At 36.8% G+C, this 144,179-nt stretch overlaps 1 protein-coding gene and 3 long non-coding RNA genes across 4 annotated transcripts; 2 read left to right on the top strand and 2 right to left on the bottom strand.

Annotated features, from left to right (window-relative positions):
• The first annotated feature begins 42,461 nt into the window (after window positions 1–42,461).
• On the top strand, window positions 42,462–82,147 carry JAG1 (jagged canonical Notch ligand 1). Its single transcript, XM_031951090.1, has 26 exons — window positions 42,462–43,027; window positions 43,867–44,172; window positions 54,813–54,864; window positions 60,063–60,317; window positions 62,689–62,749; window positions 66,651–66,781; window positions 67,060–67,179; window positions 67,818–67,931; window positions 69,342–69,455; window positions 70,155–70,268; window positions 70,695–70,741; window positions 71,112–71,285; window positions 71,778–71,928; window positions 73,755–73,919; window positions 74,512–74,625; window positions 75,158–75,271; window positions 75,389–75,502; window positions 75,675–75,791; window positions 76,285–76,312; window positions 76,485–76,570; window positions 77,158–77,271; window positions 77,708–77,817; window positions 77,904–78,140; window positions 78,659–78,790; window positions 78,955–79,105; window positions 80,139–82,147. The coding sequence occupies exons 1-26, from the start codon at window positions 42,950–42,952 to the stop codon at window positions 80,594–80,596; spliced, it is 3,657 nt and encodes a 1,218-aa protein (XP_031806950.1). The 5' UTR covers window positions 42,462–42,949; the 3' UTR covers window positions 80,597–82,147.
• On the bottom strand, window positions 73,593–75,418 carry LOC116421464. Its single transcript, XR_004231824.1, has 2 exons — window positions 75,328–75,418; window positions 73,593–75,227 (listed from the first exon to the last, which is right to left on the bottom strand). It is a non-coding gene; the product is annotated as an uncharacterized LOC116421464 (long non-coding RNA).
• On the bottom strand, window positions 75,907–78,990 carry LOC116421463. The gene is made up of 4 exons (XR_004231823.1): window positions 78,923–78,990; window positions 77,143–77,256; window positions 76,383–76,665; window positions 75,907–76,139 (listed from the first exon to the last, which is right to left on the bottom strand). It is a non-coding gene; the product is annotated as an uncharacterized LOC116421463 (long non-coding RNA).
• Window positions 82,148–93,716: 11,569 nt separating the features above from the next.
• On the top strand, window positions 93,717–97,054 carry LOC116421466. The gene is made up of 3 exons (XR_004231826.1): window positions 93,717–94,114; window positions 94,299–94,388; window positions 95,273–97,054. It is a non-coding gene; the product is annotated as an uncharacterized LOC116421466 (long non-coding RNA).
• Window positions 97,055–144,179: the final 47,125 nt, after the last annotated feature.

Below are 144,179 nucleotides of genomic sequence, written 5' to 3' on the forward strand. Positions count from 1 at the left end.
CAGTTCTTCGTGACTCCATCTGGGGTTTTCTTGGCAAAAATACTAAAATGGTTTGCCATGTTCTTCTCTGTTTCATCATACAGATGAGGAACTGAGGCAAAGAGGGTTAAGTGCCTTGCTTAGGGTCACACAGCTAATTAAGTGACAGGCCAGATTTGAATTCATGAAGATGAGTCTTCATGACTCCTGGTTCAGCAATGAGACGTCTAGCTGCTTTTAGATAGAGATAGATATAAAATATATAACTACAGATTCCAATGAGTCATCTGCATAGGAGTGACCACTAAATCCACCACAGATGATCAGGTCACCAAGGACATAGAGGGAAAAGAGAAGAGAGACCATGACAATACTTTGGGGGAACACCCACAGTTAGGGGTATCATGTGAATGATGAATCAGCAAAGAAGATACAAGGAGTTAACAGAAAAGTTCCAAGAGAACAGAAGACAATAAGTAACATAAAAACTCAGAGAGGGAAGTATAAAGGAAGGAAGAAGAGTCAACAGTGTCAAATGCAGAATATAGTTGAAGAAGGAAGAATGAAAAAACACCATCATATTTGGCCATTAGGAGATTAGTGGAAATTTTGGAGAGAAAATGTTTAGTTGAGTAATGAAGTTGGAAGCCAAATGGCAAATTATGGAGAAGTCAGTGAAAGAAGTACAGTAAGAATAAATAACTTTTTTTTCATGGAGTTTGATTGAAAAAAAGGAATGAGAGCTAAAGAACAATGGTTTGAGGGATGATGGAGTCCAGTGAAGATTTGATAAGTATGGGATAAACTTGGTCATCTTTGATAGTAGTAGGAAAAGAACCAATAAAATAGGTTTTTAAAAACCAATTAAATAGGAAGGGATTAAAGATTGAGGGAAAATAGGATACAATCTCCTGGAAAAAATGGATGAAATCTTGATCAAGTGCGCATGTAATCTTAGCAAAGAGAAATGCCACCTTTTGTCAGAGATTGAGGGAAAGGAGAAGAGAATGGGAGATAATTAGGAGTTTTGAGATAAAGAGAATCAGAGAAGAGAGTACTCATGTAGGTTGGCCTCAAATAAGGTAAAGGTCAGGAGAGGAAAGGTGGGACGCTTAAGGAAAGAAGAGAAGGTTTAGGCCAGGTTTTGTGGGGAATAAGAGAGCCAGTCAGTCAGAGGAATACAAAAACTACCTTACACACTATGCTGCAATGAGAATGTTGGAATTCTCATTGAGAATGCTGAGGTTGGAAAATATGAATTTGTGCTATTACCAATCAGTATTCCTCTAACTGTGTTTTGTGCAGAAACAGAAGAGGCTGATGATAGTAATGATGCAGGGTTTGAGATTTGGCAAGAAATGAGTGGTAATAGGACAAAGGGGCAAGGGATTCAAGAGCAAAGAACAAGGTAGAGTTGAAATAGTTAACTTGGAATTGAAATTAAAGAGAGCAGAAAATGAAGTCAGAGCTGAAGTAATAGAGTGAGAAATTACTAAGCAATGAAGGATGAGGTTTTTGTGAGGGCAAAGAGTAGATTTAGGAGGGATAAGGTAATAAAGAAGAGAAGAAAGATAGGAGAAATGATAAGTGAATGTAAGAGTTTTCCATGGGAAAGAGGAGCACTTATGGGTCTTGATGAGATGACAATGTGATCCTTCCTATGCCATTTAACTCTTATGGCCTTAATTTGTTCAAGTGTAAAATGAGGGAGTTGGGCTAAAAAGCCTCTGAGGTCCCTTCCAAGTTTTTAATCTATGACCCTTTGATCCTCTGATACCTTCCTGATTCCTGCAACCTTGCCCATATTTCTATCTTGCTGAATTCTAAGACACCTTTGTAAATGAAGATGCTCTGAATTGTTAACTAATATGTTCTCTCTATTAATTTGGTTTTGCAGAAGCAGATATTGAAGGCTATCAGGACAACCTAACCATACTTTAGGGCCAGACTCTGATGATATCCATTTAAATCTTCATTACTTTGATGGATCTATAATATTATTGATACAGATATTTCCTCAAATAGCACAAATGGAAACTCATCCAGATCTTCCTATTCTCAGTGAGGAATCATACAACAGGCTAGAGACCTAAGTTTCCATAGGCAGTAGGAGAGCAGTCGAGTTGTCCATCTTACTATTCTTCATTAATATGACATGACCAGCCTACCTCCTCTTCCGATCAGACATTTCCTGAATGACATCTTTTATGTTCTTGTGAGAAACTTATTATTGCTGATATGCTACAACCTACTTACATTTACTGTTCTATCTCCATTGCTCCTTAGCTCAACAAACATGAGAGACCCACAGACAAAGGGAGGAAGAGGAGGGAAGGGGGAGGGAAAGAATGCCAGTATAGTGCATATTTATGCTTCAGGGGAAATGGTAAAGCTAGTTGATCACTTGAGCTTGGGAAGTCTAAGCTAGCAAAATGGATGCCCACACTAAGTCTGACGCCAATATAATGAGCCCTAACAAAAGGCAAAGATGGGAAACAGCAGAACAAAGCTACTGTGCCAATTATCAATATGATTAGGACCACTGAACTTCTAACTTGGGCAACATAGGAAAACTGGGATAAAAATAAAAATAATTGTTATTATTGTTACTACTGTTTTAATTGTGCCCTTTATTTTTATAGCAAAGTTGTTTCAGTTCCTTCTCCAATTCAACCTTCCTGTACCAAAGAAAAACAAATAAACAAAACATTCCCTACAATCATCATATGTGATAACAGAAATAATATTTGGATCTAGGAGTCCTCTGCCTTTTTATTGTGAGTGGAAGATATGTTACATTATCTGTTGTCTGGGACTTTTGTTGATTTTTCAATTACTCTGTCTTAATTTGTTTTTAGTGATATTTTTACTTACATTATTTTCATCATTTTATATATGGTATTTTTACTCTTATTTCACTCTGCCATGAGTTCATACGAATCTTCCATGTTTCTCTGAAAATTTGTCATTCTTGCTTCATAATCATTGTATTATATTCATATACTACTGTTTTTTCAGTAATTTTCCACTCAATGAGTACTCACTCCACCCCACGCCCCCACATGCAAGTTCTTTGCTGTCATAAAGGATATCACTATGAATATTTTGGTGCTTGTTTGCTCTTTGTTTTTGTCTTTGACTTTCTTGGGACATACGCTAAGTAATTGATTTGATGGGAAAACTTGGTTATTTTTATATAATTCCAAATTGATATCTAGAAAAGTTGGACTGCTTCACAGTATTACTAGCAGTGCTTCAAGGTGCCCATCTTCCCAAACACCCTCCAATACTGATCTTTCTAAACTTTTGTTACCTTTGACCATTTGAGGTAAAACCTCAAAATGGTTTAAATTTTCATCTCTTACTATTAGTGAAAGTGACCAAGATTTAGAATCACAGGAGCTAACTTCAAAATCAAGAGTTGCCATTTTACTATCTGAATGACTTTGGGAAATCATCTAATATTTCTGGACTTCAACTACCTCATCTATAAAATGAAGAGTATCCTCCTAAAAACTTAAATACCTTCCAAATGCCCTTCCAGTTTTACATACATAATATGTGATTTAATATGTGTAAGGATCATTTGAGATTTTTCATTTGAAAACTACTCATGTCTTTTGGCTACTTACTAATGGAGGACATCAGCAGCACTTCAAACTTTTTAGAGATTACAATGTTTTGTAATTCAGTTATGTAGAAGAGAACATTTATACATACAGGAATATTGAAAATAAATATAAAATAATTTTTCAGGGAAGGAAAATCATCATCAGGAGGATATTGGTGTTAAAATATTGAGATTTTGTGAGTGTTATTGACAGTGCCTGATTATATAGCAAGCATTAAAAATGATTAAGAAATGCCCATAAGACTATATTTTAGTTCATCCCATGGGACATTTGAATCTATTTAGGCTGTCACCTACTTTTTACATCCAGATGGTGTCCCAAGACTAGAATTTCAGTCAAGTAAGATCACTCTAGAGAAAAGAGTCTGAATTTAGAGTTATAGGACCTAGGTTGGATGAGTCTCTTCACATCTCTCAGCCTCAGTTTCCTTAGAATCAAAAAATAATAATTTGGATTTGGTGACCTAGTCCATCTATCTCTCTTTCTATCCCAATCTTTGTTGTTATCCTAAAATCATCAGCTGGCTGCTTGAGGTTCTGAGTATTCATCTGAGCTTCCATCTTAAAGTAGAGTTTATCTTATAAATCATTATTGCCAGGTTGTTCTTTTTTTTTTTTTTTTTTTTTTTAATAAAATCAAATATAGGCTAAGTTGTTTTTAATACGGCATTAGTGATTTAAATCAACATTTCTGCTGTCTTACAACTTGAAACTAATGCTTTTCAAAGGAAGAGTTGATTTATTGTAATAATGGTATTCTCCTTGAGTCTTAATTACCAGTAAATTAAGATCGTTGAGTGCCAGCTCCGAAGAGTCCTGGTCCTGGGAAAATTCAGTATTCCCCAAAGGTAATTCCAAATCAAAAAAGGGAGGAAAAGAATGTGCCCTACTCCTCTCCCACTATTCACTTGTCTGTACTTTTTTGATTAAGCCCTCTCTTACTTTCCTGCCCTCTGTAGACACTATAGCGGTAGCTGCTGTTAATAATTATATTACATTATATTTTATGTGTATAGAAGATAAAATATATAAACAAATGTATGCATCATATTCTATGTACACAGTATAGATATACATATAAATGGGTGGAAGAATAGGTGTATGTGTGTGTGTATTCTAGTGTCTGGTTCAGCAATAACTTTGGTACTATGATGGAGGATTGGAGGACTCCAAATTTGGTTTCTCTTTCTTTTTTTTTTCAATTTTTCTTATTACTAAGCTTGAGTTGTTATACTCCATTAATTTTGCCACAACACTCAATAAATACAAGGCACTTTCCTTACATGTATTACTCCTTTCCTTATTCCTTGTTGTTTTCACTACAATCTGAAATTCCCTGAAATGAGCCATATTCTCTCTAGCCTTCATGTACTGCCTAAACAAACATTCTAAACTCCAACCAGGGAAAGGGGTTCTAAAAATGCATTCAGAATGAAAACACTCAATCAAACTGTGCCTCAGAAAACAGAAACTTACCTATGTAAATTGTGCCTAGAAACTCCCTGCATATCAATGAATTCCATTTCCATGGAAGTGAGGTCTGGTATGAATTTACTAATTACCATGCCTCTGGTTCTGTCCAGATTTCTTAAAATGAATTCTTCAAATTTGATTTCATTTAAATAGAATGACCATTAAAAAAAAAAAAAAAGGAAAGAAAAGAAGAGTTATAACCAAAAAATTTGTCATGCAAACAATACCTCAAATTTATCTGAGCTTGATCCTAGAATACAGTATCCATACTCATTTAAAAGAAGTAAATTCCACTAGGTGAAACTGGATATAGTAAAGAACACTAAGCTCGACATATAAATAAAAAAAAGTCCTTTTTCCATGGCTTTGGGATGGGACATCTTCCTATCCCATTTGCCAATTGGGACCCTCACATAACACTTTGGATCTCTCTTATACACGTCACATATTATAAGTATTATAAACATGTGCATGTCATCTTGTTTTATTAGATTGCACGATCTATGAAGGATTGGATAAGATTGTCTTATTTAAATTTTATCTCTCCCCAGGGCTTTGTACAGTGTTCCATATAATTGGTGCTTATTTGTTGTATCATTGGATCAAGAGTAGATGGCCATTGTAGCATTATCTTCACGTTAAATTACTCACTCAGACCATGTTACAGATTTTCTGGCCTCTAGACTTAATTCTCAGTCCTGATGCATGTCTAGAAAGACACTTTTTCTTGAAGAGTTTGACTCATCTTTACTAAAAAGAAATCTCTCATGCTTCATTAGAAGAAGCATGCTAGCTTCCCTCCTTTATTTTTCAATCAGCCAAGACATTTCCACACATGGATAACTCCAACTCCAGCTCCAGCTCTCTGCAGGCAAACTCTATATGGCAATTTATTAATTGTGGAACAGTGAGCCTTGGCATGGTGCCAAATGTAACTGTGAAATATTTTAGGACCTATAACGTGACAATATTTCCACCAGAGAAATGGCAATGTCATAGTATACAACATGCAAAAGGACATACAGAATCCTAGTTAAAAATGTAATTTAAGAATTTTTTGTCTCATAACTTTTTCTCAAAAGAACATTGGGAAATTTCTTTCAGCTAAGACTAGTTTAAAATAAGGTCTTTAAAGAAAGCCTGTTGCAATTTTTCTTTGTTTTCCTAATGCCTGATATAGTCCCTTGAACATATGAAACTTTGTGTGCAGTACATTTAATAGTACTTTTAAATTATTATATTATTTATTATTTCTACTAAATATTAAAAATAAGTATTATAGCTAAAGATTAAATTCTGTCTAACATCTAGAGAAACAACTGGGAACATTGATTTAAAACTGGAAGAACAACAACAACAACAAAAAAAAAAACTGGAAGAACATTTAGTGGTCAGGTACTCTGATCTCTTCATTCTATAGAAGAAATTGAGATCCAAAGAGGTGATGAGATTTGCCCATCATTGTTCAAGTAAACAATAACACAGTTGGAATTCAAACTCAAATCTTCTGACCACCAGTGCTTTCTTTTCACTATCCCACATTGTTCATTAATTCTTATTATCTTTAAACTTTAGTCTCCAAGAAACTTTTGGATTATATTATTTATGTCCTAATCAATAGTACTCCCATAGATACACACTCACTGAGTTTAATCCCTTGATGTAAATCTCAAGATTTATGAATTTATAAAAACAAAGTTAATTTGAGATCTAATCTAATCCAATCTAATAGGGAGAAATAAGACATGGACACCAAATGTAATACCAATCAGAATGTTAGATATGTTCAAGAAGAACATAAAGGTCAGATGAGAAAGAAATAACTTCCAAATGGGGACATAAGAAAGATGTAAATTCTATACTATCCATTAGGTAAGTAATTAAACTTGTTTAAAGTACAAATAGAAAATGATTAAGGAATTTGCTAATTAAAGTCATTTATCTAATTTGGAGACAGTTTGCAGTCTTTCATTCTCAAAGAAGACCAAGAAGACATTAGGAAAGTGATATCTTAACCTTCAAGTAAATGGGATTTAAGTGAGGCAGGACTACACAAAGTCACCAGCTTCACTCTCTCCTCCAGAGCCATCCAGAGTCCAGTGGCAAGACATAGATCAGGATGAATGAAGATGACCAGTTAAAGACAACAACTTACATAGTTGATGAAAAACAGCTGAGATGGTAGGTAGTAAAGAACAAAGTAGGGCAGCCCAGCTTCCCTAGAATTATTTCAACTAAGATCTCAGAAGTGCACTAGACTGAGGAATGATAAGAAGACTAAAGGAAAAAAACCACATTTTTCTAATATAAGATCACAAATTTGACCCAAAGCAAGTGATGAGTAAGAACTCTTTCATGGAGTTAGGTAAGGATCATGGAGAGAGATCCTTGGAGCAAAACAAAGGCCCAGTCCTTTTGCATTGATCTGAGCAAGAAGACAGTACATAAGAGAAATCAGGACCATATAAGGCCATAAACAGTCCTGCCAAAAGTACATACAGCCTAGATATAACACAGAGTTCCAATTCTGAAAGGAATGCTTCAACACTGTGTAAATAAACAAAAATGGCAACAACAATAAAAAATTTAAAAAAAGGGTTAAGAACTATTATGATGCCAGAGATGCTCAAGACATAATCCCAGAGGAGAATTCCAATTCACCTGCAAGCAAAGGCTCAAAGTAAAATAGAGCTTGGCCAAGATAAACTAGAATTCCTAGAAGAAATGAAACAGGTTTTCTTTTTTATATTTAATAGTTTAAAATTATTACTATAAATGAAATATGAACACTAAAAGAAATCAAATGAAACTAAGGAGAGACTTGGAAAGATAATTAGTAGGTATAAAACAAACAGTATAAAACCATACCCAAATAATAGAATCCCTGAAAATTAGAATTTGTTAATTATTTGTTAACATTAACATTTGGTACTAAGTTCTATGGATACAAATAGAGACAAAACATAGTCTAGACCCTGCTCTCAGAGCTTATTAATAGAAGTTAATGATTCCATGAAACAATAAGAAATTAACACAAAACCAAAAGATTTTTAAAAACAGAAGAAAATATATCTCACAAAACAATCATATAAAGTAGAAGTCCTCCAAATATACCAAGCTTCCAGCTACATGTCTGAAATGTGAGAAGTGCTAAGACAACATGGAAAATAAAATTTTTATTTTTACTGATTTCTAAATGGTGGCCATAGGTTGGGCTGAGTGGTCTAGAGATTGGAGAGAATTAAGGATCTCCTCTTTGTGGTTAGCACAAATTTGCCGATACTCTTGCTGCGTTATTATTTGTAGGATATTCCCATAAGAAACATTATGTATTGAAAAATGAGGCTGATATCCTTATAAGCATGGTAGACCGTGGGGACAAAGTTGATCATCAATGAGGGAGTCATAATTTTGTCTTGCAGCAGGCTCAAGACTCTGAGTCTTGAGGCATTTAGGTGTTGCAGTGGATAGAACACCAGTCCTGGAGTCAGAAGGACCTGAGTTCAAATCTGCACTCATACACTTAACACTTCCTAGCTGTGTGACTCTGGGCAAGTCACCTAACCCCAATTGCCTCAGGGGGAAAAAAATTATATGAGTCTTTTAAATGTTGTAGCTACTGCTTAGCAACACTCTTTATGCAAATTTCAGAGATCCTACACGATTCTTGACCAGCCCATAATGGACAAATTCAATTTCAGGCTAGGAGGTTTGCTTTCATTACAATTAATACTTATTTTTTGCTTTTATTGCAATTAATATTTATTTGAGATAAGGAATTATAAAGCCAGCTATATATACAACCATGAAAGTCACCATCAAAGCTTTCAGAGAATAAATATTTATCCCTCGTTGGGCTCGCTGTACAACTACCTCTGATCCAGGGATTCATTAATGAAGGAAAGTCTGAAATTAGGTCTATTACCATCATATTTACGCTTTTATATATTCTATCTCACCCCCAAAAGGATAGAATTATTGGGAGATGCTTTGATTTGTTATACTATTGAATGGTAAAACTATCTTAATCATGGCAAATGAAAATTTTCCAGGGAGAAAGGAGATAGTTTAGTTATAGTCTTATGTCCTTGGATAAAGAAGATGGGTATCAAACTCTATAGAAAAAGGTAGATTAGCCCCTTAGTAGAAGTCTCTATAGGGGTCAAAATTTGGTATCATTCATATTATGAGAAAGAGAGGTTTTGACTGATAGATTGAAGAACACAAAATGAGTAATGGTATGGAGTCCTGACACAGTTTAGGATCCATGATAAGTTATATTCTAGAGACATATGACCACTTTAGCATTTTGCTATAGATTATCCAAACCTATTATAGGAAGGGGAAAAAATTGGAGGATTTGATGTTTTGTCCTACTTCTGGTCATTATGGTTATTTTCATATCAGGAAACCTATTTTAAATTGTTTCTGATAATACCTCCATTGTGCATTGTACTTTTAAAATATTTTGTATTATTGTTATATTTATATTATTTAAAATCATATTTCAGTGCTAATTATGAGGCCAGAGATTTTAGGATTTTTCTAAAGACTGTTTTAATGATGGAAGGTTCCCTAGAAAATATTTGGGACCTTTCCATTGAGGGTAGGATATAATAGGAGCAGGAGCTTTTCTATGTATACTGAGTTGTTCTTCTAATTGAATGGAAAAGTTGCTTGATTTTCTTGTCACCTGAGATATAAAAGGTCCAGCTTACAGAGAGTTGGTGTCACATGTTATAGCACAGTTTCCATTACCTGCTAGGTTGCCTTTCTAATCTAGCTATCTCAATTACCATGGGGAATTCAGAAGTAGAGAAAAGTAGAGTTTTATTTGAGTTTATGTAGGAATTTATATTCTTTTAAATATTATTATCAGTAAAGTTATTTTTACTGAATTATGTGGATTATGTGCATTATGTGCATTAATGCATGATGTATTATCTCATTCTAATTCCAATCCTGAAACACTGTACTACTTTGAATCATAACTGGCCAGAATATGTAGATTAACTATATCTGAGGCGAGGACACAACTTACCTGAGTATAAAGATCCTTTCCTTATTACTGATGCTATGCAAGTGTACACATTCCTTCCTATCCCTGTATCCCCTTCTTCGGTATATTAATAACTTTTTAGATGGCCTTTTGAACAGCTATCTTTCTTTGATTCTGCTGTTCTCCTTGTTGTGCTTTTTTTTTTAATTTAACCATTTATTTAGCCATTAAACTGGTTAAACTCTCAACTGTCGACAGCTATTGCTCCCTAGTAACCTATACTTGTGTCTTATTGACTTCCCTTACCTGCTCTGCTCATTCACTTGCCTCATTTGATCCAGCATGATACCCAGGGGCTGCTGGCAAAGCCACTTTAAAAGATAATTTTTAAAACCAAATGAATTCTTTCTTAGAATATTTGGAGTCATCCAATATGACTGCTAAGTACCCCACAAATAGAAAGAATGAACAAATACAAAAAAAAAAAAAAAAAAAAAAAGGTAAAACTAACCGATTACCAGTTGCTGCCTTTTGACTTTCTATTTCCATTGGGTTGGGGTGACAAAATATACAGGGGCAAATTTGATGCTGAAGTATCTGAAATGTAAAAGTTCTTTCAAACACCACTCACCACACTCTCCTTTGGTATATCACTTAGAACTAACAACTACTTGAATCACCTCCCTCTCTAAGATCTTCAGGCTTTCAAAATGCCAAGAGCACATCTACAGCACCATTCCTAAATGAAACAGCATGTTGGAAATCACAGCCCAGGAGAACTGTCAACACTTGTTTCCTTCTTAATGTTTCAATAAATGGTGTAGAACCTGAAAAACAAAATGCATAAATAAAGCATTTTAAAGTGAATGATACAGCTGCCATCACTGCCACCCCACTTTTTAAAAAACAAATGAGCATCTTAGCTGAGAAGGTTTGTTTGGTGTTATGATTTCCAATAGATCTCACAGTTGTCCCATACAAATACCCTTTTTGCTGAAGGATGTTCTTTGCCTGGGAAACTGATATGCAGAGTGCCTTTCCTTGTCTGTTTGCTGGCTCACACCAAAAGGAGTGCCTTTAGACGGCAGGATGCAAACTTTCACTGGAAGATATCCATGGCGAAGGGATGATCTTTCTTTTCTTGACAGATTGGAGAGCGGGAGAGGAACAGGGTGGGGTGTGAAAAGGAAGGAGGAAATAGAATCAGAATTCCTGGGCAGCACCCCCATATACACGAGGGGCCTAACTACAATGAAATCCAGTGCACTTATAATAAGATAAAGCACAGATACACATGGATCAAAAAGCACCACGATAGTATTCCTTTTCCCTCTTATCTGTCCAGGACACAGTTTCAAAAGAGACAATTTATTCCTCAGGTTTTCTTGAGACTGGCAGGACTCTGACATGCACGCATTAGGTTAACTCTGAGTGACTCTTCTTGGCATGAACACCCAGATACTGCATTTGTGTCCTCCTCTGGAAGTTAACAGAAACACTTTCAGTCCATTCCTGCTCCAGTTCCTATCACCTCACCCACCTGTCACTCTCTTAACAGAATCACAAACCAAGGATCAAGATAGAGCCCTCATTCTTCCCCACTCCAGCCTCCTATTGACTCCCAAAAGAGCTCTGCAGGAACAGAGAGTGAGTGGCACCCAGGGGGAGAATCTACAAGTCTTTGAAGTACAATCAGGACTAACTAAGATGCATGGAGAAAGGAAGTAATTTCCTAAAAGTTAAAAGTTTTGAAGACTGGGGAGAATATTCTCTTATGAATCAATGGGCCATAGAGGAAAGCTGTAAAATTTTGCATGTTCAATATAAAACAATCTCTTTTTCTCTTTCCTTTTTTCTTTCTTTCTCTTTCTTCCCTCCCTTCTTTTCTTCCTTCATTTTCCTTTCTTTGTCTTTAATTCATTCCTTTTCCTTTCTTTCTCTTTTCTCCCTTTCTTTTCTTTCTATTTTGCTATTTTTTCATTCTTTCTATATCTCTTGGTTCTTCCTCCCTCCTTTCTCTCTCCCTCCCTCTCTTTTCTTTCCTCCCCATTCCTCTCTTCATCACCTCTTTCTCTCTTTCCCTTTCTCTCTCTTCTCCTTCCTTCTCTCTCTCTCTCTCTCTCTCTCTCTCTCTCTCTCTCTCTCTCTCTCTCTCTCTCCTTTCCTCCCTCTCTCGTTCTGCAAAATCAGACACACACATACAATGAATCCACCACAGGGCTTAGAAACAAAAGTGTCTAGGGCCTACAGGATAAAGCAACAAGTATTTATTTAAGTACTTACTATGTGTCAGGTACTGTGATAAGGACTATGATTATAAATACAAGCAAAAAGAAAAGACTATTACATTCTAAGGGAAGAAGAAGAGACACATTAGAGAGTTGAAAAGCAGAGGGGATGGGGGAGGAAGGATAGGAACAAGGTATTTTCACAGAAGGGTATGGTGTCAAAGTCTTGAAATTCAGAAACAGACCTGGAAGGGGATATGAAGGTTGACTGCCTGTCCCTAAATGAAGGATCTTTGAGAAACTCACTAATGAGGAAAAGGGCCAACATAGTAGAGGAATGTTCCAGGATGAGAGAGCCATAGGAGCCAAGGGATTTTCCAGAATGAAGAGGCTTCAAGTTCTGAGGAAAGTTTTAGGAGCAAAGAGAGGTAGCAGCAAAGTCCTGAAACTTTAAGTCAGAAATCAGAAAGGCATTCCTTTTGTCCACAGATTATCCATAGGAAATTAAAGCTGGCAATGAGAGGGGGAGAGAAATGGAAGGTTGTACAAAGCATACACACACAAGGCTCAGGCTAGATGATGGAAATGAGCTATACTTTCCCCCGGGAAGAAGCCAAGACCCATAATATACCACTTGCTGTACTGCCTGCACATAATCTGAGAAGAGTCCCATCTCAGATGGGATACTACAACTCCCCTCTTGCTTCCACGTTTTTCCTGTAAATGTCAGAATGTAACTTACATGCCTTTATGATGACAACTCAGCTGTCAGCGATCTCACTTAATATAAGACTCTCCATGCAAAAACACAGTATAAGTTGGTAAATATGGGTCCAGACCAAAGTAGTCCACTATATGACTAGCTGTGACAGAGCCACAATTAGAAGCTTTGGCACTGAGGTCAGTGCATCAAATCTAACTGAGAGAAGGGGGAAGCTTGATCGTAGTAAGCTAGAGACACTGAGAAGTCCTGCCCAACCAGAGAAGTAACCATAGCCTCCATTCTCTCCTTATTCTTTCTAAGGGGCTAAAGAACTGCAAGTACTGTTAGTACTCTTTAAATTGAGGGCCCTCAGGCAAAGTTCCAGATTGCCTTGTCCTAGTTATGGCCCTGACCTCTGAGATATGTGCTCCAATTAAGGATCAAGCCAGAAAGCCCAAGGTTCTCCTACAGAGCCTTCCAACTGTACAGTAATCCTAGAGTTCATCATTTCCCATGACTATAATGCCAATTTTATAATAGACGACATTCTAACAAATGTGACTCCCTACTTTCCATGCCCATGGCTTTGTGTAGTTGTGAGGTTATTAACCCATGGCTAAAATGCCTTAGAGGGCTACTTTCTACTTGCATGGGCTTTTAAAATGATTTTGAATTCAAGATCCCACTCATTTCTCATTTCTGGAAGAGGTTATTTCCAGGGAAAGGAAGGGGAACATTTCTTTTCTTCCTACCTAACTCCTCCTGACTAATGATCATGCAAACAAATCAAGTGAACTCCAGACTCTTAACTACTCACAAACAGGACAATAGGACAATCAGGCTTCCCCTTACACCCAGAGGAGTACTATTACAGCAAAACCAACCACTCATCCATCCCCCAAACCACATTATATAAAAACTATGGCTCTTACACCATAGCCTGACTTATTAGTCAAAATACCCATGTTTCAAGCATGGGTTTACTGCTTATTAGCCATGTGGTTTAGGGTAAGCCAATCTATCCTCTCTGAACTCCAGTAGCTTCTGGGTAAAATGTTATGTATAAAACATTTGTGTCACCTGCCCAAAATGTGAATGGGAAATATTTTTATCCCTATTACTCAGGACTGGTGGTTTCATCAATGTGGGAAGTTCTTTTTGTTGATAATCCTTGTATAAATGCAGACTGGCAAATGTTCATCAGTTTATGGTTTTAGAGAGTTCCCCAGGGACACTAAAAGGTTAGGTCATTTGTCCTAGCTCATAAAACAAGTTAGGAATCAGAGGCAGGGACCTGAACTTTGTGTCTGATTCTCTATCCATTCCTCCATACTCATTGTGCATTATTTTTATTATTCCTAAAAATTTAGAACTAATGAGTCCTACTATCAATAAAGTAAACTAACTCCATGCACAAATTCTATTCTATTACTTCGAATTACAACAGCAATTATAAAAGTAGTATGAGACCAAAACCTTCAGAGTATGATCTGTTGGGGAGCTTTTCCTAACACTTATCAAAAGACCCAAGACAATGATTCCAATAATGATTGTTGTAATACAACCATGAGGAAAATGCAATACTTTTGACAGTGTGCTTAACTTTTGGCCTGGCATTGCAAATGTATTTTAAATTTGTTTCACTGAGCCTTTTTTTTAAATCATCAAAGACAAAAATATTCAGTGAATATTATAAAACTAACATTTTAAAAGAAAATATCTTAAATTAAAGACATTTAATGAAAAATGAACAAAGAAAGTCAATTTGTGTTGTAGAACATTTATGGCTTAAGTCAGACTGGGTCACTCTGAACTCTCAGGAGGTCATTTTCAGGAGTTTGCTATTCCTTCCAAGGATTCAGATTAAGCACTTGTTCAGTCTCCTCTTAGGAATACAAATTTTGCTCCACTTGTCTGTAAAACATAGTAAATTCCTTCCAATACACTCATTGATTTTTTTCCAATAAATTACAAAAAGACCACAAACATGTACAATTACTGGATCATTGCGTTACCTTTTTTCAAGAAGAGAGCTAGAAAGAGGACTTTCATTTGGAAATGTAAATGTTTAAAAGCATGTTTTTAAGTTTAATCTATATAACTGACTTTTTTCTCTGTCACTTTCTTAAGCTTAGACAATCAATAAAACAACATTGTCAATTTCTTGAGTTTTACTTGAAACTGAAAATTTAATAGTATGAGACTTGGTTCCAACACACCTGGAGGACATTGGTTCCAACACACATGGAAGCTGAAACTAAACCCCAAAAGATGTTTAGAATATTCATTGATTCTCCTAGTCTAAAAATCTCTCCTTAGGCATGCATGAGCAATGGGACACCATCTAGATGCTTACTTCAGACTTTCCTTTATTAACAAATCTCTGGATTGTATAGGTAAGCCCATGAGTGTTAAGTATAAATTCCCTGAAAACTTAGGCAGTGACTTTCATGGTTGCATATATGGCTGGCATAATTTCCTATACCAAATAGAGAGTTAAAGAGGGAACAATAGTTAAGAGTAATTTTTGAGTGGGGAGAACCTGGCCAACATTTATCAGACACTTTCCAGGTATAGTTTTTTAGAGCTTGCTGAGATCACTCAGGTGAACCTGAGGCCATGTGGCCCATCCTTGTCCTGAATATGGACACATTTTGCATTTCATCTAATTAGACACAAACTAAGAAGAAATTCTGCAACACAAGAATAGACATTTACATGATCATCATATTTAGAACTGAAATAGAAGTTCTGACTTCTCAGTGATGTTATTAAAAAACCTTTCTTTTGGTACTTCCTTCATCTCTTCCACTAAGGTCTTCTTCTGGTGTATCTTCATTGGGCAGATGTGGCTTTGAGCTCTCAAAGGCCATGCCAGGAAAGTCACTGAGTGTGGGCCTCTCAGGGAATACAATGTGTGTGTGTATGTTGTTCAAGGCCCAGATTCTCTAAGTTAGAAGAGACTCATTAACAGGTCAACTCTAAAGTAAAAAAATTTTAGCCACTCATCTGCTAAGCCACAGAGGGGTTGTGATTTTTGCTGAGAAAAGTACCACCCACAGTGGTGAAATCCCAATTTTTGCAAATATAAAGAAAGATGGTCATGTTTGCAGAGATAATACACCCCATCTCCACCCACACAAGTCTACTATTCCAAGTATACTATGAAAATCCTATTGTGAATTAGCATTTTGAATAAAGTTCAATTCAGTGCAATTCAGGGTAACACTCAGAGCTATCCTAAACTTGTAAAAGCTTCCTCAGGAGTCCTGTGGGTTATCCCTTCCTGGAACTCCTTTTTAAAAAGGCTAGATAACCATATATTAGGTGTGCTGGAGGCCTTGCAGTCTGGAAGAACTGACTTCAAAACCTGCCTCACACATCCTGTGACCCTAAGCACACTGTGTGCTTTAGTTTCCATATCTTTAAAATAGAGATAATAATAGCACCTGCCTTGCAGAATTGTCGTGAGACTAAAATAAATTAACATAAATTGCTTTCCTACCATTAAATGGGTATATGAATACTATCTACTATTAGCTAGTTATTACTGGCATAAATTAAACTAAAGCAACAATTTTTAACTTTTTTATATCATAGATACATTTGAATGAAGCGTAGGGATTCTTTCTTATAGTTTATCTGTCAAAATGGTTTACTGAGGTGTGGGGGCTCTCTAGCTTCTTGACGCCTCAGAGGAGAGTTAGATAAAGGTAGCTCCCAAAGGTGGTGAGCAGCATTGAAAAGAGGTGTAGTCCTTCTTGAACATCCCATATAATCAGAAGGCATAACCAATAGGCCTAAAACCATATCTACCCCCAAGTATGTGAAGATTGTCCCCAGGACAATGCGGAAATGAGAAAATTTGTTCTAATGTCCATGAAGATATTTGAAATAGGCTCTGTGGAGTGCTTAGAACTTGGTCAAACATTGAAGAAGCCAAGGTCATTCACTGCAAGTCATTTTGACTTTTGTCCTGCTCAGGAAGAGAGAGTAAGGCTGAGGACTTTGTGCAATCCTGTTTCATTTAAATTTAGTTCATGTGTAAGTCCAGATGTCGTTGCTGCTCTTTAAAAATGAAGGTCAAATCTCAATATATTCTTTCTAAGCATTATGTTTTTGCATAATTGATGAATAAGATAAAAATCAATGAAAAGATCAATGAAAAAATAAATGTGTAATTTTTCCCTTATCCAGATTCACAGTCCCCCTAAAATCTATCCACAGACCCATTAGGAACCATGCACCCCACCTTAAAAACCCCTAGACAAGATGCACACTGAAGCTTCCTCCTACTCATAAAGTCTTTGATTCTGCTGTTTTGCTTCAACAACAACATATATTGATTCAGTCCTTGACCATTCTGGGCAATTTGAACCTGAAGAGGATTCTCTCTAAAATATGTGACAAATAGTCATTAATTCTCTAAGTGAAAATCATAAATAAAAACTTCCAGCGGGTCATCCCTAAAAGTGCATCCTCTCCAAATGTGTCAATCTGAGTCCCAAAGAGTAATTCTGTGATACCATATCTCTTGCATTACTATCACTTTTAAAGAAGATTTCAATTGGTAGAGTTGTTCAGGGAATACATATCAGGCATGGGGCACACTAAATATCAGCTGGCAGTTTGGCTGAAATGTACAGTACTTGAAAGGGATTGGTGATGGTGATGATGGTGATGGTGGTGATGGTGATGATGGTGATGATGGTGGTGGTGATGATGATGATGATGATGATACTGAAAAGGTAGAAACTGAAGATTGACTATGGAGAACATCAAATATTTGGCTTTTTATTTTATGCCATATTCCAATGATCTCTAAACTTTTAAAATTGCACACATTAATAATATACACATTATTGCTAAAATATTTTGAACACATACCCTATTATGTACATACTTATGATTTACAATAGTTAAATGAACATTTAAAATGAATCAGCTATAAAAAGTCATTTAAATGAAGAGTGATAAGTATGAAAACTAGGCTAATTGAGGTATAAGTAGAGAGATGGGGACAGATTTGAGATAACTGATTTTCAACATTATCCTGTTTAACTTTGTCAACTTCAAGCATTTGGGTGGTTTTATTAGTAACTTCATTTTCATTTTCATATTGGCAACCACCCACAACTATGTGCACTAGAGAAAAAATGATTGTGCACATCATAGTTTCCAAGCTTGAAGAGTGATTTATTTGTCTGAAATCAATGTTTTTTTAAAATGAGATGTTAGCACAAAAAGTTAAAATTCTAGGGAATTACTAGCAAGAAAAACTGTTTTGCATGTTACCAATTTTATTTTGTGTACTATATTTTATGAGTTATTCCACAGTTACTATGTTAGGAAAAGTACATATTATCATAATTAATGTTTTCTTATAAAAATTTTATGCAGAAAAATGTATTTTCAGCAAACTCTAGTTAAAGATTACAGTTTTTGGTGATTGGGAAACCTAAGTCCCATTTCCCATGGGTTTAATGTATCAATATTTGCATTTTTGACATTCATGCTATTTTCTAGTAATGTTATCCCTGGAAAGCTGAGGATTATTGTGAAGATATAAAGGACATACATACTGATTGGACTGGGGGTAGAAAGGAAGAGAAGAATCAAGGATCATGTAATTTATATCTGAAAAGATTTAAGGATATCATTTAGTTCAACTGTACCTTTTCCAGATGAAGAAACTGAGGCCCTGAGAGGTGAAATTTGCCAAAGATTACTAGGATATAGTGCCACGATTCAAACCTGCAACTTTGTTTCCAAATTTAAAACTCTTACCATAGTAAATCATTCATAATTTCTATATCTTGTAGGAAAACAATTGCTCTTCAATATTCAGCCTATGAATAGCTGTTATTTTAAAGTACTTAATGGTTATTGATAACATCAGCATGGTCACATTAAATTTGTGTAGGAGGAGTCACTTTGTGTCATACAAACCATGATCCAATTTCACAGGCCTCACCCAAATCTACTTTCAAACAAAAAAGTACACTCTCAATATTAACTTTTCATTCTGCCAATCATGGCAAATTAAATTCTCACCTCATCTATGAGAACCATTAATTATAACCTAGTTATCAAAAATGGGAAGGCCAAGTAGAATCAAAAAAAGTACTGTAATTCAGACTCAATTTCACAGTAAAAGTAGAGGAATTTTTTCTATCTATTATAATACAAGGGAAGAGAGGAGTAGAAAGTCTAACGCAAAAAGGAAACTAGGCAGAGAATCATCTTTTGTCTGTTCCTTTTAGTTCTTCCAACCTGACCTACTAAAGGTAGACACCCCCCTTTCCCCTATGAAAAAGGAAAAAAAAAAAAAAAACCAAAGCTTTGTACTCCCAACTTGTGTATCTTCCCTTGCAATCTTGCATTCAATTTCGGTGTAATATGAATAGCCCTATCTTTTTACAAAAGCTCCCCTCTTCCCACCAGACTTGTTTGTTATTTTATGTGTTTCTGCATCATTTGCAGAGTCTGCTTTGATCTACATTCCTCCTGGATGTGTGGTTTCCTTTTTCGGCTACCAAAAGGAAAACTGTTTTGTTTGAAAATTTGCTTATTTTGAAACTTTGCTGGCTTAAAGCACCTATCTTCATAGAGATGAGCAGGGCCCAGTGTTTGCAACTAAAACGTCACCCCCTCTCTCTCAGGAAGGGGCAATGTTAAATGGTACAAGTTGTCTTTTTGGAGTTGTAATAGTCTTTGAAAGAGAATTCAGGAGAAACTAAAAATTCAGTGTAAAGTTGCAGAAAAGTGAGGTACAATGGCATTTGCAAATTTAAACATTGGTGGATTTTATAATAAAAAAACCAAATAGGCAACAATCCATTTTTTAAAAAATTAACACAAATGACACAGCAAAAGGTTATCACTAGAAATATAAAATGAGAATAATAATAGCACTTATCTGACTGAGTAGTTATGCTAAGCACAGTGCCTGGCATACAATAAGTAATATGTAAATGTTAGCTATTATTATTAATATTAGAAATAGAAATACTAGAGAATAGAAAATTAGAAATCTTGTACACAGAATATTCTCTTGGGAGGCTTGTCTATACCCATCATGGTATGTTTGAATAAAAGTTGGGTATTTCCAACCCCACCCCAACCTATTATTTCTATTACAATCATAGTCAAGTTCTTTTGGATGTAGTGGAAAGGGCAGGAGATTTGGATTCAGAAGATCTAAGCAGGAGGAGATCTTCCCAGCTGTGTGACCACAAAGGCCTTACTACTAGAATTGGAGATAGATAACCTGAATTCAAATCCCACCTTTGTCTTATCTGTATCTTGAGACAGTCAGTCTTTCTGGCTGTCTTTTCCCTTATCCATAATATGAGAGGGCTAGATTATAAGCCCTTTAATGTTCCTTTCAATTCTAAATGCTATCCTGAAAGTTACCTCTCTGAATCTTAATTTTTTTATATGTAAAATGGAGATAGATACTAATTACCTCTTATAGGGGGCAGTGAGGTAATATAGCTGATTCTGAAGTCTTATCTTCCTGGGCTCAAATCTGGCCTCAAGCACTTGCTTGTGTGATTCTGGACAAGTCACTTAGCCCTGTTTCCCTCAATTTCCTCATCTGTAAAATGAATTGAAGAAGGAAATGATAAACCATTTCAGTATTTTTTCCAAATGATAGAAACACATATGCCTAAAAATGACTCAACAGCACAACAATAAACTTCTCACAAGGCTGTCTTAAAGATTAAATAAGAAAGAATATGTAAAATTCAGAGTTAAGAGGAACTTGATTGCAGACACTAAATATCTTCAGGATTGTCATATTGATGAGGGATGACATTTGATCTGCTCAGTTCCAGAAAGCAAAACTAGAAGCAATGGGTGGAAATTGCAAATAATCAAATTTTGTCAAACATAAAGGGAATCTTTCAAACAACTAGAGCATTTCAAAGGTGAAATGGGTTTACTTTTGGAAGTTGTCAGTCCTTTCTCATTGGAAGTCTTCAAAGCAAAGGTTGGGTGGTACTTGTATGGTATGCTATAGAGGAAATTGCTTTTTTTTCAGGTGTGAATTGAACCAGATGGCCATTCAACTGTATTTAGAGGAAGCTACATTAGCTTTTGGGATCATCTTAACAATTATGTGTGCTCTCATGAATCATAGCAGTTTAGATTTAGAAATGGTCACTAACATCTCTACCTTTCTACTTAAAAAAAAAACATAAATCATGAGATTTTTAGCAAATTATAAGGAAAATGAAGCTTGTTTTCTGGGACTTCCACTAAAACTCTGCGTCTATCCTCTCTCTTTATGCACCCAGAGCTCTAATTCTGATTCTTATTTCTCCAGCATCAAAAAGTATTAATTGTAAAAACAAATAAACAGAATGCATTCATTTTAAGATACTAATAACTTGATGTGTTTTCCTTCTCAAGATTAAAATTTATCATAGTATGTAATACTCAATGCCTAAGAAGGACTCCTAATGTTGAAATTCTAGGCATATGGAAAGAGATTTTTTTTTTCTTGGTTTGGATGGAACTGAGAGAAAAAAATCTTTCTCCCTTTACATCATACCTTCAAATGTCTACTGTCTCCACACAAGGATGACCCTAAACTTTATACCCAATAAACAACGGTTTTCAGCAATCCTGAAGCTATCCATAGACAAAACACAGTTCAGAAATAAAGAACATCTAAATGGGGATAGACAGGATACATTCAGCCACATCCTTAGAATGACTCTTTGAGTGGGAAGCAGGATACATTCTCCAAGGACCTTTCGGGACTGTCATCTCAGGGGACAACAGAAATCTAGACCTTCTCTTCTGGTGGGTTAGACAGCAGGAGTCAACCTGGGAAATCAAAATAAGCTTAGGAAAACAATAAGCAGGATTGGGAAAGAATGGTAATGATTTGCCTGTTTTTAATAGAATTCTGCCTTCCAGTTGCAGTTTTACTCTAGGAAAAAAAAAATGAGTTTTCTTTCAAGTTACACATGAACAGATCCTGGCTTCAAAAGAGAAGTAGAGATCACAATCAAGTCCAGCCAGTACTGAAGAATCATCTGTTTTGCAAGTACAGAGGGATCCTGTTCCTGGGGGCCTTGAGGAGAGGACCATTTTGTAGATGAGCTTGATATATAATGGAATTCTTCCATTACTATAACATTGTAAGCTCCTTGAGGGCAAGGGCAGTGTATACCTCCTTAGCATCTAGCATTTTAGTACATGATATGTGCTCATTAAATTTTGTTTTATTTGAGTTAATTCTGGTCATTATTCCAAGGAAGAGAGGCTAAGAAAGACATACATTTATGCTCTGTTCTGTTCTGTGAGGAACTTTTAATTCATTCTCTTCTTAGTAGAGAATAGGCCCCATGTTACTTCTCAACAGACAGTGCCCAAAGACTCTGAAAGTCACCTACTATGGTCTGCAAAGAATCAGAAAAATTAGGGGCACAAAAGGTTTTCATTTCCAAAGAATAAATAGATACAATTCTGTTCCCAGGCACAAAATCTGTAAGGCACAAAAATTTTATTTAATGTTGAAAGTTGATCTTTCCTGTAAAGACATATATAGGTACTGGATTTCACTAGGATAGAAAACTTCCAGATGGGGGAACTCCTTCTACAAATAAGAGTCCCCACCTTCTCTGAAACTTAGCTTTAAAGAATTACACAGAACTCTTAGATATTAATTGACTTGCTTAGGCTCACACAGCAAGAATCTTAAAAAACAGACTTCGAACTGAGGCTTTCCTAATTTTGAAACTAGCTCTCTGTCCACTGCTCCATACTATATGTAAAATTACCTTTAAAGCCTTCTTTTAGAGATCAACACTTGAAGTTTTCTCCATGAAATCTTCCATGATTCTCTCATGTGATAATGACCTTTTCCCCTCCTTACACCTCACCTAATATTTTATTTGTACCTTTCTTCTGCAATTATCTGTTCTTTTTAGTCATCAATATGCTCCTGGTGGTACAATATGGTTGTGAATCATTAAACATCACTAAAGAATAAAAATGGAAAATGGCCCAGTGGACAATGGAAAAATGGATAATGAGTATAAATAGAATGCAGCATGATACCAGCAATATTTTATATATAGGAAGTGGTGTAAAAGATGTCAGAAAAAATAAGTATAATAAGAAAAGGAGGTGGGCTAATCCAACATTGAGAGGAAGATTAACAAATGGATAACTTAAGAACTGTACTGGTAAACTTCTAAAAAGTCCTCATATGCTCTATCTTGCAAGGGTAGATTTTAATATTTTATAGATGCTTAGCTACAAAAGTATTTAAACTACTGAAGAGAAAGCTTCCAATTTGTCTACTCTATGGAATACTGAGAGGGACAATGATAAGATAACCACAGGTGTAGTGAGATCACACCTATACCAGTAAAAGAAAACTCATATAATGTGATAAAAAATAGATGGCTCTCTTTGGAACAGTAATAAGTGCTCACAATTCTGTAAAATTTTAATCAACCAGCATGTGATATAGATACTACAAGGCTTCATTTTACAGATGAAGAAACCTGATGTTCAGAACAAGTGATAGAGCAAGTCTCAAAACTGAGAGGGAAAATTGAGTCTTTCCTGACTGCAAGTACAGTATTCTTTCCACTATACCACTCAACCTCTGGAGCCATAATTTTGTTTTAATGTAGTTTAATGTAGTTCCCCTCCCCTACAAAATGAAAAACCAATTCTGAACTTGACTGTCAAGGTTAGGCTAACAAGATAATTAGATTTCAATGGGTGGATATGGAGAACTAGGAGGTAGGAGGAAGGATGATATTCCAGACATATAATACAGCATAAGCAAAGACAAAGAAGTGGACAAGCACATGACATGTTCTAGAGGATGTTGACAAGGTCAATTTTGTGCGATCTTATGTTTCATGAGAAGGAGGGGTGAGTCAGCCATGAAGCATTTATTAAGTGCCTACTATGTGCCAGGCCCTATGTTAAGTACTAGAAATAAAAAGAAAAACAAAATAGAATTCTTGCTGTCAAGGAACTCACAGTTTATTTAGGGAGATAACACAAACAACTATATACAAACAAGATCTCTACCTGATAAATTGGACACAATCAACAGAGGGAAATGACTCATTTCTCACAATGCTGTTCCATGTACTAAATTATGTAATCATAATTATGAAGTATATGTGATTTCAAGTCACGGTCCTGCCCTTACTGTGATATTAATCTTGTCTAGACCTCAGTTTCCTCAACTGTAAAAATAAGGGGTTGGAATATATCAAAGGTTTTTTTTTATTTTAATAGTGTAAGATTCTATAACTCTATCATATATTCTAGAGTCTTTAATTCTCAGTAATGAATCTCTTAAAGGAAATAATTAGATACTTATTACCCTCATGTAACCCTCTATAAAAGATTCAATCACATATCCTTTTCTTGATCTCTTCTTTCTTAAAATTAAAGCAACATTCCCCAACATGACATATTTAATTTGGATATAGTTTTTCAGAAACTGAAGAAAATCTAGCAGGAAAATTTTCCTGATTATAAAAGGTTTCAGGAGGTTCAAAGATAAGTTTCTTTTTAACTCATGCTATACCTGTCATTTTCTTGAAGCATATTTCCAATTAAAATGGCTCATATGAGAAAAAAAAAGTGTGGGAAAGGAAGCCATTTTGAAATTCTAATTTAGTAAAAAAAAAAAAATCTCTAAAATAATATTCTGCTGCCAGAAAGCATATAGATGCTTTCTATATGTTGGATAAATGAGTGAAACCAAAACATAACTGGATGAAAAAAGGTCACCAAATTCATCTCCAAATTTCCAGTGTTTAAATTGATGATTAATATTAAAAAATCTCATCTGTACAATTAAAAATAAGGAGAGAGGGGGCAAAATTAATAAATCAAGGTGCAGGAGAAAACAATTGAAGGTAGAATCAAGGGTATATACACACATACATACATACATACATACACAAACACATATATGAACAGTCAACATTGAAAAAAAGGAATTTTTTTAAAAGGGGAAAAAGGGAATACTTATTCCCTGATAAGACATAAGTCAAAGAAGATCTAGAAAGATTTAAGGAAATTTGAGATTTAGGGAAAAGCTGAAGAAGTACCTTTCTAGCTTCTTTGATCTCGATAGGAAAACAAAAGATGATATCATCTGAAGAAATATGACACTGAGTGGCATTGAAGGCATAGGAATATTAATTAGAAAGTTTGAAATGACCTTTGTGAGAGATGTGATATTATGTTTTATATATTGAGATTCAAAGGAATGGTTTCTTAGTTCCCATAAGATAGATTCTAGATTGATTTATAATTAATAACATTCAATTATTTTAAAGGCCTACTGATCCCTTGCCTATTTATTAATTCTGCACAAAATTCCCATTCTAATGGCTAAGGTAGAGTTACACAACAGCTAGCCATCTAAAGTCTACTACTCTGAAATACTCTAGTAAAAAGTATGGCTTCCTTGTGGAGAAGATTGTTATTCTTTATTGATGAGTGAGGTGAGGTGAAAAAATTTAGTTTATACTACTGAATCATTTATTCTAATACTTAATGGCATTAAAAATGCCTACTTCCAAAAATTGTCAACAAAAAGGAACTTAGCAAGGGGAAGCATTTATTACACCTACATCAGGTCACTGAACAAATTCACCTAAAAGTTATAATTGTAATTTTAGCTCTAAGGGAGAAAAAAAAAAAACCTGAAGAAAAGCTTGAGCAGCTAATCCTTCAGTATTCCTAAAATATTTACATATGTCCAAAGGATGCCAAAAGTCTAATAATAAAGTTAAGGTTTTATTAATGCTATAAATGTGCTGTCAATAAGGCACCTGTAGTCAATCAGCAGCTTGCTATTCTTCCTGAAGAGAAGGCCTTTGTGAAACTCGATCTTGAGCAAGTTTATCAACAACTGATCATCAGCAACTACAGAAGATGCCCAAACAATTCTAATTTACTGAGTCATTCTGAGTTAAGTGCTAAGATTGAGAATTTCTGTCTTCCTGGGGATTTGGGGAGGGTTTATAGAGACTCTGCTACCTACAATCCCAGGGTTGGTATCCTGGGGATTTTTGGGGGGGTTGTTTTTGGGTTTTTGTCTCTGTATCCCCAAAGAACAGTTCAATGTCTGACAGACTGCAGATAATAAATGTTTGCTAAATTAAATTGAATTTCTGAAAAAATTGCTGGATATATAAATTATAAACGAGAAATATGAACCTATAACTTTGAGGACAATCATATAAACACTACTGGCATTTTTTACCACCCAAGGTAAAAGTCAATCCATGTTCATGGGATCTAGGGGCTGGAAGAGAGACTCAAGTTAAATTATAAAAGGGTTGAGGAATGAGGAAAAAAGGGAGATGAGAGGTTGGGGAACTGAAAGTCAGAATGAGGGTGAAGTATAAATTTAGTAAGAGTAAGGAAGTGGGGTAGATTTAGTAGGAGTAAAACAGGACAGACAGTCATGGTCAGAGAGGGGAAATCCAGAGTAATAGTTCTTGAAGACGGAGAAGTTCTGAGTAATGAAAGAGTCCAAACTGGAGTTATGTTTGTGAAATTTGTCTCCGTGCTTTCACTGAAACCTGGCTTCCTCCTGTGAATTTCATTTCCCTGACACCCTCTACTTTTTTTCTCTCCCTGACTCATGGACCAAGCAGGAAAGATGACCATATTTCCTGGTCCTCACTCAGACCACAGTTCCACCATGATCTTATAACATTCTTGTGAAGACCGCATATTTTAAAATCAGCCGGAGTCAGGAATTCAGGTTAGGGGAAAATTGTTAGTCTTTATTCTCAGTGAAGAAAGATCGGAGGTGGAAGAGAATGGGCAACAGCAATGTGTGCAGCTGAGTCAAGAAGCTAGCTAGACCAGCAGCCACACGACCAGCAGCTACGAGCATAGAACCCAGGCTCAATCTCTCCCAGCCTCTCTTCCTGTCTCTGCCTCCACCCACCAAAATCGTCATTTCCTATACAACACATCAGGACTTGCACAGAGAGTGGGTGGGGGGCCATTCTTTATCCAATCATGTATATTAATAGAGTATAGTCCAATTACTATTTAGCCTTACATGCTTGGGACCTCAGTGCATCAACTCAAGCCTCAGCCCATTACAATTCTCTTCTATTTTGAAGTATATTGCATATACTTAGAAAATACCACTGTCTCGTCATCTCTGGTGATGACCTGGATAACCCCCATGTTATTCAATGAATTTCGTGTCTAGCTCATAACTTCCCTTGCATCTCTCTGCCCCGCCCTCCTTTTCATTGACTGAAAATTCTATGTTAATGATCCTTCTCATAGTCTACTCAAAATTTCTCTATTGCAATGACTTCCATTCTATCCAGTTTAACAAACATTCATTTGGTAAGTGCCTACTATGTGCACAGCTCTGGTCTAGGCTCTGGGTGAGATAAAAGTTTATATAAGACCTATTTCCTGCTCTCATGGAACTATCTACCCCAAAAGAAAATGTTTTCCTACCTCTTTGTCTTCATGCACATGTTCCCTCTTGCTAGAATTATCTTTATTTCTATTTGACCTAACTCCTATCTATCCCCCAAAGTCCAGCTCAAATGTCACCTCTTACATAAGGTCTTCCTTAATTCCTCCAGCCAAAAGTATTATTTTTTTCCTCTCTGAATTTCCATATCACTTTGTTTTTACTTTCCTTCCTTCTGAGCACTTATCACACTGTACTTATTTATTTGAATCAATGTTTTCTGTCCATCTAAATAAAAAGCTTTTTCAATTCAATTCAGTAAATATTTATCAGGCACCTACTATATATGTAAAGAACTAATGATGCACAAATAAAAAGGAGACAATTTACCCCAAGGAAGTCACACTCTACTGGCAGAGATGATGACGTATCCATTTTTATCTTCACAATCCTAGAAAATTCAACAAATGCTTGTTAAGTGAATAAAACAAAACAAAAAACAAAAGCCAAAAGGATATTGTTAGCTAAAGTCACTAGTTAGCAATAGTGGATAAAGTGGCGGATTTAGATTCAGGAAGACCTAATATGAAACCTTGGATTTTTACTAGCTTTGCAATTCTGGACAGGCCACCCAATCTTTCTATTTTACATCTGTAAATCACACACCTGCCTTCCAAGGTTATTTTAAGGACCAAATGAAGTCATATAAGTAAAGTACTTTGCAAATCTTAAAGTGCTATATAAGTGTTGGTCATCATCATCATCAATAATTATATTTATCTAGCACTTCAAGGTTTTCAAAGTGTCTATCTATTATTTTATTTGATCCTTAAAATAATCCCATGAGGTAGGGGCTATCCCAAATGGGGTTACTAAGAGACAAACATGACTGAAATGACTGAACTACAAGTACAGATGGGGAAACTAAGATAAAGGTTAAATGACTTGACGGGGGTCACACAGCTAGCAGGGCAGATTTGAACTCAAATCATCCTGACTCAAAATCTAGTGCCTTATCCATTGGGACACACACCCTCTGCCAATATACACACAGTTGCCTACTTGTTAACATCATCATCACTGTAATTGCTCCACCAAAGAACAAAAGATCAATGAATATTACCTTTTTAAATTTTAAAGATTGTCTTTTTTTGTATACAAACACAAAGCTACTAGGTGCTTTCTTTTATTCAAAAAAATGTTAGTATCTGTTACATAATCCCCATCTGATTCACTGAGAAATATGATAAATATAAAAGACATAATCTCTGACCTTGATTTTACAGGGTAAGCCATCAGCCTTAATTCAACTGGAAAACTAAAAATCAATCTGCTTATTTATGAAACATTTTACAACTTTCCTCATAACCACTCCAGGAAGCTCATAGCACAGGTATTATTATCAACAATTTGCTGATAAGAAGACAAGTTCAAAGAAACAAATACTTTGCTCACAATTACATGGTTAATAAATATTGGAACTGGGCTTTATTCCTATAGCTGCTGTGTCCAGTTTCAGTGCTCTCTCAGACCATCTCTCATGTGAGCAACAGCAAGATAAATTTGCCTGTGTAAGTATTGAGGACACATGGAGTAATCACGGTGATTAAGGTAGAGTGGGACTAGATGAGAAGGTAAAAAAAATGAACTCTCACCCCAGCCTCCAAAATATATTCCATAGAACATCCTCTTCTTCAATTGCTGAAAAATGGTTAAATGCCATTTTACCATTAAATCAAAAGATACCATTAAATTAAAAGCTTGCTTTAAGCTCTGGTTGTTGTGGGGTTTTAAAAACAAAGTTGTTGAGATCATTTTAAAGATGGTACCTGTCCATAATGACATACTGTTATCCTGGAATATAGTTGCACTTTTCTGGTTGTGCCCTGCTCTGGGGAAGAGTAAACACAAATTAGGACATGAGGTCTTCAGAGGAGAATAACTGAGCTACCATTGCCATTTTCTCATTGCCTTTCTTAAACAGAAAGGGATTTTGAAAAGATACTGCATAGTCCTAGCCACTCATTATTTGCTGTTCAGGTAAGCAGTTCCAATAAACCCTGGAATAAACTAAGCTGGTTGTGCCAAAAATCTGAATGCAGTTTCAAAAGCTGTTAAGCAAAGCTTAAAAATGAATTAGCTATCAACTAGAAACATTAACCAGTTTCCCAACAAGGAAGAATCATGGTACATTTTTTTTTTTTAATTTTGGAATTCAGCGATAGGATACAATAATGTTAGGGAGCTGTCCCATACCTACTAGCTGTATTAGAGACAAGCACCTTACTCATTCTAGTAAAAGGAAATAATCCATTGAAACATTGGGAAAGGCCAATGGGAGCAAAACTTTGACAAGTCCTTTGAGACCCTCAGATAAAAGGTACTGTTATGTATTAGTAATTACCATCCTATGCCTTCAGCTGCTCTCATAGAAAGCAATTATAACAGTGTTCATTAACACTGGTCTTTGATGGGATTGTGGGTCTCAGCTGTCCAGGGTATGCATCTGTCTTAACCCCTTCCTGCCATCCTCACACCACTTCCTTTACCCACCAAGAAAATAGAGCTTCTAAGCAAGTCTAAACAGAAAAAGATGGTGTCAGCACCTGAAGATTCAGCACTCAGGGAAACAGACCTTCAGCCACCCTCCTTGAGGTATTCTCATCTTCCTCCTCCTTTGTAATCAATTCTATTCCTTTAGGAAGCTTTACACCCCAATATTCAGCTTTATTATCCTCTGATCTGTGGTCATTCTCTTCCTGACCATTCAACATCCTACCCCATCTCTTTTTAATTTCTCAGTCCTAACATTCATTGTCTCTTGGATCTACACAAACACAGATCTGTACCATTCTCAAAAGTCATTCCCTTTTTTTAAGTATCCACTGTCCCTTCTCTTCATATCCAAGTTTGTTGAATATTTGGGTTTGAGCCAATTATTAGCTCTCATTCTTCTTCAGTTCTTAGCTCAGTTCAGTGTGCACTCAGTCCCAACTACATGTACTATTCTTTTCTTCATGCTCTGATAGAAACTTCCTTCTTTAACAAAAATGATTTAGCAAAAGTTATCAATGAAAGGCCATGTGGTATAGTGAAATAAACATTGTACTTAACTGGCAATCAGAGATTTAAATTCTAGTTCTATTTCTGCCTCTGTGTGACAATGGACAAACCACTTATTCCTGCGGGGTCTCCCTTCCTTTATTTGTAAAATGATATATTAACCTATATGATCTCTATTTCTAAAGATTTATAAAATCTTTTTGTAGTTAATTCCTATAGCCTCTATTTCCTCCTTATTCTTTTCTCAGACCTTTTCTTTCGGAACATTTCTAGATTTTGCCAGCCTAGGACACTTTTCTTTTGATTCTCCTTCTTTAATAATTACGTCTTCAATATAAATATCACTGACTCTTCTCAATCCCTTAATCTGGGGCTCCCTGTTTTTGTCTTTTCTAGAAGATCTCCAATTTTCTGGACACTTAACGACCCATCTCTAAACCTTTGCCTTAGCTGTCCACTAGGTCTAAGATGCTCTATTTTATTACCTGAGATTTTTTTAAGCCTTAGTTTCCTTCAGAAATAAGTTCAATGCCATCTCTAAAGAGTTAATGCTTTCCTATTCAAGATTACCTTATGCTCACTTTATATGTGACTAGTATATATCTATATGTATGTGTTGTCTTTCCTATTAAATGTAACTTTCTTGAAGGCAAGGATTACTTTGCTCTTATTTCCCCACCATCAGCACTTAGCACAGGGCCTGCCATATATAAGTACTTAATAAATACTTATTGGATTGATTCTTCTATCACATTCATGGTTCCCTAATCCATATTGTTACCTTGGTCATTCTTGCTTTTTATTTCCCTGACTCTTCTCTCTATTGAACTACTTTTCCTATAACCATCATATACAATATTGTATATAAGTGATGCATGTATTTTCCCCTATTCTCCAACTTTCTTTATAGCCTATTTCATTATTTCACATAATTTCACATTTTGGGCAATAAGATGTTTGTCCCAAAGGGTCCTTTTGTAAGATTTCTTTTCAAAATCACAGTGTCTTTCAATAACATCCAACTCATCACAAAAAATATCTGAATGAACCCTTCTGGAGAGTGAGAGAGCTTTTGATCCAGAAAAGAAAATCAGAAATCTCATGATAATCTCAATATGTTCAAAATTAATTTTATCATCATCTTTCCCTACCTTGTCCTTTTACTGCTCCATTTCTGCTAAAGAATGATAGATAAATCATGATTTTCCCATTGACCACGGTTTGAAAATTCGATCATCTCTAACTCTTCCAGCTGCTATAAAATAACCAACCATTAATCCAGATGTCCATATCTCATGCTTGGGTTCGCAGATGTTTCCTTCTTTAATTTATCCTCTTCCCAGCTATATTCATAAAATGGCTATGAATGATGGAGACATTGCCCAGGGCAGGAAACTATATGACTACTTGAGTATATTATAGATAGGGTGCTTGGCCAGATAGAGATCAGATGATCTGACATCAATTCCAATTCTGAGATCCTGTGATTTTTTCCCCATTGATTTCAGTATTTCTTTGACAGTTGGTTCTATCAAATGGTCTTCCATTTATATGGAGGCTTCTATTATAAATGTTCACCTATTCCTTTTTCATGGGTTGATGTTTCTCCACATAGCTGCCCAATCCCCAACAATGTTATAAGTGCCTCCAGAACTTCAGCAGCTTTTGTTTCCCTGGCAGTGCTAATAGGAATGTTCTTCATATGGAGAGAACTTAATAAATGTTTTACCACAAATTAAAATCTCTTTGTGGAACCTAGACTTCATAATAACAGTGGCCACTCCAGCATTATTTCTCATAAAGATATTAGATGATTCTGAAATTAAAAAAAAAATAGGTCTATGCTTACACTGGACAAAAAATTAGGTCTGTGCTTACCCAGAATTTAGATTAAATATTTTTATTTATATTTATTACTTCACAGTTCAGGAGGTAGAAAGGACTGGGCAGTATAGTCTGGGCTGGGATGACTGACTTCCTGAAAGAAGTCTTTCTCAAAGGTACATAGTAGTTTGCATGTTATCTCTCCCATTAGAATGTGAGTTCCTTGGGGGCAGGAATTCATTTTTGTCTTTCTTTGTATCTCCTGTGTTTAGCATATCACCTCACATGCTTAAAAAGCTGATTGAGGTATGATTGAGAAGGGGGTGAATTTCTAATCTTTTTGTCCCACCATCAAAGTTGTGAATATAGCACTAGGAGTTAGTCATTATTCAAAGCTCAAGAAGATAGAAGTTCAAGAATTCTTGTCTCTTTCCCCTACATGCCGAACTTCATCTTGCCCCCATTCTCTTAGTGAGACTCATGTCCTAGTCACATTCTGAAAAATCAAGAGGAAAATGTCACTTTGCAATGTATGGTGTTTTTTTGTTTCTGTTTTTGTTTTTGTTTTGTTTTGTTTTGTTTTAACATCCTATGAGTCCACAAAGTCGTATTTAAAAGTTTCCAACAGGAATTGCAAGCATAAGCTTACAGACTGATGAAGAGTTTCTGGATCTTTCCTTAGGAGAATCTCTGTAATTTCAATAGGCATTAAGCCGTGTCAACAGTTTGAAGTGAGTTTTCAAAGTAAAAACTAAACTCGAGCTCACCTCCACCCTATCTCACCTCCAGTGCAAAGTGTGTGTGAGGGAGGTTATGGGGGAGGGGAGGGTGTTTGCCTCAATGAGAGAGGGAGAGAAGGGGAAAGAGAGAGAGAGGATTTTCAACTGGATTAAATGATCTGAATAGTTTACAGGTTTCCAGTGGGGGCTGAGCTGGGGTGGCTGCAGCAGCTGCTCCGAGGAGAGAATAAAGGATTTGCTAGAGCTTTGTGACTCTGTATGTCTGCTGTGGATTGATCTGAGAGCCTTTTTTATCCTCCTTTTTGGGGAAAAGGGGGGAGGCTTTCTTTTCAGAGTCACATTATCTTTCAACAAAGGCTGACCCAGGACGAGTGGTATCTAGGGAATTGTGCACTTGCTGGAAGAGGTGGGCTGCAGCCTGTTGCAAGGAGTAGGCAGGCAGGACTCAACAGATGGGTCTAGAGCCCAGGAGGGGGTGCGGGTGGGTGAACTCCGGCCTCCCAGGCTTCTCCCACCCCTTCAGCCCCAAACCTTCTCCCAGGTGGCTTGTACTGATTAGCATGTCAGCATCATTCAGATCCCTTCGGAGAAGGGCCGGTATGTGTATGGTTCGGGGCCTGTGAGTGTGTGGCTTCCATGGCTCAGGAAAAGAGAAGGGGTAGTGAAGATCCCTATGAAGACAAGCAAGCTTCCATCTATAGAGAACTGTAGTGAAGAAGGAATTTTAAGTAGGTTCCAGTGTTCTAATTGTATCTTCCCTTTCTCCTTACACAGAAGAAAGGAAGCTAGAATGGGTGGCTTGAGAGCCCCACTTTCCTTGTACTTTGTATGTAGGTAAGTCTACCCCCTTCCTTAATTGCTTCCATATACGTTGAGGAAATTGTTTCAGAGAAAAGACAACGGACTCAATCTGAAACTTACAATTCTTAATAGTCGATTCTGTTCTCTTCAACAAGAGAACTCTATATAAGGATTCGAACTAAGGGGTTATAATACTAAAACCAAAAATACTCCATTTTCCCCAAGGAACATACATTCAACAGGGGAAACATAAAGACAGATAATGTTTACTTAAGAGTGTCACACAGTAGGGGCTTAGTAATTGCTTGTTGATTGATTAAAATGGATCATTAGAGAAGGGAAAGAATATTATATTCTACTTTAAGTTCATTCCTGACTCTCAAATAGTATTTTCTCATCCTCAATGATTTATTCCTTCAAAGTAAATTCCACCTGCATCCTCTGATCCTGCCTCTTTTTTCCTAAGAATGAAAAATATATCGTATTGTGTGCATTATATGATTAATTAGATGATTTATGTAAAGAACTTTGTCATCCTACACTACTAGTAGTGTCAGTTTATTGTTATTATTGTTACTGACTCAATAGATCCACAAGTCTATAAGAGTATTGCCACTAGCACAGAAATCCTCAGCACCTTAGTAGCTGATAACCTGTTTCTGTGGCCAACATTTCCATCACCTGGTGGGCAATCTTTAGATAATGAACTTTTTTAACCTTAGCCAAGCAGGTGTTTCTCAGGTGACAGTTCTTTCAAAATTGGTAAAACTACCACTACCTGACTCACCTTCTGTTGGCATATCTTCTAGGTCACTTAATATCCTGATGAGATACCTGAGAAGGACTTCAGCAGATAATTATAACTGCAAGTCACATAAGAACTTAGGTTCCATTCAAGCCCTTTCTATGATATTACCAAGGTTGAGATTTTCACCTGTATATGACAAGTATTCATCAGTTTGCTCTTAAAGTAATTGGGTATTCTTAGAAATTAACTGAAACTCAAAAACAGATGGGGTATGTGAAGGTATGTAAGCATTGGGAGAAAATCAATCCATTAAAAAGTATTCATGAAGTGCCTACTACAGGCTTAACATGTACATAATAACGTACCTGTCTTGCATAAAAATGTAACCATACCTTGCCCATAGACAGCTCATGCTCTAATGGGTCCCTGCCAGTGGCTGCTTTTTAAGGGGAAACCCACCTCACAAGCATGTGGTTAGATAAAGCAGCAGACCATTCTTGTTACCAAGATCTCAATCACTCTTGTAATCACTCAGCAGGAAACCATCTTATTCAGGCATAACCCACACAATGCTATCCAAACCAAAGACCTATCTTACATGAGTTTCATAAAACTCCATGGTATCCCCCATCCTGATGGGGACCATCTCCCTAATATTTTACCAGGAATTATACCACCACCACCACTGCTCCTTCACACATACATACATCCTTTCCCCATAATTCCCAGTCTATAGATATCATTGTTACCTGAGGGGGAGGGACAGGAAAGAGAAAGAAAGGAGAAGCACTGAAAAACCCTTTCTCTCAGCAGCTGGGCAAAAACAAAGGACATATCTCAAGACTGAATATGAGTGGCAAAGTTGGAGAGAATGGGAAGGGCCCAAGGATTTGGGAAAAATTGGGGGATAGAAAAAGGACCTCACCATATCTTCCCACCCCAACCTCCGGTGGTACCATATACATGGATGGATGTGAGGAGGAGATAGCTCCACACTTTCTCCTCCCCCGACTCTGACATTCATTTAAGAAATTCTTTGTTTTCTTAGGACAGGATAAGGAAATTATAAAGAAGCGTTTGAAGACAAGTCAAAAGAGAAAAGATTACCTAGGCTCAGGTATCATAAGAAGGGGGAGAAAAAATAACCCACAACCAACTGTAATATAATCTTCATTTTTCTTATAATCTTATAATCTTCATTTTTGTTGACCAGGAAAGTAGCTCTCATTAATAACATTGCTCTTCTAGAACTAACTGCCCTTTATATCACCTGATATACTTTTACAAAATCAATTAACAATGCTACTTGGTGATTATTTTTAGGCTCTTCACTATCCTGGTTACACTCCTTTGGACCCATTCTAATTTGTCAGTACCCCCTCTTAAAATATGGTATCAAAAGCAATCAATCATTTAAAGGTGGTCTGACCATTGCCTTGTATAGTAAGACTTACTTCAAGGAACATAGCCTAGGTTGGAGGTGTTTCACAAAAATTACTTGTTTTCAAATCATGCCTTTCTCATCCTTTATGGGATTTTCTTCTTAATACAATTCCAGAAAGGGTTCTCTGCAATCACATCTATGTTTTGAGGGATTTGTTTTGGTATCTCTCTGCTTCCTGACTTTTCTACCAGCTAATAAATCTCATCTAAAACCAGGCTGGAGAATTTTTTTTTTTTTTTTTTTTTTAGATTCTTTAATCTTTATTGAATATTGGCCTATTAGTATTAGCATTAGGTCAAAGGATATGGTTTAGTTACTTTTTTTTTTTTTTTTTTTTTTAAGAGAGAGAATGCTTCAATCTATTTTCAGACACAATCAGTTCCTTCTCTGGGTATGGATAGAATTTTTCAACATAATTTTTCAACCACTTCAGAGTAGTGGTGGATGATTGTACTACTGAGAATACAGACCAGAAAATTCTTAACATTGCCCCAACTTCATGAAAGTCAAGTTGGTTGAAAGACTGGTGTTTGTAACTAATGTACTATGTTTTAAAAAAAATAATAAAATTATACCAGCAGTAACAACAGATTTGTTGCATTTTGCTATTTAAAAGTGGAAGGAAAATACTGATTTTGGAAAGAAAGATCGTGCAAGTGAAAATCCTGATCCTGTTTCTTACTAGTACTACAACTACTGTAAACTGCATTTATATAGTGGCTTTAAAATTCAAAAGTTTTTTTTACACAGTTTGGGTTAGAAACCCATCTGACCGCGTTCAAGTCCCCTAACCCGACTAGTGTTGCTTCCTTATCTGCAAAATGTAGACTAGATGCTCCCTGAAGTCCTTCCCAATTAGAAACCCCATCCCCCTGTTTGTTCTCAGGGCATTAAAACAACAACAAAAATGCAAATCCCTAATAATTAACTTTCTAACTAAAAAAGTAAACATTTGCACAAGTTATCACATTACCAGGTTTAACCTTACTTTGATGTGCTAACAGCCCCTAAAGAAGAATGGAAACTGTCAGTTAAATAAATAAATCATTGGATTGAGAACAGATATGTCAACAGAGGCACAATCTGATAATTGTCTGGTTATTGTTGACTCTTAACTCCAAAACACAAATACTGTCACCTTTGGTTTTGTTTCTCTAGTATTGCTTTTGTATGCATTGTGATGTTTCCCATTCCCACCTCTGAAATTTGACTTATCTGCTTCTTTCCTAAAATGCCAATTAATTATCTTCCAAAATGAATCTTTTACTTTTATTAGGCTCAGTACAAGGGAGATGAAGAAATGCCATGACACAGTAATTGTGTATTGGTTTCTAAATTCTAACTAGCTCTGGAAATGTAATTTCCAAAATCTTTTAGGCGATGAAAAGTCTTGCAAGAATTCAGTCACACTTAGTAATTATAGAAAATCACTGGCTATGTTTAGATCAGTCGGCTGTGTCAAAGGATTCATTTGGTAGAAGATGTCTGCAGCTCAAGTATGACCATCAAGCAGTCTCTCAATCACACAGGTACTTTTAACAACTCCAAATTGTCATTGGATTCTCCATGATTTGTCCAACTGTTGATGAGGGTCAGTTAGCAGCATAAAACTAAAGAACAAATTTGGAAGGGATTTAGGGAGGGATGTGTATCAATTTTGAGAAATATTGCCATTATTATGGTAAAGGAATTCTGGAGTCTTGGATTACATGCTCTGACATTAGCTATGTGACTGAGAAAATAATTTGCCCTCAGTTACCTTATCTTTAAAATAGGAATAATAATCATAATACATAGTCATTGTATGGTAGAAAGGATGTTGGGACTGGCAGAAGAGGACCTATCATTTCATTACTTAAGTGATCTTCAGCTAGTCATTTAGATTCTCAGCCTCAGTTTATTCATCTGCAAAATAAGGTAACTGACTTCTAATGCTCTTTACAATTTTCATTTTATAACTCCATGACAAAACTGGAAAGGTTACTGTAAGAAAGGGACATCACAAGCCTTAAGCTACTATATAAACAAGAATTATGATTGCAAGCTCAAGGTTAAAAGAGATGCATTTTTTTTTCTCCAAGACCATTTTTTGGATAAGACATTACATTTTAGTCTGATGAACTGTTGAGAAATTGAGACTATTTTTGTTTTTTTAATCCAAGGACCAAAGGATGATTTTTAACCCAGAAGACTGGGGTTACAGGTAGGGAAGGGAAGCATGGTTAAAATGACTATTAATAAGGAGATTTTAGAATACAAATGGATATTTGCAATTTCTCACTGGAGTCTAGCTTTTTGAGACATTTTCTATGAAAGTTTTGCCTGACAGGATCAAAAATTATGAATTTATTATCCCTGCTAAATTACGAAGCTGCTGTAAGCTACACCTAACTACATAGAAACATAGAGACGCAACCACAAATAACTGAACTCAATATAAAACCAAAAAAATTATTTTAAATAGATGAATGATAAATTATCATCAAAAATTCTGGAATCTCACAGTTCTGTTTTCCAAGGAAAATTCATTCAGTTAACTTGTGTACATGAAAGATTTTTTTTTTTTAGTACTGAATCTACTAAACTTGTGCTTTAATGTATAAATATATAAATTTGTGACCTGTTTATAGTTGCCTTGGGAATTATTGCTTTGAATGTCTTGTTTTTTTTATGTTGATTTTTATGCCAATTTCTTGGCTATAGATTCTTCTGTTGAATTTCATGAGAAGAAAGGAAAGAAGAGGTTGGGAGAGTTGTACACTTAAATCTGACTTCCCATTGTAAACTTTGCCCTTTTGTAGTACCCAGAACTGCCCATCCAAAGATGTCTCCTTGGACAAACAAGGAAGGACTGAAGCGTTAATAGATCCTCAAGGCCTTCTCTCTCTGCCTCCATCATTGCTACTGCTTTATTATTCTGCAAAGGTATAGCCGATTCATGACCTGCATTTTCCTCAAGTTTTGAAGATAACTAAAACAAAATGAGGATGTGTCCTCTGTCATTCTGGCACCATGTCCCTTTATTAATTACTATGTGATCCTGGTGGGGAGGGGAAGTCACTTAACCTTTGTATGTTTCCCCATTTGTAAAATAATTATCTGTATTGCCTCTCAACTTCAAGATGGTTGTCAGGAAAATTCTTTGTAGATCTTAAAATGTATATATGAACTATTCTTATCAAAAATAAAAGAACTAGATATGAAGAAGTTCCTAAGGCATATGAACTTAAATATATATGTATATAACTTTTTTCAATATAATAAATTGGACTCTTTTGTGATCATTTGTATATTTATGCTTTTAAAGACTTTACTCTTAGAAAGGGGCACATGGGCTTCACCAAACTACCAACAGGTCTAGGATACACAAAAGGTCTTAATTTGAATTAGAGGTGATAAAAGAGAGAGTACTATGAAGGAGAAATGAAGAAGGGGAAGAATGGGGTCTATTAGGACAGAGTAACAGAGAACCAAAAGGGGCCTTTACTAAGGAATAAGTTCTTACAAGAAGAGGCTTCCCATTCTTCAGCACTAGAGGAACAGAATCTACCTTATTGTTCAAGGTAGGAAGGAGAGAACAAAATTCTTGAGCAACTGTAAATATTTTTCCGTTTGTGACTTATCGTGGTAAAGAAAAAAAAAAAATAATGGCTTCTCCTAGGAGTAACAGTTTAAAATTCAGTAGACCAGAGGGTGGGACAGAAAAATGAAATTTCCTCCTACTCAACACCATGACTACTCTTTCTATACATTTCAGGGAGCTCTTTCTTTCATAGGCTCTGGAACACTGCCTAGGAGGGACATGGTGTCATTTGGAAATCTGAAGGCCTCCTAAGGATTTTAATTTTTACTTTTTGACACCCCAGTACTCAACTTGGTTTGCTCCTCAGGTAGTTTCAATCCTCCCAGAAATGAACGTTCTGTCATAGTACTGGTCAGGAGAACTAAGTTCAATGACTAGAAACCAGTTTGGGCTTGTAGCAAAACCTGCCAGAGAGAGCCCCATGCCAGCCATGCATGGGCAACTCTCTTTGAGCCAGTGAGATGTTCCCTTGGGTATTCAGCTGAAAGGCCAATTCCGTGGGTGCCACCCTGAGGTGTGTAGAGTGGCAGGCCCAGGCAGGGCATTCTGACATGCTAGAGGGCATGAAATTAGAATCCGGGGCGTGTGTGGAATCTCTATCGAACATGTGTTTTAATAGCGACACAGAGATCACTTTAACCCTAGCTGAAACTCAGTTGTGATGGGGGGGGGGGGGAAGTCTTGCTCTTTCCCCAAAGGTGCCATCTTAAGTTCTGTTGTTTATTAGGAAGTATCTAATTATATATAAACAAAAATCTATGAATAAAAAAAACAACAACAGGGTATTTACCCCACACTGGAAGACTTGGGTTGTAGGGAGGGAAGGGAAGCACGGTTAAAATGACTATCAGTAAGGAGATTTTAGAAAACAAATGGCTACTTGCAATTGAGGGTAGAAAACAGATGTGGTAGCCATTCCTTGATTTTGAGAATCACTGAGAAGTTACCTCGGCTACCTGGACCTTTCAAATGCTAAACCGCATCTGAATAGTTCGGAAAAATAAGGGGCACTTACTACTCAAGTCTGGAAATAGAGACTGGAAATTCTCTCCCTCTCCCAGGAGAGTTCTTGAAGTTTCTCGGGGAAACTCCCAAATACCAATTAGGAAGTTCCGTTAATTGATTTCAAATTCATCCGTATTCGGTTGTTTGCTCTAAAGTTTCAGTTTTCTCCGCAATACTCAACATAATGGAAAATCCGAGGGGGGAGCGAGAGGGAGAGGTGAAGGGGAGAGAGGGGAAAGGAAAGAGGAGCGAAAGAGAGAGCCAGACACGGACACACCGACACAAAGCCCTCAACTTCTGGGGGGAGAGGTCCGTCTTTTTTTGCAGGACTTCAATGCTGGGCTAGTCTTAGAATCGTCATCGCCCATGTTGTGGGATAATAAGTAAAAGCTAAAAGCCTTCCATGCAACCACGCATCACAGCAGAGCTCCAGTGGCCAGCGCGACCGCTAGTTCGGGGTGGGTGGGTCAGAACTTGCGGGCTTCTAATGACTTGGCATCTGTAGGATCTGCCACCTCCTGAATAGTTTGGAGGCCGCCTACAGGTGCAATACCCACATTGCTCAAACAAAGCTGCCCGCCTTCCTGGGCAGCCGAGCCTGTCTCCGGGAGGGGAAGAACTGGGAGGGAAAGCCCAGGAAGCGACGTCTAAGAATAGTCTAACCCGCTCGCCCTTCCCTGGTCGCCCCCCGGATCCAGCAGAGGGGGAAGGGACACACTGGGTCTCCTTTACTTGCGTCTCCACCTCCCCGCCACACCCCCTAGCGCTTTAAACTGGGCAGTTCGGGAGGAGGCATCTGGCGAGCAAGAGAGGCTTCGCAAACTGGTCCCACTGCTGGGGAAGACGGGGCGGAGGAGGAGACAGTAGGATCAGGACTCCCATCCCTCAGTCGCAGACGCTCGGGTAACGTTTTCCCCAAAACTCCCGGCAAAGGGGGCTGCCCGGCGTCTCGGGCCCGCCGCCCCGCCTCTAGGTGGCCCCGGACAGCCCGCGCTGTTGCACGCTCAGGTCCGCCGCTAGCTCCGGAGGAGCGCGCGGGCTAATCGGAGGTCCCTCCTCCGGCTCCTCCCGGAGAGAAGCCGCAATTGACGCACGAAGGGGAGGGAGGGAGAAGGAAGCTAGCTTCCCGGCCCCGGCCGTGTGAAGCCTGGCCGCACCGGGCTCTTTCCACTCGTCCGGCTTTAGCACCGGGGGGGGGGGGGGGGGGGGGGGGGGGGGGGGAGGGGACCGAAACGCCAGCCCCGCCAGCGACGGGCTCTGAGCACACCCGCAGCCGTCTTCTCCTGCTCACACACCTGAAACGCCCCTGTCCCCTCCCCCTCGGCTCGCTTTGCCCGCCCTCAGAAGCGCTCCAGGCTCTGGCCCACGCGTGGGGTCACATGTCACGCCTCCTCCACCCCGCGGATCCCGAGGGAAGCGCTTGCCAAGGCTAAGGGGAAGAACGAAAGCGAAGGCGTCCACACACAAGCGTATCTGCACACATTCCTAATTAGTTCGCTTTCCCTCCTCCCCAGCCCCAGTGCCAGCAGCGAGCCCTCCCCATCTTTTCCACCGAGTCTCTCCTGTTTGCTTATTCTCGCCTCATTTAGGTGTGTCTCACACCCACCCACACCTCCGCAAGCTCTTTTCCTCCGCTCTTGACCCTACTGAGGCTGTCGGAGTAGCTGCAACGCCTCCTTCCTTCCCAGCCTGGGAGAAAGGGAGGAGGGGGAGGGGGCGTGCCCAGGAGGTCTCCAGAGGGGCACGCCCCCTCATGAATATTAATAAGGAGCGCATGCGCCTTCCGCCTGCGGTCGGATAGAGTTAGAACCGTCTCCTAGACGGGCTCTCAGGGTTCTTCTCTGTGTGAGCCAGGCTGGAGGGCGAGCGTGGTGCGGGCGCGTGTTATTGTGTTACCTGGGAGCAAGCGGTGCCTGTTTTTTCCCCCTTCCTTCCCTCCCTCCCTCCCCCCTTTTCCCTGCAGCTGATCTGAAAGGGAATAAAAGGCTGCGAATAATCATAATAATAAAAGAGAGCAGCCCGAGAGGAGGAAGAGGAGGAGGAGGAGGGGGGAGAGAGCAAGAAAAAAAAAAGAAGAAATCAGAATAATAAAAGGAGGCTGGGCTCTTTTGCATTCAGTACCGGGACGCTATTGAAAAGGCCTTTGAAAAGTGGTGTTGTCTTCTAGCAGTGCATGCTCCAATCGGTGGAGTATATTAGCCCGGAGCGGCGGCTACTGCAGCAGCGTTTAGTGTCTCCGCGACCGGCAACAGAGGTTACAGGAAAAGGCGATGCTTTTACCACGGGCACCCGTCCGGACTGAGTACTCTTTAAGTCTGATCATCGCTCTGCTATGTTTGCGAGTAAAGGTACGTTGCGCTGCCTCCGTCCTACACTAGAATGTTAGGAGTTGGTGTGTATAGATAGATGTGTGTGTGAAGGCCTTTTTTTTTTCCGTGGTGAACCGGCGTTCTTTCCTTCCTTGCTTTCTTCCCTCCCCTCCTCCTCCCCGTTAGTCACTTTCTCAAGAGTGGGCAATAAAACTGTTTGCACCTTGGACTTCTGATTGCCGCCTGCGCCTTTTCGTTCTCGCCTCACCAACTTCTCCCCTTTCAGAAATATATATATATATATATTTTATTGTTTTGCATGTGTATATATACGTATACCATACCTAGATATTTAGATTATTCTGTCCTTTGGGTAATTTCTTTTACTGACGTGATTCTCGTGCACTGGGGACTTAACTTGGGTTTATCTCAGTTGGGTCCGGCAGCACCTCTGTTCGCCCTCCCTCTTACTCAAGATTTTGTTTCTCAGTTTGTGTTCTGTTGTAGCCCTCTTGGTTTGACGTTTATCTAGCGTTAACAAATCCCTGCCCTTCTAAGTTTTTTTTTTTTTTTTCCCGTCTCCACACTGGGGAAAATAATCACTTTAATTTTATTTCTTAGTGTATGTGTTGTTGGGGGATTTTCCCCCCATAGAGTACTCAATTCCTTAATCCTTTAAAAAAAAAAAAGTGGGAAACGTATTTTCACAGTTGTCATATGAATTTCACTGTTGCATGTCTTCTCGATGGATGGGGTTTTCTATCTCTTCTTTCTCTTTCTTCCCCTTAAGCCCCCTCCCCCCGCCCCCGATATTTAAAAAAAAAAAATAGCCCAAGATAACTTTTTCGGAACTCTTTCTCTGGGGGGGACTTAAACAGGTGTCCTCGGCGTCCGGACAGTTCGAATTGGAGATCTTATCTATGCAAAACCTGAATGGGGAATTGCAGAATGGGAATTGCTGCCATGGTTCCCGAAATCCAGAGGATAGAAAATGCACCAGAGACGAGTGTGCTACTTACTTTAAAGTTTGCCTGAAGGAGTATCAGTCCCGGGTCACTGCTGGGGGGCCTTGCAGCTTCGGATCCGGATCTACTCCTGTCATCGGAGGGAACAATTTTAATTTGAAATCGAATCGGAATAGCGAAAGATACCGGATTGTTCTCCCTTTCAGTTTCGCCTGGCCGGTGAGTCCCAAGTTCGTTTTTGCTGTTTGCGTTTCCCTAGCGAGCGGCATTTAAAGGTCTCTGTCCCTGAGCGTGTGTTCTCTTTAAACTCCCTGGGGAAGTGTGGGGGTGGTGAAATCTTTGCTGAACGACTCGCGGAAATCCCCACGGGAGTTATTGAAAGCTCCAAATCCCTGCAGAACAAGGGAGCGAGCTGAAGGGGGCTGCTGGCTGTGGGTTTGGGAGATTCATAATTGTGCAACGGTCTTGCTTACTTACTAAGCGTGCAAAGTTGGAAAACTTAGCTCGTTTGCACTGTGATCTATGAACAATGTGAAAAATCCGCATCAGTTGTGCAGGAGTGTCGTGCATTTGAGAACCTGCTGGAATTAGGTCTCGGTCCCGCGCTATTGCTCCTTTCTCTTTCCCCTCCCTTGCCCCCGCCCCCGAGGAAATAAGAGGTCAGGAGTTCATTATAAACGTGTGTGTGTTTTTAACCATTTAAATCTAGTGTACAGAAGAAGGGAAAATGCAGTTATCGCTTGTGAACGTGATCCCAGTTGGCATCCTCCCCCTTTCCGTGAGCGGGTGGGGTGTGTCCTTACTGGAGGAGAGGCGGGTAGGAAAAGGGAGAGGAGAGGTAACTTGTTTCCCGCTTCTCTAGAGGGAGGCTTCCCGGCAAGGACGAAGTTGTCAACTCTCGGCTTCGGGAGCAGGAGTGGTCGTCACTCTTGTTATTTTGCAGTCCTGCCTTTAGCGCAGCCACGGCCGGAGATCCCTGGGCTTTGTGTTTGCTTTGGGAAGGGCGCAGGGAGGATGCGCATTTTTCCCACCCCCGTCCCGTGCTCCCTTCTCCCCTCTCCGCGGTGTGGCTTCGTTTTCAGCGGTTCTCTGGCTCCTAGGAACAGCTGTTTTGCAAACTTTCCTGCTAAGTGCCGACCGCAGAGAGGAGGAGGTGGAGCCTGGAACCATGTGCTCTGGGAGGCACTGCGAGGAACCGCCAACTACCATCCCCTGGAGACCCGGTTCCCAGGGAAGTGACCCGGCCTAGGAAGTGTCTGCATCCCTAACCAGTTTTTATTTTTATGTTGGGCAGGGGGAGGGACTTATATTTTCCCCTCTTCTAAAATAAAGACCCCCGAGGGACTCGATCATTGCCCACTTGGGGAGGGGTCCCTGGTATTTTTGGTCAAATAATACGAATTGCGCAGAAAATACCGGCCTTTGGATAACTGCCCTCCCACATGCCCCTCCTTTCCCCTCCAGGGATGTAAGCGAGACAGTCTCTCCTACAAAAAGAAGACCTAGACAAAATTGTGCCATCCTGTAGCACGCGCACGCAGGGATCTCCAGAAACTGCAGCGAGGAGGGGAATTTCGGATTATAAACTGCCGGGAGGTTTCGGGGGGAGGGTGGTTCGTGTTCGGGGGCTGGGACGGAGCAGACACCAATGGGAAGACTGCACAGGTTTGGATGGTGGGTATTCAGTTACTGGGAAGAATGCATCCAGCCATGTGCTCTAGAATTGCGCCCTTTGCTGCCCCCTACCTGTGATCGTGGGGAGTCCCAAGTCGCGATTTCTCTTTGGGAGCGCCGCAGAGGGTGGTGTGCTTCCGCCTGGGAAAGTGGCTGGGAAGAAAGCAAGCCCACATTTTCAGGAGATAGCGTTACAAAGTGTAGCTAACAAGAGTGTTCTCTGCTGGGACCATAATCGGGTTTCCTCGTTTGCGTGTGTGCCTAAAACGAGATAAAACTGTTATCGAATATACCATCGAACGCATAAGACGTTTTATAAAAATCTGTGGTATTTGAAGTCCTGCCAAAGCCGTCAGCGCTGCTCCTGCTGTGCGATGTGACATTTCTGAAGGGCAAGTTCATCTAGACGGACTTCCCCTCCCCCCGTTTGGAAAAGAAAAATCTCTGAGCAGAATTTCAACCGAAAGCTACTTTTCTGCTGCTTAGGAGTGGAGAACAGAATTGCCTGCTGAGAGAACCTGTGTTCAAAACCTACCTCCGACATTTAGCAGGGTTGCGCCACCTTAGACAAGCCATTTAATAATGGGCTTTGGGGATAAATATGGGGGAGTTTGACAAAAGATCATTTCTGTTTATGTTCCCTATTTAAACATTTATGAACCCAGCCAAAAGTTTAGCGCCCCCCCCCAAAAAAAACCCCTCAAAAAACAAAGTATAGCTACCAAGTTTATTTGAGGAGGTGGTATGGTGAACCTAACTGCGTTATGTGGCTTACCTATCAAAGTTTGGGAATAGTAAACTAGGGAAGACCACTTCAATTCTTTGATAGAAATGGGAAGGCTAGTTCCCTTAGCATGAAGAATAGGGAAATGATTTTTTTTTTATTTCAGAAGCTCCAAAAATTTATTCTGTACCTCCCTGTTTCTTACTTACTTTCTTACACTCTCATCCCAAATCCCTACAAGAAACAGATTTCTAAAATTATTCAGGGAATGTAGGTAAGTTTCATGCTTATTTCCACGTTTGACATTTGAAATGGGAAATTTGAAGTTTATTTTTCTTAAAGCATAATTTGAAAGTGAAATTTGAAATTTCCCTTGAATCTCCAAGTGTGGTTAGTAAGGTATTTATATTACTAGTTTTGAAACAAAAGGTGCTTAATCATTCTCAACCTTGAACTTCAATAATCATAAAATAGGCTTTAGATTTGAAGAATGGGCTTCATTTCTTGAAAGTGCTAGCTTTAAGGAGACCTGAGCAAGGTATGCGATGGAAACTTTGAAGTTGTTGTAAGAAGTTTGACTTAGTTGGCACTATAGTGCAATAAGTTTAAGTGCAGAAATTTTAATTTTGATGATGACCTTGATCAAACAGAAGTGATTTAGCAAGATATGAAATAAACACATTTCAGTGTTAATATATTAAGCCCACTAAAAGTTTTGGACTGGCTGCCCTAAGTTTTTTATTACATTCATTTGGCTTAGTCTACTTTGAAAATGGGTCAAAATTCCTGGCAAAGGGGGCTCCCATTTTCATAGTTTTATTTATTTTTTAAGTTATTGTCATTATGCACTCAGCTTCATGCAAAAAAAAAAAAATTTTTTTTTGAGAAGTAGCCAGATTTAAAATCTTGGAAAAGGGAGATCACATCTCACAATAATGTCCTTTATTCAATTAAATAAGAAGATATGAAATCATTTTGTAACTAATAAAACTTATTAAACTGTGTCCCAGAAGTGATGCTAATCCCTGTTAGTAGTTGCTTATTAAAAATCTATTGGAAAGGCAGTGTGGTGCATTGGAACAGATGGCTAAATTTGGAATTGGAAGACTGACTCAATTTCAAATCCTAGCATTGCCATTTACAATCTTCCTAACTGTAAAACTAGGGGGTGCTTTGGACTAGATGACCTTTCAGGTCCCTTGCAGGGCTAAAACTTCCATCTCTCCCAGTCTTAAAAGGGTCTTTTAGATCTCCCCAAAATTAAAACTAAACTGTGTTGATGAAGACATCCAGGTGGTTAGAATTGCACTTTTTTGACCCTCGAAAAAGATAGACAAGAAATTTAGAATAGTTTTTATTTAAATTTGACATAAGTGCAGTTTAGTTCTCTTGCTTGACTAAATACCTCATTAAATGCTGATAATATTGATCTAGCATTTAAAATAATTGCTAAGATCAACTTAGTTGTTAAGGATAAATCATTTGAAATATGATCTCTGTGTACCAAAGAGACTGCCAACATTGACCTGCTCTGTGCTTATTTCCTGAAAATGGCCCAACTGCTATATTCTGGAGACCTTTATGTAGAAAGAGACTGCCAAAATTTTAATTTTAAAGTAATTTCACCTCCTTTCCACACCTTGACCCATCCATCCATCCATCCCAGATGCTCTGTAACATGTGCATATAAACTTGACATTTATGAACCATTCCTTTTGGATTTCAGCTAGCATCTCCTAGAAACAGGTCAAGTGTTTCATGGGGGTGTAGTCAAACAAGTATACAATGCATACAAACATGGGGCATGTGCATGCTCTGGGCATGATGCTTTACATATATAGAGATGTTAAACATACTTTGCCCAAATGAACAACCTTTAAAAACACAAGTTATAGACAAGTGGGTGTTGGGTTTTTTGTTGTAGTAGTTGTTGTTTGGTTGGTTGGTTTGCATTGAAAATATACATAGGCTTAAGGGGAAGGTAAAAGAAAGATGTTGATTGTGGTTCTTGCAGAGATGACAGAGAAGGTGTCTGGAGAAGGACTTGTCAAATCCATTCATTTTTAAGGCAATTAAGTTTACTATGTTTCTTTTCTTGCTAGATCAGGTGCTGGTTTCCCTGTTCACTCTTTTTCTTCCTGTTGGTCTGTTGCCCTGTTTCCTAGCAACTTATTCAAGCCTCTGATCAATTAAATGAATTTACAGCCCACCAACCACACACCCATTATTCACCAGGGAATTTTTTTTTTTAACTTTACAAAATGAAGTGGGCAAAGACTTCTATTAAAGGACCAACCAGTGATAACTACTTAAATGCACAAACTACCAAAAAATCAGATTAGCCAGAAGCACTTAAATGTATCCAGTACTAGAAAGCTTTATACCCAATGGTAATGCCTTCTTAGACTTTCCCTAACGGAAGGGCAAAGGGAATGAGTTTAGTATGGGGAAAAAAATAGTTATAAAAAAAAGTAGCTAAGGCAACAAGAATCTGTCCCACCACCCCTCCCCTTTTCTGATTCTAAAGGAGGAATGCAAACAGTGGTCTGAGAAAAGATGCATGTGCAATGATAGTGCTGGACATTTATTGGATAATCATGGTATGTCCAGAATTTGTCTAAGCTTTAAAGATTAGTCTCAATTTAGGAGAAAATAGAACTAAACTAACCATCCATTTAATCCCCTGGATGTGCATAAAATTAATTTGGGAAGACTTAGTTTTGTGAATTGCTTATTAAGACTACTAACACCTTATTTGATTAAACCAGGTTATCTGTGCTTCAAAATTTATGAAATGACATTGCTTGGAAATAAGGCTTGAGCTTAAATATGACCCTTATATAGGACTAATATCAGTTCTTTGGCATTGACTACATCCCAGTAGAATGCATCTCAAGGAACAGTTATGTGATTTTTGCCCTTACACATTCCTCTCTAGAAGTAGGAGGTGGTAGGATTATAGGAAATTTAGGATTCAGAAATAACTTACCTTGGCCTTTAGTTAGGGCCAAAGAAGGCTTGTTCTTGGTTTCCAATTACTGCATGGCATTCAGAAGCCCTGTGGTCCTTGTTTTTACAATGTAAATTACATTCATTTACTGGGATGGTGTATAGAGAAGAAATTCAAAAATGTGGCTAGAAGTGGTTAAAGTGGTTTGTAAATAGTCAAACATTCCGAGTCCTTTACCAGCTCAACCCAGTTTTTATGCACTTTTGGTAAATAAGTAGAAGGGCTTCTTGTCCAGGCTTGCTCTATGTGAACCTGAGTGTTGTGCTTGGCTGGCTTCTAGGTATTCTATCTATTAACCTTGCCACCCTTTTGTAACTGGTGCATTTAATTATCTGTGGGATGCTTTTGAAACAGGTAGGAGTAATGATAGAAACAAGAATAGGATTTTTTTTTAAGAACCTATAGGATTGGTTGGTTGGGGGTCTTCTATGGTGGGATTTCATGAGAAAATAACTTTGTAACCAGATAAAGTCTTATTGAGAAATACACAGCTTTGAAAACACTTTTTTACCACACAAGTCTACTTCAGATTTGAGATGCATGCTATAGGTTAAAATAAGAAAAAAAATGGATTTGAAATCTTTGAGGCATTGTTGGGTTAATGCATGCTAGGCCACCCAGACAGAAGCGGTGCTGGCTAATATTAACCAAGAACAATAGCATGGTCGTATTGACTGCAGGGAGGATTACAGAACATAATGGGACCCATCCAAAAATAATGCTAATACAGGACAAGCAACAGGAAGCAGCAGTAGACTCAGCAGAGCCCAGCTCCCAGACAAACCATGGACTGACTTCACACAATGGCAGCTTCAACCCATTAGGTATTCACAGGATGCTCATTATTCTAACAGGCTTGCCAGATCAGAGCTGGGCCTGGTTTTATTGGCTACAGCAAGCCCACAGTTTGGATATCAGTACGTTTCATGTCCATCATTTTGGCAAGGGGAGGGGGTGGGGGGGCAGCTGTGTTAAAGTTCTTGACTGCAGCTTTGTTTTGTCTGTGGCTGGCAAGAGGAAACGACTTCTAATAGCACTTAATACAATTACTTTTTTTTTTTTTTTTTAATGCCCCTTCCCAAAGTGTCAATGAAATGCTTACCCCTGCTGGTGCCAAGAAACTGTAACTTTGTAACATCTAAATGTACCATGTCTGTAGTCCCCTGTCCAGCATCAGGGAATAAAGACATACATACATACATGGGTTGTACCACAGAGGAATGATTGGTTGGTGGTGACTGCACAGACTTCGCCTTGATAAGGGTTTGGTGATACTTGGTAGTTTCTGTTTTGGAAACCTAGAAAAACCAGGCTTTTTTTTTTTTCCCCCTAAGACTTCTACTAAGTACTATGGACTTTAGCCTTTATGCTAATTTGTTACTGGTTTCTAGTGGATGTGGATTAAGAAGGAGAATTTCTCCTAACAAAACTCTATCTCCTCTGGAGCAACTGCTTCAGCACTTTGTAAGTGCTTTACAAATACTCATGCTACTTTAGTGTTAAAAAAGGGAAGGGGGTGGGGGGGAGAAACAATCCAAACCTCACTTCTCTACTTAAGAGGTGATAATCATTCACTTTGCAAGCCTATTCAGAAGTTGTACACTACCCTAGTTTTGCCTCTAGGCTATTGTTTCTGGATAATGGGTAGGACCCCGATCCATAACCCTAGTTTGGATTTGGAGTTAAGGAAAAGGGAAATCCCAGTAAGAGAGAACCACAATTGAGTATCACCCTTTGCAGCAACCCATTCTTACTCTGGGAAAATGGGGACTTCTAAAACTTGAAGATTTAAGTTGCTATTTAGGAGAGTTTTCTCACTGAATCTGTCAATAGTTGTGCTTTAGAAGGTGGAAAGGTTCTAAAATTCCTATTCCTAAGTTTTTATGAGAATGGCCCCTCTAACAGTTGAGCATCACATTCTACTACAAGTAATGCTCTTTTATTTTCATAGCTTTAATGTGAGGTATTTAAGAGAAGGGTGAGTTCCCCTCCCCCTGGGGTATTCATTAAGCTACTAAGGTTTGAACATTTACATATTACTTGTTGGATGTTTCTTTTATAAGTGTGCTTTGGTCTCCTAGAATCTCTGCTTTCTGGTCAAGATCAGATTTACACTGGCTAATTGGGTGTGACTTTATCATAGTTCACTGCTGATTTGTGGCCCAGTACCTCGCTTTGATGGAGTAAGGTAGTTGGTCTGGAATTTTTGTGTCCAAATGTATATTTGGGGATGGGCAGAGGTCAGGGGTGGGCATGGGAAAAATCAAACTTCCTCAGACCTAGTAGTCATTCCTAAGATATCTTAGTTGTTGATCTATAGAGTGAGGGAGGTGGTGGGAGCAGATGAAGAAGGAGGGTGAGAAGCCCTTCCTATACTCCATGAAGTGCAGAGATTGCTCAGATTGTATGGACTTTGGGAGAGAATCATACCTTTCCTACAGGCACATTCTGACCATAGAAACCCCAGATGATCATTCTGTTTTGTTGCGCGCGCGCGCGCGCGTGTGTGTGTGTAATCAGTTCAACAAGTATTTGTTTAATGCTCACTATATATTCTAGGGATTGTCCTAGAAAATGGAGGTACAAAAATGAAAACCTTGGGTTTTCCTTGATTAGGGAAGGGAGGTGATGAGAAAACATTTTCACAGATAAGTAATGATAAAATATATTTGCATGATTTGGAGAGGGGAGAGCACTGACAACTGCTGAGAGAGGGGGAAGGGCAGATCAGGAAAATCCTAGGATAAGAGGTGACACTTGAGCTGAGCTTTCAAGGGAACTAGGGATTCTTGGCATCTTCCCAGCCTGGGGAGAGGGGGGCAGGGCAGGGATGTTGTAGCCTGTGCAAAAACAGACATGGGCAAATGGAATATTGTATATGAGAAGCAAGAAATGGGCCAGCTTGACTGCAGGATAGCATGAATCAGAGAAGTGGAGTGATGTGGTCAGTCTATCAAGATAACTTGGAGACCAATTGTGAAGGACCTTTAAAACTAAGAACAAAAGTTTTAACTTTATTCTTAGAAGCATCTGGAGTAAGGTATCGGTGTGGTTAACCCTGTGTTTTTGAAATAGCAATTTGCCAATAATATGGAAAATAAAGAGAGTGGAGAGGGAAGGTAAGGAGGTCAATGAGAAAGCTTAATGTTATAGTCCAAGCAGCAAGACACTGAGGGTCTAAACTGAATTGGGGGGGGGGAAGAGGTTGTGGAAAAAACAAAACCCCCAGCACCTTTCTTTCAAAATTCTGGGGTTCCTTGAGTCCTACATTTAACTGAAACCACTAAATGGCAGTGATATGAGTAAGAAAATTTTTAATTCACATACAAAAGTGAAATTTAGTCATTTGTTTGAAAATTTCTTGTCTGGTATGTTGAGGATGTTACTGCCACAGGTTTTTGCCATTCCTTTTCCTCAGGATGGAGAGGTATTGGTAAACAACTCTTAAGAACTAAGTACTGTAACTCAGAAAGCTAAGCAAACTACTTCATAGTAAATTGTCCAAGTGCTTATGCAAGACCTAAAACTTAATATTAATAGTTGCAAAGTGAGCTACCTCATCAATCAATTCATGTCTATCTTTTTGGCTTAGAAAAAAAATGGTAAGGATCTTCCCTGTGCAAATCTGTTAGAACTTTTAGTATCATTGCCTTTAATCAAAAGATGAATTACATCCACATTGTTGACAGGAAAGTGAAGGACACAGGTAGCAAGCAAACCACATTGCCTGAAAAATGGAGGGCTTAATCATAAGCACTAAAAGGTGTAGGTTAGTATCTTATTTTATTTTCCAGACTTGGATCTTTTCCTCAGTTGACTATTGAAATCACAAATTATTGCAATGAGAAAGCCCTGTGATCTTGTAGGAAATCCCAAGAAATTTTAAGAGGCTTTAAATAAGGTGTAACTTTCACTAATAAAATATTAACAACAACAACAAATAGTTTTAACTGATAGCCACTACACAAGAGGTGAGGCTGTGCCTCAGCATGCCTGGCTTTGCTTACTTTTCTAAGCATTTTCCCACAGTTATCAGTGAAGGAAATGGAATCCCAGTCATCTTTGAATATGAAACATATTTAGGCCATATTCCAAGGCAGTGCCTATCACTAAATAGATTTCCATTCAAAAGACTACATGCTGTGTCATGTCGTGAGAAATAAGGCTTGCTTTAAATCTTAAAGTTAGCTTTCTGCCTACACTTTCCAGGTGTTTACTTTTCCTACTTAAACCATTGTTTGTTTCTAGTAAAGTAATATTTCATTGATGTATTCCACTATCAGAAACCGTTGATATCTAACTGGGCCAGAGCAAGTACATGTTAAGTAAATAAACCAGTTTCTATGATGCAGAGAATTTTAAAATTCTCTTCTATGTCCCTCCAAATACACACACTTCCCTTAGTACCAAAATAGAAGAAAGTTTATTTAAGCCTGAAGTTTTGTGACTCTGACCTTATAGCGGAGGAGTCACAAGTAAAGTTTTAACCAGATTAAAGGTGGGAATTTGCTAATGGATTGGGGTTTGGGGATCTCTTTCTCTCTTTGTTCTTTCTTTTTTTCTTTCTTTTCTTCAATTTTAGAACTAGAGATAAAAGGTACCTTCCATATAATAGTTGGCATATTTCCAGTTTCCAGGGAGTCTGTCTAGTTGGTGGATGCTCATGATTATTATTAGAATGTTAGATTCCATTGACAGATAGTTTCATCTATTAATGTGACTCATAGATTTACAGTTTTCTCCTCCCCCCTTCATTTCCCTTACTCCCCCCTCCTATTGCAGGCTTTGTTTCTCAAAGTCTCTCTTTTCCACCAACCCCTCCCCTTTTAGTTCCAAGATTCATCAGTCCTTTCCTTTAGTTACCTGATACTTGTGGGAGCAGTGATGGTCTAGCACAGACACAGCTTTCAAAGGGGTGCTGAAAAGGAAAAAAGGTCTCTAGAGATTGCCCAGCCAGGGTTCAGTGTGTAATCTTAGCAATGCCCCTTACTTTTCACTGTGGAGATTTTTTTTTTTTTCTCTCTGAGCAAATACCTGGTTAGTTTAGAATAAATTCATTGTCTGCTTTTCTTATGGGTTATGGTTAGAGCCCAGCACATTTGGGAAAACTGTATACCAAGTGTCAGTCTATAGCAAGGTGGCATTTCCTGATTAAGCCCGTGAGATGCATTAGTGATGACAATAATGAGCTCAGGAAGGTGAAAGGTCCTGTTTATCATTCTGGATAAGGTAGCTTAAGGGGTTAGGAGAGTTTGTCTTTGGTAAAAATCTGTTGCTTAGTTTAAATTTAAAACAGACACTATCTAAACTGATTATAAATGCCATTTTCAGGTGGGCTTTCTGCTTATAATTGGCATTTGTGGAAAAGAGGCATTGAGAAGTATTATGAAACTCAGGCAAACATTCCCCACCATTGGCGTGGATACATTTATTCTTTTGTCTGTTTTACAGAGATCCTACACTCTGCTTGTGGAAGCTTGGGATTACAGCAATGACACCAATAGTAAGTATTACCTGACTAGACTTCAGCCCTAAAAAGCTGTCCCCAAGCTCGCTTCACGGAATCAGTCATTTCAGTCCATATGTGCCATTCACAATCTTCCCTCACCCTCAGGTGGAATAGTTCTTTTTCTGGTTGATCTGGTAATTCCCTTTACCCCTCTTTCTCCTGCCCTGAGTTTGAATGTCCTGGTCAAAAGGCTTACTATGTAACTGTTAATATGCTAATAAGTTTGTCTTTGAGAAAGGAATCTTTAAAAATTTTACACTTTGAAATTCTTGGATTTTTTAAATGATCAGATTAGTGAAGGATGGATCACTTTTAGTGAGGATTGTTATTTAGACTATTAATAAAGAATTATGATAAACCTACTTTTCCTGCCCCATACTACCTAAAGGGTGTTACATTGTTTTTTATAAGCATGGCCTTGAATTACTTCTCATCTGTTCTCAGAAGTGTATAGTCTTTAGAAGGAGAACTACTTTGCAAAGCCCACATAAAGTAGATGGGGGAGACAAGTGTTTCCACCAGAGTTATCTTAGTGTGTAGCAAGATCCTTTGTTAAAACGATATCCGTGTGGCAAAAACATCTCTGAAGCTGAATTTCCAGTCTCTCCATTCATCTTTTTTTTTTTTTTTTTTTTTTTGGAGAGTTCCTAATTCTCTTTCCCTTCATGAATCTGTGATCAATACAAGAGTTCTTGTCACAGCAGATGGAGTGAGTTTTTCTATTTGGGGCCCAAGGTGATAGGACCTTTCAATTGCAGCAGCAATCCCTTTCTAACTGTAATTAAATATTGCTTCTTTCTTGGATCACTTCTTATAACGTATTAAGTGAACTCCATTTTGCTAGTAAAACTTTCCAAGCTAAGTAGAAATTTAAGAAATCTTATGTCTTATGTAGTCAGAATAAATTTCTTGTTGCATTATTATATTTCCTGGCAAGTCCTATGACATTCTGAGCTTTAGCTTCCTTATCTACAAAATGAAGATAATAATTTTTGCTTACCCTTTCTCTCGACACCATTTTCTAATTCCTTGAAAACCCATTGGTAATTGGTTGTTGTCTTATTCCTGTGAATTTTCAAATATCAGTTTCTTAATTTGAATATCTTCCAGTCCTCTGTTATCACTAGCACTGCCTTTAGTTTTTTCCTTTGCCTTATTCCCTTTTCTTCTGAGTAAAATCTGCTAGTAATTGGGAACTTCTGCTTTGCTCTTTGCCTGGATTCTGGGATGATATGGCACTTTGTTTTAGAGAACTCTGTGTTAACTATTGATGGAATAATATGTAGCTGGCTAAAGTCCTCACAATATATTTATTGCTCATCTTGTCTGGATAACTTCAGAGTCAATCATTTATTCAGAGTTGCCAGGTTTTTACATTTGCCAAATAATGAAAGCATAAAATTCATTCATTCTCACTCTCACACTCACACACTCACACTCACACACCTGCCTTATCAGACGATATGCTGAGAGGTAATAGTGGAGAAAGATTAAAGGAAAGGACCAGGGAGAAAATGCCTTATTTTAGGGTAGGGCATTCTTTTTAAAAAACATTTTTTTAACTGAAGTTGCTAACAAATAGCCAGTACTACTAGTATGATTTATGTATACCTGTCAGTTCATCTCACTTTCTCCTCCCTACCATTGGAATCAGGTTTAACAATATTACATTGACCTATTTTGTGAAAGTTTCACTTCCTACTACTTCTGTCCCTCCCTAGCCTGCTTTAAAAAAAAAAAAAAAAAAAAAAAAAAAGAACCAAAACTAGATTCATGATTCTATTGATATAGGAAATTCTTCAAGAGTAAACTCTCTTTACCTAATCTTCAGTTGATAGCCTTAAAGAAATCCTAGGACACTGAGAAATTCATTGGCTTGTCCTAGGTTTTAGAGGTAGGATTTCAACTTGGGCTTCTGACTTGAAGGCCTGCTATTTATGACTTTAAAAAAAAATTCTCATTAAAATCTCTTTTCATCTATGTATACCTTTTACCCTCTCGAAATTCTTGAAACCCTTAACATGTTAATACGGCATTTATGTTGCAACTTTAAAGTTTACAAAATTTTATATGCCCAATTTTTTAAATCTTCATAATATACTTTTAGTAGTTACTTTATAGACATAATTATATCCATTTTCCAGAAAAAGAGAGTGTGTTTTTACTCAAAACACCGGGTCAGAGGTAATAGTTGAACCCAAGGTTTTCCTCAGTCCTAATCCAACACTCTAGGGGAATCTATCTACCACACAGGTCAATTAAGCTATACATATATGAATATGGTATTTGATAAACCAATTACTTTAAAAAAACCTTAAGCACCTTCTGTGTGCCAGACTGCTCTGTGTTAAACACTTTAGAAATATTGTGTCATTTGATCTTTACAACAGTTCTAAATTATTATTCCCATTTTACAGTTGAGGAAAGTAAGGCAGACAGGTCAAGTGATTTGCTTTGTGCCACAGGGTTAAAGGTCTGACACTGAATTTGAACTCAGCTCTTCCTGGCTCCAGGGCCAGATGTACCATCTGCCTCTCTCACTGGTCACATAAAGTTAGAACTGTATAATTCTGTATGCTCCAAATTCTGATAAAAGTTACTTAACTTATCATTTTTCTTTCTACCTGCTTAGTACTGAAATCTTGTCTCCCAAAGTTGGAGGAGGATATGATAAAAAGAAGAAAATACTGGTTTAAGACTTGTAGTTAAAAAGACAAGTTGCCATTATTTTTCATCTGTTGAGTGTTTGTATTTTAAATTCTGTCCTCCAGCCTTGTAGAATAAATTTAGCTTTTTTTTTCTTTTATCCTGTTAATTTTTTTAAATAACTTTCAATTTATTAGTCTATCTTGATTGAGTCAGTCACCTTCAAAGCAGATTAGGTCTTTTTGTCCCTGGATCTAAATTAACAAGGACTTCGATGTTAAAATAATTGTTCTGGAGCATCAGCATTCTCCCAACCCCTGATTCTGGAATAAACATGTCAGTGTAAGAGCCTGGTCCAAGGGAAATAAAGTGTTTACATGAACTCTTTTTAGAGAATAGGTTATGAGGCTAGTTTCTTGTCATCAATCCCATTACAGTGTTTTTATTAGATTTCAAGACTGCTTTGTATAAGGTTCCACGTTTTTTACTACAGAGAGGGCAAAATGGTTTCAATTCCATTATAATTCTTAATAAATATGTAAATGTAGAACACGAGTTTTGGTTTTTTTCTTTAAAGCTTATCCTTATTGGCAAAAACTCTTGGTTAGTACCTCTTGCCCTGTCTCCTCCTCTCTTGCCATTGGTCCCATATTAAGCATTATGCTTAGTAAAACAGAACAGATTTTTATTTTGCTTAGCTATTCTTCTTTCTTGATCTGCAAGGATAGATTTTGTATGTTTTATGATAAATCTTCCCTTTGCAGTCAAGGACTACCAGCAGCTCATAGACAAGAGTCAGATCTTTTTCAGTCACAAGGCTTGGACTGCACAGTGAAATACCCCAGATATATACAATGTTCTGAACTGACACAAAATATTATTTCAGGCCATCACTTAGAAATGTTTAGGTATGTTTTCAAGTCTGCAGACAATTTCTGCACCTAATAGCTCAGCTACTAGAGGGCATGTCCCTTGCACAGAGAGCTTCTTGCATGTTCTATATCACAAAGAAAACATTAATCATGCAGGTATAAAGTTATTTTTATAGGCCTTCTCACTTACTAAAGATCCATTAAGGATTCTAAAGTGATAACTCGCACAATATGTCTTGGCCAAAATGGAGTATTGTCAAGTGAAAACCAAATGTCACTAAATTCCCTCTCCCAGACTGTTATAGCTCCTGATAGGCAGGCATAAACAAAACACTAAGACTTTTTTTGGCCATGTCTCCAGAGATTATATGTGTTCCCTTATTAGGATATTGAAGGGCCTGAGGCCCACTACATTCACTAATTGAACCTGCAGAGCAAAAACAGCTTAATAAACCTGACATTTTTGCCATTCTTTGAGCTGTGTTTATTTGCAAAATTTGAGTTAAGCCAGTAAAAATTTATCTGCAAGCTGTTCTGTTTATGGACACTTTAATGAGGGTGTGAGTCTATCCGAAGGCCTCATTGGAGAGTAGTATCCTGTGTGTGCGCTCCAGCTAATGAAACCCAGAGGGCAAGGTAGGGCCAGGTGGGGTAGTAGATAGTCTAGCTAGACATGGGAAGCCTCCGATGCTCTAAGCTGCTGTCTAATCATGGTCACCTGGCCCACTGCCTACCCAGGTGTGCGAATGAGCTACAAGCCCTGGGCCTGAAAATAGCAGTCATGTAGGTGGGTAAGAATCATATTAAGGAAATGGAAAGTAGACTTCAAAGGATTGTGTTTTGAAGTGTGATGGCTTGGAAACTGACAAGCCTGTGAAAAGCTGGTAGGTTTAAAAAAAAAAAAAAAAAAAAAAAGAAAAAAAAAAAGCAAACGCAGCCCTAATCTAGGAAAATGACCTAGTATATTGTTGGCTTTAACATGTCCCTCCTCTGATCTATTATAGCTCTGTGTTTGCTCTGTTCTTATGTCACTTAGCAGCTTGCTGCCTTATATCCTACATCTCTTGTTTATTACTTCCTTCCTTAATTGATTTGCAAGCCCTCTGAGGGTAGGGAACTTTTTGTAGTAATCCCATATATGGCATATGCAAATATTTAATAAATATTTGAATCAGTATTGATAAATCCTGATTCATCTAAATCCCGACTTGCTTATCTCTGTATTGATATATTTAGATTTTAGACTTACTTAAAACCTATTTTAAATTCTAAACTTAAAATCTCTTTAAAATTTAAATTTATTTAAACTTTTACTTATTCAAATATTTTTACTGGACCATGGGGTTTAATGAGATGAATTTGGAGCTCTGTTTTTAGGCCTTATACCATTGGGCATTTAGAATCTTTGTGGCCCTGTCACCCAAAAGTGTTATGGCACATCCTTGAATGGACCTAGCAATCCATCCAGAAAAGAGAATTATGTTAAAGGTGAGGATGCTATTTCTAATACTAGTTGTGTTTTTCATTTTATAGTTACTTTTAATTTTTAATAAAGAAAGCCACTAGTCGATCGTTTATTTCCTTGGAGTTCTTTTTTGGCTTTAAGAAAGAAGGCTCTGCTTGCAGTGACTAGCATTCACATATCCTAATGCTACTCTGTAATTTGTCTCCTAGATCCCGACAGCATTATTGAGAAAGCCTCCCATTCGGGCATGATTAATCCCAGCCGACAGTGGCAGACTCTTAAGCAGAACACTGGCATTGCCCATTTTGAGTATCAGATTCGAGTCACTTGTGACGAATATTACTATGGCTTTGGTTGCAATAAGTTTTGTCGTCCTCGAGATGACTTCTTTGGACACTATGCTTGTGACCAGAATGGAAACAAAACCTGCATGGAAGGTTGGATGGGACCCGAATGTAATAAAGGTATGTAGTTTTGGTGGGTTGTCTTATTTAGGATGATCATAGCTTCTTTCCCCATAGAGTCCATTAGCCCTCAAGTCACTAATATGAAGATGCTAAAGTGGGATGAATTCGGATCTGTTTTCAGGCTTTCTTATGTCATTGTCTATTTGGAGTCTTTGTGGCCATGTTACTCAAAGTGTCATGGCATGTCTTTGAATGGACCCTAGTCCATCCAGAAGTGGTCGTTCCTTGGTTTAAAAGCCTAGGTGGCTTTTAAAAAGTCAGAGATTATTGAACAGTCTTAAGTTGAGACTTGGAAGTCAACTGAAGCCCTGTTTAAATGACTTGACAAAGTAGTATGTGGCAAAGCTGGGTTTTGAATTCAAGTTTCTCTGATGTTAGTCAGCATGGTTTTCTGTATCACAGAATACTAGAAGATAGCCCAAGAGAAAATCTCTTCCACCTCTTATCATATTTTGGTTGAAGGAACTCAGACTTGGAGAAATAAAATCACAGCTAGCTAATTTAATTAGAACTAAGAATAGAAAAATTGACTCTGTTCAGTGATTTTTTTCCCCCCTCTATAGCATAATTCCAAGTCAGGTTGATTTTTTAAAAATTTTAAATACAATTATTTTCTGTTTTCTGACTATAGTAAACCCCCCCAAAAATGTCATTTACTGTTGCTGTCATTGTGATATGATTTTTTTTTTTGAGATTGTGAAGTTGGTGGAGGTGAGGGCATGTGTTGTGTCTTTACATCAATAATTGCTTAAATTTGAAATCATTAATAGTATTACAGCTTTATGGATACGTTCCCTAATTCACTGGAGGTTTGAGTGGGTATTATTGGGGTACTATTAAACTGAGTGTTGATAGGTGGATATGTCCTCTATTGCATTCTGCTTGCTAGCATTTTGCAGAGTATTTTAGACGTTATCTCATTTGATATTTCTCATGTTGTGAGGTAGTTGTTCTTATCCCAGTTTTACAGATGAGGCACCCTAAGACCAAGTAACTTGCTCAGTTACTCTTCTAGTAAGTATCTGAGGCAAGACTTGAACTCTGAAGTCCCTGAGAAGTTTAGCACTGTCAACGAAGCCACCTTCGTTTCCAATTTGGTAGGACCTGCTAGTGTGGCCTAAGAAACCTAGAATTAACGTCAGCACTGAGAAGGAAGCGCTGGGTCAGCTTTAGTGGAAATCTAAACACCAATTAGATGAAATTGTGTTTCAGGGAAAATTGATATGTTTCAAGAGGTGCTCAGGGAAGAAATAAATCTATTCTCTGATCCAGCCACTGTAAAAAGTGGCTTTTCAAGTAATTGTGGAGTTGGTACTTTTTAAAGATTGTTGGTAGAAGATACAGCTACTTTATGTAGCTGGGTGGTTTGATAGGGGCAGGTCAGGAGAAGAGAAATTTAGTACCTCTGATTAGAGTGAAAAGATCACTGCACTTGGAGATGGTAGACCTAGTTTCTGGATACTATTTGTGATCTTAAGCAAATTGCTTAATTTTTCTCACCTGCAAATAAAGGAATGGGACTAGATCTCTTAAAAAAAAAAATCCTCATCTGACTCCAGAGATCCTAAGATGCCAGTTTTCTGATCTAAAGATGATACTAATGTGTTAAGGGATAATGCTATATTACATGTAACAGAAACATCATTGGAGAAAAATGACCCATTCAGGTTAGCTTGTCTGATACATGAATTGTTACTGAGATCTGGCTCTTACTGGTTAATAAGAAATTTAAGTGCCTATTTATTTAGGATGAAATATTTTGTTACATTGTGACATATTATAAACGTTTAAGTTAGGCCTTATTTGGATCAATGATCTTTGTTGCAGTATTAGAACTCAGTGGGCTCCATCCTTGAAACTAAGCATTCTTTGGTGACTTTTTTTTAAAGGGTAGAAGAAAAGAGGAAGATTTGGAGGTGGGGATGGGCTGCAGTTGATGTTCTGTAGTGCCAAAAGCATTATTTTAGGGAAGGAAGAGAGGGATGATCTGACCCTTGAGTTTTTTGTCTTCTTGTGCTATGTTGCTTATGTTAGAAATATCATACTCCTGTCATCTCTTCCTGCAGATTATCAGAAAGCATGCTTATATGTTTGGGGATAGATAGTAACATGTGTTTGCAGTTTTAAAGCTAAAAATATTGGCTGAATGGCTGGATTTGCTGTTGTGGGGCACCTCCTACCTTATTCTTTTTCCAGTAGACTTGATATTAGAGACCTTTAAATCGTGGATTTTGTAGGATTACAGTGCTAGTCAGAGATTTAAAAACATTCCCACGATTGTGTGGATGCTAGAAACTGGCAGCATGCTGACATATATGTGTATATACTTTTTTTTTTTTTTTTTTAATTCTTAATTCTATTCCCACAGCTATTTGTCGTCAAGGTTGTAGCCCTAAACATGGTTCCTGCAAGAATCCAGGAGAGTGCAGGTAATATTTGTATCGCTATCTATAGATATGTATCAAACCATTTTGTTTTAAGCTTAGTTTAGCATATCTCTCCCTATTGTTCTGTGGAAAACTGGGAAACATTAAAAATGGGTATCTTAAGTGCTTATTAAATCATACCAGCTGTCTTATGAAACACAAACACTCCTTTGCTTTCTTGTAAAACTGGAAAAACTGTATGAGAGGGCAAATTCAGCCACTTCATGTGTTGACTATTGACCAATTCCACCTCTAAATTGGGAGCAGATTTTTGTAATCTTTTAAGACTGCACTGCCATTCTGGCTCCTTTTTTTTGGCTTATCATCCATCGTAATGTTTATTTTCTTCCTCACCCTCCTTAGGTCTCCTCTCCTTTTTCTTCTAGATTGCCCTTCCCTTCCCCCACTTTTCCCATCAATAGGCAAAAGTCAAGCATTCTTTAGAATGGGATTAGTAAAATCTCTTGGTTCCTTTGCAGTTGAGAGCCTGCTCCAAGTGCTGAGAGGTTAATAACAGGGATGGAATCTTGTCAGGAGAGACTGATGAATGCAGAATTTTGTTTCTTTGCTTTGAAGTCTGCTCCATTCTGGCCGAATAACAATGCAACCCAAAAGCTGGGACATACCCAAACAGTTTAACAATTAAATTTTGGAACTCTTTGAATTATAACTGTGTATTGTTATTTGACATTTGGGAAGGTGCTTTAAAAAAAAAACAAAAAACTTCTTGTTGGTGTTCTTTGTATAAATTTGGATAAAAATCCACAATAACTGAGATTTCTATATTGTTAGTATTTTGGGGTCATTTTTTGTTTTGAATTTTGGATTTTGGGTTTTGTTTTGTTTTGGAGAGGGGGGTACAAGGGGCTTCCAAAAGAAGCTATAACTATCCAAGTTGTATCTGATCAAGGAAGAGAGGTTAAGGAAGTTTTATAGAACTAATTTATTTGAGTGCTAGACTTTATGTAAAGACCAATAATCTGATAGATTTCCAGGCCTAGGGGGTCTCTTCCTACGGAAGCTACTCTGATTTTCATCAAGGGAGCTTTGTTAACCCTTCTCCAAAGGAACTTGAGGAAACCAGACCTAAGGACTCTTTTCTATTTTAGAACAGGTGTAGAAATCTGGCCTATTGTAGGCAGTAGTGATGACTCAGGACCAGGCTGGAAACATTCAATTTCCAGAGTTATGGTACATCATTCCCCTTAGTTTCCTTCATTTTATCCTTTGTAGTCCCATATTTGTATTTTACAAGACCAAGGTTTCTATTTACAAGAAAAAAAATTGGGAAGTGACAGTGTCATGTCAGTATTACATTTGAAGTGGTTGAGAGCTAATAGAAATATTTTGCCCCCTCTCCCTTTATTTAATTAGAGAGATTTTTCATTTTGTTTATCCTATGCTTGAGTAAGATTTTGTTTTTCTGGAAGACTAAATGAGTAGTTGCCCTAGTCATTCTAATATTTAACTGTACTGGTGTTGGATGATTCTAATGTTTAACCTTATTGCTGTCAACTGTTTAGCTGAAATACACCTACATTAACTTTTTCTAATTAATAGCCTTCTAGAGTAAATCAGACTTGAAGTATCATTAGCACATCTGAACTGGGCCAGATGCTTAGATGTCTATCAGCTGAGTCTAACAAAGATTTGTGCTACTGTCATCAGAATAAACATGCCTTATAGGGGGTGCTGTCTCCCAGCCAGAACAACAGGCTTTGTTTCCAGGTTTTAGGCCTTTCTCTTTCTAAGGCTCACCTCCCACTCACTGCCCAGACATGCACTGGTGCCCTTATTTACTTAAGGTGCAACTTTCCCACACTTAATTTGCATAGTTAAAGTCAGGAAGATAGAATTTTTTTTTTTTTTTTAAAGAAGGAAGGAAAATTTCTTACAAAATCTTTCAGCTGTGCCTACTTCAGAAATACTTTTTAATGCTCATCTTCTCTAAGTTGTCATTCGAACTTCTCTTTCACATGTGAGGGTTTATTGGTTATGTGTTTACAGTTGTTCCCAGACTTAAAATAACTTCTTTTCCTTGGTGCAAATGCTTACTTTCTTTATTGCGAGTCTGCCAATAATATCAAACTTAATTATGAATCACCTTCATAAGCAAAGGAACTTCATTTTCTCATGAGAAACTTAATCATATGTATTATTAAACTGGTATAACTTTGTAGATTCCTGTTTTAGGTTCAGTATTTTTATTTGTTTTCTTTTGAAGTCATCCATAACCTCTCCTGGCCACCTTTGTTGTACTTGAGGGTAGAGCCCTCATTAATTAAAAAATGAAGTCAGGTCCTCAGCTACCCTTTTTATTGTATTTGTGAGCCAAAGTGAGGGTGTACAGAGATTTTAATTTTTTAATTTGTAAGAAAATGAAGACTACAAAATGTTGATGTTTCACAATCAATTTGCTGCTCTGATTGGTGATTAAGGGAATCATTATCTTTCTCCCTATCTTTAGTCCCTAGTTCAGTCTCTAATTTGATTTTCATCTTGTTATTTTCCTGACTTTTTAACTTTGTATTTCCATTAATTTTGAATTATTGATTCCCAAGACAGTTTTTTTTTTTTTGGGGGGGGGGGAGATGGTATGGGTTGAAGCTTTTGTTTTGGTTTTAATCAGTAGGAAATGGTTAGTCTATCAAGATTCTCAGAGGGTTAAATTTATCACTAGCTGTGTGATTAACTATTAGCTAGATCCCTATAGTTTTCCCATGACAAGGATTTACTGGTCCAAAAGCCTAAATGACTTCTATACAAGGGTTTATTTTCATAACTTAGTGACAGCTTAAAGGGTAATTGCTGCTGATCACTTTTTCCCTTGTCTCATGAACAAAATATTTTATTAGAGCCTGTTTCTCTTTTGACTTGGGGTCTTTTTTCCTCATCTTCCTTTTTTCCCCATTTTTCTCACTCAAAAAATTATTAGTTTCCTTGATTTTTTTTTTTTTTTTTTTTTTGAAAAGACTGGTTAAGATTTCAAATGCACTGAAACTTAAGAGGGAGAAGAGTTTAAGATCCTTCCCCTCTGCTATCCCAAGTGAGGGTTTGTGTTTTGTTTTTTTGTTTGGGGATCAAAAAAAACCATTTGGCCTAGATAGACTCAAATTGACAATGCACTTATAGAAAACTGAACTCCATTCCTCAACATTAGATAAACCCAGCTGACCTTTTTTGGCAGAGAGAGATGTAAGTATTCCTAGGGACCAGCAGTTAATATAAACATTAACTGCCATGGGTCAGACATCATCCCTTCAATTGATTCTACCAAGAATCAGTTCTTCGTATTTCCCCCTTCCCCAAAAGGCACCACCACATTCTTTACAAAAAGAAGTGGGGGAGTAAGGGGTAAAGGAAACAGAGGCAAAAGTAGGATAACTAAGCAGAACGAGTAAGGTTTCCCGTGCTGGCTGTAGTACTTGCATTTGTGTGTCAGGTCATGACTTACTGTTTACACACCAAGTGTGGAGACAAAATACTGCAAATCTCGCATTCATGAAAATTTTTCACATGACCATTGTTTTTGGTAACTTCCCCCTCCTCCCTTTATAGTCCATTCTGACACAGTTCAGAGATTGATTTATCCTGCACACCCACCCTCTCTGTCTCATTTGTGTGCGCCTGAGAATAGTCTTGTATTATGTTCCTCGGCACCCTACTGGGCTCTCCCAGAACAGTTATTCTTTTGTAAGTAGTCTGGCTTTGGGAGATCTTGGGCAAATTGTTAAAAATGTTTGTTTATAAGGAATCACCAAACAAATCTTGACTATTACCTTTCCCTACTCTCCTTATATCCCTCTCTCTCTCTCTGCTTTGCTTGATACTTAAAATCTTCTTCACTCATCTCTGATTTAATTCTAGGACCTAAAAAGAAAACATACTTTGTTTTATCTTTAAGGTGTCAGTATGGATGGCAAGGCCAATACTGTGATAAGTGCATTCCGCATCCAGGATGTGTCCATGGCACTTGCACTGAACCGTGGCAATGCCTCTGTGAAACCAATTGGGGTGGTCAGCTCTGTGACAAAGGTATGCTAATCTTCTAGAGCCAAGTGTAAATTGTGAATTTTAATGCATGATATGTGTATGGGGTTGATTGCAGAGGGAGTCCCACGTATTATGACAAGGAAGCATTTATTGAAAGTGATTAGACTTGAGTTACAAATACCTTGTGTTTTAATTTAACTAAGCCATTCTTTGAGGGACTCTTTCTCCCCCACCCCGCCAAGGTAAGTAAAGGTAGAAACAAAGATAAGCTACATAAAGTTTTCTAAAGTTTTTTTCCCCCCCTGGTACTTTTTTTATAGATCTTAATTATTGTGGGACTCACCAGCCTTGCCTGAATGGTGGTACTTGTAGTAACACAGGTCCTGACAAATATCAGTGTTCCTGCCCAGAGGGTTATTCTGGAGCAAACTGTGAAATCGGTAAGTTTTCTGAACATCCTTTTTGTTTTGTTTTGTTTTTTTCTAAATTAAATCATCATTGACATTTTTACTCTTAATGACAAGTTTTTTTTTTAAAATATATATATATATATATATATATATATATATATATTTCTTAATGTAAAAATGTACAGCTAAATACCAAAGGCATCTGACAAAAATCTAGGTTCTCTCTGATATCTAAAAACTAAAACAATTGAAACCCTTGTAGAATTTGCAAAGTTTTTTGTTGTTGTTGTTCATAAGTGAGAGGTCATAAAGGTTTTATGAAGATCCTAACTCAGAGATGTCTTGGAATGTTGATTGTGTCAGCTAAGCATGAAAGATGACTTCCTATTCCCTTGATAATACAGTATGGATGTATCATAAGCTGCTCAAAGAAAGCAGACAAGGAAATATTTAGGCAGGTAGCCAATGGGTGGATGAAGGGTGTGTGTGTGTGTGTGTGTGTGTGTGTGTGTGTGTGTGTGTGTTTTGGAAGGGAAGGGAGGAGATGAAGGAAGTTAAATGTGTTGGTGGTAGACTGGAAGGCAGAAAGGGCATTTTCTTTTGTTTTGGTTTTTTGAGGTATTTCTTATGGACTGCTATATTGAACTATTCTTTTTGATTCTGTTTAGCGGAACATGCTTGTCTTTCTGATCCTTGTCACAATGGAGGAAGCTGTCTGGAAACGTTCATGGGTTTTGAATGTCGATGTCTTCCAGGTTGGACTGGGCCAACATGTACCACAAGTAAGTGTATATTTGGGTTCCCACCTTTACAGAATGATTAGCATTCCTTGAAATATGGGAGGAAGTAGGGCAGAACGTTAGTTGCTATCTTATTCACCAGGCTGTTTTTGCACTCATGGCAACAGTTTCTGTTATCCTCATTTGTGTTGATGATGGTGTTTGGCTAATAATTCCTGTTAATATGTTTGGTAACTCCCTGGATTATTCCTTGAAGTGTTAACATTGATTATGTACTCCATTGTAATTATTTCTTGGTGGATCCCTTTATCAAATGATACCATGTCTCACCAAAATCTTCTTGCTTTTTATCTCAATCCTGTGAGGGAGACTTGCCAGACAGAATCCTGCTCTTTTTCATTCTAGTCTTGGAATGATGCAGTAAGGTGACTGAAATAGTAGTCAGTGCAGATTTATTAGTGGTATTCCACTTAATTGGGAGTGGAGGGCATTGGTAAACTGTTATTTTAGTTCATACAGCCCATTCAAGTGTCAGGGTTATCTAAGTGACAAGGAGGTAGGCTTTAGGATTTTGACCAATTGGAAGAATAACTGTAATGTTGGAAAGGTAATTTTTCCTCTCTTCCTTGGTTTTCTCATCTCTGAAATATTCATAATTCTTTTTAGCTTTTCCCAGGCATGTGATAAAAAATTTAAAGGCATGTAGGATGATTTTTTAAAAATAACTTTAAAAAATTAACCTAAAATAGATACTCTAATTGCATTTCTGGGGCCCCCTGTTTTATTTATGATTGTGGGAATGTTAAACTACTTAAACTCAAATTAAAAACTAAATACAGAGCAGTTGCTCCCTTTATCCTTTTGACATATTATTTACTTTTACCATATTAACACTTAGAAGGATTTATAATGTAATTGACAGGGACTTTAGAGATCAGGTAGTATGAGGGATACCATGGTCTAGAAAAATGAACTTATTTGTCCAGGGTCATATAGTTAGCAATGATCAACTGTTAGAGAGCTGGTTCTTCTCCTTGGTTCAATGACCCAAAGCAATCCCAATAGACTTTGGACAGAAAAATGCCATCTTCAAGAAAAAGAACTAAGGAGATGGAATGTAAATCATCATATGCCATGTTCACTTCTTTTTAAATTTTTTTTTCCATCTCTCCTATGGTTTTTCCTTTTTGCTCTGATTTTTCTCCCCCAACATGAATCATAAATTAATGTGTATTAAAAATAAATAAATTTACTAGAAAAAAATTAAAAATGCAAAAAGAGTTATATAGTTAATAAGAGTAAAGCCATGTCCACTGACTCTAAGCCTTCGCCACTATATCATGCTGCTTACTATGTATATGAGCTGTGGTTATGTTGTCTCTCTTTAGCCCTAGAAGTACACTAAATTTCTTTGTTTTTGCTCTTTCCCATCTCTCACTTTTTGGGGGACAGATATTGATGACTGTTCTCCAAATCACTGTGGTCATGGGGGAACATGCCAGGATCTAGTGAATGGATTTAAGTGTATTTGTCCTCCTCAGTGGACTGGCAAAACATGTCAAATAGGTAAGAAAAAGAAAAGTTTGTAATTTTAATACTTTTAAAATGCTTGTTTAGTGATACAGAACTGTCAAGGATAACAAAATTTTAATAAAATAGTGGGAAAACAAAAATGCCCAATTTAAAAAATAACAATTTGTTATCAATTCCATAGGATGGCTTGTGTGAAGCCTGTAAATTGAAAATGGACCAGCTAGTTTTCTTAGGTTCTGTGGGAAAGCGAATTTAAGCGTGTTAGCTCCCCCAGACCAAGGAGTTTACAGCTGGGCTCCAAAATATGGATGATCTCATGAAGAATGAGCTTATCTGCATTCTTCCTGCCCTATTTAAATTCCAACAACTATAATAGTGCTTTCCAAATGGCTGATGGCCTCTTTTACTCTTTAGTTTCTTGGGGGAGTTATTAATTAGTGATGGTTATCAATTATCTTATCTACATCTTATAATTTAAAAAGTGAGGGAGGTGGTAGACTAAATAGAGGTACTATAGAGACTAAAGTTCAATATGAAACAAAACAATAATCCATTTGGTCAGAATTTGATATATTAATGGAATTATATTTTGCATGAAACTAGAAAGCCTGGTTTTGTTTGTTTGTTTGTTTTGTTTTGTTTTTGTTATTTGAGATTTTGATATTTTAAGGGGGGAGGATTGTAAGTAGAAAATCCAATTTCTCATACTGATGGCTTTCCATTCCCTTTCAGATGCAAATGAATGTGAGGCAAAACCTTGTGTAAATGCTAATTCTTGTAGGAACCTGATTGGGAGTTACTATTGTGATTGCATTCCTGGTTGGACGGGTCAGAACTGTGATATAAGTAAGAGACTTCCACTTTTTTAATCTTTTTTTATTTGGTTTTAAGGATGGGGTTACTAAAAAGAATTGAATTATCAGTATGAGCCTGGCTTAGTAATGGGAAAGCCCAAGCATGATGTTTTCAGAAAGGGAGTAGTCAGTCTGGAATGAAAATACACAATTTTATCAAGCTCATTAGTTGGTAACAGGGTCATATTCTGATAAGGTGACTTAAACAATGATGTGAAGTTTCATTAACTCTGCTGGAGGATTTGGTTAAGGGTTCCCACCCATTATAATAGCCTTATCTAAAGGAAAGCATACAGGAAATCTGACAACAACTTTATCTGTTCTTACTATAGAAACCTTATAAACTACACCTAATTTAAATGTAAAATGCCTCTTAATGATCTGCTGATTTATTTTGTGATTTTTTTTTTTTTTTAAGATATTAATGACTGCCTTGGCCAATGTCAAAATGATGCTTCCTGTAGGGTAAGTAAATTTCAATCTTAAATCAAAATTCTGATAATAATTATCCCTATTCTGAATATTGGTGGTTAAGCATTTGTTCTTCAGCTGCAGAGACCAGAACCTGAGAGTGTTTGATCTGCATAAAATTCTAAAGTTCATATGAAGAGTAAATCTTTATAAATGAACCAGGCTTGTGTTACCCTGGCCTATTGGCAGTCATTTTGGAAGAATGCAAATATAAACTCCTCCTTCTGCAAATGTTGATAAGCTTGGTATTTAACAAAAAATTTCAGGGACTTTGCTGAGTTTAGAGCAATAGTGAATTTATGCAGTGGCTTGGCACAATGAAAATGTATTAGATTTGATTTGTTTTTTCCTTTCTGTCTCCCAGGATTTGGTTAATGGTTATCGCTGTATCTGTCCACCTGGCTATGCAGGAGATCACTGTGAGAAAGACATCAATGAATGTGCAAGCAACCCTTGTTTGAATGGGGGTCACTGTCAGAATGAAATCAATAGATTCCAATGTCTGTGTCCCACTGGTTTCTCGGGAAACCTCTGTCAGGTGAGCATTGGTGAAATGCAACCCCAGATAACTTGGGTTCCTACCAGCAAAGGCTTTTCTTCCCTCTTTTCACTCTTGGGACTTTTTACACCAAATACCTCAGTCTCACTGAACCATATAAATCTCTACTTGAGGTTGTCTGTCCTACATGTGCGGGTAGAAAAAATTAGTGGCAGTTGGAAGAGCCTTTTAATTTAAAGGCTGACAGTGTCTCTGTATCTAGGCAGTTGAGTGTTCACTGTGGCCCTCTGGGGCCTTTTCATACCCTTCCCTTGTCTACAAAAAACCCATTGCAAGTATAATTGGACATATTATGCACCATGTACAATTAATAGACAGATAAAAAAGGTCAGATTCCACCATGTCAGCTGCCCAGAGCAGAGCAAGGAGTAATAATGAAATCCTTTATTTTACTTGAGCTCAAAAAAAAAAACAAAAAAAAAAACCCTCCTTTTCTTCTCTTTCTCTCCTCCCTTCCCCCCTCTGCCCCAGTTGGACATCGATTATTGTGAGCCCAACCCATGCCAGAATGGAGCTCAGTGCTATAACCGTGCCAGTGACTATTTCTGCAAGTGCCCCGAAGATTATGAGGGGAAAAACTGCTCACACCTGAAAGACCACTGTCGTACTACACCATGTGAAGGTACCCACCCTAAAACTTAGCTCTTCCCTCAATCCTTTCTTCCCTGGAGTCCCTTAGAGATATCAGGAGGGATAGTGTATGTGTGTGTCTGTGTATCCCCTTGGGGTATACTTTTGTCCTAAGACAGTTTGGGGAAACCAATTTATAAGAGAATAGGTTTTTTATTGCCTGATGTTTTCCTCCTTTTTTGGCAGGAGATTCCGGACTTGTTGCATTTGTAGAAAACACCCTCTTGGAGGGAGCTGTTACTTCTAGTCTTAAAGATTTGTGGGGACAGTGAGAGATCAGGGAATTTGTCCCTACGCCATACCAGTCAGAGGCAGGGCTTTGTGTCTTCAAGCTAGCCCCTTTATTTCTTACACAGTGCAAATAGTTACCCTTCGCAACAGAAAGAATGTGCAATGCACTGTGTTACCTGAGCTGCTTGCATATCTAATTAATATACAGTAGAGACAATGTGCCATGTTGTAAAGAATGCTGGATGGGCGGGGAGGCTAGACATCTAGATTTCAATTAAGTCTCTGGGTCTTGTTGTGGAGCCATGAGAAAATCATTTAATGTCTTGAAGCCTTTACCTTATTTATAAAATGGTAATAATAGTACCTTAAAACCTACACAACAGGGTGGTTGTGAAGATCAAATGCGACTTTTATATACATATACATATACATGTATTTAGGGGAATGTATATGTATATATGTATGTAAATTTCACATATATATGTATGTATGCCCCTACCCCCTACATAGTTACCTACAAAAGCACATTTTGTTCACTTTTAGATCCATAGACATCCTCTGATTCAACTTGCTCATCTAAAACAACTTGCCCGAGGCTACAATACTCAGGGTCAGAAGTTCTTAAAATAAGCTTTAAAAGCCAAAAGAAACTAGTGTTTTTGTCAGCCACAGAAGTTTTTATTTCCATTTCTCCCAAAAAAAAGTTAGTCTTAATAGAATCTTGAGAATTATCTTAATTTATAAGAAAAAGGTGGTAGAGAATCATTCTTTTTATTACAGTAAGGGAAGCATCACATAAGCATACTGGGTGTTTGAGTTAAAATCTCTTAATAGTTTTGAATGATAATAATAAGCGCTAGCATTTATATCTCACCTCAAGATTTGCAGAGTGCTTTACATACATTGTCTTCTTTGATCTTTGATCCTCCAAGATCTCCCATTACATACATCTCCAGTCATCTTGACCTATGTCTTCCACTGGACCCAGATGGCTCTGGAGGGGAAAGTGGGGCAAGTGACCTTGCCCGCCCCTCCCTCACTTAAATCAAACTCACTTGCATGTCATGGTTCTCTTTGGAGAAGGAAGAACATAACAATAACCAACCTGTCAAGTATGATCCTCATTTATTTGATAGATAAAGTTGAGGGGAACTCAGTGCCACCTATCTGATAATATCTGAGGTAGTATTTGAATTCTAGTCCCAAGTCCAGCAGTCTCTCCACTGTAGCACTTTCATGCTTCATCATACTTGGAGGTAAAGTTGCCAATAACTATATAAGTAATTTTGAATCCCAAGTTTGGCAGAGGTATCAGAGCCCAGGAAGGTCTAATTCCACAAATATAAGAATTTTATAATTAGGAGAGACATCAGATACAGCATTAGTCTTAGAGTTAGTCAGACCCAAGTTTTTTCCCCAATTCAGACACATACCAGACTCATCATCTCTGGGTCTGTTGACATCATCCCACTAGCTGAAAGGTGCAAAATCTATGAGGAAGAATAGCTTTGGTTTGGGTGCTTAGTTGTTGTAACTATGTTTTGTTAGTGAGAATGCCCTGATTCTGAGTCTGTGTATCCCATTTAGTGATTGACAGCTGTACTGTTGCGATGGCTTCCAATGACACACCAGAAGGGGTGCGATACATTTCTTCAAACGTTTGTGGGCCCCATGGAAAGTGCAGGAGCCAATCGGGAGGCAAATTCACCTGTGAATGCAACAAAGGCTTCACTGGGACATACTGCCATGAAAGTAAGATCCCCAAAGGATTCTGAGTTGTGTATGTAGGCTATGTGAACAGAACTGCTGAGTTCTCTAAGAAGTTTGATTTTTGAATTTTCTTAGGGAGCTAGACTAGCTCTTTTAACTCCAGGGAGGACAGTAAGTCATTGAGATGGGAGCAGACAGCACTAGGATTTAATGTATTATTACATTGGCTTCTAAACATAGTTTAACATGTTTTTGAATCCTACTTGTTTTCTAATTTATTAACCCTTTGGAATGAGAAAACTTTTATTTTTATCTCAGCTTAAAATTGATTTAGTCCCCACTATAGCATTTTTAGAAAACTACTTACATTCTTTTTTTCTTACAAAGGGATATAATGTAGCTTATCAAGCTCTTTTTAAGATCTATTTCCTTCTATTTCTATAAAAAATTGGTGCTGGAAGGTGTTTTGTATTTTGACTCATTTGGATAAGAATCCCCAAAGTTTGGCGTGCTGGGATAGTTTCTGAGAGAGGTAGCCCCAGGTTTCTGCTACAGTAATGGTAGAACAGGAAGTGAACTTGGCCCAGTGTACTTCTACTTCTCTGAAGTCTTGCTTTCTTTACCTCTTCTGCAGATATTAATGATTGTGAAAGCAACCCTTGTAAAAATGGTGGAACTTGTATTGACGGTGTCAACTCATACAAATGTATCTGTGGTGACGGCTGGGAAGGGACATACTGTGAAACCAGTAAGTAACCTGTCCTCCTTGGGGGGAGGGTACATGAGGGAAGGGGAAGTCAATTTGGACTGAGGCAGCCTCCACCATGTTAATGGAGAACTCTAAAACAATTGAGGTGGCTGTTTTTGTACTGAAACAGCATCTCTGGTCTGTTTACATTCATTTATGCTGACAACAGCAGGAGGAGAGACACTCAGCTGCATGTTGTGGGACTGCAGACTATGTTATTAGTATAATAAATAATCCCACTTCCAAAGAAGCAAATATTTTTCCATCATTTTTTCCCTTAAATTTAAGTTGACACTGCAGAGAAATATTTACAGGTTATTTGGACTGTCTTGTTGAATTAAAAGAGAATGCTATTCAAAGCTATATATATATAGTCATGGCTAACTAGTAGTTAAGACTTAGGGAAGTTAATCCACAGTGCAGACTTTGGGTCAGTCTGTTGAGTTCTAATGTGCATCTAGATAAGGCCGTATTGGTAAATCTTGTATAGAAGCAAACATCTTTCAGTTTGATCTCTTCTCTTTAATTGTAGATATTAATGACTGCAGTAAAAATCCTTGCCATAATGGAGGTACATGCCGAGACTTGGTCAATGACTTTTACTGTGAATGCAAAAATGGTTGGAAAGGAAAGACTTGCCATTCCCGTAAGTTGAAGCTCACCCCCCCCCCCCCCCCAAACAAGTTGAATGTAGTATTTGACCTTGTTAAATCCTATGGAGAAGGCCATGAGGGAGGTCTCATTCTGAACTGCTTCTCTCCAGGTGACAGCCAGTGTGATGAAGCCACCTGTAATAATGGTGGGACCTGCTATGATGAAGTGGATTCTTTCAAGTGCATGTGTCCTGCAGGCTGGGAAGGGGCCACGTGTAACATAGGTAACTTTCTACCAAAGGGCAAGTGGTCTTACAAGGAGAAAGGGGAGTGTGAGTGTGCAAGCAGGTGTGAGAGCAAGAACAGCTGTGTGAGAGGAAGTGTCTGTATTCATTTCTCATTTGGACCTACTTTAAAGCACAGTGCTATTTTTTCTTTTTTTTTTTTTTCTTACAGCTAGAAACAGTAGCTGTTTGCCTAGCCCTTGCCATAATGGTGGTACCTGTGTGGTCAATGGAGACTCCTTTACTTGTGTTTGCAAAGAAGGTTGGGAAGGACCCATTTGTACTCAGAGTGAGTCTTTTCCCTTGAACTCTCCTAAGTGTTGCCTGATGAGAACACTGGCTCATCCTGTGGCCCTCTGAGAGTCTAAATTGAAACCAGAAGGGAAAGCTATTTGAAGTCTGCTTTAGTATCACCTGAATCTCTGTTTTAATGGCTTTGTATGATAGAGTCTTGACCTGGGCATGAGAAAGTTACAAATGAGATAAGTGGAGACAGATGTAGTCCCCCTTTTCCGGCATTCTTTGTATGCCAGCGGCTGTCTGCTTCCATTCACTTCTTCCCGGTCTTTCTTTACAAGATTCTCTTCCTGTGTCCAAGTGTCCCACGGTAAATTCAACAAAATGTTGAAGTGGAGACCTGGATTTAATTTAGGAGAAGATTGAAGCATATTTTGTTAATGTTAACTAAGTACAATGTGTTACTTGGGCATAACAGAAATAAATCTCTGTCCTTTCCCAGTGATAGGAGTATTCTTATCATTGACTTTTGTATTTTTTTCCAGATACTAATGACTGCAGTCCTCATCCTTGGTAAGTATATGAAATGACAGACTTCCCCTCCCCCCTCCAAAAAAAAACTTGTGTATATTTATTACATTACCTTATATACTGTGTATGAGCAGATAATCTTGTCATGACCACCAGATACATTTATTGGTTTGTGGGATCTGAAATTGAGACATCTCTTCTGCTTTCTTCTTAGTTATAACAGTGGAACTTGTGTGGATGGGGACAACTGGTACCGATGTGAATGTGCTCCAGGGTTTGCTGGGCCAGACTGCAGAATAAGTAAGTTCCAATTCCTAGTGACTTTGCGCATCTGTGTATGTCCTTCTCCTTTGTTCTTTCTTTTCTTCTCTTCCCTCAGTGAAGATTTTCCTTTCCTTCAAGAAAACTCAAGGCTACGTTTCTCTTCAAATTAACATTGACATATAAAATCATGTATATGATGATCTGCTTCCAGCTGGGACTAAGATGCCCTTCCAACCTGATCTGCTTCCCAGTTAGCATTAGTTTCGTGTGTTGCTTGGTATTCAGGGGGAAACAAGGCCAGCTAAACTATTTTAGTCAATTAATCTATATGGAAACTGTGGGGCAGTGTGTATACTCCTCTCTAATTAATATTAACTTATAGCCAAAAGGGCATTGACTTTATTAGACCATGAAAATGGAATTTTGGCTCCTAGCATTAAGAACTTTGGAATGGCTTTACATAAATATGAATTGCAATTGTTTTAAGTCTGGATGAGCTGTGTAGCCAGAAAGCCCTAGCAGTCCTTCTCTTCCCCTCCCTTTCCCCAGTGTAAGCCATTGCTTATAAGCAGTGTTATAATGTGTGAGGCTGAATTTATGCTTCCTACCTCAAATTCTCTTAGATATCAATGAATGCCAGTCTTCACCTTGTGCTTTTGGAGCTACATGCGTAGATGAAATCAATGGCTATCGGTGTATCTGCCCACCTGGTCACAGCGGTCCTAAATGCCAAGAAGGTATGCCCATTAAGGAATGATGTCATGTGCACATTTAAATAAATAGAAAATAAAGAAAGAGTATTGAGGGCCAAGGCAGGCCCTCATGACAAAGATGAGAAGGGAGTGCATTCTTCTGTGCAGTGTCATGGAAGTGGGGGAATGAATATTGAGCATGAGGAAAGATAAAAGTTTGTGAGGGAGAATAATATAGAGCTGCAAAGGTTGGTCAGACTCATGTTCTATAAGTACCAAATTAAAGAGATTAGTATTTGATTCCAGAGTGACAGTCACCCGAATTCTATTGCAACCATTTCCCAATTAGTTTGCTTTCAGCTGTGAGAGAGAGAGGGCTGCTTAGGGAGACTGAAGGACGACAATTGGCTTGCTAAAAATACATCGACTGCTTACAATTATAGAACTGTAATTTACTCCTAACACTTTCCCACCTTTTTAGTTACAGGAAGACCTTGTATTACCACAGGGAGAGTGATGCCAGATGGGGCCAAATGGGATGCTGATTGTAATGCTTGTCAGTGTTTAAATGGAAAGGTTGCCTGCTCAAAGGTAGGAGGAGGAACTGCGATTTGCATTTTCCACATCATCATGGGGAGGGCATGTTTTGTGAGCATTCTGTTCTTCTGCTTCCCTAGGTTTGGTGTGGCCCCAGACCTTGCCTAATACACAGTAAGGCTCACAATGAATGCCCTGCTGGGCAAAGCTGTGTCCCCATCCAGGATGACCAGTGCTTTGTGCGACCCTGCACTGGAGTGGGCGAGTGTCGGTCTTCAAATCCTCAGCCAGTGAAAACAAAATGCACCTCTGACTCCTTTTACCAGGACAACTGTGCTAACATCACATTCACTTTTAACAAAGAGATGATGTCACCAGTAAGTACTTAAATTTTTTTTTTCTTTCAGCCCATGAAAATCATTCCTTTTGTTTTTTCCAGATTGGGCTTCTTGTCTTGCCCAGGCTGGAAGTGTAATGATCCACTGTTGATTGGCCCAGAAACTTTGTCCTGTCCTATTTCCTAACTGGACGGGTTCTTGCTCCACTTTAGGCAAGCTGATAGTGTGTTTTCCTCCCCATCCACAATTCCCAGGGATTCTTCATTCTGGCATCAGACTTACTGCTGATATCTAATCAGCTTGAGCCTTACTGTAACTCAGAACCCCTGAGCTCAAGCCTTCCAAAAATCTGCTGGGGCCTCCCTTATGGCAGAGATTACAGGCATGTATTCACTATTAAACTTAACTTATACAAATTTAAGTGGTGGTCTGACATATAACTTCCATTCTTGTGGCCAAACAAGACTGGAAAATGCAAACTTGGTTTAAGGATAGTTTAGCTATCTTTCTGATCCGTGAGTCCTAAGATTTTTCCTTTTTGTTTTGAATTATTTTAGGGTCTTACCACTGAACATATTTGCAGTGAACTGAGAAATCTGAATATTTTGAAAAATGTTTCAGCTGAATATTCTATCTACATAGCCTGTGAGCCCTCACCATCTGCAAACAACGAGATCCATGTTGCCATTGTAAGTATTGGGCAGGACCGATTATCCCTAATAATTTAGATTTAATTATTTGGAATACTGGTCTAATTTGAAAAATAATTCCAAACAATTATATTAGATGCTTGAATTAAAAAGAAATTGTGCATATAATACCTGGGTCTGACCTTTTTTGTCTTTTTTTCCAGTCTGCTGAAGATACTCGAGAGGATGGGAACCCTATCAAAGAAATAACAGACAAAATCATAGATCTTGTTAGTAAGCGAGATGGAAATAGTACTCTTATTGCTGCGGTTGCAGAAGTTAGGGTCCAAAGACGACCCATGAAAAGTAAAACAGGTGGGTGTGAATAAAATGTGTTTTATGATGGTGATGGTCCTGAGAGCAGTCCATTTTTACCTCGGAATCAGACAAGGAGACTTGTGAGAGTCCTTAGAAATCAGCTAGCCCCTATCGACTTTTCTGTTGTTACTCATGAGGACCCTAGGGCTCAAGGATGTTAAAATGTCGAGTCCAAAATTACCTAGCTGCTTCATGGTCAGGCTGGCTTTAGAGCCACGGTCTCCCAACTTCATGTTTCCCTGCCCTACTGCTGTGAGCTCTTGTGAATATATGTACTTAGATTTGACTCTTATAGGCCATCACTCTCCTTTAGGTAGACTGAGACTCCCAAGATTTTGACCGAGCTTTTGTGTTATAGATTGGAAATTATAGTACGCCTCTGTGCACCCTTGGTCCCCCGGCCCCTCTTGTCCGAGAAGGGCAATGTGGCCGTCGCTCTGGGGAGGTTCCCTCGCTACTAAACCCTCTCTGTACAAGCATCTCTGCAGGCTGAATATTAAATTGTGTCTGTGTCGTTCTTTTTTTAAAAAAAACTTAATGCCGCAACACAGACTCCTCCAGACGCTACGCTTTAATCTGGTTCAGGCTTTGCCCCGGAGCGCGGTGGCCGTGTGCCCCGTACCTGGGACAGACCCCACCCTCCGTGGGAGGAGGGGATTCCTGTGGGAGGTAGAAGGGATCCGCGGGGGCCTGGGCCTGGGTCTGGCTGAGAATCTCTTCTGCCCTCCCAGGGACTTCAATGGCCACACTAAAAGGGGGGAGCCGGGGGGGGAGCCGCGCTGCCGGAGGGATCTTCACACCCCGCGAGGCCCGGCCGAGAGCGCGGCGTGAGGGGGCCTGCGGGGCTGCTGCCCGCGCGGGGGCTGCTGCCCGCCCGGCGCTCTCCCGGGAACGTGGCAACAGAAACTGCAGTGTGCGGCGAGGCTCTGGGCCCGCGGGTCAGCTCTGCAGCTGCGGGAAGGCAAGGGGCCCTGGCCTGTGGCTAACTCCCACGGCCCGGAGGCTAGCGCGTCTCGTGCCTCTCTTTCAGATTTCCTGGTCCCCTTGCTGAGCTCGGTCTTGACCGTGGCGTGGATCTGTTGCCTGGTAACGGCCTTCTACTGGTGCTTCCGGAAACGCCGAAAGCCGAGCAGCCACACGCACGCGGCCTCCGAGGACAGCACCACCAACAACGTGCGCGAGCAGCTGAACCAGATCAAAAACCCCATCGAGAAGCACGGGGCGCACACGGTCCCCATCAAGGACTACGAAAACAAGAACTCCAAAATTGCCAAAATCAGGACGCACAACTCGGAGGTGGAGGAGGACGACATGGACAAGCACCAGCCGAAGGCCCGCTTCGCCAAGCAGCCGGCCTACACGCTGGTGGACAGGGACGAGAAGCCGGCCAACAGCGCCCCCGCCAAGCACCCGAACTGGGCAAGCAAGCAGGACAACCGGGACTTGGAGAGCGCCCAGAGCCTGAACCGGATGGAGTACATCGTATAGCGGACGGCGGCGGGGCTGCCGCGCCTGTAGGCCTTTGAACTGGCGTGTGATGTTGGGTCTGAGGCTGTTGTGTACTTAGAATCCCTGTGTTAATTTAAGTTTTGACAAGCTGGCTTACACTGGCAATGATAGTTGCTGTGGTTGGCTGGGATACCGCACGTGGCTGCATTTCACGTCTATGCAAAACTAGTCCGAATGCCCGAATGTAACTTCCACTGCAGCTGGCCCATGGCGGAGCGCTTCCTCAGATATCGCGTGGCCTCGTGAACTGTCCTTCAGCTTCCGTTTGTGCCAGGTGTCCCGACTTGATTGCGGTCTTAGACGAATACATTTTATTTATATTTATTGATTTTTTTTTTTTTTGAGTTTTTTTGTATATTGGTTTTATGGTGACGTACAACTAGTTCTGTATTTGAAAGTGCCTTTGCAGCTCAGAACCACAGCAACTATCACAAATGTTTATTATTTATTTTTTTTATTGTATTTTTGTTGGGGGAGGGGGGAAATCAATGTCAGCAGTTGCTGGTAAAATGAAGAATTTAAAGAGGAAAATGTGTCAAAAGTAGAAGTTTGTATAGTTATGTAAATAATTCTTTTTTATTAATCACTGTGTATATTTGATCTATTAACTTAATAATCAAGAGCCTTAATATCATTCCTTTTTATTTATATGTATGTGTTTAGAGTTTGAAGGTTTTTGATAGCTTTGTAAGTATAATGGCTTTATTTTTTTCGAGCTTATTTACTTGTTACATGTTGCCTATAAGCCAAAATTAAGGTGTTCTAAAAATAGTTTATTTTAAACAATAGGATGGGCTCTCATGCTCTGATGCTGGGTTTGGTTTTTTGTTTTTGTGTTTGTTGTTTTTTTTTTTGTACAATGTCAAATGTTTGAAACACCTATAGTATCACTTTAAGACTCTTGTAAGTACTGACTGAGGCAGTTTAGAGAATTAGACTAGAACAGGTTTGTGTTTCATTGTGTTTTGTTTGCTGCTTTAGACTTGAAAAGAAAAGAGGCAGATAATCTGCTCCAAAGCAGTTCAAGGGAACAAACTGGGAGCTATGATGTCCCATAGCTGAAATGTGAGTGGATGCATATAACAAAAGAAAAAAAAAAATCAAATTTAGCATGAAGTTGGAAGCACAGCAATCTTATTTTGTAAATTCTGATTTTTTTTCACCATGAATATGTAATACTGAACCACTTGTAGATTTGATTTTTTTTTTGTAATCTACTGCATTTAGGGAGTATTCGAATAAGCTAGTTGAATACTTGAACAGTAGAATGTCCAGTAAGATCACTGTTTAGATTTGCCATAGATTACACTGCCCGCCTTAACAAGTGAGGAGATCAAAGTGCTATTACAACATATAAGATCGAAAAGGCTTATAAACAGAGTAATCTCATTGGTTAACCACTGAGATCATGAAGATACCTTGTATTGTGCTATGAGTGTTATATGAACATGAAAATGCATCTTTGATGTGTTGTTCCTGGCAATAAATTTTGAAAAAGTAATATTTATTAAATTTTTTGTATGAAAACCTGGAACGGTGTGGAGTTTGAACTTCCTGATGCTCAAGATCCAATCTGTGGGCCTTGGCCATCCTCTGTAGAACCTCCTCTGGTCACTTGTTTGAAGTAGCCTGGCATCCGGGGCAGAAAGGAAGTAAGTGCTCCATTGCAAGAAAATTATTTCCTCTCCTCATATCTTGAAAAGACTGTCGACTACACATTTTAAGTTCATTTGTTTGGGAAGCATGCAACTTGAGGACAACGTTTTAGGCTGGACTTTAAAAAAACATTTCTGATCCTCTCTCCTCTTCCTTCTCAAGACAGGTGGGTCCATAGATTTTAGAGTTGAAAAGAAACTTTGAGGTCAACTAGATTAATCACTTCATTTTACAAATGAGGAAACTTGGCCCAGAAATTTAAAGTTTGAATGGTGGAGCTGGGATTCAAACTGAGGTCCTTCATCCCCAAATCTTAACATTGATGCCCCAATAAAACCAAAATGAATTAATCTGGCAACAAAATACTGAGTTATTTGCGTAGACCATCCTAGTGTATTAGTTTGGCTTTTTAAGACATGTTCACGCCAGCAAAAAAAAAAGTTTTAAAGCAATCTGGATTGGTAAAGTTGGTGGGGTAGGGGGAAATTTTTATTCATTTCTAGTTAACTTGGATTAATATTAATGCTATTTCATTATAGACCACACCTTAGCAAATGTTTCCAGTTTGATGGACTTAAGCCTCTAGGGATATTTCCTCACCACAAAGGAAATAGTTGTTACAAGCTTCTGCAATACCCAGCCAATCTACTTGCCTAGTCCCAAGAAGTGAATAGGCCCTTCTTGTGGCATCTTTGCAAAGCCGGCATTCGCTGGGCTTGGGGTTGTGGTAAATTGGCTTCTGGCCCATGATGTGGCCCAGAGGTCACAGTGGTTTCCACTTGCTAGGAGAAAGCTGCCCAGAATGGATTAACCGGCTCCTTCTCTGGGCCAGAAGCCAAATGACATGCCAGAAGGAAATTGCCCCTATTCTCAGAATGAGGGGAGAGCTGCTGGCCGCCTCCCCCAATCTGTGGTCAGAGACAGGAGCAAAAGGAGGTGAACTGAGATGTCAGGTCTGTAGATGATTTCTGAAACTCCTCCCAATGGTAGTTCTCAACAAAGGTAAGTCACTTTTTCCTTGTGCCCAAAGATTCGTTGGCTATGAATATAGGAAAACTTGAAATGGATGAGTTTCTGGGCTTCCCTCTTTGCTGTTGGCCTTTTGCTTGTGTTGAGCTTGATTTTTCAGGACTCTTATTCTAGGGCAATTAAACATTTCTCTTGAATTTTTATGCTACCTTTCTCCATTAAGATCAACACTTTGCACATGAGGACAAACCTTCAGAATCAACAAAAGCATTTATTTAGCACCAGGCAATGGAAACAAATAAATACAAAGAATGGAACAAGTCTGGTCTTATTAGGAAAATCTTTTTTTCTCTTTCAGCAAAATAACTGCATTTGATGTGAAAAGAGCAGAGTAAGCTAGGTAAATGTTCTAGGCTTGCCCAGAGCCATACCTAGCATTTTCTTGGGATCAGTGTGGAGCTTAAAGTTAGAAGGATGGTGTTAAAAATGACAAGATGTGTTTCAGCTTGTAAGAGAGGGAAACATGAGCAGCAAGAATTAGACATATTCACATGCGATCTCTTTGCCTTAATGAAGCAATACAGATTTGTCATTTTGCTTTCCATTCAGACAGCTGGGTTTCTGGAAGGTGGGGTCTGGTAGGAGTGTTTTCCCGCTGTCAAAGCACACCTAATGAGGGAGAAAGTCTAGTTGTACAGTGACAAATGTTTCTTGGGTTGTTGCCAGTGCTTCGACCAAAAAAAAAAAAAAAAAAATCTATTTTGCTTAATGAGCTACAATGATTCCTTATTGCCACATTTGAAAAAACAAAATTGTTCCTTGAAGGAAATGGCTTTTATGAAATTTACATGTCTTTTCCAAATTTCTTTGGGGCTTTCTGTAAGGAGTAAAAAAGGCTAATCTCGAAACTCATATGCAGCACCATGATTTCAGTCTTCTTCCTCCTTTTCTCCTAAGAAGTTGACAGAGAAGGGATTAGGAAATATGCCCCTGGCTGTTCTGGGGTTAGAAGAGAGGGTGGTTGAGAAGCGATGTGGTACCTTTTTTGTTCCCCATTAAAAAAAACCTGAACACAACTTCGTTATAAGGGAACACCCTAGCAGAAAAGTGTTTCTGAAGTTCATGAACTTGTTTTTAGAAATATACACATTTTGATCATTTTAAATATAATTGATTTCCTTGTTATTTTGTATATTTTATTTTATGCACTTAAAAGCCCTATTGTGAGAAGGAATCTATGCCAAAAAAACAGTTAAGAATTCTTGATTTAGATAGCCTTGGTAACTATAATATTAGAGGATAACGGAGTTCTAGGAAAGGCTATGTGAAAAGTTATTCTTAAGCAGTAAGAAATTTGTTCTAGAACTATCCTTAAGCTGAAAAAATAATCATACATTTATGTGTGTGTATATATATATATATATAATATAGATTATATAGATATATACAGGCATATATATATATATATATGTATATATGTGGGAGAGGGAGGGATTGTGTACATATTGTTAACTCCTTTGTTTAAAAACTTTTCAGCTACCATAGTTACCTGAAAGCCAAGTGTTCATAGAGTTGGCATAAGTGGCAAAAACTTTTTAAATCCAAAGCAATATATGAAAAAAATAACAGATCCCATATGACCCATCTGGAAGATTGGCAGAGTAGGAAGCATGAATTCCAAGCTCAGGGCTGATTTGAAATAGGATAAAGGTGATGAAAGCAGCCCATTCCAGTTTCCTCTGTTCTAAGAATGTGAAAGTTCATGAAGAAAAAAAAAAAGTTATTGGAGGATTGGGTGTTTTTGGTTGTCCTTTGAGTTTAAAGATTGTTGAGCGCAGGGCATTAGATTTGGCATCAGAGAATCTGGATTTGAATCCCAGGTCTGTCATTTCACTCCTTATGATCTCTGATAAGTCATGTAACCATTATATTTATCCATTTGCTAAGGTTGAACAAGATGCTTTCTATGGTCTCTTCCAGGTTTAAATCCTGTCACTTGTAAGGTTACTATCAGCACATATGTGTTTCAATGTGTTTGTGTGAGATACTAGTGGGAAAGATATAAATGACTGGGGAAAAAATTTCTTAAATGAAGTTAGTTTAAAGAGGACAGGGTTCTAAATCAAATTTCCATCCTTCTTAGGAGGAAAAATTTTAGAGTATCTTAAAGCTGAAAAAGCTCTCTAGAGATCAATTAGGGATGGCTAGTGAGCATTTACAAAAAGCAGCAGTGAATTCATGACTTCACCAAAAATGGTCATTTCAGACTGAATTCAAGTATTTTTTGGACAAATTTATTAAGACTAGTAGATTGGGGAATTTAGAAGATTTTTTGCTTTGATGTCATCAAAGCACTTGACAGTTGGTTATCCTGTTGGGCAGCTAGGTATTATAATGAATGGAGTATGGGTCTGGAGTCAGGCTCATCTTCATGAGTTCAAATCCAGCTAGCTGGGTGACCCTGAGTGAGTTTCTTAGCCCTAAGTCACTTAGCACTTCAGGGTCTTTGCCAAGAAAACCCCCAGATAGGGTCACAAAAAGTTGTTGAGTCTTTTCAATCATGCCTAACTACATGCTATTTGTGTGGATGACATAGTTTTGGTTCGAGGAGATAGTACTATTATTAGGTGGATTTGGAACTAGTTGAACATAAAAGAATAATCATTGTTGTATTCCAATTTACAAAGTCTCTTGTTGAATGCTTTGTGCCATTTAACATTTTCATCAGTCACATAATAGATATCCTAATATTCACCGATGAAACAAAGTCAGGAAGTACTGTTAAATCTGGGTGATAGGATCCTGAAAAGATTTGCAATCTAAAATGATGAGTTTGATCTAAGAAGATACAATTTAATGAATAGAAGGTGTCAAGTCTTCCATCTAAATTTTAGAAATCAATATCTAAGTTCAAGATGAGGTTGGGATGATAGGATAATTGTTTGAAAATAGATCTTGAGATTTTAGGACACTGCAAGCTTATTTGAGTCACCAGTATGATAAAGTAGCCAAAAAACTAGTATGATTTTAGGCTACCTTGAGAAGTATAGAGTTCAAGACCAGGAAAGAGATAATGCTGTACTCTGACCACACCTAGAACATTGTGTTCAGATCTATAGGAAGGCAACTAAGATATGGTGAATGGCTTCAAGTCCATGCTATGTGAGGATTAAAGAACTAAAGGTATTTATCTTGGAGAAGCTTCAAGTATTTGAAGATCTGTCTTGTGGAAAAAGAATACTTGCTTCACTTGGCTATAGAGTAGAACTAGGAGAAATAGGTTCCACGGAGGAAGTTTTAGGCTTGGCTTAAGGAAAAACTTCCTTATAAAGCTATTCTACCAGGAAATGGACTAAGAAAGTAGTAGGTTCCCTCCTGCTATAGGTTCCTATCGTTATAGGTCATCAAGTAAAATAAAGGCTAGAATGACCAAATTTCAGAGGAAGCTAAAATCAAGAGATGATTATAATCATCAAGGGTCACTTGATTTAAGGAAGAACAGTCAGAAACAGTATATTCCCAATTGCTCAAGTTCAACTACCCTTTCCAACATAACTATACTTATTCCTTTCTCAGGAATAGTTTGTCAAATAAAAATACCCACCTTTCCCTTACTTTATTTGTATTATTTTCACAGGGATATTGAGAAGGTGAATTTCAGATATTGAACCTACTGTTTGATTTGAGAACATATTAGCTTTCTATAGATATATAATAATTTTTTTTTCTTTATAACTATTGTGAACTTATGGCGTTCTTAGGAGTTTTTTCCAGCACTTTTTTTTATACTTTTTTTTTCAGTTACATGTAACAAAAATTAATATTTGGTTTTTTAAAATTTTGAATTCCAAAAAAAAATTAAAATAAAATAAAATAAAATAAAATTTTGAATTCCAAGTTCTCTTGCTCCCTCTCTTTTCTCCTTCCTCTTCTTCGAGAAAGCAAGCAATTTGCTTTATTTATACATATGTAGATTATACATATATAGTCATACAAAAAAAGATTCTTAGAACCATGTATGAACCTCCTACATACGAACCCCTTCTTTTCCAGAGTCAAAATGGACAGACTATTTATTTAGTACTAGTCATGAAATAAATTTGGAGGAACATGGGAGGCTTTGTGGGGGGAGCGGCAAGAAAAATGATTAAGTTCTCATATCCACTTTCCCCATATTTTAGCAGCAAATATTCTCTAACTATATGACTTTATAGTAACCTAGCAGCTATATCAGAAAAATGAAAGACAGCTTATGTTTAAAACTTAGAAATGTAACAGTTATTGAAAGTTGTTGTTTTGTTTGTTCAAATTTCATCCAGAGTAGGATGTTGCAGGTGCTTTTCTGGAAGTCTGCCTTTTGCTTCAGGTTTGTAGACTGAGTCCCTTCATGGGCAGTAACTACATAAAAATGGCTTCTTGTTTTTCATTTTATACTATATATACAAAAAGTTCTGTCTCTGATGTGTGTCAATGAGGCTTTGCCAGTTTTCCTTGCTTCCCAGGGGTTCTAGGGTAGTGATTAATGGGGAGACATGGGAGAAACCTCTGCTCACCAATTTATGCTTTGGGATCTCTGAGCATTATAAATTGTTATTGTTATTATATATTATTGAAGGGACAAAGAAAGGAGGAAAAAAAAGAGAGAATCTAATTCACTCAGTTGCAGACAAAATTTGTTTACCTCATAAGAAACAGGGGCTTGCTCTTATGACCTTAGGTGGGATGAATTGTTTTCCCAGAATACAGGTAGGTATCTAGGAGTTTACTCCCTCACATTGAGGCCTATTGACTGTAAAGCTATAGCTATTGAGTTTGAGGAAGAAGCCTTAAGCTTCAGAGATGCTGTGTTAAGTAGACCTGTTTTACACTCCCAACTGAATAATTCAACTAACAAGATGCTATGTTTCTGATAGAATTAGATTGGTAACTAGGTTATATTGTTGGTTTAGGTTACAGAATCAATCAACCAAAAATGGGTAAACTAAATCTGAACAATTCCTACACATTTCTACCAAACCAAAAGCAGTTAGGTAGCTCAGGGGATAGAGTTGGGAAGACCCTGGAACCTTTACTAGTTGTGTGTTCCTGGTCAAGTCATTTAACTTCTGCTTTAGTTTCCTCTATAAAATGGGGATAATAATAGCACCTATCTCCAAAAGGTTTCATTCAAACAATGAATCAAATGCAATATTAATTGTAAATCACTTAGCACCATGCCCAGCACATAGTAGGTGCTTAAAAGAAATTCATGTTCCCTTCTCTCAAAGTCCTTAATTTGGAAATACTGAAATGTTTCTCAGATACAGGATAGTACTATACAAGAAATATATTAAAATTGGTTGTAGAGAATCGAGACTTAGATTAAAACAGCAAGTCAGTTCAGAATCCAATATTCTAATACCAGGTTAGTTGAGTTATGGAATAGCGCTAACTCTTTAAGACAGAATTACCTGAGAGGTGTGTGGAGTCAGAGGAAGAGAGGGGAGGTCAGATTATGGTTTTTATCCAATCCCTTCCACTTAACCAGAGGTGAAATCTTACGATCTTTGAAAGGTCAAGGGATATGAACTTCCAGTTGGCCAGAGTAGTGGTGGCCCTAGAGTAAATTAGCCGGGAGGGAAAAGCAGTTTCCAAATTCTACCAGAACTCTTGATCTTTGGAGCCAAGTAAGAACTTTGTGAGAGTTTCACAGAGGAAAAAAAGGACTTCCAACCAATCAGAAATGGCAAGATACCCCTTTGCCACATGTAATCACTAAGCTAGAACACACTTTTTCTGTAACACTAGATCTACTTGTATGTCCTAGACTTTGGGAGAAAATATTTTCTACCACTTGTTCTTATATCATCTTAGCATATTATGCAAGTATGTATGTGCCACAAATAAGCTAATATTCAACTCGGGGCTTTTGGTCAGTGTTTCATTTAGTGATGTCTTACAGTCATAAAAAAGGATCAATAGTAGAGAGGTGGACAGGCTACCAAAGCCATCAACAAGTCACTTCAAGAAATGTTTATGAAGACAATAGGGATACAAAGGCAAACCTAACCAAATGAAACCAAAACATTTCCTACTCACAAGGAATTTTCATTCTATTATTAGGACCCAAAAAGACACAATAAGGAAATAAATGGAAAATTGAGAAAGGAGAGTACATTATCCATTGATGATGTGGAGTTCACTAAAGGCTTTTCAAAGATTGGCTCTGTTCAGCTTTTAAGAGAAGTGTTCTAAGAAAGATTCATTCTAAGTAAAATTCATTCCAGGCCCAAGGGATGACTTGTGGTTTGGGGAAAACCTAACAGTTCAGTTTGGCTAGGATGAAGAGTTTGTGAAGAAGAAAAATGGAATAGAGAAAGCTGGAAAGTGTGCCATTATATAAAGAAGACTATAGAAATGGGATGTCTAATTAGAAAAAAGAAAATTCAGGTTTTTAATTGCATTGGTTCGAGGGCACATTTGGGAAAAAAGAGTCATGGAATACACCACATACATTGCATTTTTGGAGTAGGAGAGTTTATGTTTGAATTCTGGTTTTGTCACTACTGTACTAATGAAAGTCATTTCACTTCTCTGGGCTTTAGTTTCCCAATTTGTAAAAATAAAAGGATTGAGGTGGAGGAACCTAGTTTTTTTGAGATTTAAATATGTGATCCTATCAATAAAGCACATTTGTGTTCCCTAATTTCTAAAATGTATCATAATTCTGAGTTTCTAAGATTTTATTTTCTGTTTGATGAAGTCTGGTTACAATAGCTCATAACATGATTCCATGGGTCTGCATAGCCATTTGATTTGACTTCAGCAAAAGACTGCGACTTATTCAATGGTCAGTGTAACTAATTGCTTTGGAATGTTTATTAGCCAAAAGAAATAGTCAGGTAATCCAAATTTCACATCTGAATGAAGCAGCCTATTTTCTTTAAGCATCTTCCCACCCATCCTCACCATGTCCCTCTGATATATTCAAAGGTGTTTATACTTTGAAATTTCCTGACTTTCAGAACTTATTCTACATCTCCTAAGGTGAGATGGTATGTTAATCTTAGTGAATATGGCTGGTTAAAAAAAAACCACAGAACCTCCAGTTAAGTCCAGAGTTCAATGTGCCTTATAGTTTTACAATGGTTTAAGACACAGAGTGACAAATCACAATTTTTTTTTTCCAGAGATTTGGATCCATTTTGTTGACCCTACTGGGAATGAGAACTTGAAGAGTTCAGAGGTTACTGGTCTGGGAAGACATACAAGCAAGTTGGTTATGGGAAGCTTCCTACTGCTAATGTGTATTTATACTTTGTAAACTCTGATTCATCCAAGAATTGGAACAGAAATCTGCTTCCTGAGGTTGTGTTTTTAAATAGTTTGCAAAAACAACAAAATTATTTCCCTTAACTTTTTTTTTTCCACCCCACAATAGGCTAAACATACCAGATCAGATTTTGTAAGTAACAAGGCAACAGGCAAACTAGTTATCTCTAGGAAGAAAGTGACTCCTGAGGTCTTCGTAGATGGGCATTTGAGCATTCTGGGACCCAGAAACCTAAAAACAAAGTTTAAAAACCATTAAGGTAGCTACATTGCATCATCTTAAATCCCCAAGGTATTCTTGTGTCTATTAAAAATAACGAACTTCCTTTTGTGAGCAATTGCCTCTAAATGATTATTACAGAAAAGTAAAAGCCAGGAGTGGGTGATGCTTATAAATATCAGTAACAATACTGTTGCCTGGTAGCTGAGGAAAGAATATATTGAGCTTAAAGCCTAAGCAACTGAATGGGCAACCCTTTCCAAAATCCTGTACAAATGGGCGAGGCTAACTTTGCTTTTGATATACATTAAAACCAGCCTTGCTTGCTCTTGCATGCAGGGCACAACTTTTCTGGCTGGCAGTGCCTTTCTTTCAAGTCCAAGGGAGCTTTTACAAGTCTCAAATTATGTATTATTATGGATGAGTCCAGTGTCAACCTGTGGTACTCAAGTCAGGGAAATTAACTGTTGGGAACACAGGCTTTAAAGTCCAGCCCCAACCTTGTACTGAGTCTCTCTTCCCACCTTCCCAATCCATCCCAGAGTGTTGAGAATGTTTTGGTCTCCATAAAGACAATGCAGAGAGATTCCAGCAACATCAAAATAACAGCTTTTTTGGAAGAGAAACCTACCTGTCAAGCCCAGAGGTTGGTTGGCTCACCCAAATTCTATAGGACAAATGTAGTTTTGCGTTTGGTTTGTCTATTTATTTGAGCATCCAACATAATTCCCACACTCCTCACTTGATGAATGGAAAAGAGCCATTTATAATCCCTAGGCACTATACAGATGGAAAGCCTTCCATTTAGAATGGTAGACTGTTAGAACTGAGTGAAAACTAAGAAATCTCTCTTTTTACAAAGGAGAAAACAAACCCAGAGAGCTTGTTTTACTGACCTGTTTAGAACTCTGCTCTCTTGGTGTTCAGGCTAGTGCTTTTCCCATTTCCCATTCTCCCTGGGAATCTGCCAGCTTTGGGTTGGGCCCTTCTTGGCAACGTTTTCAAAGGCCTTTAAACTAAGAGGCACCAATTGGGATTCATAATCAATGGGAAGATGTCTACAGCTATTCAAAGAGGTCCCAATCGCTCAGAACTTCAGGCAAATCATTTACTGTGTGTGTTGAGGGACAAAGAGGGACAAAACCCTGATATTTTCCAAGGTAACTTCTGACTCTGAAATTCTGTTAACTACCTGGGTCACCTTCCCAAAAGAAGGCAGATTTTTTATTCAGCCTTCTAAAATTCCCTACTCTGCATGAGGAACACAAAGTGGCAGCCTTTCTACCTTTCAGGGACTGCCCCGCAGCCACACTGCCATTCTTGTGAAGATAGTGGGGCAGAGGGAAAGAAGGTATTTTCCAGACCTTAGCAAAGGCTAAGCCTTTGCCATCTGCATGGCTTCCCCTTGTTCTCTTGTTTCATATTGTCTATTAGTTATGGTTTCACAGAAGTGTAAAATGAATTGCAGGAAGAGGAAATAAAAAGCCCCCTACTTCTTCATCTAGCCACAGTGCTCCATTAGGTAGGATTGTTCTTTATGGAAAAACAGAGATGGAGTGATGGGCTTTGCCATGTCTTCAGGTGACCTCCATATCTCAGATTCTCTAGACACTCTCCAGCTTTTCTTTTTGAGCAGGTTATTATCAGGTTATCACTGGTGGATCAACTAAGCATTTAAAAGTACTAAAAATTAAGTTGTTCGAATGTGATCCATGTAAATCACTTTCAGGATGAATGTTTCACATCCTTGGTGGCAATCAGAGAAGCCTCATAATTGCAGGTTTATTGGAGTGCTGTCTCTCCTGTACAATCCACCCTTTCTCTCACTTCTGACATTACTGGAGCAGAAATATATCACAGACACCATCTTTAACCAGTTAGCACATCAGAGAAGTCTGGAGCTAAATGTCATGCAAAAGCTTTTTGTGTGCAGAGGCAACAGTGCTGAATGACTTCAGAATATTCCTGTATCATAGAGGGAAAATGATAGTTCCTTAAATTTTAGGATCTTAGAAGTTCTTTTGGGGATTCTATTTGGATTTTACATGTTGCATTCTAAAGTTCTTTGAAATAATTCAAGGCTCAAAGGATGGTCAGAGACTGGAAATGAGAAACAGAAGAGATGGCTGGGAGTTGGGAGTGGGAGGTTGCAGTGCTGTAGCAAAGGAAGGAAACTGTGACTGGAACAAGGAAAAGGGAGTTGAGGGAGCCAGAGCAAAAGCTTAAACTCTTCTCTATGTGCACTTTACACAGTTACCCTCACAGATTTAAGCAGCTGCTGCTGTTAGATTTCACTAAAGAATGCCTGAAGTTGCTATATGTCATTTTTTTAAAGCCCCATTTTTTAATGTTTTGCTAGGGAATAAGTTTTACTTTCTCTTTCTACACTTTTATTCATAGACAACTGGGGCTAGAAGGGACCTTAGAGATCATCAGGTGCAACCCTTTTATTTTAGAGGAAAAGGAAAGACTCGGAGAAACTGTGTCTTACTCATAAAGGTAATAAATTCTTACTCGTACAGGTAATAAAGGAGTAGAACCTGCATTTGAATCCAAATCTTCTTACTTTAACTTTAATGCTCCTTTTGTTATACCCAGTGGAGAAAGGATAAAGAAAGGCAAGGTAAGGATTCTCCCAAGCATCTTTTGATTCAGTATGATGACCAAAGATAATGAATTGGAGATCATATGATGATAAAATTAGATTCTAATGTAAATTGCCATTCCAGCTATCAAAATGGACACCATCTTAAAAGGGTGGTGGCTAAGGGAGGGAAAATATATTTTGATATGAAAATGACATAAAATAGAAGATATACACATACACACATTTAAAACTGGATACCTGTTGTTCTAATGAGAAACAAAGACAAATTTAGCTTCTACCGAAGACAAACCAACAAAAAAATAAAAATTCACAGGTATATAAAATAGCTAGGCATAGTCATTCTACTTTGTTTTAGAAATAAAAAAGGTTTTGGTGAATTTAGGAATCAGATCAGCACCTTATAAGCAGTTTGATAGTCATAGGAAGAAAATTTAAGACCCAGAATGAAGTATTAAGCTCTCAAAAATATCACTGATAATTTGTATTTCCAAACAAATCCACCAATACTGTGACACAGAATAATTAAAATTAAATAAAGTCCTTTTGTTTCCTTACACCATTAACGTGAGCTCAGTGGGTTTTTGTACTTTTTTTTTTCAGATCTTTCTCAGATACTGACTCAGTGAAGATTTATGAATATTGATCAAAAATGCTCCTCAGATGAAAATATTACTTAGACACACATATCTATGCTTACTGATTAAACTGGATGCTTCATTTCTTCAAATTTTTAGTAAGAATTTTTAAACAGTCCATGCAGAAGATGCTGTTAATTGGGTCCAGAGAATAATTTCAGAGCTCCTTAATTCATAAAGACAATTCCAAGGATTTTTAGCATCTTAGTGCTATAAAGTTCTAGAACTTTATAACTAGGTGAGATGTTGGAGGCCATCTAATCTAATTCTTTCATTTTACAGGTGAAGAAATTGTTAGTCCAGATCTGGATCACTCCGTCATCATCAAGTCTTGATCTGGCAATTTGCCTGGGAAGCTATATCCAGCAACAGGTGGGTAGGATTTCTTTCACATCCATAGTGGTGGTACAACACATCCTAATATCCAGTTTAAATCGCTGACAAACATGAAATATGGAAACCAAAATTAGGAATTTAGAGCCTAGGAAATTCTGAGGCAAAAAGCCAATAGGAACAGGAAATGATTTTGCTAGGTTGAGAAATATCAGTAAAAATGAAGTCAACTTGTTAGAAAATTCACAGATATATGAAATAGCTCATTTTCATTTTCACCTTCTTTGAATCTAATCAAGTAGGTTGTTACAGTCTGAGGATCCTACTATTCTCAAAATATATTTTCTGTAACTTTTAAAGTCTGTCTCTGTAGAATTCTTCCCCAGGCCGAAGGGGCACTTTTCTCTAGGGAAGAGTTTGAGAATACTTTTCCTGCTGTTCCTCCCAGAGGAATATTTGGGCTCTACTTTTTCTCTTTATGGTCACTATGTTGAGGAAAATGACCCCAGAGAAAGCATTGCCAGGGAAGAATTTTAAAGAGTGCTCAAGCCAAGGAATTTCCATAACTCCTCCTTCCCTCTACTTTCTCCTTCTACCCCCCCTTCCACCCCGACTTTAACAAACCTTTATGCACTCCAGCTTCATTAGAGAGAAGCGTTTCTTAGTCTCTCCTACTGGGAACATTCACTGAAGCCAGGGTATGATTTCCCACATTCTGACTGGAGGTCATCTTAATATACAAAAGCACCTTCTCCCTCTGACAACAGGAATGGATGGGCTTGGGATTAATCCTGCCAAGTATTAATAGTGGATTTGGGAAAGAGTTCCCATAGTTATTCCCACAGGTTACAAGTGGTAAGAAAGAATTTAAAAGTCCTAAATGCAGAGAAAACCTAAATTATTTTTCTCCCCCCACCCCCCAGGACCAAATTTATGCCAGTTTTTCTAAGTGCTGGTGGCAGATAAAGTGTGTGAGCGAGGAGGAAAGCTGGTGAATGTCTGTAAGAGCAGAAAATGGACTGGTTTGGAGTAGCCAGTTAGAGAGCGTGGGAGACTGAAAACTCATTTACAAAAGCTCTTCTGCCCTCAAGCAAGTCAAACTCCCTGCTGAGGAGCTGCTTTTTTTTCCTCCCTTTTGAGTCTTGTGTACCGCATTGACCTTTCCCCTGCATAGGTCAGTCCTCTGTTCGCCCAGGGTACACACGGCCTTCTGGGGTTTGAACGCCTCAGAAGCCTGCAGAGAATTTCTTTTCTTCGAGGCTAATTCCTGAGAGGAAAACCTGAAGCAAATGTCATGCCAGCTAATAACCGGGCCAATTTTTGAAGACACTTGTATAGATTATGTTCGTAACAAAATAAAATGGAAGCAAATATATTTTGGGTGTAAGTGTAAGGCCTTACAACCCATTTAAAAATTAGGGATCAGAATCTCTTCCTAGGTGATTCTTGTGGGAATGTTGAATTCTCCTGGTTTTTCCCAAAGAGTCACTTAAGATGAGAATACCAAGCCAAAATATTTAATTTAAAAGCATTGCTTCCTTTCTGTCTCCTGCCAAAAACTTAGTTTGAAATTCACATGTACTGTAATATTCTATTAAATATATCATTAATGATTGTGGATCAAAGGCAAACCACAGAGGGTTATGCAAAACTTCCAGATAATTACTTAGGTGCTTGAAAAAAAAAAATCTTATTCATAAGGGTATCAAGTTCCTCCATGTCTGAGGGTGGGTTCAATCAAAAATCTTTACCAGCAGACAGATACATCGAATCTATTGCAGTACACAGAATCTGGTAGACAGTACTTAGGAGGAAAATGGGGAGGAAATTCTACTTCATTAAAATGTAGTTACTCTAAAGGAACCTTTCCTCCTTACTTTCCCCCTTGCTCTCTTTTACACTTCAGATCATTTAAAAAAAAGCCTTTGATTTCCACGGTTCCTTTCTTCTCAAGAAGCTCAAGCTTGTAAATACCTTGTTTTCATCTTATTTTCACAAATTGAGAATGAGAGGAGAGGAATAATTACCTTGAGCAGTATTTTATAGAATCCAAGGGCGGAGTTTAGAATTATAGACTGCTAGAGTTGGAAAGCAATTGTAGAAGTCATGTAGCCCAGCACCAACATTTTACAATTGAAGAACCAGAGAATTTATTTGCCCAAGGTGACACCACTGGTTAGTCGCAGAATAGAGGCTAGAATCCAACTCTTTTTACTCCCAACACAATTCTTTCATAAAATCTTTAGATTCCCAAGTCATATCACTAATATGCTAACCTGATTTTTCTCAATTTCTAAATCAAGTGATTTCTATGAGAAAATCTTCATACAAAACCAGCAAATATGAAACACATTTTAAAAATAGCAGTCCTCTTATAAATATACTGGCAGCAATTAATTTCTATCCTTCACAGCTCTGCAATGTCATTATTCTGCGGTAAAGTGGAAAGAGGGCTGGGTTTAAAGTCAGGAGTCTTAGGTTTAAATAAATTCTTGTTCTGTTACTTATTACCTGTGTGACCTTGGACAGTCATTTAACTTTTTGGGGTTAGGTTCTTCATTGATAAACTAAAGATGGGGGCAAATTAGATCAGAAGTTCTTAATCTTTTTCTGTGTCATGGACCTCTTTAGCAAGTCCAGAGAAGCCTATGAACCTCTTTTCAGAATGATGCTCTTAAGTAAATAAAATAAAATAGAAATATAAAAGTAACCAATTATATTGAAATAATTATCTATATCTATCTATTTGGAAGTTAATGGATCAAAGGGTAAAAATTCCTAGACAAGCTATCTAAATCTATGATATATATGTAACTTGGGGGAGACGCATTTGCAAATAATGGAAGTGAGGTTTTGTTTAATATGGAAAGAAGCAATATGAAGTGGGATTGAACAAGAGATTAAAGCTTTGATGATGGAGAACTAAGTGATGTTCAGGTGGGAAATGTTGATTCTCTAGAATGGGATACTTTACACAAGCACACATGACACAGATATTTGCTTTAGTGAATTATAACAAGTAGATAACCCTTAGGATGCATTTATAAATGAATCTGTATTTCAAGAAGAACTGATGTTCTGAAAGTCTACTGAGTCACAAATTGAAATCCTTTTTTCCAAAACACAAAAGTTATGATTTAAATCTAAAATTCTTGCAATTATTTTGATAAAGAAAATACTCAACATTTCCATAAATGCTTAAAGAAAAAAAAAAAAAAGAATGAAGATCTGACAAAAATGCAAAATTTTTATTTCCAAGTAGCCCATTCAGAAAAATACTTATTCTCTATAGCCTATCTTAATTTATTTTTTGGAGCATTTGAGTATGCAAGTCCACTGCTTTAATTTTAAATCAATTTGAGTTTTTTATTCATAAAGCAAGATCATATTCTTTTCCATGATAGTTCCACTTCCTTAGCAGGCACAGACTCCTTTTGTTTTTTACACTGATGTTTTTCTTATCTTTCCTTTTTTTTTTTTTAAAGGAGTAAAAAAAAACCCTTAAAAAATAACTATTGCACTGTTTGACTTAATAATTTGATTGAGAAGCTAAACTAAGACATTGGGGATATGTTACAGACATAACAGTATCACCTTCAGACCTCTTGCCATGTGCTTTCAAGCCAACAATTATTTTACTGGTTATTTTTTAATAAAAGTTAGGATATTATCAAAAAGGAAATTTATCTGTAGATGTTAGATACATGACAATATTATGTAAAACAAGACACTGAATCTGAAGGTGGCTGAGTTCAATATTCAGTGATTCTAACCTCTTAGGTAATTTATTCTATTGGTTTCCTTCTCAAATCTATACCTTAAACAATGGATTGACGTTTGTTTAAAATTAAGATCTAGAATAAATAAGTGGGGGTGTCCAGCAAAAATCCCCAAAATTAAATATATCCTTGAATCATAATATTCAATGATATATATGTCAAATTGCCTACGCTGAAAAACTGGTAGAATTCCATTTTAGAATTTTTAATCATTTTATATTAGTGAAGAACTTAAAACATTTAAGAAAATGAAATAATCTTAAATTTAGTTTTCCTCTAATGCTAAGAATTTTGGGTAACAATGAATATCTTGTCTTGACAAAAAGTGTGAGATCTCATAAAAGTAGAAAAATGAAATCAAAATGATTATCAAATCAAGTCAATGTACGTTGAATTAAAGTTATACCAGCCTGTATAACCTGATATACCAGCCCTCATACTTGGAAATAGTATTGCATGCATGGGGACACGCAGTGGAATCTGCTGAAAAAAAGAATGAGGAGAAAATAGGAAACTCAGACTTGGAGGATAGACTCCTAAGACTCTCACTCTCTCCCAAGCTCTTCTTGCCAAGTGAATGTTTCCTCACTTTTGGTCTCTTAAATCAAGTATGCCACATGTATGCATGCAAGCTTGCATACAAACACATATGATACATATAAAGATGTGTGTATGTGACATATATAAATATGTCTCTTTTATCCCCCTCTCTCCTTTGCTGAAATGAACTAATAAAATTCTTTCTTAAAATGTTTAAAGTTTTGCAACTTTGTCCATGACCTAGAGTGTATGTATCACAATTCCTGAAGTTACTAAAAAGAGAGTAGATTTTTTTAAGTGTTATTTTTTTATTCAGAGATAAGCAATACTGAACTAGGAATTGTATAATGATTTTTACTCATTTTGAACTTTTGGGGGAAGGGAAAGAAGGAAATCATAAATTTTCCAAATGACTTTTTATTTCAAAATAAATTAAAACATTCAGTACTTGGGGAACATCAGATTCTCTATAATTTATAATGCAGACATATATTTGGGTGATATTTAGTATCATAGAAATATTTGTGGAAATAATGTAAATATTGTTTAGATATTTGTAATTTGTGGCCATAAAAGCCAAAAGTAAGCTTTTAAAAACTGCCATGTAAAGTTACAGCATGATACTAAGCTGTAACTCCAGTGCTTAATATAATCATTGGCATATAGTAGGTGCTTAATAAACATTTATTGATTGTTATTTGCCTATCACCTAAGGCACTAAATAAAATTCAGATATTTCAAAGTTTCAAACATTGGCAATTTATTGAGAATTCTTTACTTATTGACTAAACATGATGACAGATTCTTAGCAATTGCTTGCATCATATTTTGAGATGTTAAAATATTTGTATTTTACATTTTTCACGATTTTAAATTTGAACCCGACATATAACTCACATTCAAAACACCTTGCATTTATTTTTTTAATTTTTTGTATTACAGAAAGATCACATAACCACTCACTAGTTTTAAAGTAGCCAGACATCTGGAGAAAGAATGCTTAAAGGCAAAATTCTTTAAACACATGGGATAGTACAATAGTTAAAAAAAAAAAATTACCTACATTTACTTCATGTTTTAATTCATGACATATTAGTGGCAAGAAAGAATAATTAATTATTCAAAACTCAGTGTTAATATTCCAATTACATTTTTCACAATAATCATATAATTTCTAAAATTATACTAAAAAACAAAGACATTACAAACTTTTTAAAGAAAGCTATTAGAAAAAGTAGATCATTTGTTTTTTAACTTCCAAACCTAAGTTTTTGATGACTGATTTTTAAAAATCATTTACTCCTTTCTTTTTCCTTCTCTGAAATTAAAAAAAAAGTTTCTTTTCTGGCTGTTGATCAAATATTTTCTTACACTGAAGGAAAATTAGCAACGTTGGCATAGCTTTGTCTTTTGTTTTAGAATCACTTTAAAATGACTTATTTTCTCACTATATTTGGGGTTATGCTTTCAGGAGTAATCCCACAAACAGGCTTTGGAGTGTCTTGATTTTGTCAAGATTCCTTCATGGTTGAAATAACAACGTTATCTCAAAAAGTGAACAAAATATGAAAAGTAAAATGTGTTGGCTATTATTTATACATTTATATTTCAGATCACTACAAGGACCCTGCCATTACCAGTTCATGATTGATGCTGCTGCTTTATATGTCTGAATATATATGTATGTGATTTACACCATCCCCAAATCAGAAAGCAGTTAGATTTCTATTCCCTTTGGTTTGAAGTGACAGAGAACAGTAAAAAAAAAAAGTATTCCATTTTTAAAATGGTGATTTTAATTTGCCTCCATCCTCCACTTGGCTCTTCAATGACCTTCTGTTCTATTCTTTCCTTTCATGTTAGCATATAGTTGAACTTTTAGCTGTCAACATGATATTCCTATACACAAGTCTGATCATGTTGCTCTTTTGCTCAAATGATATTCCTCATATTTCTTCTAGGATCAAATACAAACTCCTGTGTTTAGTGTTTATGGCACTTCACAATGTGCCTCCCACCCCAGACTTGTTCCTCTTCACATACTCTACACTTTAGCCAAACTGAGATACTTGTTATTCCTCATTGTCAACACTTGTCTCCACGCATCTGTGCTACCTGTCTTACATACCTGGAATATACTCTCAAATCAGCCAGCTGGGTGGCATAGTAGATGGAATGCTGGATCTAGAGTCAGGAAGAGCCGAGTTCAAATTAAATCTCATATATTTACTGGCTGTATAACCCTGGGCAGGTCATTTAATTTCTTTTTGCCTCAGTTTCCTTAATTGTAAAATAGAGAACATAAAAGAATCTATTTCCAAGAGTTATTGTGAGGGTAAAATGAGACTTTATTTGTAAAACGCTTTGCATAGTATCTAGCACACGGTAGGTGTTTAATAAATGCTTGTTTCCACCCTTTTTATCACCATCTATTAGAATCCTTCTCCTCTTTCAAAGTTCAGCTAAAGGGTCTCTTCTTTAAAAAAGCTCTTCCTGATTCCTTCAGCTGCTAGTGTCTCCTCTCCATTACAAAATGGAGAGAGTCTAATTTACTTTTTATCTACTAATACATATACATGTTGCTCCTTGAGAAGCTACTCAGTATAGTGCTTGGTATATAAGAGGAATTTAACATATAGTTTATTATTGTTTGAGATTATGATGTAAGAGACAGAACAGAAGAGAAATGGTGAGAGAAGCTGGAAGTTAGACTAAGCAAAGGATTATCCAGACAGCCAATCCCTGGTCTTAGATTAATGACCATCATGCAGTTGAGGCCAAGTAAGAATAAGTGACCATCCAGCATTCCCATGGATATTAAGCTTCAGAGTTAAGTAGATTTTGAATGCAGAACCCCTAGCTCCAAAGTGAATGCTTTTTTGTTTATCTCATGCTGCCTCCTTTATGTCGAGATTGTTTGCAGTCAGGTAACAGAATGTTTAAGCACTGATAATATAGCACATGATAATCTGACGAGGGAGTTGACCCTCAGAGACACCCTTAGACCTAGTATCTTACTTCTTATACAAGAATGGAAAATTATTATGTGACTTTTAGAGAGAACCTACTAAAGAATTGTTATCCTGGCTTTTATTTCTCCCTCTTTCCAACCTATCACAGATACCCTCTTCCTAAATTGTAATAATAAATAAAAATCCCGAGGGTTCTTTTGGGAGGTGGGAATGGGAATAAAAGGTAGTTAATGGTTTGTTTTTGAAGTTCGGCAACTACTACATAGTAATTGAACTATATTGTGGCCCACGACTATTTTGTATGTTTGTGTGTGTGTGTTTTTGATTTCAGTGTTGTAGGGAAGTCTAGGAGAGGACAATACTAAGGCCCAAGACCAAGACAGGCAACTCTTCTGCAAATTATTGTCTGAAAGAATTTCCTGGAGATTAAGAGGCAAGATCAAGATCACATGGTCAGCATGTGTTCAATAAGGATTCTAAGGCTAAGGCATTATCCCCTAAGTCATAAAGCCTTTCCTACGATTCTACTTATTACTCATGATATGTGTGTGTCTAAGGCCTTAATCTGTTATTAAATACAAATAGTTCGTCTTTGGTTTAATCAGTCAACAGGCATTTAAGAATTTACAGTGTGCCTAGCATCTGGGAGTACAAAAAGAAAAAGAAAAAAAAAGGCCCCTTCCCTCAAGGAGACCACATTTGATTGGAGGAGACAACATGCAAACAAGAATGTACTCTTAATTTATTATTTATCTTGTGCATAGCTTGCTTTGTATGCATTTGTTTGCATGTTGTCTCCTCCTTTAGAGTATAAGCTCCAGGAAGTTAGGAACTGTCTTTTGCCTTTTTATGTATCCGTGATGCTTACTTAGCACAATGCCTGGTAGGCACTTAATAAATATTTATTGTTTATTGAATATAAGATACATAATGCCAAGTAGCAATAGCAGCAAATCTTATTGAAAAAACAGATCATTGCTTTCATGGGACGGGTAGGAGATCAATAAGAGTTTTGCAATTTCCCAACAGCAACCCAGTCATCTAGCTCTTGGTACATCTTCCCTGTCTGTTCCCATTATGCACTGTTATAACCAAGTGTCAAATCCCTCTTAGGAGGCACTGAGTAGCTAGGTGGTACAGTAGGTAAAAACACTAGGTCTGGAGTCAGGAAGATCTGAGTTCAAATACAGCTTTACACACTAATAGCTGTGTGACCAATGCTTTTTCTCAATCCTCATCCTCTTTGACCTCTCAGCAGCCTCTGATAGTGTTGATCAGTGTCTTCTCCTTGATGCTTTCTTCAGATACAATTTTCTCCTGGTTCTCCTCTATCTCCTTTGCTACATTTTCCTCCAGATCATGTCCTCTAATAATAAGTGTCTGATAGAATTTTGTCCCAGCTCTTCTATTCTTCCTCTATACTACTTCATGTAGTGGTCTCATCAGCTCCCGTGAACTGAATGCCATTTCCAATCTCACATTTTCACCTACCTACCTTTCAGACATCTCCAACTAGATGTTCAATATATCCAAACAGAGCTCACCATCTTGCCCCCTAAACTCTCCCTTTTTCCTTCCTTCCATATTACTGCAGAGAGCAATGCCATCCTCTGTCTCTCAGGCTTGCAACCTGGGACTTAGCCTGGTTTCCTCACTATCTCTCACCCCACCATGTCCAAACTCTTGTCAAGACTGGTCAATTTTGCCTTACAATATCCTTGAATTTATCTCTTTCTTTCCTATGACATTACTACGATTCTTGGGCAGGCCCCCTAATCACCTCATGCCTTGATTATGTCAGTTGTCTATTGACATGGCTGCCTGCCACAAGTATCTCCCCATTTCAATCCATCCTCCATTCAGTCACTAAAGTAATTTTCCTCAAATATGGATTTGATTATATCATCTGCCATCCCCAACTCTATCCCTTTTCCTGGCTCCACCCCACAATAAATCCCAGTGGCTCTGTTACCTCCAGATCAAATACAACATCCTCCAGCTTTCAAAGCCTCCTTCTCCCTTAACAACCTTCTTAATTTCCTCCTTGCCATCATCTTGTTCAGTCCCGTGATACACCATCCCTAGGCTCTAGGTGTTTTCTCTGGCTGTCCTCCATACCTCCTCATCTCTGCCTTCTATCTTCCTGGCTTCCTATAAGTGCCAGTTAAATCCTATCTTCTACAGATCCTTTTACTTTCATTGCCATCCCTTGTTAATGATTTCCTCTTTATTCTGTATCTAGTTTGTTTGCATATATTTTTTGTTACTTCCATCATTAATTGATGAGATCCCTAAGATCCTAGGCCTCTTTTTATATCCTCAGTGCTTAGGTTAGTGCTCAGAATAAATCCGCTGACCAAATGATCCCGGGCAAATCACTTAACCTTTGCCTCAGTTTCCTTAGTTGTAAAATGAGGGAAAAAGCACCTACATCCCAGAATTGGATGTTAGGATGAAATGAGATATTAGTAAAATTTTAGCATAATGTCTGCCATGTAGTTGGCACTTAATAAATGCTTGCTCCCTTACTTCCTTTTCAAAATAAAAAAGGAAGAAAGAACTAAATCACTAAATCTAGCTAATGTGTCAACTGAATCTGACAGTGTATTTAATGTTTCACTCTCCCACTTCTACAAAGTAGAGAAGGGACATACATTTTCTCCGTTCTTCCTTGATCAAGGAAGAAAGATTACACCAAAAATGGGGGCTGAAAAGCAGGGTTTGGGGAATGAAGGTATGGGAGTGAGGTGGGGGATAGGGAATGGTATAGGAGTCCAAAAATCAGTCTGGATATCTAGGAAGAAATGAAGGTTGGTCTGGGCTCCTCCCCAAAATGTAAACATTAGGGAAATTCCCCAGTGGGTGAAAAGGATCTGCATGACAGAGGAATATTCCAGAGTGAGAAGAGCAGGAAGAAAAATGGATATTACAAGGTGATGAGGCCTCAGTTGCTGAGAGAGGTTCCAGAGGTAGCAAACAAGGATGTACAAAGAAAATCAACACAGGACAAGTTGGAGATAAAATGCCCCTATCTCTTGATTCAGAGGTCTCACTGCTAATCTTATTCCCTGAGGAGGTCAAAGGTATATAGAAGGATGCCACATATGCCAAACTATAACTTACTTTTGATAGTATTCAAAAACTGAAAATAAAATAGTTATCCATCTTTTGGAAATGGCTAAACAAAGGATGTTACATGCTTCCTCAATAAGAAAGTATGACAATGAAAGATACAAGAAAGCCATTAGCAGTATGGGGTGTATAGGATCCTCAGGGAGCAGCATTACCTTTTGTGTGAGGGTTTGTTGAGCCTCTTTTCAAGGCTGCTCATTCAGTCCTTTGGTGTCCACCTGTCACCCAACTCTTACCTGTGCCTTCAAGAACTTATGGCCAATCTTATTCATTATAGTTACAAAGCATTAAGGTTTTTTCATTGCTGCTCTTCTTTCTATTTATACTAAAGTTGTCATGCTATGTATCACCTAACTGGCTCAGCTTAATTAGGTAATTTATTATTGAAAATTTTTAATCATCTTTGATTTAGTTGATATGTCTTCCTATGCTTTTCTGAATCTCTCATCTTTATAATTTTTTATTGAGGAGTCAGAGACTATTACAAGAATGTGACATCATTTGTTTAGCCATTTCCTAAGAGATAACTTTTATTTTCGGTTCTTGAATACTATTAAAAGTACTGTTATAGTTTGGCGTAGGGGGGACCTTTCTTTATACCTTTGATCTCTTTAGAGTATAAGCTTAGCAGTGAGATCTCTGAATCAAGAGTTAGGGGCATTTTATTCACTGGTTATTCAATAGACATCTTAAACTCAATATGTCCGAAATGGAACTCAATATTTCCCACTAAACTTTCTCTTCCTACCTTCTCTCTTACTATAGTAGAAAGCTACACCATCCTTCCTGACTCTCAGGCTCTCAACTTAAGAGTAATCCTGGATTCCGCATTATAGTTCATTCTCCATAGCTAAGTTGTTGCCAAGGCCTATTGATTTGACCTTGGCAATCTCTCTTAAATATACCCCCTTCTCTTCTTTGACATTGCCCCCTCTAGTGCATTCCTCTGTAGATTACTATGAAAGCTTACTGGTGGGTCAGCCTGCCTAAAATCTCTCTATTCCAATTCATCATCCTCCATTCAACCACTAGTTTCCCTAGAGTGCATGTCTGAACATGTCACAAATGATTACTGAAAATAAATAATAGTTAATCTTAAGGAAGGTGATCAAAACATGCCAAACAGTGATTGCCTCCAAACACTGTGAATCTAAAGTATTAAGTCTATTTTTAAAATCTGGCTTGTAAATTATCTATCTATGAAATCCAAAAGAAAAATCCAAATAGATTTTGGGCAATGCTATCATTGTATAACATCTCCTCTGGGACTTCCCTCCTTCTTTCCCCCTTCTCCAACTTATTTCATCTACCAGATATCAGCAACTATCTTTTAAGGTTCTAGGGAACTCTAAGAGGCTCCTAGACTCCTAAAATTATAGCTCAAACCTTTGTTCCCTTCCTAGCTGTGCTTTTCACTTTCCAAATTTCAACACCATGCTTCAGCTACCTCTGGAACCTCTCTCAGCAACTGGGGCCTCATCATCTTGTAATATCCATTTTTCTTCCTGCTCTTCTCACCCTGGAATATTCCTCCGTCATGCAGATCCTTTTCACTCACTGGGGAGTTTCCCTAATGTCTACATTTTGGGGAGAAGCCCAGACCAACCTTCATTTCTTCCTAGATATCCAGACTGATTTTTGGACTCCTTTACCATTCCCCACCCCCCACCCCCATCTCACCCCCATACCTTCATTCCCCAAACCCAGCTTTTCAGCTCCCTTTTTTGGTATTATCTTCCCCCATTAGAATGCTCACTCCTCGATAGAAAGGATTATCTTTCTTTTTGCTAATATTTGTATTTCCAGGGCTTGTCACAGTACTAAAAATATAATAAGAGCTTAATAAATGTGATGCTTTGCCTATCTCACCAGTCTATAATGGGCCTATCTAATAGTGATTAGACACAATTAAGTCAAAACAAAGATATTTATAAAGATGACAAGGTAAGAACAATAGCTACAAAAAATATACAATTTCCATGGGAAGGATGGGCAAAGACTTAAGACTTCCCTTGTAGTGAGACAAACATATTGCAAAACCAGGTGACTGAAGGACCTCCCCTACCACAAAGTTCAGAGGTCTTTTTTCTCCTCATGATGTCCTCATATGGTCTCCTCTGGGTGTTGGGCAGGTGATTTAGCTATGTTCCCAGGGTCTACTCTTAGTCTAGTCTTGACTTCTAATTGCCTGGAGCCAATTCTCCCTTGAATTAATAGTTGGTTTCTCTCTCTGTTGCCAGAGGTCAGGCTCCTGGAAGTTTCTTCTGGCCCTGACTTTCTTTGCTCCCACTGGGTTGGTAGCTCCAGTCTAAGATGCCATAGCTGATGGGGGGAGAAGAGGAAAAGAAAGAGGAATCACCTCCTTCTATAACCCTCTGGCTCCACAGAACTCTTCCCTGCCTCAAATGTCTCTAGGATTAGCAAACTTGGCTTTTCAAAGGGTCTTGGCCAGTCTTCCCTTAGCTAATGCCAAAATCCCTTTCCAACTTAATCAGGAAAACTTCCCTCCTGCCCCCTTCCCTCCCATTTCCTAAAGGGATATCAGAATTTAGACACTTTAGGCATATTAATACCTCATTACCTTTGTTATCTTTTACTTTCTGTGATTAAATCAATTGGAGGACCAATTGCCCCACATTACAATTGAAATGTAAACTCTTTGAGGACATGGACTATTTATATTTTTTATCTTAATATCTCCACTACCTGACATGCTTAATGCTAATGAATGCTTAATAAATGTTTGTTAGATTAGATTGAATTGGAATAAGTATATATCCTAAACATGACAACTTTGAAGGGCAATACTCATTTGGATATAGATCTGCTTCCATATCTCTTTAAAAATAAAACAAAAAAGTCTTCATTTTTATTGTTACTTATCTGTCTGTTAAACATATTATTGATCTCACTAGTAAGGTTCATCTAGCCTTATTTAATAAATTAAGACTTTCTGATCCTCTTTACCTTTCTAGGTCTTCTCTGGTTGTCTGTAGTACATTTCTCTTTTTTTTTTTTTTTTTTTTGGTGGATATTGTAAGATACCACAGTTTGTGCTTGAGTTGATTTGATTTACCTGTCTTAGATTATTTTTCTTAAGAGGAATTTTTTAGAAAAGTTTCCCCAAAACACTAAATTCTTCATCTTATGTTGCTTTTGTGAAGTCTTATTTCAAAAACAACCTAGGAGGGCCTATTCAAAAATAGGCATAAAATCTGTAGCACTGCCCTAAGATTAACAATTGATCATTTCCAAAAGGTACTTTCTTCCAGAACTTTAGTGTTTCCTCAAAGTTGGGAATTTTGATGGCATTGTACAATCTGCATATGTAAGTGTGTATATTTATATATATATATATATATATATATATATATATATATATATATATCCTTTTTATTATTTTTTTTATTTAGTTTTGGACCTAGTTATACTGCTGATTCACTGATACATAGAGGCTCCTCACTTAGAAGACTTGTCTTTAACTGCTCCACAGTATGAGTTTTGTTGTTGTTGTTTGTTTTTTTTTTTTTTTTTCTGGCTGTAAGTATCTTGGGACTGCTTCATTAATATTTTCCAGTTCTCTAATAGGAAGTTCCAAGTTGCTCTCAGTTGTATTTAGACAATCTTTTGGTAGCTTATACATAAAACTTTTGCTTCAAACAGAGAAATGGATGAAGTTTGGCATTTATTCTTCTTGTCCTCTGTAAGTGAATGAGCCAATAAAAATTTCTATGGTGTTCTTACCTATTTGTAATTTGCTTATATTATTAATCTTTGTTTCTATTTTCACTCTATAACAAAAAAAGATTTTATAATAAGAATATTTGTATAAGTAAAATGGCTTGGGTTTTCTTTTAAGATTCTGCTTTACTGTTCACAAATATTTCAAGGAATATGCCAAACTCTTCAATCTAGAAAATGAAATCAATCTCTTTCCTAAATCTGGAAGCAATCAATTCTTCTTTCCCTATATATCCTGAATTATATGCTAAATAAGGATTTGTAAGATCAAGTAGATTCCAAACTCCCAGATATTGTGTAGCTCTAAGAATTAATCCTTTTTACTGATCACTGAGGTATGAAGGAACTCAAATTGTATTAGAGGTAGAGCTATGTTTATTTTATATTTTAAGGATAAATGCTATATATGTATGATACACTGAATTTGTTATTATTTGTTATAGCAAGTATATAATATATATGCACAAGTATGTAATATATATGTATACATCTATAATTGAATATGTATACATATCTATACATGTATGTGTATATACACACACATAGATGTATATGTATATGCACACACAAATTCAGGATTCCATTCTCTGGTGTAAAATGTTTTTCTATAATTTCTAGAATTTCAGGACATTTCAAGGTATAATTCAAATTTAATCACTGCTTAGCTAATATTAGGCCTTTTCATCAACCATCTGGAGAAAGGACTGAGGTAATATAACTTGAAATGTCCTTAAAGGAATTCTAGAAAGTATTAAAAGAGAGTAGAATCATGGAAAACATCAGAGTGTCAACATATAAAACATCTTTTCAATTGTATATATTATATACAATGTAAACTTCATATAGACTATAAAGTTAAGAGACAGAACAGAAGCTGAACATGAAGAATTTAAAGACCAAGCATATTTATTTCAAGACCATATTCTACAGACTTGTGCATAGTAAGAATCTTTCTGTAGGACCAAACCTGGAACACTGGAATTTGACTTAGACTTAGTCTAGAAAGAAGAAAAAAAAGTTCTTGTTATTGCCATTAGGAATATCCACTATTAGGAGCATAGCTATTTACTTAAAACCAATCTTCTGAAAGAAGGTATTTTCAAATACGTCTGCAGTAATCTGCAGTAGAATACAAAGAAAAATAAATACCATCAACATCACCAACTGGCACATTTCATCTTCAAAGAATTTGACAAACAATAATTATGATGTCTTGCAACATTTTCATATGGCAAGTACAATTCTCATCTTCCAGAAAACAAGAGAGAGAGATTGACTGAGGGAAGGAGATAAAGAAAACATATGACTTAGATAAGGTCAAAGAGAAGGTTGGTAAGAGAGACAGCAGTCCTTCTATATAATTCAGACTACAGACCATTTGTTTGTAACCCAGACTTTCTATTCCAGGTTTATTTATTCATTTGGCCACAATGCTACTATAACTAGGACTACTAGGGCTATTATGATTAGAAAGATTACTACTATCATATTACTAATACTACCACTATTACTACTATAGCTACATTTGAACCTACATTGTTTTTAGATTGATTTGTACTTTGCATAAGGAAGAGGGAGACTGTGTGAATGCTCAAAAAATAACCAGATGTTCCACAGAAAGGCTGATCTTTCTATTCTAAAAGAAAACAAAGGTTTAAAATATAATCAATTATATTGAACATTATACAAAATAAAAATGATTCAAATTATCTTATGAATGGATTATTTTTTCTCTTTGAAGGACAGCTTGGCCTAACATTATTTAAATCTTTAATCTAGGACTTTAGTTCAATATGTACTTGTCCTTTGAGACTCTTGCTCTATATATTTCATATATTAATGTGAACTACAAACAATAATGTCTTGTAAAAGATATAGATTCCAAATCTTTGGGGAAACTTTTGACCAATATATGACATCTCTATGGTTTAATCTGTGACAAATGCCAGGAACTCCTGTAAGCTGTATATGTGTTTTTCAGTTTTTTCTTTTTTTTTCTAGAGACTTAGCGAGGCAGTGATTCACAGTCTTATTCTCTAAAAAAATCTCAAAGACTTTCCCATGTACAAAAATACATTAGCTATATTTTATAATATTTAAGATTATTTTGAGGGTTAAAAATTTTAATATAATAATTTCTATTATTGGGGTCTAGGGTTTTCTAAAGAGTCACATGCAAATTTTTTTTGCTGTTTTTAGCAGTGTCACAGTTTTAAACAGTTCAGGAATGAGCTCTCTCTGTCTCTGACTATATGCACATGCTGTTCACAATGAATAACTATAAAATCACACCTCCTCTCCATCTTTTATTTTAATGCATTTCATGCTGATACCATGTTGCACATGTATATGTGTATACACACTGGCAAATAGATCTTTTAAAGAAACAATGAAAATTTCTCTCATTCCTTTGCCATAAATTATACACATTTACATGTCAAATTTTGGTAATTTGATTCCTATAAGGTACTCTTTGGGGAGCTTATTTTGGTAGATGTTGAATATGAGTCAAATTAGATTACATCTAAGTTGAAAGTAGCTACTAGTTGAACCAGGATGCATGGAAGAATAAAGACAATAGTACTTAACCTTAGGGCCAATTTTATATATACTCATATAGGTTTTTATGTGTGCCTATTTGTATGTATATAGGCTTCTCTCTCTCTCTCTCTCCTTCCCTCCCCTCTCTCCATATATATATGTATATGTGTGTGTATGTGTGTGTGTGTGTGTGTGTGTATATATATATATATATATATATATATATACACATATACATTCATGACTGAGGCTATCTGCTATTATACTTGAATTCTGGAAGGAAGCATTTGGTTATCTTAAATTGTGGAGTGGATTTCAGTTTTGGATATGTGTGATTCAAAGTAGCAATGATTCATGACATAAGAAAATTTTAAAGTTTGTGAGTAAGAGATCACAGTCTCATACAGATAAGATAACCACTGCATGACTGTCCATTTTTTATTTTAGTTATCTCTTAAATTATGTAAAATATGTTTGTTAAAATATTGAAGTTGCCTAAAAAGGGTTAAGGCATAAAATAAAATTTAAAAAAAAATTTATGTGTGAAACACTTCTCAACATGCCCTCTAAGTACAGTAGATTTTCCCCTTAGAACCACACCCTGTAAGTGCTGTATTTTCAGAGCTGAACAATTAACATAAGGAGTATGAGTCAGTCTTTGAACAGCTCTGTGGGAACCAGAAAGCCTTTGCTATTAGGAATGATGTAAATTCCCCAAGGCTGGAAGAAGTCCACAATAGAAGGCAGACAGGGTCATAAATAACAACAATGGACATTGCATATACCATATAAAATATTGTACCACTAGTGACATTTCCTTTAAATCTCATATTAGATTCAATCATTGACTTTACTTTCTTTTATTAGGCTTCAAAAATGCCATTTCTTTCCTATGGGAATTTCAAAGTTTGTTTCAGAAAAAGGGTAATATGCACTCATTCCAAATTCCTTTGACAGTAAAATAATGAAAAAAAAAGCTGACCTAGAAATAGGATGACAACAGAAAAAGTGATGTTCTGAGAAAAAAATGCCCATATCCAAAGTTGTTTGTTCTCTCTCTTCTCTTCTCTTCTCTTCTCTTCTCTTCTCTTCTCTTCTCTTCTCTTCTCTTCTCTTCTCTTCTCTTCTCTTCTCTTCTCTTCTCTTCTCTTCTCTTCTCAGGCATGGACAGATCCCTTGCTTAAAATTAAAAACACATTTCTTGGCAAATTGTTGAAGACAGACATATTTGCATTTCTATGAAGGCTGGGTGGGCAAAAAAAAAAAAAAAATGTTTCTTTAGCCCTTGAATTGTCAAATCTCATTAGAAACTTCTTACTTTTCCATTCTGGGGTCAAATCATTCTCTTTTGGTCATTAAATCTCTATTTAGTAGCTCCCCAGAACTTAAACCATTGGGAAAAAAAGATTATTACCTGGAGACAGGGTTTTCTAAAAGTAATTTACATAGAATAGGATACCTCCTAGAACCTGGCATCAGAATGTAATGTGTGGTTCTTTTAGTTATGACTTATCTTGAGGCAAGTCAACAAGGTGCGTATAATGCATTCTATGAAAGTTATAAACATATCTGTTATATAGTCATCCCTTTTTCCTATCTAGGTCCTCATGTGAATACTACATAAAATGACTTCTCAGTGAAATCAGACATTGACAAAGAAAATATACTTATTTATGAACTTAGTGGCTTGTCCAAATGATTATACGTAATCATTTGGACAACATTGTTGGCATTTTTTATCCACTTAATTTTTGTTGTGTGACTAGTTAAGCTAAACTTTCGAATATATCTACTTAAAAAGGCTTTGAAGTTTGTTAAGTAGGACATGACACAATCTTCAAATGTCATTTGCAAATGGTATATATGGTAGGTTTCATAATCTATATCTTCTCCATTAATCAACAAGCATTTACCAGTTTGCTAGGCACTGGGGACAAAGAAGACATAAATAAAATATGTCCTGCTATATCTCAATTAGACTTTATGCTGAATATCCTTCATGACAATAGCAAACAATTTTAGATAGCTCTAGGAAAACTGATCCAATTCTCAAAAAGTGAAAGATCAGGGTTCTGCTTTACATATGACCTTCAAAATAAGTTGTGATATTACTTTCACTTGTAATTTTCACAAGTGTAATTTACTTGAACTGACTCCTTTCAAAAACTTTTTTGTTTAAAGCTTTTTATTTTCAAAACATATGCATAGATAATTTTTTAACATTCACCTTTGCAAAATGTGTTCCAAATTTTTTTTCCCTTCCCTACCCTCTACCTTCTCCCTTAGATGGCAAGTAATCCAATACATTAAACATGTGCAATTCTTCTATACATATTTCCACAATTATAATGCTGCATAAGAAAAAACAGTTCAAGAAGGAAAAATGAGAAAGAAAACAAAATGCAAGCAAACAACAATAAAAAAAAGTGAAAATACTATGTTGTGATAAACATTCAGTCCCTAAAGTCCTCTCTCTGAATGCAGATAGCTCTCTCCATGACAATTCACCTCACTATGGAAAAGAGACAAGTCTAATACATTTTTTTAAAAAAAATTCAAAGGAAGTTAGAATGCTCACCTCTTTATTTTATGCTGATTATCATCATTCCAAAATGTATTAATTTCATTTTACTTTTTTCATCTGTAAAATGTGAATAATACTCATACTAATGATATTGTTTTACTGCCATAAAGAAAGCACTTTCTAAACCTTAAAATATTATTTATTCATATGTTCTATAATATTTTCTATTTGTTATATCTTATCTACTCTCTATTAAGTTCTACATCCCTCGAAAAGATGGACTGTATATTCTATTACATTTATTGCATAGACTGCATGACATATAGTAGGTCCTTAATACTTGTTAAACTGAATTATTTGACTCACAATTTTAATCCATATTTATAAAAGATAGCAAAGGCCCAAACCCATATTTGCAAATCAATCTATTTTCTTATTATTTCTCTGGGTTTTACTACTGATCAAAAAACGTTTTTCTCCACCATGATCCAGTAGCCTTCTCATCCTGGAAGATCACTTTGCCTCTGTGCTTTCTCCCTTTGATTGGTCAAATCTCACAAAACCTCTCCATTTTAAAGAAAATGTTCAAACTAGCTATATTTACTCCTTTATTCCTCTCTGGATTCTATTCCTTACCCTTCAGACATTTTAATTTCTCCCTCATCATGCTTTCTCCCTTAATATCTCCTTTTCAGGGCTTCCTTTTACATTAGAATGTAAACTCTTTGAGAACAGGAACTGTTTTTCTTTTTTACTTGTGTTTGGATTCCTAAACTTAGTACAGTGACTGACACATAGAAAGCATTTAATAAATGCTTTTTTGGCTTGATTTGATAAAACATTTACACATTTCTTGCCTTTATACTATATGCAACTTTTATCAATTTAAAATGAAAATAAAGTAGAAGTTGTAAAAGAGCAAAAAATTGGAACAATGTGTTTGCAATAGATTTTTTTGTCATCCTTTGCTTCAATATTCTAATGCATGATTAACTATTTATGAATTCTAAACAAGACTTTTTTCAAGACATGATAAGAGTTCAATCATCTTTTGATAAACTTAGTTTAGGCCATGTCACCATAAAAAAAATAACCAGAAACAAATTTATTTGGCTATATATGTTATGGCCAAACCTTTATATCATTCAGATGTAGTTTTGTTTAGTGTTCACATCAGAAACTAAAGAAGAAAAAAATGGATGATTATGCAAATTATGTTATTTCTAAACTTTAAAGCATAAATGATATATATCCGATATATATCCTAAAGTTTTGCCTAAAGATAAGTCCTGACTACTAGAACCATGAACTGTATTTTGATAACAGGTACTAGGAGTCAATGTGTTCCTTGTATAATACCTTAAGAAAAATCCATTTGCCAAATAATTTCTTTCTCAAAGTGTGGCAGATAGTGGCAAAAGGAAGTGAGTTGACCCAGAATATAAGAATAAAAAAAATTTCAAATGAGAATATTCAATTTTAGACAGGATATAAGTTATAAACACTGCAGATGGCAGTAAATCTGACCCAGAACTGAACAGGCAAAGTACAGAATAAATTACTTTTGAGAAATGATCCCAAGCATCATCCTGACACAACGCTCTTTAAAAACATTCATGTTCTTAGGGTGATGCTGCATAGCTACAAATTATGGAATAGCTAACTGAAGAATTAAAGTTGTGGGTTATGGGAGGATTTATTCTGCATGTGAATAAGGTTACAATATATTTTTAATGAGAGAATTGTTTAGAAGTGCTGGAAGGATACCATCACAGAGCTGGATGATAAGAAAGGAAAATATGGGTGGCCAGTGGAAAATACCAATAATAGTCATGTGCTCCTTTAGTATCCATGTAATGCCAATAGAACTGGTGTAAGGGCATGGACAAAAATATGCATGAGCATGTATAAGTAGAAAACTAAAACAATGGATGATATATTTATATTGAAATCATAGATCTGTCAAATAGTGATATAATTAAATGTATACTCTTACTCTTTTTCCATTCTCCCCTCAAATAAAAATGTTAAAAGCCACCAAATGCATTATGAGGGCATTTCTATTAGAATGTGGAAATGTTAGGGATTTCCTACATGTTAAGAAATAACATTAATCAATTAGATGATCCTCTTTGCATATTTTGGCTCTATCAAGTCTCAGGAAACCCACAGTTCAGAATCATAGCTACTCAAAGAGTCTGGACTAATTTAAATGGAAATCACAAATTGATAACCAATATCTAGTAACTAGATTACAACATGAAGTTATAAAATGAATTCAATAATATAATTATGCTGGTGACAGACATATTTTTGTTCAAATTAGGCTCAGAATTAATAGGAGGAAAGAGCCCAATTGGATTGCCTATGAGAAATTGCAGAATTCTTTTAATAATCCTAAACTTATCTCAGAAATGAAGGTCCATCTTTTCAATGTATGTATACCATGTCTGTGATTCATAGAACACTATAGTCTCCAAAGAATTAAAACTAAGAATTGTACAGAGGGCAATGGAGACACACCTGGTGATGTAGCTAGGCTGTAATATGTGACAAATGAGGAAGAAGAAATGAAATAGAGAGTGTTATCATGAACATGGACTGGTCATATAGCAAGAGTAAGGAATAACTTTTGGACATGCTGTGTGATTCTCTGATGTTCTTATAATGTCAAGAAAAAGCAAGCAAGGATGTCAGTACATGATATGCATACCTGTGATCAAATGAATAATGGGAGGGCATGGACAAAGATTATTCAAGATGGGAATGCACCTTTTAAGGGAACATCCATAGCAATAAGATCACAGATCCATTTGAGTATTTGTTTTGTGATGCCATTGTCTCAAATTTTCTTTTGATCATGTTTATTGCGATTGGTATCTATAGATTCAGTAAGCCAGACCAGTGCAGAATTAAATATAACATCAGTTTTAAGCTTCTTTTTACCCAGAATTTTAATTCTATAATGTTATTCTTTGAAAAACAGGTCTAAAAATTCTTTTCTTATTAAAAGATATTTAACTAAGAATGATATTTTATGTGCTAATAACACATTCTATTTGTATGTTCATAAAATACTTTTTCCCCCTTTAGATTCCATTTTGTATTTGTATAGCACCATTAAGCTTTGTGATACATTTTACACTACATTTACATTATCTCATTTAAGTCTTGGGATGGCCTTCAACTTGCTATTAAAAAAAAAAAAGCTTCCAAATATTCACAAGTAGAATGGCCTGCCTTATAAAATCAAGCCATTTCCCATAATTGGAGGTCTTCAAGTGGAGGTGGGATGACCATATACTATAGAGGGAATGCCAGCTCAGTTACAAGTTGAGCCAAATGCCCTCTAAAGAACCTTTCAACTCTGAGATTCTAGAATACAAAGAAAAAGAGATTAATACGCAAATGTTAATAATGCAAAGTCATGTAGTTAGTTAAGTAGTAGAAGGAGAACAAGATTATATATTTCTTATCTCTTATTCCTGTGGGTTTTTTCTACCATAGTACTTAAAATAGTAAAGTCCTAATTGCTTTTTCTCTTCTGTGCCATAAAGGTGATGCTATTTTTGATGACATAATCCAATACTACCTTACTCAGCCAATATGCTTGACTTTGATTCCTGGGAAAATTCTAGAATGGTTCATTAAAGAACGGTTGGTAATTAAAGAATGGTTGGTAACTATCTACAAAAGGAAGCAAGGATTACAAAAAACCAGCATGGCTTCATCTAGAACAGGTCATACCAGACTAATCTCATTTCCTTTTTTTGACAGGATTATTTAACTAGCAGATTAGGGGAATGATGAATGATAAATGAATGCAGCCCTGTACCACATGCTGTGCATGAAGGGAGATGAAATTTCTGATTAGTGGACCGAACCCTGAGCTTGCGGCTGTACACCAACTGTTATACCAAAGAGGCAGTTAGATGGCACAGTGGGCTTTAAGTGGGCCTTAAAGTCAGGAGGCCCTGGGTTCAAATAGAGCTTCATACACTTACTAGCTGTGTGATCCTGGGCAAGTCACTTAACTTCAATTGCCTTTCCCCTGCCCCCCAAAAAGTTATACTGAAGTGGTTCTGAACATTCTTGTAGAATTTGGCAGACTAAGGATATTCTATGGAAGTTATAAAAGACTTTAGAAGTTACAGGCATGTAGGGGAAAACTGCTATTCAATATATCCCAAGCTTTCTTTCTGTCTTCCTAGAGACTTCAGAGAAAGGACCTCCCTTTGATTGAGAATGAGCCTTCTCTTTGAGCTGAGTTATCAAGCAGCTAGGTGGCACATTAGGTAGAGTACTGGACTTGGAATAAGGAAGAGCTGAGTTCATTGTTTCATATTAGCTGTGTGACCTAGACAAGTCAATATTCTCAGCTTTAGTTTCCTCATCTCTAAAGTGAGGATAATAGCAGCTACCTCACAAAATTGTTATAAAGTTAAAATGACACAGTACTCAAGTGTTTTATAAACCTTAAAAGTACTATATGAATGATAGCTAAGATAATGAAGATGATTATCTCACTCCCTGCTGAAAAGCTGACTCACTGTGCCTTACTGGGTGTATTTTAATCTATGTAGATTCTTTGATTTCTGTTTGCAATCCTGATCAGATAAATGGATTTGCTTGATACTTATTTTTTGGTGGGATCTTTGGTATAAGTAGTATTTGGTGGAAAGGGGCTAAACTGATAAGTGTAAGCTAAGAATTACCTTTCCCTTTAAAGCAACCTTGCCTGATACTTTTCTAGGTGACTGGAGGAAAGAACATGCTGTCTTGGTAGTACTTCTGGGTCAGCCTGCTGCCCACTCCTCCCCTCTGGTATGTTGGTGATATGGGCATTGCCCTTGGTTTTCCTCCTCTCCAAGATAGTGTATTCAGCTAGAGCTATTTGTTGAGTGTGTGTGTTTATACACACACACACACACACACACACACACACACACACGCATATATAGATATATATGTATATGTAAAATGTGTGTGAATATATTTTTTTTATTTATATGCATATATATGTGTGTGTATCTAGCTTAGGAGTTCACAGTTTTTTGAAGGCACTATTTTTCCAGGCAAAGAAGCAAACAGAAATTGGAGAAGTTACAGATCATAACATGCCAAACAATACACGAAAGTAAATGATGTCTTTGGTTGGGAACAAGATAAAATCTCAGCTTAAATGAGGACAAAGGTCTCAATCTCTAAGAAAAGGTCCTTTTTCTGAAACCTCTAGGCAAACTAAAAATGAGAGCACAGTAAAGAACCAGCTATGCCTTTATGCCTAAAACTTTCAAAATCTTTTCCTATGTCCTTTCTAGAGTAATCCATCTTTTTCCAAAGAATGTCTAGAACCATCTCAGTACAGACTTTGCATAAATATACAGTCTTAGCTCAACATTCTCTCTGCCCATCAGGCGTTATATATCCTTTCATACACAACAATAAGTTATGGATGCCTTTACTCTCCCCTGCTTGGGTGAGAGCCAGGTCACAAACAAGTTTCCTTTAATTTTAGTTAAATTTATGATGAAGTGTCTTCTAGTATCGGCACAGAAAGACTGAACCAATATGGATTTAAAAATAATACATTAGATGGATTAGAGCTAGTTGGATGGACAGATTCAAAGAGTAAGCTACTAAGGATTTAATGCCAACATGGCAAAAGTTATATAATGTATACTCTAGGGATTTGCTTAGTTCTATGGTGTTTAATATTTTTTCAATGACTTGGATAAAGACAAAGGTAGCATACTAATCAAAATCAGAGATGACTCAAAACTAGATAGGATATCTTGGAGGAGTCGCGATCCAAAAGGCTCTTGACAGGTTAGAGTGTTGTGCTGAGTACAATATGAAATTCAGTAGAGATAAATGCAAACTGGGTACAGAAAAAAAAATCAGCTTTACAAGTATAAGATAGAAGAGTCACAGGTAAAAAAAGCAGTTGTTCTGCACATCTGAATGTTTTAGTGAACTGTGAGCTCAGTATGTGCCAGCAGTGTGATTTGTCAGCTTAAGCAACTTAGGTGATCTTGGACTGTGTTAGGAGGAACCTAGCTTCCAGGAATTAGAAGTGATGGTCTTAGTAAGACTGTATCTTGTACACAGTGTTCACTTATGAGCACCAGTGTTTAAGGACATTGATAAGTAAGATGGTGTCCAGAGAGGGCCCATTAAATTATGACACACGAGGATCAGTTAATGGAGCTGGAGAGGAGCAGAAAAGAAGACTCAAGAGAGACATGATAGCTGTCTTCAAATATTCAAACTGTTGTCATGTGAAAGACTAGACTTTTTCTATTTGGCCTCGGGGGCAGAACCAGGAGCATTAGGTGAAACACAGAAGTCAAGTGAAACATGATGTCAAAAACAACAGAGTATGTAGTTTTTTCCTCCTTGGAGATATTAAAGCAGCATCTGTATAATATATAATATGATGTAATATAATATAATATATGCTAATACATTCTAACAAATATAACACATGATAAAATATAATACAACAAAATTATATATAATTATGATGTAACTTATATAACTGACAAAGCATAATATAAACATTTCAATATATGTTTATATCTACATGTTAATAATTTCATTATAATACATTATATTAATATAACAATATAGTACAACTATAGTGAATATAATTTAACTATATTAATATAAATATTTACAGCATAATCATACTGATATCAATATTAATATATTAAATAATTTAAATATATGTTAACATGTATGTGTTATATTGTGTTATGTTATACTATGCTATGTAATGAGGCTTCTGTGTATGCATTTGACTAGATGGCTGCTGATGTCTCTATCACGTCTCAAATTCTGTAATTCTGGGCTTTATGCTAGTTATCTTTATAATTCAGATAGCCTTATTTGGGAATATACAGTAATCCTAAACCTCAACATTGATCCTATTCTATAAACATATGCAATAATTTGTATATGTTTATATTTGAAACTTTTGATTATATTTGATGTTAGATGTTCACTGATCACATAAAAGCTATGCAATATGAATGAAAGCAATGTCAGTTTTAGTATGTCATCTGTTGTAGATATGACAAAAACTTGCCAAGCAAATGCAAAATTGGATACAATCTTTGAATTAAGGAAAATTGAAGTTGCATTAGTATCTTTTGAAATGAGTCTCACTGAGAATATGGCACCTCTTTTGATGTAATATCTGACCATATAACAAACTAGACCAAGTTAAGGAAGGAACATGCCAGAATAGGCAGGATTACATATTTTTAAATGAAAAATTATAACATGTATTCTATCTACTCAAACCCCTTCCAAATATGTAAATGTACAACAAAACAATTGGATTAAGCAAATGAATAAAGTGAAGAGGAAAAAAAAGTACTTGATTTTTAGATTGGAATTGTTTGCTTTAGACATGCTAGCACTGGTTTATGAAAATCCAATGACCATATAAGGGTGTAGTGAGCAGAAGGCAGGCTATGTTATAGTTTTAATTTGTAGTCAAGATGCTGGGAATTTGGAGGCCTGGGGAGAGGGGCTTAAGTAAGCAAGAGAGGACCTAGAAAGGCAGGTGGGAGGTTGCCAAAGACAACCTTTATCAATTTAAAAATGTTTTACCTAATGTTGGCCTTGTGCCCAGGAAAAAAGGAGGGAACTCTATTTCTCTTTTTTTACCTTCCATATTACAGCAAACAGTCTCTTGCTTCCAAGACCCTAGAACTCAAATTAATACTGGTACTAATGTTCCCAGACAAGTATTTGGTGGATAAACTGCACAGTATTTGGAGGAGGGCAAACAGGATGGATAAAAGCCTTAATCCTATATCACAGGGCTTGGAAATCTATCATTCATGTTATTGTCTCTATGGGAAAATCATCTCCAAGTCAATTTAAAAATGAACTGTTTGGAACAGGATTCATGAAGGTCAACAAATGTTAGTGTTCTTCATCTCAAGTGAAGCATTCTTCTTTCTTCTTCTCCTCCTTCTCCTCCTCCTCCTTCTGCTTCTTCTTCCTCTTTTTTTTCAATTTGTTTGTGGAAAGTCCCTTAGGCTTACTTCAGGTCATGGACAGGAATGCAGGAGTTCATTTGGGTAGTCTCCTCCACTGCCTTTAATTTCTTGCATGGTCTGGAACAGACCCTTACTGAAGAGCACAACTTTCTTTTAATACCATCTCTTCTTTACTACTGGCCCAAGTAACTCACAACTTCTTAAGGCCTTGGTTTTTCCATCTGTAAAATGAATTATTTTTGTTTCATTACAAGGGGAGAAGAGATAAGGGGACTGATGATATGTAATATATCCCAAGGGGGAAAAGGGTCCTGATAGGACAGATAAGATTCGCCTGTTTGTACTCAGTACAGATAGTTTCCTTCAAGTCTAAGATCAAGTGCTAAATGAGCTTTCTAAGTGAGACCGTTTCCAAGCCCACAAAAATGACTGTGTATCCATTTTATATGTATCTCTGTATGTGTACGGTCTCCTCCTCCTAGATTTTAAGACCTTCAAGTCCTCGCACTGTTTGGTCTTTGTGCATGGGACGGGTGCTGGACCCCTTTCCCAAATTAACTACTCAGAGACATCTTCAGGTACAAAGAGAAAGCATTTATTCAGTCCCTGCAGGGGAGGCCCAGACACACACCCGGGAGGCATCTCAGCTCCCACCAGGCGCTTGTGGAACCTGGAAGCTTGTCAGGAGTTAAATAGCAAAAGACCCGAGCCTTTTCATTGGATAGACTAAGAGGAAGGAACTATCCATGACCAAAGGTCACCAATGCTGTCTGCTTCCTGTGGGTCACATCCCTTCCTGTAACTTCCTGTCACTGACTTAGGGTCTGACCTTGAGGCCTAGGGATCATGTGACTTCCTGCATCCTGAGGCCCGAGGCCTGATCTTCCTGCTTTGGAAGTAGGGATCATGTGACATAGGCCTGGCCTCATAGACTGAGAAAACTTCGTCCAGTCGGTGATTTGTGTCCCCAGTACCTAACACGTTGTCTGCCACGTAACGAGTGCTTATAAATGCATGCTGATTGAAGAATGGTTTCTAAAAGATGGTTTTTCTTTTTAGGGAAGCGACTAGGGACTCTGAAAGTACTGTGTAGGTTTCCAAATGTGGCCAACTCATTGTCTTTCTCATTTCATTGCAAGCTAGATCACTGGCCATTTACAACATCTGCCCTGACAGATTAGCACACCCAGCTGCACCCAACTGCATTTTATAACTTGGCAAATATGCATTCTTTATTCTCTTCTTTTTTCCTAAGTGAACAGTTAGGAGGAGTCCTCATTTTACAGATGAGGAAACTGGTGCAGGGTCACAGAGGTATTTAATAGCAAAATCAGAATTTGGGCTCAGGTCCTCTGGTTTTTCCACTATATCATGTCGCCTCTCCCCTCCATGGAATAAATTACTAACTAAATGCTTATGTACTTAATGATCATACAGCTAAAACGATGCTAAATAACAGTTCTGAGACTTTCTTCGTTTGTTTTTCGTAAAAAGACATGAGATTTTTTCCACCTGACAAATATTCAGTAAAGAGATAAGTTCTATTAAAGGAAAAAATTTATGTGACTTATGAATGATTGACTTATGGTATGGCATCATCACTGTGGTGGGGTAGGAATGGCATCTCTTTTATATAGACTGGTCTGGTCATTCATAAGAGGGCAGGGAAGCCATTTCACAACAGGCCCCGCCTATGGGGAAATTGGTCTGAGAGGTTTAATGGAATTTCTGTCGCCTTGGGGGGGTGGGGAAAGGAGAGACGCTTTTCCAATTTAGTGCTACTTATGATTGTGGTGGAAGCACTAGATTAGTGACTTTAACAGGGAACTACATGCATCCTTTTAAATGCTACTATAGGGAAAATTGTTTTTATTGTGTTTTATGGTCCCTAAGTATCTTATGGAATTTTAACTCTGGACCTGAATCATCAGGCCCTTCCGAGTTAGGCTTGGCTCAGGATATTTTGTGTGATCAGGAGTTGTTTGTAATGGTTTTGTGGTTATATTCATTGCTGAAGTGGAGGAAGGTGGTGTGGAAGAAAGAGAACTCTGGGTCACTGGATCCAGGACCCTAATATCCTGTGACTGTGATATTCTTAGGACTATACTGAAACCTTCTCAAGTGTGTGTGTGTGTGAAGATGAAGCTCCCAGTAACCTAGCATTAGCATGTAGGATACTTAAGAAGCACAATAGGGACAGTAGGGGTAAAGCAAAATTAAGTAGCTATGGGCTCTTATTAACTTTTTAAAAGTTGAGTAACTAATATAAGTAAAACAAAGATAAATTCTACTTGCATATATGGAATTAGAGGTAGAACTTTTGGTTTTTTAAAAACATGCTTTGAAGGCAGAGAGAATTAGTTATGTTTCCAGTAACAAAACTGGTGAATAAGGCAATGCAAATGAGGAGTGGGGACTGATAGGTTGCAAGTGGGAAGCATGATCTCTAATCTAGAAGTTTTCTTGGATAATGTATTAAACTATCCTAAATTATATTCTATAAGGTTCCTATAAACCAATAGGAGCAGAAGTGAAGACAAAGATTAGAAACCAGCATAGGATTTAGCTCATTACTACCCTCTAGAATATTATCTTGTAGAGAATATTCTCTGCTATAGGGGAATCAAAGGGTTGGTAACCACCAGGTAATTTGGATAAATGTAACTGCCAAACTAATAAATTATTGTAACTGACTAATGAAGGAATGGTATGGTGGTGAAGAACAGCTTAGAGATTTTGTTATTTGCAGAATTCTATCAGTTTGAAAAGTTTACTAAGGATGTTGCTTTTACAAAGTCAACTGAATCAGTCCAAAGAATCAAATGAGGATGGCCCTTTTCCCTTTGTAGGTGGCTAAAATGAATATGAATTGAGATCATTGTTGTAAAAGAGCTGTGCTTGTGAAGTTAATAAGAAAATGACTAATGATCAGTTTACAGGATTCTTAGTAAATTCTATCAGGATGTACCTGAGGACATCTCTGAAGACCTCCACTCTATCTAGTTGTTCAGAGCCACCCAACTCTTGGTCTTCAGATGTCAGAGATATTTGAGATCCCTCTAATGTTTCTCTAATGTTCAGCTAGGTGGTATAGTAGATAGGGTAGGTGGATCTAGAGTCAGGAAGTGTTAAGTTCAAATCCCATATGAGATTTTTAATAGTTATGTGACTCTGGACAAGTCACTTAACCCTGACATAGTTCATTTTCTGCAAAATGGGGATAATAAAAGAATCTACCTTTCAGGGCTATTATGAAACTCAAATAAGACAATATTTGTGAAGACTTTTATGAATAGTAAGGAGATATTATTGTTATAAAGAATTATATGTTCTTTTGGAGGATTTTTGGACTTTTGGAGGACTGAAGGCTACAATTTTAGGGACTATTATGATCTGTTAGATACTGGTAGCTGGGTGAGTTGGTTGTACCTCCAATGGAGGATTGGACCAGTAGCCAGGTTAAACCTTCAAGAAATCCATTGGGGATATTCCAGTTTCCAGAGAAAGTTTCATTTCTTTGAAAAAACATTGAAGAAACACCCTTGGTTCTGTTGGTAGAGGATCTACTGATTGGGTCTCTGCTATGAGAGCTAATAAATAGGAGAGTATTGTGGACATGGATAGTATGAGTTCTTGGGAGTCAATATGAGCACTTACAATACTGGTTATTAGGGATAGTGTAAACTCTTGGAGTTACTTAAATTATCCCATAAATTGGATAGGATAAAATATACTTCCTCCTTAATGATAAGAGATAGAGGAAGCTGGAGTATTTCACTACACAAACAGTATGGTCAATAAAAGATATTGTATGGTCCTTGACATTTGACAGTAGATTATTGGGAGCTGAATAAAGTTATATGCAAATTGCTGTGATCATTACAAAATTTGTCAACCTGTAAATCTGATAGGCCAGGAACCAGATGAATGGTTATGAAGAATTTGCTAAAATTAGTCAAGAGAAATTGCTCTAACCCAAGAAAGAATGTCACATATTTCCCTATCCTTCAAGTTGCTTGAATTTTTCATATAACTATCATTTGGGAGATAGGGAACTGAAATGGGTCCTATTTTCTTAGGGGGCTGTTGTTCATCACTATATTGATAATGTTGTGATGAAGCCACCGTAGGTGAGACTTGGTATTGGAGTGTGGCTCAGATGAAGGATAAGGGATGGATGATCAATCCTAAGAGAATTCAAAGTCCAGCCTATTCATTCATTGAAAGAACCCAGATGATTCTGCATGTAGTCCATAATAAGCTACTGATACTTGTTTCTTGGCAGTTTATAAAAGAAACTCAGAGGCTTACTGGACTCTGAAGAACCTATATTCCTCTTCTGTTTATTTTGATGCCCTCCACTGACTGAGTCACTCACAAGTCTCTCTCTTTTGAGCTAAGAAGAGGAGATAATCTTGGAAGACCTAAATCAGGTTATCCATTCATTTCTTTTCCTGGGTTCTATGGGTTGTATATTCTGGGAAATAAGAACCACTGAAAATATTAGAAAACATATATGTGTGAGAGAGATAAAACCACATCCAAGTCTAACTAATAGTAATATAATTTTCATTTAAGTTCCTCATGGTATCAGAAAACTAAAATGTCCTGGCCACCTTGTTTTGTGAATAACACTGAAAAGAGGGAGAGTATCCAGGAGAGGGCAAACAGGATGGTGAGTTTAAGCCTCTGCCGAAAAAGGATTATTTGATAGAATTAGACATATTTACCCATAAGAGAAGCCATGTCTCAGAGGAGATATGGGATCTGCCTTCAACTGAAGGGCTATCACATGGTTAAGGAATTAGGCACGTTCTATTGGCCCCCGAAAGCAGAAGCAGGAGCCAAAGTGGAAGGGACTTAAGAATTGTATGACTTCTAAGCATTTTGGAACTTCTGAGGAGAATTTCCACTAAAGTTCTACTTAGATGCTTTATGAAATCTTATGTTCTTGAAGGTTATATGAAAGAAGTACAATATCTAGCAGGTCATATGTAGCTGGGATGGTTTTTGCATGTTTGTTATACAAGTATCAAGATTATGATTAAAATATAAATATATATTGATAGCTCGTTTGTATGTGACTTACATTTTCCAATGTATGCCTTCTTCCCAGAGTGCCATCCCCTAAAATAGAGAAGTTTAAAAAAAAGGAAAAACTAATCAACACATCATGAAAGTCAACATGTAACATTCCACATTCATATCTCTTACAAATGCAAAGAAGGAGTGAAGTACCTTCTCATATCTTTTCTTTGGAGCCAGGCTTGGACATTATAATTATGCAGCAGTCAGTTTTGTTGGGCACGTATTTTATTTCCATTTTTTTTTTTTTTTGCTGTTAAAAAAAAGTGTATGCGTATCAGCTTTTACAAGTGCATACTAAATCACTGCTAGAAGGCTAGTTATCAGGTGATTAAGTGACAAAATTTTTTGAAAAATGGATTGGGTTTGATCTGACAGTGGAGAGAGTATATAGCTGAAATCATGGATGTTTCAACACATCAGAAAGTAGGAAGAATCATCATAATATGTCTGTGAGAAAGGACTACATATAACTTTATGTATTCACTAGAGGTTCTATAAGAATTAAAACTATTATGGGTTTAGTATATTGTGATAGAAACTATAGACTTACTGACACTCTAGAAGAGGAAACAATAAATGTGCCCAACAATGCAAACAACAATGTTGGTACTGTACCTAAGGTTTCAAACATGTACACAAAGCATTTGATGGTTATTTATGAAAACCTAACAAGGAAAGAGTAACAATGAAATAGTATATAAAGCTCTGAAAGCAAATCGGCTAAAACACAATCAGGTACTTTCCACAGAAAATAGGAGAGAATAAACATGTGTGAAAAGGAGATAAAATTATGTCAAAGTACAACTGATGATAGTAATACAATTTTTATTTAAGTTCTGCATGGTATTAAAGAACTAAAACATACTGAAAGAAAAACTAAAGACATTATGAAAGGGCTCTCTATGTAATATACTATGTATAGCAGCAGGTCAAAGTCTGAGACTGAAAGGGTTTGGGGATTTCTTATGAGAAACTCTAGCAAGAAAAACACAGTGAGTCATTTCATCATAATGCCTTTTTCCCTTCCAAAATACACATCCACATTCCCACATCTATAGTTTTTGGCCTCTTGCTTGAGTGCTATTGCCACACGAAATATCTTCACTGCATCACTATGACTAAGTGAACAAGGGAAATGGAGACGGGGGATAACCAACCTTGACTGTCACAGCCATGGTAGAGGGAGGTGATATAGTTACCCTTTCTGTGCACCCTAAAGGGAAGAAATTGTACTCTCTTTGCATAGACTGATCTGGAACAGCAATTCTTTTGTGTTACTCTCTTTAGGACCTGGGAAGTTAACTGCAGCTGGTTTCCTTTTCTATAGGCTGAAAGAACCCTTTGGCAGAAGTAGCTCTCTATAGATGCTCCCAGATTTCTTAACAAATTGTCAGTCACATGCTAAGAATTCTCCTCCTCCTCTACCAAGAAAGAAATAAAGAAAAAAAGTGTATGTTATTCAAATCCCATAGCACCAGTAAATTATACAAGTTGTTTCTCAGGTAACTGCAGCTCTCCCAAAGGATTTTTTCTTTTTTTTTTTTTTTTTTTTTTTTGGTGGCATGGTGAGCTAGGTGAATAGCTAGAAGAAAATAATTGGACTTATATTACTAAAAAGTAATCTCACTGTAGCTACATAGGAAACTAATTTCCTACTGATTACTTTCCTTAGAGTCACTGCAGAATATGAGATGAATGCACATCTTTTGAAAAATATTGATGAAAAGATGATAAAAGTATTCAACATTTCAAGATGCTCTTTATAGGAATATTGTAACCTATATTTATATGATTTAGGTCCTGAACTTTTCTAATTTGGGGCTGTTATCATAGAGGAGAACAATTTTGACAAAAGGAAATTTTTTAAAAAACAGAAAGAGAAGGATTTTTTTTTTATTGATCTTTGAGAAGCTTAGACAAACAGACTCTCCACAGACTGAATATCAATGAGGATAAAGCACTGAGGCACTTCTGCTGGAAACCTTTGTGTCATTGGTGTGATAGGTAATCTGAAGGAGAGGGTGATTTACATGACTCCTGTTTTTTGTTATTTCTAGGGACAGCAAACTTTTGGGTAGTGACATTTGGGTAGACTGCTGAGGAGAGAGAAGTGAATTGAAAAAGTAGCACACTCAGTTTTAATTTGCTAAACAGAATGGAGGGATCTAATGCTAAACAGAAAGGCCTTAATTATAGAAATAGTCTATATAATATAAAATAAATTCCTTAGTGTTTGAATATGTGTATTTAGGGGAGGGAATGTTACACATGCATTTATTTTACTAAATTCAAATTTATAAGATTAAACTAGTGCCTAAGGAGAACTTTCTTATAGTTAAGAAAACTAAATAAACTATGAACTCAAGAGCTTTGACTAAATCAAAAGCAAAAAAGCCATTAGAAACCCTAATATTTAGTAATTAAATTAGCCTTAAAGAATAACAACTATATAAGAAAATATATCTGTATAAACACTGATACCCTTAAGGAAGATAGTATTTCTTCAGCTGAGATAATGTTTGAATTCTCTCAATTATTTAAGATCTTGAATACAAATATTCACATCAAAGTTCAAAGATCTAATTTTTCTTATATCCCTATTGACAGAAGTAATATTTGTGAGTAGAATTACTTCACATCCATTTAACTACAAAGCCATTTTATCTTCACTTGGTTAGACTCTATTTTCAGTTTCTAATGAAAATAATATTACAGCTTTAACCACTGTTTAAATCTACTAAGATCTCACAATAGCAAGGAATTTAATTCCCTAAACTGTCATGGAATGGCATTTTATTAAATAGATTTACTTCTGCTTTGGTAAAAGATGGGCAACAAGAAAATAAGATTACAATGGGTTTCTCAAAACATCATTTGACCTAACTTTATTATAAACTAAGGAGTTAGTGAGAGAGATTGGACTTGTGATTTTGTTGGCATAAAGCTCTTGGAGGAAAAAACTCCTTCCATATGAAGATGGAAACATCTGAAACTTCCAGAATATCATGCATGGAGTACGGAGAGGATAATTGTTTTGTTTAAAGTCACAATCAGTGAGTATATGTCAGAGATTTGAACTCAGGACTTCCCGGGTTTCAAAATCAGCTTTCTATCAGCCACACCAGGCTGATTCTCTTTTCTATACTACAGAATTCTAGGCTTACATACCTAAATCCATAAGTCATTTATTTTCCTTATACCTTTTAGTCAGCTTAAGAACATGAGGAAGAAATTTCATTTCCAGCAGAGGTTGTGTTTCTGTGTAAGCATGCATGCACATATGTGTAATACAAATTCTAGTATCCTCCAAATTATTTTGGAAGCACAATCAAATAAAGCATAAAAACAAATCTCCTATCTTCTACTTAGTATCTCTGGAATTATGTTTTTTTATATCTGTAAAATGCAAAGAAAGTTAAGGATGGATGGTGGTTAGTGTCTGTTAGTTTTAAAATACTACTTATTAACAAATTATTTTTCTTTAAAACAAAAATCATTAAGTATTAATTCCATAATTATGAAGAAAATTGTTCTGAACTTACTACATCTGTGAGAAACTATTTTCAGGTTTGATTAGTAGATGCCATAACATTTTTGTTTTTCATTTTCTGAAGGACTATGGGAAAAGATCATTTAAGTGAAACACTTTATGTATATTCATTAAACAATCATTAAAAAAAAAAAAAAAACTATGGGTGAAAAAACATCCTTTTATCTGAATAACAAAATCCAACCAAAGAGAAACATAGCACAGCCTTTGAGCAGGATTCTCAATACTTAACTATGAGAAGAGAAGGGGGAGAAATCCCTATCAGTTATGAAACAATCCACTGGGGAAAAGCAGCAGTTCTCATGAAATTGTTAATGATTCAGCATGGAATAAAACTCAAAAGCCACTGACCCCAATGAAAAATTCTAGAGGAAACATATGGATTTTTATTCATTTTATTGAACTACTGAGGAATTTTAAAGTTATTATAGGTGTATCACAGTTTTCAATATTCTGCCTCTGTTATCTGCTCCCTCTTTCACCTTAAAGGTGACCCAGATTTAATTTTATTGAATTAGAAAAGATAAAATAAATATAAAAATAAAACTTTGAAAGAAAATCATCAGAAGTGCTAAACATCAAGTATTTTTTTTTTGCTCTTCTATATAACATGTGTTGGGTGTTTGAACAATTAAGTTCTCCATAAAAATATTTTTCAATTTATTTGGCAGTTACTCAGAACTATTCCAACCTCTCTCTCATGACCATACTCTCCTCCCACTCCAGTTTTACACTTACTAGAGCTTCATTTTGACTTGCCAAAAGATTATGAGTTTTTCAAGATGATTTACACATACCACAAATAATCTGGGAATACACGTAATTTTGTACATAGGAAGAAAATAAAGTCACCAAAAGGGATAGAAGTATATATGCTTAAAATAGAAAACACATTAAGTTTTTTTCCCCCTAGATTATAGTAATAAGCATTTCTAAAATGCATTGGTTCTCTTTGCTTCCCTCTCACACCCCTCCCCCTTCCTTTTATCTTTAGCTATCAATAGGGCAGGGCAAGCTCAAAGCTCTAGAGAATACACAAGGCTGCAAATTAGTCCACCTGAGCCCCTGGACCAGTATATCACATGAACCCCCTAGGCATGTCCTTTGTATGCCTTCTTCCATGTTGATTTTATTTTTTCATTTCTCAGAATCATATTTATAGGGCATAATCAATGAATATTGCATCAGAAGTAAGTAGGAATGTAAAACAGATGGGGAAATGTTTTACCAAATCTGAAAATAAGAATAGTCAAAATTGTTACTAGTTTGCCTAGCATCTGTGTCTTCTCAGCTAGAAATGCTTTCCCAATTTCTAATTTGAATAAGATTATAAACATGAGAGATTTTTAAAAGAAAAATGATTAATTTATAGGAGATTTTAAAATGAAGGACTTGACTCTACTGTTCCAATAATTTACTATGAAAGCTTCTTAGAATTAGATTTCATTTTCCAACAATTAAATTATTGAAAAGTGTGTTACTAAGAAAACCAAATGGAAAACTATCCATGAAAAGCTTTTGTTTGTATTATGTAGCTTTAAAATTAATTATAGCTTCAAAATTATTCATGATTTATGAAATAATAACTATCTTATTCTAAAGCACTCAAAGATCAATCACTAAAGTAATAATTATCCTGAGTTCCAACTGATCTAACAAATTTAAACAGATTTAATAGGATATACTGCAAGGTTATTTAAAAGTACTACAAAATGTTGAATGAAATAATTTGGTATAGGGAACTTCCTCTGCAGAAATTCTGTAAATTGGTCTTCAACTTAGTGTCTGAGTTGCCAGGGATACAGCACTGAGAGGGTTAAAATGACTTTCTCCGGTATTTGTTAGAAACAGAACTTAAGCTCAGGCTTTCCAGACTCCAAGACCAATTTTCTATCTGCTATATCCTCCTGCTGCTTTTCTTCAGTGCATAAGATGAAAATGTTTACAAATTCATGAAAGTACTTTATATTCGATAGTAATAAAAATTGGGATAACATATATTTTCTCACTAGGGTACAAATAAGAAGCAATTTACAAATCACAGATGGCCTTTTATGGGGAGAGGTACTGAACCTGTGATTTCACTGGCATCAGAAACCTGCAATGAGGAAACTCCCTTTACCAATGCAAGTTGGCACCTGCTCTTCAACTTACAGTCTTAGAGAGTTGCTGGGAGACTAAGATGTTAAGTGACTTATCCAGATCCTAGTATATGTCAAAGGAAGAACAGGAACCTAAGTTTTACTGATTCCAAAACTGGAACTCCATCTAGTATATCACTCTGTAAATAGGATTAAGTGTTAAGCTTTTGAAGGCTTCAAATGAAATGAGAAGCTACATGGATTCTGAAAAGTATGATTAATTTTTTTTTTCCATTCTTTGTTGCTTTGAAATGGGGGAACTAGAAGTAATGAGTATAATCTGCATTTTTTGAACCAATGGGATACAACTACCAGAATAGATTGGAGGACACTGCCCTAGAGTAATGACAGTTTAAATGACTTGTCCATGTTCACACAGCTAGCAAATATTGAAGATTAGCCTGCTCTAAACAAAACTGACTTTCCATAGCTCTTTATACTGACCTAAAATTTTATTAACAATTAAAATATAAATTCCACTTAATTTTCATAAAGTATGACTTTTTATGTATGTTTTGTAAAAATTATATGCATGTGCTATCATAGAAATATGTAATATGAAACATCCACTAAAATAGACCCTGAAAAAGTAAAGGTAAAATAAACAACTTAAAATATTTTTAAAATTTACCAATGCTATAAAAATGTTGTTTTCATGAAAACATTATTTTAATGAGAACTGTGTAATTAAATATGCTTTATTTTTTAAAAATTCTTTGTATTTCCAGGTAGACAGGTTAGACTTTTAAGTAATAATTACCTTTGTAATTCATTATTCAGTTAATTTGGCCAAGAATGTGGGATTTTGTAGCTACTTAACTGGAAAATGTACAAGACAAGAAACAGTAATAGGTCTTAAGTCTGTTAACATAGGTCTTAAGTCAGTTAACATTCTTTTTTTAATAATCAGAGTAGACACTGTTAGAATAGGGACTCTACCAATGTTGACCTGCATCTTCTCTGCAATTTAGAGATGTAGAAAGTTACCTAGCCCACGTGTCAAATGTAGGACTTCAAATCTAGGTCCTTCTGACTCCAAAGCTAAGTCTCTATTCTCTGTGTCACATTACCTCTCATACATTTCCAGCTTTTTATATGGCTTCCTTGGGAGGAAGGGTTATTTCATTCTAAACTTTATTTGAAATTGTTCATTGCTATTATTACAATTGTTTGTATAATTGGTTTTATACAATCATATTCAAGTGAGATAAGAAACAATTCTCCAAACCCTGTTTCTTGATCTAATGCATTTGTGCAATCTGTCTGGAATGTATTTCTTCCCTCCTCATCTAAAGTTTGTAAAAAACAAAAACAAGACACCCAAAAACCCAAACTAAGAGAGAATTTTTCTTGAGCTTATGATATTTCAGTCTTGCATTTGTCAAAACCCACCCTTCATTGAGTTATTTTGTTCATGTTTATGTTCATTATAAGCTATGTGAGGGTAGGGATTGCATCTTTATCTTTGTAGTGTGACTAATAATTATATATTAAGAGCCTTCTATAAGTCCAGTATTATACTTGGTGCTGAAGATCTTAATATAAAAGTGTCTTCAATTCACTTACTTTCTATTGGGGAAAAGCAACATAGACATAGATTTGTAAATAGATGCTATGTATAACAAATACATCGTGACTTGGAGAATTGGGAAAATTCTTGAAGGAGGTGGCACTTGAGCTGGGCCTCCAATGATACTTAAGTGTCCAAGAAGGACAAATAAGGAGGGACTGAATACCACACATGGCATACAGCTTGTGCAGAGATACATAAAAATGGGATGTCATATATTACATTGCAGTTTGAGAACATTAATCTGTAAATATTAGTTAACATAAAATGCTGTTAAAAAAGGAAATATTATCATGTTTGATTCAAAAATTGAAATGTAAGTTCCATTTGTTTACATTTTCTTAAATGAGTAGTTGAATATATTTTGTAGTCTTATTGCAAAGTGCTTATTTTAATTTTGAGAAAAATAATTCCATCTGAATTTTCAAAAGAACAGGGTATTATCAAATATAAAGACAGTTTAAACATTTCATTCTCTGGTTTTTTGCATTGCCAACAAAGCAAACAATTTAAACAATTAAAATAAGAATTTGAAGTTTACACAAACATAAGAAAATTATCTTTAAAATTACCTACTTCATGAAAATGAATATTATCATGAAGGTTTTCTAGAAAGGCAAAATGCAGTGAAACAAAACTATAAGACAAAGTAGTTATCCACTGTATTTAATTTTTTGATGCACACTGTTGCAAAAAGGGTAGCATTTTCAGTTTTCACTGGAATGTGCATTTTAAAGAAGCATACTAGGGTTGTTCAATATATTTTAACTTTTAGGTATCAATGATTATATGGTATCAAAAAAAGTTCCCAAAAATAAATCAATAGATATTTGTGGCATGATAAGTCATTCATAGAAACCTAGGAGGTGAGTCTTTCTGGTGTATATTGTTTTCATGGAGTATCTTAAGAATAGTGTAGCAAATAGCAAGGAGGAGTAGCAAGGAGGAGGGAATTCACCCTTTAAAATTGTCTGTGGTCTTACAACCTCCATGGAACTATAATTCCATTGGTCATATGGATTTTAAAGAAGGGCAAGGGACCCATAAGTGCAAAAATGTTTGTGGCAGCCCTTTCTGGAATGGCTAGAAACTGCAAAATGAATGGATGCCCATCAATTGGAGAATGGATGAATAAATTATGTTATATGAATGTTATGGAATATCATTGTTTTGTAAGAAAAGACCAGCAGGATGATTTTAGAGAGTCCTGGAGAGACTTACATGAATTGATGCTAAATATGAAATGAGAAGAACCAAAAGATCATTACCCACAACAACAAGACTATACAATGATCAGTTCTGATGGATGTGATTCTTTTTAACAATGAGATAATTCAAACCAGTTCTAATTGTTCAGTAATGAAGAAAGCCATCTACACCCAGAGAGTTGGTGTGGACTGAGTGTGGACCACAACATAGCATTTTCACTCTTGTTATTCTTTGCTTACATTTTTATATCCTAATACTAATTTTGACAGTTATTTAGGTGAATGTTGTAAGCCATTCTAAAATTTCATCAATAATCAGTATACTTTACATAGATCCATGAATTTTGTAATGTATTTTTAATCAAATTGTTTATATAGAGGTTTTTACAAAATGAAGAGCCCTGTGTACCATATGATGGCCCTGAATAAGACTGAAGAGGTAGCCTGGTAACTGGTAGAATATGAAAAGTGAGAGAAGAAGAAGTGTCAAGGTAACCCTCAGAAGCAGGCTTTGAGGGAAAGATAAACTCGGGTTTGCACATATTGGGGTTGAAGTAGCGTTCTTTCTATCTATATTAGAGATGTCCTATAGAGAATTGGAAATGTGGACCTGGAGCTGTCAAAAGAGATATGAATTTGGGTCATCTGGTTAGAGGCGATAACTGAAGTTGTAGAAGTAAAAAAAAAAAAGATATGGGAAAAGGAGAAAAATAAGAATTTTGGAAAACACAACATTCAGAAGATAGAAAGAAGATGAGGAAGCATGAAAGCATATAGAAAGAGTGATTAAATCATACTATCAACCATAAGTATTCCATTTCTTTAATCAAGAACTGATAAAAATCTCATTCCACTTCTCCCTATGAATTATTCCTCTTTAACTTAATTTTTGCCCTTGTTATGATCTTCAATTTTTCCACCTTGCATTTTCTAAGATTATCATTCCTTTTTTTACTCTCTTCCCTTTTTGAGTTTGACCTACTTCTTTGTGAACCATATCAACCCAACACTGTTCTCCATTCTTGAATCCCTTACTTTCTCATCCTATTGCCAAATTGCAAATGTGAATTACTCCTGCCATCTACTCCTTTTGCTCTTACCCACGTCATTGAATGGAGCTGGAAGAAGTCACATAATCATGATGATGGGGCCCACTACAATTCATGCCACCTAATTTCAAATTGATTTTCATTGTAACTAGGCAATGCTTTTCCTATTTCATTTACCACACAAGCTGTTCTAAATCTTGTTTTCTTTCCTTAAGCCTCAGATACCCCACCCCCTCCCTTCACCTTCTCAGTTTCACACTTTGCCTTATACTTAATTAAGAAAATGAGGTTATTTGCTGTGAGCTCCTTTTTAACATATAATCCACTGATATTATCTTCCATTGTATTCTGCTTTACTCTAACTGCTGATAATGAAGCCGTCCCTTTCCTTTCCAAGGACAATTTCTTCATGTACCTTTGATCTCATCAACTGCCCTTTTCTCTAAGACACTCTACCTGCTATCATCCTCTATTTCTAATCTTCAGTATCTCACTACAAAATGGTACCTTTTTTGCTTTCTTTTAAAAAAAATGTTTATTTAAAACCAAATACAAAGTGAGGAAAAAACAAAATAGAAAAAGGAAAAAAAAGCAACCAATATTGTTATGTGTTCAACAGAACACCAGGAAGGATTCAAAATATGTAACAATAAATTTCCATTTCATGAAAGCACATAAAATAATAGAAGTCATTATATTTTTTACAATTACAATTTACATTTTTGTAATTTTTTACAAATTTTTACATTTTGTAATTTTGTTTTAATTACAATTTACAAATACAATTTTTGACTACAATTTTTGAGGTGGTAACTGTTGAATTTTTTCTATTTCTACTTCCCCCTATTGTTCTATCACTTCAGGACCATTTTCTTTCATTATTTCTTGTAGAGGGCTGAAACTCTTTAGTCATTGCACTGAGGTTGGTTCAAGCACTTGGGGTTGATTACTGACTGGACAATAAATACTCTATGGGCATATGCTTGGAAAATGGTCCTTCTTACTATCCTGTGCTGCCTCAATGCTGGCTCAATGATTGGTGTATACAGAGGATTGTAGGAGGAACTAGGGGGTGGAGTAAGACTAGCCAGAGTCACTCTTTTGCAGTAGACGAGGAAGGTGATCGCAGAGATTCTGCTTCCATCCTGTTCAATCCTGCGTCTAAAGACCAAGAATAAAGACTAAGGACTTTTGCTTATCCTGACTCTGGCTGATTCTGGGGTGTCCTGGGTGCTAGCGCGGTCATTGCAATTTCTTGTATTATTGGGCCAAGGTTCTTTTTTTGGTCACAGTTTTCTGATAATCCAATTATTTTTGTGTTTTCTCTTCTTGATCTGGTCTCCAGATCTGTTGTTTTTCTTATAAGATGTTTTACGTTATTTTCTGTTTTTTCATACTTTATATTTTGTTTTGTTATTTCTTGGTCTCTTCCACAGTTTCATTGGCTTCCCCTTGCCCAATCCTAATTTTCACAGTATCATTTTCTTCTGTAAGACTCGATACCTCCTTTTCTAGTTGGTTGACTTTGTTTTTATAATCTTCTCATTTTTCTTGATTTATTGAAAACTTTAAAGTTTTCCCATGATCTCTCTCATTTGATTAAAAAAAATTTTTTTTGAGTTCTTCTATAAATTTTTTCTAAAAATAGCCCTTTGGGGTAGAAGACGCTTATTTTTATTTATTTATTTATTTATTTTTTACTTCAGTGTTGTCCTCTGACCTAGGAATCCTGGTCTTTCCTATTCCCATAGTAACTTTCTGAGGTTGGGTTTGTTCCCCTTTACCTACTTTTTCTCTTAAGAGAATTTATAATGTAAGCACCTTTAATTGGGGGGTGGGGAGGTAGTGCCTCCAGCTTCCTTTCAACTCTCCCCTCTGATCTGGAACTCCACACCAAGGGCTCCCCCTCCTACAAGTGCTGGCAGCCCAGGGGCCTGGGGCTCCTACTCAGCAGGAGTTCCCTCAGTCCTGTCCCAGAAGTGAAAGTTCCTGTGGCTGTGGCTGAGGCCACTTCCAAACTCAATTCTGGTTTCCTTCTTGCTGTTTCTGTGGAGCCAGCTTGGAGGTGTTTACACTTCACAGGGTTAAACTCCTCAGGTCTCCTCAGGTTGTCCCAGGAGGGCCCTTTGTGTCCTAGTCTTTGTGTTTCACTGGTCTATGTTTGCCCTGAGGCACAATTCTGTTTTGTTTCTGGGGGAAATCTGGAGGGCTTGGAATTTTCTGATTTATTCTGCCTTCTTCCCAGAACCTCCAGATTTCTGCTTTCTTGAAACTCAATCTGGTGTCTCTTATTTAGAAAAAAGATTCCTCATTAGATCCTGCCATCTCTGCTAGCTACTGTTATTGCTCTCTCTTGCTTTTCTCAACCAGACTCCTTGAACAAATCATCTATGTTATCTCCTCTTTTCTCATTTTCTTCTAATCCCTCTACAAACTGTCTTTCCATTTCATCTCTCAAGCAAAACTGCACTCTTCCAAGTTACCAGTGTTCTCTTAATTGCTAAATGTAATGACTTTTCCCATTCCACATTCTTTGAAGCATTTGACTCTGGCTGACCTGCTTTCTCCTCTTGCTCTCACCAATTTTGTCTTTTCCTTAGTACCTAGTACTGTGCTTTATATGTAACACTTAGTAAATGTTTATAAAATTGAACTGCATTAAATTCTTCAGTACAACTAACTTATGTTTGGCTATAGTTGAAGACTGAATTAACTACCATATGAAATGGCATCCTTAACAATTATTTCTCCAGGAAGCTTTCTATTCTAAATTATATAATTCTCCGAAGATTCAACATACATTGTAAAGGTATTTATGACAAAGGTTTTTTTATGTAGGTGAGCAGTGCTCTTAATTCTTAACCACAAAAAAGAAATGGCTGCAAAAGTAAAAACTGTGGAAACCTTGAAGGAAAGGGACTACTACATCTTTGAATTCAAACTAGAGAAGAAGACTGGACATTTTTTGACATACATCATGGAATTGGAGAGAAGAGAATTCAAAGAGTTCAGTGAAAGGAATGTGAATGAAATTTTCATGAGGGAAGCTGGCTCAAAAGAGATAGGAAACTTAAAAATGCAATTCTTAAAATGCAAACAATTATGATAAAGAAGAAAAGGAGAAACTGTATAAAGAGATCAATAAAATGCAAACAACTAAAATAAAGAAGAAACATTATTCATCCTCTCTTTCTGTTTGAACTCTTAATTCTCTGATTTATGTCCATTCTAATTATCTAGTACCTCTCTATTTTCTATTACTCATGGAATAAAAACTTCCCTGGTCTCCACTTGGGCATCTTCCCTCTATATGGTTTTTGCTACTTCCTTGTAGATCTTGCCCAATGGATCCCCCCTTTTTACTTATTCCCAGAACAATGCCAATTCTTGTAGGTGACAAGGAAGATACTGCCCCATGGTAGGACCCTCCCTACTTTCATGTCCATGATTATGCAGATCATCAATGATCTATGCCCTTACCCTGGATACCTTCTTTTCCCATTTGCCTCAAAATTTCTTCAGTGGGTTCATGCCCTCTCCTAGTTGCCAGTTGCCCCAGGAGTTCCAATTCCCCACCCTCAAAGCTGGACAAGTGGTCTTTTCAAGCACCAATACCCCCCAAAAAAAACCCATCACAAGTTATCCTTCTCTCTTCTCACAAACTCTTTCTTTATCCTTATAAGCATTCATCAGTGGAACTCCCTCCTAACTCCCTCCTACTACCAAAACATCTTTTTCCTCGAACCCTTTTCAAACCTTCTCCCTTTCTCTTCAACTATTTCCCTACAGACTCTTCTCAGAGACCAAAGGAGTCACCTTTCCCTTCATGGGGGAAGCCCTTGACTTGACCTGACCAAGGAACATCACATATTTTATTCTCCTCATTGCACTTCACGCCCTTCATACACACTCCTGTTTTGTAATGTAGTTCCCCACTCCAACCCCCCCAATCCCAATTATTAACTGTAGGCAGGGTATTAAAAAGTTCTGTCTATAAAGTGCCCCAGGCTTGCCTCTCCACTCCTTCCACAACTATCTCCTTGAATACTTTTAGAAAGAAGTATCTCACAAGTCCTTCTGCTATCACTCTGTCATTGGCTGCTGTATTCATTCACCCATCTGCATTTCTGTTGTCTGAGGGACTTTTAAAAACAATTGTTCTATTCAGGACTGTTTTATTTTTCAAAGAATGATTCAAATGCCTCTTTATTACTGAATGTCTATTTTTTTCATTTTTAGTTAAGCTTGGGTTTGCTTGGAAGCCCACCTTAGACTTCAGCTCCATTGCCCTTTTTGGAATACATTATTAGCATTTCCTTCTGCATTTTATGGTGGGTGAAGAAAAGTCTTTTGTTATTCAAATTTCCTTTTCTTTGTATTTGATCTTTCTTTTAGTCACTTGAAGAACTTGTTTCTGGACTAAATTATTAAATTTTACTTCTTTCTTGGAGATTGCAACCTTGGGCTTTTTTGAGGTGGAAGTGATATATGAATTCTTTCAATCAGTATTAATAATATTTCCTATATTTAGAAGTTCTAGAAAGAGTCCTAATATTATTTATTGCGTTACAATGTTCAGTTTTTTTTTTTTTGACTTGTATTCTTCTGGGAGATTTATAATCCTTAGATAAATTATTCAAATTAAGTAAGTAAATAAATGTCTCTATTCTGTGACTAAGAGATTCTGGCACATAGACCAGAACAAGCCATTGGTAAGAACAAAGTTCTCCTTTACATCAAAATAGAGCAGCATCATTTGTGGTAGTAAAAAAAACTGGGAATAATATATTTACAAACTGGGAAATGGTTATATGGGATATGAATGTATGTATAGCATATGAATATAATAGAATATTACTATGAGGAAATTATGAATATGATGAATAGAAACACAAAATAAAAGTAAGCAGAGCCAAAAAGACACATGTAATTATTATAACAATGTAAATGGAAAGAAACTTTTTAAAAATTGAAAGTTGAAAAATTACAAAGAAAAAGTATGCCTGAAAGAAGAAATGAGAGAATATAACACAAAAGCAGAAGACTCCTGGATAGTCTTAGCAATTTGCATAGTGCCTGGCATATAGTCTTAGCACTTAACAAATGCTTGTTCATTGGCTTATTTGATTTGATGGAGATGAATTATATATTTAGTCCTAGTTTCTCTCCTAAGCTAAGACATGTGTCACTAACTTCCTATTAGACATTTCAAACTGGATATCCTATAGGCATTTCAAATACAACATGTGCAAAATTGATCTTTATTATCTACTCTCTCCCAGAACTCTTCTTCAGAACTCCCACATTATTAATGAAGAACTCAACATTTTTCTCATTACTAAAGTTTGCAACTGTGATTTTATTTGACTCATTCTTCAGCCAACAGTTCTAATTAGTTTTCAATTCTTGTCATTTCTATCTATACAGCATTTCTCAAACCATCATCTTCTCCTCAACCGCATGATCACAATTTTAGTGCTAAATCCCATCACTTCTCACTTGGACTAATATAACATTTTAAGTGGCCTTCACACCTTGAGCTTTCCCAATTCATAAAGTAGCCAAAATTATTTTTCCTTCAGTGTAAATCTCACAAAATCACTCCTCTGTTGGTTGCTGACCATCAATATGATGAAATACAAACCCCTTTTTTTGACATTCAAGTTTTCTCAAAACCTAACCCAAATCTAGCAGTCGAGCCTCATTACATACTACTCCCATTCATGAACTCTACCTTTTTTTCCCTAGCCTTCCCTTCCTCACCTCTTCCTCTTGGAATTCCTTCAAAATTCCTTCAAGACTTGATTCAAGTGTCACCTTCTACAATAGTCTTTCTTGATTCTTTTCATCTAATAGTACTTCCCTTAACAAATCGCTTGGTATCTATTGTGTATTTTATCTCACTAAATCACTACAGCCTATCACTTTGCATCCATGTACTAGAAACTTAATAAATTCTTGTTCATTATGACAAGTTTACTGAAAACACACTCTACTTATTTTAGAATTTATTTAAGTTGGACATTTCCTTGAAAGGTACATCAAGAAAAAAATTAAAAACATTTCCCCCTAATACTTCAGAGGAGATGATATGATTCTCTATATATCCCATTGGTCCCTGGGGAAAACAGGCTCAGTTTTAAAGCTGTTTTTACAAAGCTGACATTGGTCATACCAAATTCATGTCCAAATATGTATCCTTATGTCAGATGCCACTAGCTAGTCCTCTAAGGTTGCATCATGTTATTTGTTTCTTGGGACATTGATTCTGGGTCTGTGGGAAAAAGAGTACCTCCTAACAATATGTACTTAACAACTGGACTCAGACTTGGACTTTAAAATGTCTCGTTCTTTTGATCTTAGTTGTTGCTGTTTAAAGCATATATATATTAAAGCATATATAATATTATTATTATTATTATTATTATTAGTTCCACATTCTTTCTCTCCCCCAGTCTTCTTCCTCTCCTAATGAGAAGGCAAGAAAACCAAAATTTACTACACATATGTATAGTCATGTTAACATTTCTGCATTAACCATATTCCAAAAAATAAAAAAAATATACGTTTTAATCTGCTTCTGTGACTCCATTAATTCTCTGGAGATGGACAGAATGTTTCATAATGATTCTTTTGGGATCATGGTAGGTCATTGTATTGATAAAAGTTACTAAGTTTTTTAACGTTTATTATCTTTAGAATATTGCTGTTACTATGAAGATTGTTTTTCTGGCTTTGCTTACTTCATATTGCATCAGTTAATACATATCCTCTTAGGATTTTGTGAAACCATCTCCATCATCTTTTCTTATAGTAAATGAATATGATAGAATATTATATCTTTTCCAGTCATTCTCTAGCTGATGGATTCTCTCAGATTATGATTCCTTGATAATACAAAAAGATCTGCTATAAATATCTGTGTATATATGGATCCTTTTCTTCTTTTTCTGATGTTTTTGGGATAAAGCCTTAATAACAGGTGCTAGGTCAAAGAGTAAATGCAATTTAAGAACCTTTTGGGCATAGTTCCAAATTGCTTTTCAGAATTGTTGGACTGATTCACAGCTCTACCAAAAGTGCCTTAGTGTGTCTATTTTCCAGTAATTCCTCTAATATTTCTTACCTTTTTTGTAATTTTAGTTAATTTGATGGGTATAAGGTAATGCCTTAGGGTTGTTTGAGTTGACATGTCTTTACTTGTTTGTGATTTAGAACATTTTTCATATAGTTGTTGATGCTTTGAATTTTTCCTTTGCAAAGCTCTCTTATGTGACCATTTATCAATTGAGAAATGGTTCTTATTTTTATAAAATTAGCTTAATTTGCTATATATTTTAGAAATCATATCAAAAAAACTTGCTGCAAATGTTTTTCTGTTTCTTTTTCTTTTTTTTTTTTTACTAATTTTAGCTATATTGTTTTTAATGTGCAGTCTTTAATTTTAAATAATCAGAACTACACATTTTATCTCCCATAAAACTCTCTGTCTCTTGTATGATCATGAACTTTTCCTCAATCCATAAATCTGACAATCTTTTCCCTGACCTCTAATTTGCTTATGCTATTATTGCTTTTTATATCCAAATTATGTACCTATTTTAAGCTCATCTTGGTATATGAAATAAAATGCTGATCTATGCCTAGTTTTTGTAGAGTACTTTTGAATTTCCACAAGTTTTTGTCAAATAGTGAATGAACACTTGCCCCATTAGCCATGATCTTTAAGATTTATCAAATACCAAATTACTATATACCTTTCCTTCTATACCCTGTATATGTAACATGTTCTACTAATCAACCTTTCCATTTCTTACCCAGTCTCAGTTTTGATGATTATAGTTGTGCATAGTTTAAAATCTGGTACTGCTAGATCACCATCCTTCCCATTTTGTTTTCCAGATTAATTTTATTATTTTTTCTAGCACTATAAATTAATTGTAGTCTAATTGATATGACACTGAAAAAGTAAATTAATTT

This window comes from Sarcophilus harrisii, chromosome 2 (genome assembly GCF_902635505.1).
Source record: "Sarcophilus harrisii chromosome 2, mSarHar1.11, whole genome shotgun sequence".
Lineage (NCBI taxonomy): Eukaryota > Metazoa > Chordata > Mammalia > Dasyuromorphia > Dasyuridae > Sarcophilus > Sarcophilus harrisii.

Coding starts and splice junctions, on each gene's coding strand:
- JAG1 (XM_031951090.1), top strand. CDS start 42,950: ATGCTTTTACCACGGGCACCCGTCCGGACTGAGTACTCTTTAAGTCTG. Junction 66,782..67,059: donor TGGTCAGCTCTGTGACAAAG/GTATGCTAATCT, acceptor CTTTTTTTATAG/ATCTTAATTATTGTGGGACT. Junction 71,929..73,754: donor TCGTACTACACCATGTGAAG/GTACCCACCCTA, acceptor TATCCCATTTAG/TGATTGACAGCTGTACTGTT.